This window comes from Tenrec ecaudatus, chromosome 1 (genome assembly GCF_050624435.1).
Source record: "Tenrec ecaudatus isolate mTenEca1 chromosome 1, mTenEca1.hap1, whole genome shotgun sequence".
Taxonomy (NCBI): Eukaryota; Metazoa; Chordata; class Mammalia; order Afrosoricida; family Tenrecidae; genus Tenrec; species Tenrec ecaudatus.
The window spans coordinates 246202471-246324366 of record NC_134530.1 but is presented as its reverse complement, the minus strand read 5'-3'; the positions used below and the strand labels follow the sequence as shown (position 1 = coordinate 246324366).

Sequence of the window (121896 nt, the reverse complement as noted above, 5' to 3'; positions counted from 1 at the left end):
ACAAGTTGACAGATTATGTATCTGCCACAGATGGATTTTATTGCGTTTACTTGAAGTTGGAATTCTTCCACAGATAATCTCCCCCTGGCTGTATTCTATCAGGGGCATGGCCTTAAAACTGGAAAATACTCAGGGTTTCTAAGATGTCAGGAGTTTATTAAGCTCAGGAATTTGTTCTGTTAAAATTCTCATCTTCAAGGTTGATTGCCCAATCAAGTGAATTCTTTAAAAAGAAAACTTCTCTCCCCCCACCTCCCACCCCCATGCCTTTAGTGGGGTCCTGGAGTTTTCTGGGTTCATGGCTGGCTTGTTAATTGTGAGGAGACACCCTGAACAGGGCCTGGGCTTCCCAGCGACTAGGTGCTGAGAGAAAGAACAAGCCAGGAGGGACTCTGGGAGACATGGAATTGATTGCTTATGGGAAGCCTACTGATGCAGGTGTGTAGTACTGGGCCACTGGAGAGTGCCAGGGTTTGGTCTACACTGCTCTGCCTCCCTATCCCCACCCTCTCCTTGTGCATCCAAAGAGCCTTACACTGTCTAAGGTAGGGAGGAGGGGTGGGGAGTGAGCGAGACCTGAAGCAGCTGCGCTGGCTGCAGGCTCCCTGGAAACGGTCTCTCCATGGTTGTCGCATGAGTGCCAAGTGAAAATGGTCTTGGTGATCATGTGTCAGCCCTTGGTGGTCTGCGTGGCCATGCTATCCCTTGAAGGGGAGAGGTAGTCTGGGGGTAGGCATAACTGATGCATGAAGGCCTGCTTATGGACCCTACATTGCCGACCAGACTCTGCTTTCTCCTTGCCAAGACCTACCTGGGCACCACCCCCAGCACAGTGCTGATTGTACGGACTGCCACTGCTGCAGGAGTGAGAGCTGGGGAGACCTTTGTCTGGGGTTCCCTGGCCCAGAGGCTCTCTGACTGGGGTCCTTGGCCCCCTGCATCAGCATCAGCACTTGAGTAATGGTTTAAAATGGACAGATTTCTGATTCTTATTTCAGACCCATGGAATAAGGAGAGATTGGGCGAGTGGTAGGAACTGCCAGGGAATCGGCCTTTGAGACAAGTGTCCCAGGGCACCCTGGACAAGTGCCCTGAGTCTGTGGTGACAGGCCCAACACATGTGGCAGAAGTTTCTCCTCTCACAGTCCCGGCAGCCAGAAACCTGCAGTCACTTTTACTGGAGCAGAGTCCAGACGCTGACAGGCCCGCTGTCCCCTGCAACCGGGAGGGAGCCTCCGGGTCTCAGCTGGGCTCGGGCTGCCTGGTTTTCCTTTCTGTCGGTGGTTATTTTGTTTGCACCTCTTCTCCATGCGGTGTGGCAGCTCCCTCCTAATAAGAACACTGTGTTTGCGTTCAGGGAGCACGCAGATGATCTAGATTAATCTCCCCATCTCGAGATTCTTGGCTTAATCACATCCTCAAAGATCCCTTTTTCCAAATAAGATAACGTTTACAAGTTTCTGGTTTTAGGACCTGATACTTTGGGGAGGAAATTTTTCAGAGCCTCCCACACATACGCATAGACCGGGTCCACATTCTTAGGTTTATTTTATTTTATTTTTCCATCTGCCCTTGAGCCAGCTCTGAGCCAGGTGGCCCAATGTGCGCAGAACAGTGTGGTGCTCTCGAGGGTTTGCAAGGTGGTGGTCTTTCTGGGAGAAGTTTGCCAGGCTTTTCTTCTAAGGCACCTCAGTGTGGGTTTGAACCGCCAACCTTTCAGTTCAAAGTAGAGCACTGAACCATGTGCACTAAGGGATTCAGGGTAGAGTAGGCAGAGGAAACTGGAGCCTAGAGAGAAGTAGCCAACTCACAGTCACTTAACTTGAAATTATTTAAAAAAATTTTTTGAACCCCAGGTTTTTTTAATTAAAAAATTTTAACAGTTTGATTGACATACAGTTCACATAGCACAGAGTTCAATAGTTGAAACGCATTAAAAAGAGTTGCACAATCATCACTACAATCCAGGTTAGGGCATTTCCTTCTTCCTTGGACTTATGACTAGCTTCCCATTTCCCCCTAATTCCCCTGCAAGAGACTATTAATCCAATCGCTATCTCTATAGGTTTATCTGTCCTGGATTTAATATAGAGAAAAGCATACAAAAACAAAACACACAAAGAAACCAATTCTAAACAGAAAGTCCAATAACAAGAACAAAATAAAACACAGCAAACCCTCAGTTGAAATGATCGCAGAGAATAAAAAGAACTAGCACAAACCAAGGTTCAAAGGGGTGAACAAAGACAAGGCGTTCAGTTTTAGCCTGCATTGTCCGCTCTCCGGCGCACTCTGTCAGAGGGCAAGGCTAGCCACATCCCTGGCCAATGGTCTGCGGGGGTTCACCGGACGCTTAATCCATGTAAGGAAACTGCAAATGGTCTCTGTGTGCTCACTGTCAGCCATGGCCTCTGCGAACCAGGTGCTCAGGATTTCTGATTACTTACGACCCTTGGATCACACCGGCTGGTGCGCTCCCTCCATGTGGCCTCGCTTAGGTGGCTGCTTGTCTTAGCCAAGCCTTTAAGACCTCAGTCGGTAATCTTTCTGGCAGCCCGGCACCATCTGATTTCTTCCCCGCTCTTTGCTCTAGCACCCCAATCTTCAGTGCTCTCTTCATGAGGGCAGGTATCGAGGGCAAGAACCCACGATTCTTGATTCCAAGGCCTTTCTTTCTGGTGCTGGGTTCTGGGAATATACGGAGTGTTTCTTATTTACTGTTCTAAGCCAATTACACCCATGACCTCAGCCGTCGTGCAAACAATCCTATGAAGTAGGTAGGGCCTATATTATCTTCCACTTTACAGATGAGAAAAATGAAGGGGCAGGGAGGTGACACAACTCGCCCAAGGTGACAGAGCTAATTAATGGTGGAGCTGGGATAGCAACCTGATGGCCAAATCTTTATTTGTAGGTTCAGTCACCTCCAGCTAGACTGATCTTGAAGCCACCTGCGAATCGCCTTCTTGGATCATTTGCCCTCGTGTGGTGCAGTCAGCATACTGGCTTGCTAAACAACAACAACAACAGGGCTGGAGGTTTGAGTAAAGGCTTGACCACCAACCCCTGGAAACCCAACTCGGACACACATGGGCTGCAAGTGATGCTGCAGCAGATGGTCTTGGTTAACAGGATGGCACCAAGCTTCTTGGGAAGGGAAGATGACTGCTCTGACCACTAGCAGCCCTCATGCTTAGAATTCTCCACTTCCTGGGTGACAACTTTCCTCATGCTGTGGGAGGATGCACGTTCGCCCCGCAGGCCCTGGGCATAATGGGAGCCAAGCAGGCCCTGCCACTGTGGGGCGGGGTGGGATCTTAATGGGTTCTTAGGCTAATGGACTGGGATAGGCCTGGAAGGCTCTTCTTTAATGGGCTGCTGAAAGGCAGGAGGTGGGGCTGATCCATCTCCACCTTGGGTACATATTTGCTCCAGGCGGTGACTCACTCTCTTGGAGTGGGACCTCAGGAGAGACGTTGACTGCCCCACCTCCCTCGGCCGCCTGATAGTTTCCTTCCTCTGGGAGGCAGACTCAATGTGTGAGCATCCCTGCCCTCCAGTCCTCCCCACAGATCCCAAGGCCATGGCAGCCCTGGCAGCTGGATTGTCTAAGAATCGGGCTATGGCCAAAGGTCTGGGCTCCAACCAGAGAGCCGTGAAATACTTAGGCCAGGACTTTGAGACCCTGAGGCAACAGTGCCTGGAGTCAGGGATCCTGTTTAAGGACCCAGAATTCCCAGCCTGTCCTTCAGCTTTGGGCTACAGGGACCTTGGACCACATTCTCCACAAACTCAAGGCATCGTCTGGAAACGGCCCATGGTAAGCAGCTGGGCTTGCTGGGGAGGGTTATGGGGGGCAGAGGGCTCTCGCTTGGGTCAGACAGAGCGGATTTTGAGGTCCGGGCTCTGGATCAGAAGTTCCCAGAGCTCATATTTTAGAAAACACCTAGTCTTGCCCCACAAAAAGACAAAAACACAAACGGAATAAACTCCCCTAGTGAGGCGTAGCGGGAAGCACATGTCCCGATGTCTGGAACCAGACACTGGACTTGAGCTGTGGGTCTGCTAGGCTGTGTCTGGGGAGCCGCGGGCAGGTTCCCTAACCTCCGTGAGCCTCAGTGTACGCATCTGTAAACCGCTGCTGCTACTGTTGTCAGTTGCCGTTGAGTGGACTCTGATTCATGGTGACCCCACGGTCAGTACTGTGTGCCGTCCACACAACACTGATGTGCTTGAGCCCATGGTTGCAGTTGCTCGTGGTTGGGTTATCTTCCAACCCAGGGAGAGGGGGGCTCATAGTTAAGCACCATATTGGTCAATATTCTGCTGTGATCCATCGGGGTTTCACTGTGCAAATAGATCTCCAGGCCTTTCTTCCTAGACCATCTCAGTCCACAGCTCTGCCGAAGCCTGTTCACCAGGGACAACTCTGCTGGCATTTAAAATATTGGTGATACCGCATCTAGTGTTACAGAGTCACAATATGACTTATTTGTCAGGTTTGCTGTGAGGACTGGCGATAAAGTCAAGTCACAGTCCCTGGCACATGGTCGGCACAGAATACACAGTAGGGATTCTGACTTCGGTCTCCTGGGTCAGCCCACAGGGGAACAAATCGATGCTAAATGGAATCAGTCTTGGGGCAAATGGTGACATCCTCATTGCTGAAAGGTGCAGGCTGCCTTAATGTCATGAATTGTCATTGTTCCTTGGGGGCTGCTGGGTAGGAAGGTGCGGGCGGGGGACCCATGGTTCAGGTGAAAGCCAGGGGCCCCTGGGTATTGCCCTTAATGCTACCCGAAGGCTAAGGCAGGGCATAGACAGTCCATCCCAGTCCCCACCACACATCTCACAGCTTTGTGTCATCTAACCCATTGCCTACCATGATGTGGCCCTTAACAAGTGACTCAATCTCCGAATCTCAGGGAAAGATGCCTCCTCTCACAGTTTGGCTGCGAGGTGCTCTGTCTAGAGCCTGTGACTTAACAAAGTCTCAAAAGGAGGTTGGGATCAGGAGGGTGACATGTTACCATGCTGACTAATGGTGACCACGGCCCACCCTCTTGGCAGCCCTTCCCCCAGTGGTGCTGATCTGCTGCTGCCAGAACAACACCCCCACCCCCCAGCCAGGTCATTTGGGTGTCACTCCCTCCAACAGTGTCAAGGGGTGCAGGCTGCTCCCCTCGGACGTCCCTAGTGATGCCACTGGCATTGGTATTGCCTCTGGAGACTTCGGGGAGGAGGAAGAATTCTACTAGAATGGAGGATCCCAAGGGAGGCATGAGGGGGCTCAGTTAGTGACCCAAACTAGGCACCCACTAGCCTTTGTTTAGTTGTCTCATTTCCTTTGAAAACAGTGGAACCCCGATAAAGTGGGTGCATAAGCAAATGTGGTGAAGAAAGCTGATGGTGCCCGGCTAGCAAAAGATATAGTGTCTGGAGTCTTAAAGGCTTGAAGGTAAACAAGCAGCCATCTAGCTCAGAAGCAACAAAGCCCACATGGAAGAAGCACACCAGCCTGTGTGATCAAGAGGTGTCAAAGGGATCAGGTATCAGGCATCATCAGAACAAAAATCTTACCATAGTGAATGAGGGGGAGTGTGGAGTGGGGACTCAAAGCTTATCTGTAGGCAGCTGGACATCCACTTACGGAAGGGTTGTGGGGAGAAGATGAGCCAGTCAGAGTGCTGTGTAGCCATGATGAAACATGCAATTTTCTAGTTCTTAAATGCTTCCTCCCCACCCCCCCCCCCCACTATCATGATTCCAATTCTACCTTACAAATCTGGCTAAACCAGAGGATGTACACTGGTACAGATAGGAACTGGAAACACACGGAATCCAGGATGGATGATTCATTCAGGACCAGTGCTGAGAGTGGCGATACCAGGAGGGTGGAGGGAGAGAGGAGTGGAAAGGGGGAACAGATTATAAGGATCTACATATAAACCCCTCCCTGGGGGACGGACAACAGAAAAGTGGGTGAAGGGAGACATGACAAAATAATAATAATTTATAAATTATCAAGGGTTCATGGGGGAGGGGAGAGCAGGTAACGAAGAGAAAAAATGAGGAGCTGATACCAAGGGCTCAAGCAGAAAGCAAATGTTTTGAGGATGATGATGGCAACAAATGTACAAATGTGCTTGACACAGTGAATGGATGGATGGATTGTGATAAGAGTTGTACGAGCCCCGAATAGAATGGTTTTTTAAAAAGAAGAAAGTGGTGAAGCCCATACCTGCATAGAGCAATGCTGAGTAGGAATCAACTTCATAGCAAGGACTTTGGTTGGTTGATTTTCTCAACCCTATCTACCCAACCATGTCTTCACCTGCCCTCACCCTCTCTGGAAATGCAGGCCGGGCTCCATGTGCTGGTGGCGACTGTCAACCGAGGCCTGAAATGCAGAGGATGAGGCAGAGAAACCCGATTCATGTGGGATTGAAGGACACCTATCCTTCAGAGTTTTCAGATGCTTGTGAAACAGATAAATGCATGTCAAAATTGAGCCTCTCCATCCTCCATCATGAATGGATTATTGCAGGCTGCTGTCGGCCAGGCTCACACGCTCACACACAAGGGTGTGCTGGAGGGCACAGCTGTCTGTAGCCTGTGAGTTCTCACAGAGCATCAAAGAGACTCCCGAGTCGCCCGAGAGTCTCTGTATTGAAGATGTGGGTCCAAACGTGGGGAAATCAGCATGTTCTGAAAGTGCTTCATTCCTTCCCCGCATGAAGCCTTGCAGGGGCCTGTAAGCAGCTTGGGGTGTCCAAAATAAGCTGCGTTATAAGGTCACTAGTGACTTTTGAGAGTGACTTCCTTTGTTCCTGGAACTTTAGGACCACATTTTGGATGTAGTTCTTAGGACCCAAGCTCCCATAGAGAAAGAAGGAGCCTTGGGAGCAGGTGGATTCTGCACTGAGCTGCTAACTGGAAGGTCAGCAGTTCCCAGCCCTCCCAGCCCACCAGTTGCTCCACAGGAGTAAAATGAGGCTGGCTGCTCCCATCAAGATTTATGTCTCCAAAACCCAAAAGGGAAGTTTTACTGCATTCTCTAGAGTCACCATGAGTCGGGATTGACAATATGGCTGTGGGTTTTTGGTGTAGGAAGGAGGTGAGATGGACTAAATATGTATGATGACTATATATTTTTGCCCTCTCAGTAATAAACTGGCTACTTAGATGTTTTCTGATATCACAACATTTGGCATTTTGACCCTGAAGGGTATTTTGGCTTGTCTTTAAGCTGCGGAGTGAAGGATTGGCTTGTGCTCTTGTTCCAAGGGTTGGAAGACAAGCTTGTGTAGATGAAGATCTCATACAAGTTTGGGTTATCAGGATGAGCTGTTGGCTGTTTTAATCCTCGGGTAATTTCCCCACTAGCGTTGGGTAAGAACAACGATCCTACCACAAACAAGATGGTGGCCTGTGTGAGCTGATCAAGGAGTCCTGGTGGTGCGGGGGTTCCCCAGTGCAAGGTCTGTAGTTTGAAACCACCAGAGAAAGACAGGGCTTTCTAGTCCTGCAAAGAGTGACAGTCTCAGAAACTCACAGAGGCAGTTCTACCCTGTCCAACGAGGTCTCTAGGAGTTGCCAACGACTCAATGGCATTGAGGCTTTTTGTTTTTGTGGAGTTTGCGATCAGGGAGCTCTCTTAACAGTTGCATCTTTGCATCCTCTTTCACTGCCCAGACCAGGCCCCAATGGTTTGAGCAGTGTCCAGTGTGAGTGAGACCTATTACAGTCCACTCAATGATGGTCTTCTCTGAAATGTCCACTTTTTGGCAAGTAGTTTATTAATCTGAAGGAGAACTACAGAGATAGGAATGTTCGCTGCATGATAAAGCCCCATGGAATTGTCACGCCAAGTTAAGAGAAACACTGAGAGGTTGAATTACTTGGAGAAGGCTAAGATAAGGAGGGGGATGGCTGCAGGGCTGGATAGGGCAGAGGTTGTACACTGGTGCATATGGGAGCTGGAGGCACAGGGAATCCAGGGTGGACGATACCTTCAGGACCAGTGGTGTGAGGGGCGATGCTGGGAGAGTAGAGGGTGAGTGGGTTGGAAAGGGGGAACCAATTATAAGGATCTACATGTGACCTCTTCCCTGGGAGACGGACGGCAGAGAAGGGGGTGGGGAGACTCCGGATAGGGCAAGATATGACAAAATTACAATCTATAAATTATCAAGGGCTCATGAAGGAGGGGGGAGTGGGGAGGGAGGGAAAAAAAAGAGGACCCGATGCAAAGGGCTTAAGTGGAGAGCAAATGCTTTGAAAATGATTAGGGCAAAGAATGTATGGATGTGCTTTATACAATTGATGTATGTATATGTATGGATTGTGATAAAGAGTTGTATGATACCCTAATAAAATGTAAAAAAAGAGGGGGGGGTGGAGAGGCCTCTATTTATGGCTTCCATTTTCCCTCCAGCTGCTGCCGCCTCTCGGTTTGGTGAATCGAGAGTGCTGGGTGTATGCAGGGTCTAGAGGAGAGTCTTCCAGGAGGGTTAGCTCCCTGGTGAGAGAGACAGGAGACAGCAGACAACTGGAAGGGAACAGAGTGGCTAAGAGCATGGACTGGGCATCAGAGCTCAAGTTTAGGTTCCTTCTCTGCTGTTCATGACCATGAATATGTTGCTAACTCTGCCTCGCCCTCTGCATTGTATAGCCTCTGTTGACAGGGACAATCAGTATGCCCAGTCATCACTGTATTTCCAAGACTCAGCTTCCTCATCCATAAAATGGGAATCATAAGATTACCGTCTTATTGGGTTATCCCAAGACTTGGATGAGAGAATGGGTTTAGCACAGGGCCTGACACAGAGTACGTAATTACTAAAATGAGCTGTCAGTAATTTCGCAGGACAGGATTTATGGAGTATGAAATATAAATCTGAACACAATGCTATGGGAATTCAGGGGCAAGATCAGTTAACTCTAAAACCCGCTGCCACTGAGTCCATTCTGACTCATAGTGAGCTTACCGGGAACTGCTCCCTAGGATTTCCAAGCCGTTAATCTTTCTGGGAGCAGACAGTACCATCTCCTGAGACTAGACTGGCGAACTGGCAGTGCTGATCTTGTGGTTAGCAGTTCAATGCTTGACCCATTATATCACCAGGCTCCTAATGGTAGAACTGGGGACAGGTTAGTTACTGGAGATATTTGAGCTGGATTTGATGGAAGGAGAGGATAATGATAGAGACCAAAGAGAAGTCAATTCAAGACAGAAGACAGGTGTGAGCAAAGGGGCGATTTAAGCATCTTCGGGGGAAGGTAACCTGCCCTTGAGTTGGTGCCAGACCCATGGTGACTCTGTACACAGCAGAAGTAGTCACCACTGACCAAATTTTGGAAGTGATTTGCCAGCCTTTCCTTCCTAGTCCATCTTAATCTGGAAGCTCTGCTGACCCCTACTCAGGGTCATAGAAGTAGGCAAGCCTCCACTGTCAGATGGGTGGTGACTAGCATGAGAAATCACACCCAGATCTCCTGCATCTCCCTCCCTCCCTCCCTCCCCCTCCCTCCCTCCGTCACTCCCTCAGTCCTTGCCAGCAAGTCAATGCCAACTCTGAGTGGCCCCATAAGACAAGGTAGAACTGCCCTTGCGTTTCCACAACTATATTTGTTAATGGGACTAGGGAGCCCTCTCTTTCTTTCATGAAGTGGCTGGTGGTTTCAAACTACCAACCTTTTGGATTGCAGCCCAGTGTATAACCACTAAACCACTGAACCAGTCACATCCCCTGAGGAGAGTAGTGGCCGACTGTAATTGCAGGAGAGAAAGCATGTGGGAAACTGAAGCTGCAGCTGGCAGCGCCACCAGGGATCATATAATAGAGAGCTAGCAGTACCGAGCTCAGAACGTGGGCATCACTCATGGTACTGCTGCTACTGAAGGCAGTGGCATCACTGGGTTTCCCGGAAGCACACGGGCCAAGCTCCTGAGATCCCAAACCAAGATTAATGGCCGGGGCAAGTGGCAGCTGTCATCTCAGAGCATATGAGGTTTGAACATCACTTCCTGCCTTGGGTTACTGACCGAGTCCCATGTTTTCCTGTGTCCATGCATCAGAGGGTTGAGTAGTTAGTGTTTACTGAGTGTTTCGTCATCCTTATATGAGTCATTTTAAAATGTTGTTACTAAAAAGATAAGATTATTACAAAGGAAGGGAAAAACAGAGCCTCAAGTATGGGGAGTGGGGTGCCTCACCTTTTCACCGAGGCCTGCTTCTTTTCAACCTCTTACTGTTGGGCTGCCGAAGCACCCTGAATTTCTGATCCGAATTGCAACAGAAAGCTAGCAATGGAGAGATGACTGTGGGAAAACTCTAATAAATAACACGCAAAACGAACATCCCATCTCCCTTCGGTTGGTTCAAATCCACCAGCTGCTCTCTGGGAGAAAGAGGAAGTGGTCTGCTTCTCATGAAGATTGACAGTCTCAGAAATCTGGGGTCCACCAGTCAGAATGAGATCAACTAGACAGCTGTGGGTTACAGGCTCCTTAGTCCCATTCTGCATTGAACCCTTTCCCTAGCAACTGTCTGTAGCGTTGGTAACCACCCTGTTTTCCAGCCCCACCTCAAAGCTGGAGCAGAGCTTCATAGACCTACTAGCTGTGATCCTAACGACCCTGTACCATGCGGGCAGGTAATCGAGTCTACAGCTCAGGGCACTGTTTCACCAGTGTGCACATGTCCTGTGGTTGGTAGTTGAAGCCGCGGGTTTGGATGACTTACCAGGATAGAGTCCTTGGCCATCTTATTATGTTATGAAGTGGAGTGGAGTGGGCACAGAACTGCATTGGGGTTCCAGGATGCTTAGGGGCGAGTGCAGGTGAGGAGCACTGGAAAGAGGCCCAGAAGGAGTCCTCAGAAAAATCAAGATACAACAAGGGCTCAGAAAGGGTGAGCATTTCCAGGAGGGAATGAACAGAACACTATCACATAGTCAAGAGCAGGAAGTGAGACAGGAATATAAAAATGGCCCTCAAATGTTGCCAGTTCTGTGATTATTGGTGTCTTAGGCAAAAGGAATGTCACAGGAGCCAGCAGTGGAGGGCGTTGGTGGTTGAATCGGTAATGGGCAACACTCAAAGAAACCAAACTCACTGTTGTTGAGTTGATGGCAATGCATAGTGAACCCACTGGGCAGAGTAGAACTGCCCTATGGGTCTCTGGGGCTATAAATGTTTATGGGACCTGAAAGCCTCCTCTGAGTTTGAACCGTGAACCTCCCAGTTAGCAGCCCAAGGCGTAGCCCACAAGGTCACCAGGGACCCTCTCAGGAGACTTACAGGAAGCTTTTTCAGGAGAGTCTCTTGAAGCCCATTCCATGTGCCCTTTGCCCTCTCAATGACACAACTTTTCTCTCTCTCTCAATATATATTTACAACATAGAAAGTACAACATTTGCCAATGTAATTTTTCCACATATACAATTTAGTCTCTTTCTTTCTCTTAAGCAGCCTTTTTAAATTAAAATGTTCTTACCCCTTCCTTCTGGCTGTTTTCCCTCAAATCTCTTCACCTTGTATGCAGCAAGGAGAGAATTGCCTGGAGCCGGGGAGCTCACGAGTATTCGAGTTCTCTTTAAATAGCCACCAAACATTGCAACAACAAAAAAAATCGACAAACATTGCAACAACAAAAAAAATTGAGAAACAAAGCTAACTGTCCATCACTGGAGAACGGGATAAACAACCTTTGCTACTTACAGTGAAATGCTAATGGGCTGCATGTGCTGATGAGAAAGGATGTGCAAACAGTGATGATTAAGAAAAGGAAGGGGGAAAGGGCCACTCCTTGCTTATGGGCATAACATGGTGACCGAAGTGAATGCCAGTGAAATGTCATGAAAGCACGCTGAAATGGCAAATGCTTTGCTTTATATAACGTGTCCATTGGCATGCGTGCATATGTATATATAAGCATATATATTTGCCACAATTACAAGGTATAGCGTACACACACACACACACACACACACACAATGGCTATGCACTGGGCAAGATCAGTCTTTATAAAGCACCAGCCACTCTGCAGAAGAAAGAAGGGGCTTTCTACTCCCATGAAGAGTTGCAGTCCGGGAAACCCACTGGGAAGGTCTACCCTGTTCTGCAGTGTTGCTATGAATCAACATCAACTAGATAGCAGCGAGAGTATGCATATATTTGTGTGCTAGACTGGCTTGTCTACAGAAGTTAAATTAGTGGCACTCATCTATGTACAAGAAAGACCTTATGTCAAGGAATAATTCCATATCAAGAAGGTATTCCAGTCTAGTTCAACGTAAGTCCATGGGTCTGATGCCCATCCATAAGCCCCTCTTCAGCCTCAAGTAGCTGCAGGCTGATGATGGAGACGGGTGAGGCAGGAAGTAGGAGGATTACAGGTCAGTGGGGGCAGCGCTGCATGTATCCAAGGTTGGTGGAAACGTGGTCAAACACCCACAGCTTTCCAGGTGAGGTGCTCACGGGAGTTGCCCCTGGCGGCAGGCAGAACCCCAGCAATTTGGAAGGTGGAGGGTCAGAGAGAGAGAAGAAGGTTCTTACTTTCTTCCTTATAAGGAGGCTATACACCCCAAGGAGAGCATGAACCTGATTGAATGGTTGGATTACAACCCTGACTTTCATACGTCCAAGTGGACATAAAATCATCTAACAACGAAAATGTGTGCGTGTACACAATGGCAGATTCTGGAAGGATACATAAGACATGTTAATAGTGAAGAATGTAGGTTGGAAGGGGTTTCTTTTCCCCATGTGAAGATTTTCCTTTTCAATGGAAAACAATATAATGAAATTATATGAAGGGGTTTCAGGAAGTTTGTCAAAAAATTCCATTATCTTGTAATTCTATTTTTATATGAAAATTTTGAATCTCCCTCATATATATACTCTTAAAAAAGAGCAGCCCAAATGAGCTGTTTCCATCCACTTAGGCAGGAGCGATGATCTTACATTGGGTTGTAGGGCTATGTCTTGCATAGTTATCTCATGCTGTAATACCACAGTGGGCGGCTTTACCAAACAGATTTATTCATTCACAGTTTTAAGAGGCTAAAGTCCACCTACAGGATACCAGCTGTAGGGAAAGGCTTTCTCTGGAGGCTCTGGGGGAAAGTCTTACCTTCCGTTGGAGATTTCCATGTGTCTTGGCATCAACTTTACTCTTGATCTATAAGGTTCCCAAAACTGGAACCCCAGGTCCAAAAGACAAACTCCACTCCTGACTCTTCTTTCTCAGTGATGCTGAAGTCCTGTTCTTCGCTGCTTGCTTGTTTAATCTCTTTAATATGGAAAAAGAATATTGATTAAAGATACAACCTAATCCTACAGAGTGTATTCAACCTCATTAACATAACTGCCTCTAATCCTGCCTCATTGACATCATAGAGGTTGTATTTACAAGGCATTAAATGATTATATCAGGTCACAAAATGGAGTCGAATTGCATAATCCTGAGAATCATGGCCTAGTCAAGGTGACACATATTTTTAGGGAGAAGATTCAGTCCATACCAGGCCATCACTTGAACTCAGCTCCTTGTAGCTCCACTGAGACCCTGCAGGTCCTGAGTATCTATCCTCAGCACCCCTCCCTCTTTGAATCCCTGTCCTTAAAAAAAAAAAAATGTTTTCACTCGGTGGCACAAATGATTTGTGCTCAACTACTAACCTACCAGTTGATGGTTGGAACCCATCCAGTGGTGTGGAAGAAAGGCCTGGTGCTCTACTTCTGTAAAGATCACAGCCACGGGAAGCCCGTGGTCACAGTTCTACCCTGACACACAAGGGGTTGCCATGATGATCGATTGACTGCCATCAAAGCAATTCTGACTCAAAGTGACCCTATAGGGCAAGGTAGAATGGCCCCTGTGGGCATCTGAGACTATAACTCTTTGTGGGAGTAGACAGCGTCATCTCTTTCTTGTAGAGCACCTGGTGGTTTCAAACTGCTGACCTTGTGGTTACTAGCCCAATGGGTAATCACTACAGGAAGTAACCACTATGCTACCAGGGCTTCTCTGCCATGGTTATTTGGGTAAGACCTTCCAGGACAGGGTAGAACTGCTCCTGTGGGTTTCTGAAACTGTAACTCTTTAAGGGAGTAGAAAGCCACATCTTTCCTCCATGGAGTGGCTGGCGATTTCAAACTGCTGATCTTGGGGTTAGCAGTCCGGTGAGTCAGAATTGACTATATGAAATTGAGCTGTTGTTTGGGGCCAGGGTGGGGGCGGGGGTAGCTTCTTTGCTATGGAGCCCTGGTGGTGTAGTGGTTATATATTGGACTGTGATCTGAAAGGTTAGCAGTTCAAAACGCCCAGCTGATCCATGGGAGAAAGACAGTGCTTTCTACTCCTGTAAAGAGCCACAGTCTCTGAAACTCGCGGGAGCCATTTTACTCCATTCTATAGGGTCACTAGGCGTGCGCGTGGACTCCAGGCAGAGGGCTTGCTTTGCTTGTTCGCTCTGAAGTAAGAAGTGCTGCCTTCTCTTTGTGGTCAAGCAGTCCTTGTTGTTTATAACCCAGGTCAGCCCTGAGGACACGAAGTGGAGTCCTCTCTGTCCCTTCATGGCGATGGTTTGCCTGGTGATGGACAGACCCAGCTCTCCTGAGACTGTTCTAGAACCCCACCTTGCTAGCGAACACATATCCTCTTCCTCTCAGAGTCTCTCGGCCAGCATCCCAAAGGGACCGTTCTCAGGTCTCTGCCTTGGTGTCTGTAGTCCACACGCCAGGATTTCACACTGGGCTTTTCCTCAGATCTGTCCATGAACACCATCTTCCTTTCCCACGGCAACCGAAGGCACTCGTGTGTCCCTCCTGCCCCCCTTTTGTCATGTTTCTCACTCCCCACATCTCCTGCCAACCTGCTGAGGTACAAAGAGGACCCTGAGTGGAATGAAGCCTGTGTCCTTCAAGTGCAGCCCAGCACAAGGTGACCTCAGGCGTATCAGAGCAGAGCGGGGTCCCCTAGGGGTTCCAAAGGCTCAGTTGCTGGAATTAGATCACCAGGCCTTTCTTCTGCACCACCCTGGGTCCACAGTGAAAGAAAGAGTGCCCGGTGTGCCCAGCAGAGCTCTCCGGGACCAGCTTGTCTGTGGGCAGATGCCCGCCTGAAGTGAGGGAGTGGAGGAAGTGTCGGTGCAGCGCAGAACACAGCACAGTTGAGCTCTCCTGTTTGGATGCCCCAGTGTTCTCATCAGCAGACGGGTCATTATCCTTCAGCCCAGTATTTAATGGGTGTCCATGGGCTCCTAATGCTCTGCTGGAGTGCCAGCCATTACTGTCATCCTCTCTGTGTGGACAGGGAGCTTGGCTGAGGGCAGGAGCACCCTGTCCCCACCTTTTCCCTCCCTCCTCCCTCCTCCCTCCCGTCGCCTTTGTGCAAGACAGGTACAACACCGGCCATCACTGGGGCCCTGGTTTAGCTCCTGGCTGCGTGACGGTAGGGCACACGGTGCGGTGGGTACGCATTCTCACTTCTCTGGGCTGCGGCAGGCACCGCAGCCAGACCATGACAGGCAGGCCGTGCCCGACCACCCTGCACACCTTGTTCAGAGGGCTTTGTCCTCAGTGGGTTCTCAGTTCGCATTATTATTGACTTCTCTGATCAGTATTCTTATGAAGCTGATCTTTGACTTGATTGATTAGACGTGGCTAATTTGTATATAAACATCTTGGAGTGAACCTTGGAGACGTTGTCTGGAACACACAGACAGCCACACCGGGAAGTGCAGCTCATGGTCCCTGGAAGACTGTTGTAAGCTGGGGACACCCTGTTTATGCCCTCCCACCTTTCTTCCAGGCCTGCAACTGTGACCATAATGCTCCACGTGGGGGCCCCTGGGGGTGCAAATGGGTTAACACTTGGCTGTCAACTAAATGGCTGGAGGGTCCAGCTCACACCAGGGGCCTTAGGAAAACATGTTGGTCGTCCACTTCTGAACGATCACTGACTGAAAAGCCTGTCGAGCACACTTGTACTTTGACACCCCGGGGCCACCAGGAGCTGGACTTGCCTTGATGGGCCACTCGTTTGAGTGTGTCTTCCTCCAGGCAGCCAGCACCATTGAGCATGGGGTGACTTGTGCTTGTCCCTAATTACTTGCAGGAATTGTGTCCCAGCCCGCAGTTTATCATTGGTGGAGCTACCCGGACAGACATTTGTCAAGGTGGTCTAGGTGAGTAACAGGGGAGAGTCCTATTTGTTTTGGGGGAGGGTGTGTGTAAATGTAATGAGCCACCTCAGATTAAGCTGTTAGACTTGACCAAATAGACGAAGTATCAAGCCCATTATGGTCGAGTGGATTCTGACTCATTGTGGCTGTAATCTTTCCAGAAGCAGACTGACACGGCGTTCTCCCTTGGAGCATTTGGGGGTTCAAACCGTCCACCTTTCAGTTAGCAACCGAGTGATTTGCCACACAGCACCACCAGGCTCCTCAGGTCATATCCACGCGGGTCTCTGTGGGCGTGTGTTTCTGAGTCTGCCTTCCTCACCATGGGTCTAGGATGCCGAGCCATCGCTGAATCCTCTACCAGGGGATTTCCTGCAGACTCGGCTCAGTCAAGGTCAGAGCCACGAGCCAGGTTACATGTATAAAGTAAATCACCATGTTGTGTTATGTTTATATGGGAGGAGCCCTGGCGGTGTAGTGCTTACACATTGGACTGCTAACCACAAAGCCAGCAGTTTGAAACCACCAGCTGCTCCACGGGAGAAAGATGAGGCTTTCTACTCCAGGAAAGAGTTATAATCTCAGAAACCCATGGTGGGCAGCTCTTCTCTGTCCTACTGGTTCGCTATGAGTCAATATTGACTCGATGGCAGTGAGTGAGTGATGCTGTTTATATAGTAGTTACCCTTTAGTGGACAAAACCTTCTGTGGTCATGTCTATATAATTCCAGATGCAGTCATAGTTTATGCCTTAGTAGATGTGTTCTGTAAGTAGTAAGAAAATAAAGGATCGTACTTTTCTAGCCCAGCTTTATTTCATAGCCCCAGTCTCCTAATTTTCCATATTCCTTTCAAACCTGGTACAGTTAAACTTAAAAACCATGGATCTTACCTTGTGGAGCAAGTCCTAGCCTCAATTGTTGGGCCTGTTTCTTGCTAACAGACTCAGCTTTGCTGCTCTCATAAGCACTCCTGACCTGGGAGGAGGGGGGGAGGCCCGCACAGGTGGGGCTTTCTGCACTGCGTTGGACAATGCTTACTTCTTATGGGACAACATGGCCTAGAACGGAATTCACTGGGCTTCCAAACACTGTCTCCTGATTTCTGCACAATGTAGGCCTACAAAGGAAGCATTCATACAAACTCGATAGCCCTGTGTTTATTAATTTTGACAATTCACCCTTCCAGTCAGCCCCGGCCCACCCCATCCCCCCACCCCCCAGCCAGGAAAACCTCTCTCCAGTTTGCTTGAAATCTTCATGATAGTGATAGTGAAAATTCACAGGGCATTTTATTTTAAATGCTTCTAATTTAATTAAAAAAAACAAACAAAACAAAGCAACTAGGCCTGGGGAGCCTGGAGGGCTTTGGGCCCCAACCCTGACTTGTGTCCCCTGCCCTTGTAACCACAGCCTCCAGCCCCCTTCCTTTGTGGGCGCACCTGCAGAAGCACAGTACTCTGACCCCTCCTATCAATCGGCCTGGAGAGCCTCTCACTTCAAGCTAAATGTTTGACCTGTTTAATGTGTTTCTCGGGGAAGCACAATGTGGAACCCATGCCTTCAATAGCTCCTTGTTACAGATGTTTTAACTTCAGAAAAGGTGCTTAGTAAGTGCCTCTTAATTGATCGATTGGAATGGATTTTCCTTTGCAATCCTTTCAAGCAAGGAGAAGAAAATGTTTCCAAGAGGAGCTTCAGCATCTCCATGGCAAGTGTGCGCTGTGGATGGAGACCAAAACCACGCCTGCTGCCTTGGAGTCGATTCTGACACCCAGCCATCCTGTGAGATGGAGTAGAATTGCTCCTTGGGGTTCGGAGACTGTGAATCCTTGTGGGACAAACCACCTCGCCCTTGTCCCTCGGAGAAGCTCCTGGATTTGAGCCACTGATGTTCTGTTTAGCAGCCCAACCCTTAACTCCCTACGACACCAGGGCTCCGACCTTGGCTGATGAGACAAGACTGGAAATGCAGGCCATGGACCCAGCTAACGGAGTCCAAGTGGAACCCTGGTCACAGAGTGGTTACATATTGGGCTGCTAACCCAAGGCCAGCAGTTCAAAACCACCAGCCTCTCAGAGGGCACAATTTTGCTTTCTACTCTTGTAAAGAGTTGCAGTCTTGGAAACCCACAGGGGCAGTTCAACTCTGACCTATACAGTCACTCACTATACGTCACAGTGGGCCTGATAGCAGTGAGGTTTGTTTTGAGGTAAGAAGCATTGGTGGCATAGGGGGCTATGTTTGAACCGCTACCCGCGAGGTTGTGATTAATGGTTCAAGTCCGTCCGCTGCTCCACAGGAGAAGGACGAGGCTGTCGACTCCTGTAAATATTGGAAGTTTCAGAAACCCACAGGGACGGTTCTACTTGGTTTTACAGGGTCACTATGGATCAGAGTTGATTTGATGGCTGTGAGTTTGGTTTTGGTTTAACTCTGAGTTAAATTCATATCAAAACTAATGGTACTGGTGATTTCTAAAGGCCCGAGGAAGAAGAGGTGCAATCTCCCAGCTCCTGAAAGAGGTCTGGGATACGGGGTCTGAATAGATCGAGCCGACCAAAACCCAGACTCACTGCCATCAAGTCAATGCCAACTCACGGTGACCCTACAGGACAGAGTAGAACTGCCTCTGTGGGTTTCCAAGACTGCAACTTTCCAGGAGTAGAAAGCCCTGTCTTTCTCTCTCAGAGTGACTAGTAGTTTTGAACTACTGACATTGTAGATAGCAGCCCAAAGACTGAAATGTAGGAAGTTAACCAGTGGCTGCCTCACAGCTCAGAGGGCAACCCTGTGTGGTGCAAACAGTCACCTGCTTGATGCTAACAAGACAGTTGGAGGGTCAAGTCCACTCAGAGGCACTTAGAAGAAAGAGTCAGGCATGTGTCGCAGCCAAACAAACCCATCTTGGAAGAAGGGCAGCCAGAGTGCTCCTTAGAGGCAAGGCTGGCAAGACTTCCTTTCACATACTTTGGATGTGTTGTCAGGAGAGACCAGTCCCTAGAGGACACCATGCTTGGGAAAGCAGAAGGGGCAGAGAAAAGGAAGATGGCCCTCCACAAGACGGTGGACATCGCGGCTACAGCAATGGACTCAAACAAGAGCGAGATTGTGAGGTTGGCACCAGACTAGGCAGTGGTTCACTCTGCTGGGCAGGAGGTTGCTATGGGTTGGAGGTGACGCCATGGCTCCTACCAGAACGCCATGGCTCCAACAACAACAACAACAACATCTGTTTCTGAATAATCAGCCACTGGGAACCTCTGGAGCACAGTTGTGCTCTGACATGCAGGGGTTGGGCAGAGGTTGAAACCCGCTTGTCCGGTCCGGCAGCACAGCAACGCAGCATCAGGGCAGAGAGCCAGCAGGCCTGTGTCAGTGATGTATGTGCGGCCTGTGAAATTCCAGCCAGGCCTGGAGCAATGGGTGGGTGAAGAGGGACGACTCCTTTGGCGACATACGGCGGGTGTTCCCAAAGAACAAGGCAGTGCCAGGCGGCACTTGTGGAACCAGGGCGGGAGATGGATTCATGTTTGCTCAGGGGCAGATGACCTCTTCTTGCTCCCTTGGAGTGGTTGGTGGGTTTGAACCACTGGCCTTGTGATCGGCAGCCCACCATCTATCCCGCAGCACCCCCGGGCTACAGCAGTGCAGAAGGGGTGTTTGGTGAACTTCTGGTCAGTTGACCTAAGCGCTGTGCCTTGTATCACCATGAAATGGTTTGGAAGCAAGCAGCCTGACTCTGAGACCGCTCGTGGTTCTCCCTGCCTTCCTTGTGCCCGACAATCCGGCTGGGCCTGGCATGTAGAATAAAAATCCCACTTAGTGGGACTGTCCGAGCCTGCCCATCTCTGAGGCTCGGCAAACTCCCTGTCATCCTAGCTCACAGCAACCTTACTCCAAGGATGGAGCAGAGCCGCTCCTGTGGGTTTGTGAGGCTGTAAATCTTTATGGAAGCAGAACGCCTCATCTTTCTCCCAAGCCATGGCTGGTGGGCTTGAACGGCTCACCCTGAAGTTAGTAGCTCAATGTGTGACCCATTATGCCACCAGGGCTGCTCCCAGTACAAGCTGACACTCCCTGTGGACCGCTGCATCCACATCCAGAGAAACACTCAGACGCCGTATGACTTATGGCTATCGTTGTGAAAATGCACCAGGACTGGAAACATCTTGAGGTGGAAATGGGCCCCTAAGCCACCTAAGGAAGATGTGACGCTATAACTCACGGCTGTCCGAAAGGGAAATAGGACACTTTTCAGGAACAGGGGGCAGGGGAGTTTCTTCTTTAACAAACACTTCTGGAATTTAGGGAGGAATCCGAAGGCCTTCTAAAAGAGAGCCCGTCAATATTTCTTCAGTGTTTTTCTCCAAAGGGCAATTTATTTTCCACAGATGAGTAAATCAAACCTGTTGCCCATGGCGACCCCATGAATTTCTTTCTTTTTTTTTTTTAGCCCCATGAATTTCATAGGAGAACTGTGCTCCATAACATGTCTACTGGTTTGATTGACAGATCTTCTTCTACCGAGCCCTTGGGTGGATTCAAACCACCCACCTTTCAGTTGGTGGTTAGGGGCAAACTGCTTCGTTGCTCAGAGTTCACGCATGGTTGCAGTGGGTTCACGCTCGGAGGCATGCGGTGGAGACAGATTGGAATGCTGTCAGATACAGCGGGATTAACAAAGGAAATGAACTTCTTGTTGAAGGACTTGGTAGCTACCTGCGTCTCTCACTCTCCTGGGAGTCCTCTGTCATCGTGATTATGCAGGTCAGCAGTTCGAAACCACCGACCACTCCATGAGAGAAAGATGAAGCTTTCGGCTTGTAAAGAGTTACAGTCTCGAGAACCCACAGGGACGGCCGCACCCTGTCTTACAGGGCCATTGTCATGGGTCAGAAGGGACTTGATGGCAGTGCGTTTCTGTTGCTGTTGTCTGTCCACCCCAGCATTTGTATCACTATTCGTCCCCAGTCTTACACTGCAGGAGTGTGTGCGCTTGTCTTTGCGAGTCTCTTCTGCCACCACCCATTCTTTACTGACCTGGTTTAAAAAAAAAAAAATTCTGTTGTGTTTCCAGTGAAGGTTGAGGCTGCTGTTGAGAGCCCCAGTCACTAGTGTGTACACACACTGTTAATGGACGTTGGTTGCGTTCTTGACAGTGCATTAACATCTTCATTTCTGTTCAGGTTATCCTAGTTCCATTAATCCAGTTTACCTGTTCCCTGTCTTCTCATCATTGTTTTAAAGTGATTATTGGCCATTTGATCTCATATCGATGATTTAAAAAATCATTTAGTTCAGTCACATCAAGCAGTGTAGTACAATTGCGACCACATTCAGTTTCCAAGCATTCTCTTCCTTCCTGGACTCCTTGGCATTGTCTCCCCTTAACCCTCTTGCCCCCACCCCCATTGCCATCACTGTGCCCCCCCAAAACAAACAAACAAACAAACAAACAAACAAACAAACAAGCATCAAAAACCCTGATTCTACTTGCTGTCCCTAAAGGTTCATCAATCCTGGGTTTATTGACATGTTTTTTTGGGGGGTCCACCTCTATGGAATTGATGTCTTTTGCTGAATTTATTGGATAGAGTTTTATATTCTGTGTTCTTGTTTTGAAAGGGGAATGGCGGGGCTGTTTCACATGTCTCTGCAGACACTCAGAGAACCAACGAGAACTCAGACAACCAAGGAGGCTTTCTCTTCTGCCTCCTTCACATTGATCTTGCTCGGAGAGTCCGCTGCACTCCCCAGCTGAGAAGAACCCGGGCTCCTGGAGCGGGGCCGGCCTCGCCGCCTCTCAGGACTCAGGGGTGGTGTCAGCATCTTTATGAGTGCTTTTTAGACACCTCTTGATCTGTAGCGTCCTTGGAGGACTGGGCCGGAGCAAATCAATCCACTAGGACTGCATGGCTACTTTTAATGAGCAATCGGGGGAAGTCTCAGAGAACTCAAATGGCCTAAGCTGCGTATTGATTCTGGAAAGGGCAGGGCCAAACCTCCACTGAGCAGGGAAAACTGCGGAGGACTGTTCGTTTGGCCCCGCCGTGGGCCTAATTTTGACGTGGGTTTGTTGTTGGTGCCATCGAGTCGGCTTTGACCCATATCGACCTTAGGCACAACGGAAGGAAACACTGCCTGGCTCTGCACCATCCTCACAACGGTTCTATGCTTGAGCCCATTGCTGCAGCCGCTGCGTCAGTCCCTCTCGCGGAGGGCCTTCTGCTTTTGTGCTGCCCCTCTGCTTTACCAAGTACGTTATCCTGGTCTGTCCTGACAACCTGTCCAAAGTACATGAGACAAAGTCTCCCCAGCCTTGCCTCTAAGGAGCACTCTGGCTATTCCAAGACAGCCCATGGTACTTTCCACATTCTCCTCCAGCACCACAATTCAAATGCATCGATTCTTCTTCCGTCTTCCTTATTCAGTGTCCAACTTTCCCATTCCCATGAGACACTTGAACACATGTGGGGGAAGTTTGCTTTTCCTAACGGGGTCTTTTTCTATCTGCAGTCATTCTCCTCCTTGGGGACATATCTTGTCTCTCTCTCTCTTGGCTCCTAGTGCCCTCATGTTTGGATGCATTGTTGTCACTCATCTGTCCATTCTGAGGAAAGGGACCGGGACAACCATTTACCTGTTAGTGTGAATTTGTGCCAGTGAATTATGGGAGGATTCGTATCTTGAGCCTTATTTTGAGAACATAAGAGCATTCTGTTATATCTTCAGTTGTGCTCACCTCTAACTGTAAGTTATCATTTCCTTCCATTATGAATGTGGGCAGTGGAGCACAGTAATAGAAATTTTAGATTATTTTCATATCACACCACAGTTGTAAATATCTCAAAGTAACATTTCTGCTCATTACTACCTTGAAAGTATGTCCTTTATATAGGATATTAATAAGAAGTACAAATGTTACTGAATTTCAGTTGCTAACAAGGAACCCTGGTGGCTCAGTGGGTTTATACACTGGGCTGTTAACAGTAAGATCAGCAGTTCAAACTCACCAGCCACTCAATTGCTAACATTTTCATAACTGTCTTTCAATATCATTTGTTGGGAACCATGAGGCCCGGCCATAACCTTACCTGTCCGGAGCCATGAGGCCTGGCCATTTTCTTGATCTTTATTGCCTGAGCTCTGTAACTTTCCACAGGAACTGTTTTTTCTGCGGTCATTGTTCTCAGGGAAACACCTGCGGCTTGCTTCCCCCATTTATTGTTCTCAGGGACACACCTGCGGCTTGTTTCCCTTTCCCTGGCCTATATAAGCTGTAGCCTTTTACTCAATAAATGAGACTTGATCAGACTGCTGTCTTGTCTCCATTTCTCCATTCTCGTGTCTCTTGTCCCCCCAATTCCCACTCCCTCCTTAAGGTTGAAGTTCCCGCGGGACGGGACAATCATTTACATAGTTTCAATTAAAAGTGGTTTGCCTTTGGAAAAATCTTTCTGAGTATGGGTCCTTGGCCTCATTGAAGCGGCAAAGGGGCCCTTGCACAAAAATGATTCAGAGCTCTGTGTCACAGAAATGACAGGCTTCATCCAGCAGGGAGGGTGTGTGTGTGTGTGTGTGTGTGACAAGATGCTGTCAGCTCTCTCTGCTTCTGCTTCCCCATTACTTGCTAAGTGAACTGGGAAAAGGCAGGTGAGCCTATGTGTAGGTGACACCCAGCAAGATGTCACCTTAGCCTTGAGATTACATAACATCCTGAAGAGATACTGGGTGGTCTGAGGTCTAGGGCCTCTTGCTGAGCTTTGTCTCAGTCAGACCACCCAAGGTTTGGATCTGAAAATGGAATCCTAAAGTAGGACAGTGTGGGGCATTCATGGCAGCATGATCACCTTCTCCAGGTGAGAGCCAGGTTACACATGCACCTCATGTGCAGTCAGTGGGCCCATCAAAAATTCTCAACAACCTTAGGTCCCTTCTGAACTTCATGAACTTCAGGCCAGTCAACCCACTCTTGTCTTCTCTAGTGCCTGTGAACCAGCTGCACAGGTGTCAGTGGCCAGAGTCAACCCGTCTCTTTATTGCTGCATTTCTCTCACTTCCACTCAACAAGTGGATCCAGGTGGTCACCTCGCAAGCACTTCAAGCCTGTGACCATGATGCCGAACAGATTGTAGCAGAGCCCTTAGAGGAAGAAAGGCCTAGCGATCGCCCGCTGAGATCGCAATCTTATGTATTACAGCTGTCCAACCTACAGTAGAACATGGGGACGGTACAGGGCCAGGCAGCAATTTGTCTAAGTTGTATGCGGTGTTGACAGTGAGGTGTGTGTGTGTGTGGGGCGGGGTGTACACACAATGGCCAGAGAACAAGAGTGTCAGTGACTTCTATTCAAAGGAGTTTTCCTGGAAAATGGTCACACACATTTAATGGACATGCTTCCACCCTGGGGCCTTCTTGCCAATTCTGACACCAACCAGCCATCCCTCCCACAGCACTCTACTTCTCAGCTGGGGTTGAGAAGTCATGATTATGGGGAACGTTAACAGGCTACCACTCAGGATTCGAAAAGCTCAAGACACAGATATTTAATCAGAACAGTCTCTTCTCAGCTGTGCCGCAGGCCTCTCTTTGGTCCTTGGTCTCTAAGCCAGGAGGTGCCTTGGGCTCTGCCTTTCTCAGGCAATGTTACAAAGTTCTTCTAGGGCTACCCCCAAATGCCCAATGGACACACCACTCAACTAGAAACCTCAGCCCAAAGGTGCTCAGCTCTAGCTCTGTAGGTCTGTCTGCAAGCCGAACTCCCCAATTCAGGGCCGCTTCCCAAGCAAGCCTTCTGCCTGAAGACCCTCAACTTTATTTGCTCCACAGACTGGGAAGCCCACTGCCCTGTCTCATGCTTTGGCTCTTCGTTCTGCTGCTGCTCTTCTGCCTCTCCTCTGGTGTCACAGCTTTCTGTCTCTGCGTCGAGGAGATTCAATGCACAGGGATCTCGGGGTCCAAAGAATGTGTTTCACTTCTGGGTCTTTATCTTTGAGGACACTAAGATCCCCCTTACTGCTTGAGGTGGCTCATTTTACATCCAGGAGGACGGCAAAATGGACAAATGCCCACATCAGAGTTCCAAGGTTTTACAAAACAAGCAACCCTATTAACAATCATACACAACTGAGTCATATAATCCTATTAATAGCTATCCCCACCCCTACTGTCCCTTACCCAGAGCCATCATGAAAAAGCCATTTGGTGGGAGTTAAAATGATCATGGCTAAAAGAGCCATATCAAGTAATACACTGAACTGCACAATCCAAGGAACAAAAGCAGGGTGCCCTCCTCCCTCCTTCTCCCAGTCATTCTGGTTCCCTAGGTCTACAGGAGCAAGCCCAGGCCACTTTGTCATGGAGAAAGAACGCCTTTGCTCTTAGAAGCTACACAGGTTTTTAAAAACCGTTTTATTGGCATATAATTTACATATTGTGTAATTCAACAGTTCAGTCACTCTAAGAAAGGTTGGTACAATCAGCATTAGAACATTTTCTTCATTCTTGTACTCACCGTTATTAGCTCCCCATTCTCCCCAAACCTCTCCTGCCATAACCCCAAGGTAGCATTAATCCAGTTACTGTCTATAGATTTACCTATCCTGGATTTTTTCTTTTTTTAACATTTATTCTTATTTTACTTTTTACCTATGCTGGATTTCATTTACAGAAAAATATTAAAAACAAAACACCAACACTTATAACAACAACAACCAACAGATAAATACCTCAATGGAAAAGAAAGCAGAACAAACGCCCCAAACAAACCTAGAACAAATTTAGATGGCTCATCAGGGAGCTCAAACGATAGGGTGCTAAATTTTAACCCAACTGCGTCCGCAACAATTTACATTCTAATGCACTCTGCATGATAGCTCCCTGGTCCATGGTCACAGGGGGTTCCTGGGGGCTTAATCCAGAGGCTACACGCATTTGAAGAACTGGATTAAGTGGAGTCTTGTGTTGTCCCACTTGTCATTTCACAAGCCCTCAAAATACCACTCTCTTCCAGAGACTTTTCTTGGCTCTCTACTTCCTGTCACCACCATCTTGCCCCTCACCTCTTCTTGCTGACCTTGAAGGTGCTACCCAGTGCCAGTGGACAGAAAGTGGTTGGGTCTGCCCCCTGCCGAGGTGTCATCTGTTTTCCATTTGTAAACCTTACGCTTGGGTTTCATGTTGGTTTAGGGGATTGCATGAGGCTGCTCTACACCTTGGCTCTTCCTACCTCTTACAGATGGGGCCCTCTCCATTTTGCGCTTTGCTTTACCCTCTGCCCTTTACCTTCTCCCAAGAGAAGGTACTATCTTGTGTGGAAATCCTGCAGGATGGCTTTGTGGCCTTGGGATTTGTTTCCAGGCTCCATGACCCAAACCCAGGTTATTGTAGCCTAGATCTTTGCCCTCAGTCTTGGTCCCGGGTGTTCTGTCCCCTGGTTCCCCTAACCTGCTGCTCTGTGGGAGGACAGAAACCCAAAAGTCCTGGCTACACCTCGGGCCTCTTCTGTACACTTGTTCAGGACTCAGGGACTAAGCTTCTCTATCACACTCTCCAGGGCCAAATATATACAGAGCTTCCTCCCCAGCCAACTTAGCCTTGGGAGGCTGCCTTCTCTGGTACCTGCCTGACATTATTTCCTACAATCCTGTTTACTTTTCCTCGTTCTCCTCATCTCTTTAGGGCTAGTATCTCCTTCTCCTCCTGATCCTGGCAAACTACAGTTGGAGGGCTCTTTAGGGTAACTAACTCCAAGGTCACATCTCAAACACCTTCACAGGCTACAAAGATGAATTAAGTAGGGTTGGCGCAGATGATAATAGAGAGTGGTGGGACTATGGCAAACTAGGGAGCATGTGCTTTAAGAGGGGAATCACAAGTCAGCTTCAGCCAGTTTTTCCACGGAGGAGAAGCTAGGAAATTTTCCCTGACTGCGTGGTTTTAGAAAAACAATCCCACGTGGTTCTCTCTGCTCTCACTCTGCAGTCATTTTCTTTGTACGTTTACTACTGTCCAGCAGACACAGCCAATTGTTCTTTATCTTCCCCCATTAAAATAGAAATTTCATGAGAATAAGCATTTCTTTAGGCCTAGTGCCCTGGTAGCATCGTGGGTTATTGGTTGGAGTGCTAACCACAAGGTCGGCAGTTTGAAACCACCAGTCCCTCTGTGAGAGAATGATGAGGCTTTCTGCTCCTGGGAAGATTTACAGTCTCAGAAACTCATGAGGGCTGTTCTATTCATCCCCAAAGGGTCACTATAAATTGGAATAAACTCAGATGCAGTGAGTTGTTTTTAATGTGGAGAGCAGTATTGGAACACAGAAGAGATGCTCAACAAATATTTGTAGAATGACTGCGGATAGGAGCTTTGGCTAGAGTCTGTAGTTTTTCTTCCATTTAATTTCTTTTTTGCTTTTTTACATTTTTATTGGTATGTAATCCACATATCATACAATCCAATAATTTGTAGTTCTTGCGAGAAGCCCGAAATGGGCAAGTCCATGCTGTGAGTGTTGTTAGGTGCTGTGAGGTTGATTTTAACCCCTAGAGCTGCTTGTATAATGCAGCAGAACACAGCACAGCACTGCCCAGGCCCGCGCCACCTTATGATTATTGCTATATTTGCACCCACGCTGCAGCCACTGTGTCAATCCATCTCGTAGAGGGTCTTCCTCTTGTTTGCTAACCCTGTACTTTATGAAGCGTGGTGTTAAGGACTGGCCCCCCTGATAACCTGGACAAAGTACAGGAGATGAAGTCTCACCATCCTCAACTCCCAGGAGCCTACTTCTTTCAAGTATTGCCGTCCATGGTCCATTCATTATTCTCCGTCAGCTCCACAGCCCAACAGCCTCAGATCCTCCTTATTCAGCTTGTCCAACACTCACGTGCACGTGAGCCGAATGAAAACACGATGGCTTGAGCCAGGCGCCCCTTACTTCTCAACGTGACATCTCTCCCCTTACACTTTAAATAGATCTTCTGCAGCAGCTTTTCCCAATGTAACACATCCTTTGATTTCTTGATTTCCACTTTCAGGAGGGTTGTAGTGGACCCAAGCAAAATGAAGTCCTTGATAGCTTCACTCTTTTCTGTTTATCATAATGTTGCCTATTGGTCCAGTTGTGAGGATTTTAATTTTCTTTACATTGAGATAATCAGCCATTCAGAAGGATGTGGTCTTGGATCGTCATCAGTAAGTACATCAGCTCGGATCACCTGCATGCCACAGCTTGTTAATGAACTTCCTCCAACCCTGACACTGCATTCTTCTTCACATGGTTCAACTTCTTGGATTTTTTTCTCAGACCACAGATTGAATAAATATGGTGAAAGAATATAACCCCAATGCACGTTTTTCCCGATTTTAAATCAGGCAGTCTGTTCCTGTACGTACTGTTCAGACGCCCGCTGTGTGCAGAGTCTGCATGAACACAATCCAAAGCGTCCTGGAATTCCCATTCTTGAGAATGGGATTCATCGTTTGTTATGATCCACATAATCAATGAAACACAGGTAAATATCCTTCTGGTATTCTCTGCTTTCAGCAATTCTGACATCAGCAATGGTATGTCTCATTTCACATGCTCTTCGGAATTCTGGCCGTTTCTTGTTGATGCACTCTTGCAACGGTTCTAAAATTACATGTGATGTTCATGTGATGTTCATGTGATGCTCATGTGATGCTCATGTGATGTTCATGGTACTGTTCAAGACTTTCTGTGTTCTGTTGCATCACCCTTATTTGGGATGGGTTGGCTAGCCAAGGAGTTGTCTTCCACATCCTTGGCCTAGACTAGTGAGTGCTTCTAGGTCTTCCTCAGTTTGTTGAAACATTTCAAGTGGAATTCTGTCGATTCCTGGAGGCTTGTTGTTCACTCATGCCTTTAGTGTTGCTTTAACTTTTTCCTTCAGCACTGTGAGTTCTCGATCATCTCCTGTGTGTTCCTTCAATCTTCTTTGCAGGTGTGTGTGTGTGTGTGTGTGTGTGTGTGTGTGTGTCTTTGAACGTACTGCTAGGGTCTTGGCTCACACTGGCTGAAATCGGTGGTGGCAGATTGTAGTCCACAGGTCGTGTTCTCCCATATTTACCTGTAAACGCTTCAGTGTTCTTACAGAATGTATGGTGATCCTTTGGGCTGGGGGTCATTCACCGGTGCTGTGAGGGATTAGATCACGCGACTGGTTCTGGTGGCTGGCTTCCAGTTTTTAGAACTAATTACTGACAGGCAAGCCTTCCTCTTCTCATGGATATTGCTTTAAAGGCGATCTTTGGTGGGTGGAATGAATGTTACAGAAGATTTCCATTCCACTTTTTTGATTTTTTCCCCAAGCTCCCATCAGCCTCCTGCTGGCTGCTGCCTTGGATCAGGTGCTTCTTCTTCAATCTCCCTATGATACGTCCAACAGTTGCGATTTCATCCATAGGATCTTTACACATTGCCACTGGAGGCCGGAGCATTTTCTTCAGTTCTTTCCACTTGGGAGATGATGAGCAGGTCCTTCCTCTCTGGTTTTCTAATTCCATGTCTTTGCCCATGCATTCAAATATCCTACCTGGTCTTCTTGAGTCACCTCTAACACCTTCTGTTCATCTCCCCATGCCACCTTGTTTTAGCTATTTCGTTTAAGGGCAAGTGTCAGAATCTCTTCTGACATCCATTTTGGTCTTTTCTTTCTTTCCTGCCTTTTTTTTTTTAAATGACCGCTGGCTTTTTGCATGTATAATGTCCTTGATATCGTTTGGTCTTTGATCATCACTGTTCAATTCATCAACATTAAGAAGGTTTCTAAATTCAGGCCTCTAAATTTGGCCTTCGTGAACTTAAAAAAAATAAAATATTTCTCCACTTCAACTTTAACTTGCATATGAGAAATTAATAGCCTATTTTGGAGTTGGCTTCAGGCCTTGTTCTGCCTGATGACATTGAGCGTCTCCATGGTCTCTTTCCACAAATATAGGGAATTTGATCTGGTGTCCTCTATCTGGTGAGGTACAGGTATAGGATAGTTGCCATTTAGATTGAAAAATGGTATTCTTGTTGACTAGGTTGTTGTTCTGGTTAAATGCTATCATTTTATTTCCATATTATTTTTGTCACCAAGGCTATATTTTCCAACGGCTTATCCTTTTTTTGTTTCCAACTTTCACATTTTAATTCTAGTAATTATTAATGAGTCGTGACTGCATGCGTGATCAATTTTAAACTGCAGGAGTTGGTGAAAATCTCCACTTTCTTCATCTCTGCCCTTAGGGGTTGGTGTGTGAATCTGGATAACAGATTAATTGGTCTTCCTTGAAGGTATTTGGATATTATCCTCTCACAGCAAGGATGCACTTCAGGATAGCTCCTGAGATGTTCTTCTTGAGGAGCAATGACTGTTGACGTTTATTCCTCACGTTTCATTTGGACAGCTTTCAGCCTCCTAGATGTGTACTTTCTGTAGTTCAGGTAAGGGCCCTGGTGGTGTAGTGGTTTACATGTAGGGCAGTGACCAGTCTGAGACTGCTAGCCTCTCTGTGAGAGAAAGACGAGGTTTTCTTCTCCCATAAAGATCGACAGCTTTGGAAAAACAGAAGGGGAAGTTTTCCTCTGTGCGCTAGAATCAACTGGATGGCAGGGAGGGAATGAGACATCTCATGTTCCAGTTACTAGTGCATCTTGTAGCTGCGCCTTCTTGTTTTGAGTCTTGCCACATCAGCAAGCGAAGCTCCTGAAAGCTTGACCCCATCGCCATCACTAGGAGCATCTCTACTTTGGGGAGCCAACTCCTCTACAGTAGTCTTTCAGGTGTCTTCCAACTTGTTCTGGAATCAGACAGTGTTCTGCCACTATTTATAAAGCTTTCAAAGGTCCAGTTTTCCTGAAGTAGACTGCCATATCCTTCTCCCTAGTCTGTCTTTGTTTGGCAGCTCCGCGGAAAGCTGTCCGTCGTGGGTGACGCTGGGATTTGAATTACTGGTGGCTTAGCTTCCAGCAGCACAGCAGTGCGCAAGTTACAACAGTACAACACACTTACAGGTGGACGGTGGGATGTTTATAGGAAACCTCTCGATGCAAATATGTAACTGGAATCACTATGCAGGACAACCTCGTATACACTGAACAAAAATACAGCTCCACCAGCAATGAGGGTGTCTCGCCTTTAGGCTACCCGAGGCCCTGGCTGGGGCTGTCATGGCACTGACCATTGGACTTGCTGGTATTCCAGTTGCCTCCATTCGTCTGATCTGCACTGAACTATGACCGAGTCATCCTCCCCTGGGTCTTCGGAGACACGCTGTTCTTTTGTAGACAAGCCCTGGGTATCGCTGCACTGGTTTCTGGGTAAACTTGCTTTCCTTATGGTTGGCCAGCTCCCTACTCTGGTCAGGATCTCTTCACCCCTTGCCTAAGAGTGTTGGTTCCTCTTTGTCTCTGCATTCATTTGCTCTTTGGTGCTGTGGTACACCTGGCCACATACTCAACTTCTAGCAAAAGGGTGGGTGGTTCGAGCCCATCCTGAGGCATTTCGGAAGCCAAGCCCAGCAATTGGGCATAGCCTAGAGCATAGTTTACTCAGCGCCTGATGGGGGTCATCACACCTTGGGATAAACTCAAGGTCAACGTCAACAACAACAGCAGCAGCAGCCACCGGGATCCCTGTGTGTATTTGGAAGCTCCATGACTCCCACCTCCCCTGGGCATGCCCTGCAATGTATCATTGTTTGTAGGGGTGGGACGGGGAGATTTTATCACGTGCCATAGGCTGCACACAGCACACCTTGTGGGAGACCACTTCCTACTCTGCCGCATGGGTCTCACCCCTGCGGGAGCTAATTATGGAGTCTTTCGTTCTCCACTGGGCCTGGGCCCCAGCATCTCCTCTTCTGCTGGAACTCAAAGGACATTATCAGTAAGTGCAGGGGGCCTTGAAAGCAGCTGCCAGATGTACCATTTACATAAGCCCCAAACACAGTGACTTAGTGGGCTTTTCCCCCTTGGGTGAAACAATTCCTATTTTATAATTTCCTTTCTTTAAAGAGCATTCAAAGTCTGATTTAAAGTTGAGGGGAGGGGGTGGGGGCTAGAAAGTCCAGAAGCAGTTTTGGCCCATTGAGCTTTATACCTCCAACAATAGCAGAAATTAGATAGGAATTAGCCTGGCAGGCAATGTGAGCAACTAAACGAAGCTGAAATAATCTAAGAACCCTCAGCTGTGAAGTCTCCTTCCTTCCTTCCTTCCTTCCTTCCTTCCTTCCTTCCTTCCTTCCTTCCTTCCTTCCTTCCTTCCTTCCTTCCTTCCCCACTGAGAACTTAGAGAGCCAAGGACGCTGGCCTCTGGCTCACCGGCCAGCCATTCTCAGGGATCTCTTTCCTTCTGCTGGACATTCCCTCTCAGGGAGTTAGCTCCCTCCTGGAACCTAGAGACCCGCTGGCCTAGAATTGTCCCTGGTTGAATGCTGCCCTGTTTTGTGCAGTCTCCGCTGAGCTGCCCAACTCTGGCATCTGCCCCAGAGGCACTTTCTGGGTGTCCGTGGGAACCAGAGAGTGAGGTGCAAGGCGGCCTGTTGGGGTGGGGTGGGAACGCCGCCGCCAACGTGGATTATTTAGTGTGCTTTATTATAGGTAGTACCGTTTGCAAGGAGTTATTTTGAGGATAGAAAGATTATGCTGGCCACAAATGAGTCACACCGCCATTGCTCAGGAAAAAAAATACCAGTCAGCTTTGGGTGTGGGGGTCTTTGAAACCCTAGTGGTGATCTATCTCCTAGAGTGACCCTAACACCCCACAACCCCCCGAGAAAGTGACATCAGGACCCTGAAGAGTTTCAGGACACCTGCGACGCCAGTGGTTGGATGTACTCCAGCATCTGGCTTCTGGAACGATGGCCTCTTGCTATAGCACCGTCCTAACATGAGGCAGGCTTTGCTGTAAGCCAGTGGTTCCCAACCTTCTTAATGCCACGACCCTTGAATACAGTTCTTCATGTTGTGCCGACTCCCCCCCCCCACCATAAAATTATTTTCATTGCTACTTCATCACTGTAATTTTACTAGTTATGAATCTGGCAACGCCTGTGAAAGAGTCATTCAATCCCCAAAGGGGTCACGACCCACAGGTTGAGAACCACTGCTATACACAGTGTTAGACTTTCCATTTACAAACCCAGCGTGGCGTGGCGAGGCAGGGTATTGAATGATGGTGGATTCAGGTGGTGGGATGCTTATAAGGGAGGGGACACATGGTTTATTTACTGTATTCATTTGTCAGCATCAGGAAGCATGGCACATTCTTCATTTGCCAAAGGCTCAGGAAGCCCCTGTTCCATCTGTGTCAGGCACCGTAGCCTCTGAGGAAACAGGAGCACAAACAGGCAGGGTTGCAGGCAGCAGGAATAGAACGAGGCAGGTCCTGGGGCGCAGGGAGCCCCCACGGAAAGTGACAAAGGCGCAGCAGGTGCAGAAGCGGAGAGTGGAGGAGAAACAAGCCCGTGACCAGATCAGGCCCCGGCATGGCGATGTGTTCAGAAGTTTGGTCTTCATTCCTAAGGGCAGCAGGGATTTGGGGAATGCTTTTAAATGAAGGGGCAGTGCCGCCAGATTGGCTCCACGGGGAAGGGAAGCACCTGCAATCCAGCAAGAATCAGCAGCTGTTGAATTGATCCAACTCAAGGCACCTCTGTTTGCATCTGAACAGGACTGGGCTCCATAGGGGCTCAAGGGCTGATATTTCAGGTGGCCAGGTCTTTCTTTTGAGGGGCCTCTCTTTGGTCTTGAACCTCCAACCTTTTGGTTAGCCGCCAAGGGAGTTAATCTCATGCATCACTCAGACACCCCTGCAAGTTAAGTTGGGGGGTGACGAACCTGAAATGGCAGCCCACGCTTCTTAGTCAACAGTCTTTCAAGGGTTCGTTTGGTTTACGATTTGAAAACAGAAATTTTCAATTATGAAAAAAAAATTTGCCTAGCATTTCATAATATTTATGTCATTCTCCCCGCTTTGGGCTAAATCTTTTTAAAATCATTTTTTTGGGGGGCTCATCACAGTCCATACATACATCCACTGTGTAAAGCACATTTGTACATTCATTGCCCTCATTATTCTCAAAACATTTGCTCTCCACTTAAGCCCCTGGCATCAGGTCCTCATTTTGTCCCCTCCCTCCCCACTTCCCCCTCCCTCATGAACCCTTGATAATTTATACATTATTATTTTGTCACACCTTACACTGTCCGACGTCTCCCTTCACCCACTTTTCTGTTGTCCGTGCCCCAGGGAGGAGGTCACATGTAGATCCCCCTTTCCACCCGCCCCCCTCCTTTGGCTAAGTCTTAGAGTGAGGCATGAATCCCCTTTTGGCTTTGTGAAGAATGAGGAGGTGGTGGGATGCACAGCCTCTGCTTTGCATTTGGCTTTGTCAGCAGGATCCTGAGCACACTTAGGCTTCCTCAGTTTTCCCAGGGGCCCCTCTTGCACCTTTGATTCTCAAAACCCTTTGCTTTTGAAGTGTCAATCCAACCTGCACCCTCCTCAGCGATCTGTTCTTCAGCCAGAACTCTTTTCACTCGGCCACCTTCTCCTTCGGCAATGGCTGCCACGTGGCTTCAGGGGTGGGGGCAGCTCTTCAGTGTCCCTGTCACCAAATTCGTAAGATCCGGTGGCTTTAGCCAGATTGCAGGCAGGGCTGGTGGGCCAGGTAGCTGCCAGTGTTGTCGGGGGCGGGGGTGGGGTGGGGTGGGGGGCAGGGGGACGCTTGCGTGCAAATGTTTGGGTATTTTCATGCCCTGACAATTTTGTTGCTTTAGACAACTTTCTGCTTCCAGCTCCTGGATAGTGACTATTCAGGGAAAGAGGGTCCTTTAGGTCCCAGAAGGAGAGAAGGCAGTGACAGGGCATTCGTTAGAGACGAGGGACAGGATTCAAGAGCTTGGACAGAAAAGCCAGGGGAGGGGCAGGCAGGTGGCAGCAAGTCCTACTTCACAGATCAATCATGTGCATTGGTATAAGAATGTATCTGACCCACTTCCGAGCATATATATTTATTTTTTGTTTTTCAATAAACCAAACCCAAACTCACTGCCGTTGAGTCGATTCTGACTCACAGACGGCAGTGTAGAACTGCCCCTGGGGGTTTCCAAGGCCACACCCCTTTAGGGGAGTAGAAATCCTCATCTTTCTCCTAAGGAGCAGCTGGGGGTCAAACGGCTGACCTGTGGTTAGCAGCTAGTAGGCCCTCCTACTCCAGGGCTCCCAGGGTTTTCAATCAGCAGCGCTGGTGTTAGTTGTCAGGTGATTGAGACCCCGCCGTTGAGCCGCTCTGCAGGGTGGTAACGAATGTCATGTTCTTTGGGAAACAGAGCGCCCCGTGTCTTCCACGTCCCCTCCGTGGGGGCTTAAACTGTAGCCAGCACCTAACTATTGTGCCTCCCTTGCTATAGGTGGAACACAACCAGTGTTTGCTTCTTGGGCTCCTCTGTCTTTTGGGTGAAGGAGCTCTGGTGGTGTAGTGGGTTGGGCTGCTAGGGTCAGCAGTTCGAAACCACCAGCCTCTCCTTGGCAGAAAGATGAGGCTTTCTACTCCTCCAAAGAGTCACCGTCTCCGAAACTCACAGGGACAGTTCTACCCTGTCCTATAGGTCGCTCTGAGTGGGCATCCACTCCATTGCTGTGTTTTGCGTTTGGAGTGGAGGGTTTGGGGTGTGTGTTTGGGTGGTAATGAGGAGGCTAATTGAGGCTTTACTCTCTGGCGGGCACTAAGCCAAACATTCTGGCCTTCATTACAGCTCTAAGAAGTCACAGCTATTTTATCTTATCGCTATGCAAGCAAGATGCTATTATGTGAGGAAGGTCAGAGAGGGAGGTCAATGTTTGCCGAGGGGCGGCTGGTGAATGAGCCAGTGCGGAGGAGGAGGAGGAGGAGGAGGAGGAGGAGGAGGAGGAGGAGGAGGAGGAGGAGGAGGAGGAGGAGGAGGAGGAGGAGGAGGAGGAGGAGAGGAGGCTGGTACCAGATAAGGTGTGTGTGGTCTGAGGAGACAGGGGCAGCTCCTGCAGTTTCTGGCTCCTTTGGCCCAGACATCTAGGGCGGAGGTTCCAGATGGTGCTAATCTTGTTTACTTCCAAGTGGCACAGCAGGGCGTGGGAAAGGCAGCTCGCCAATCACCTTGCCCTGCCTTTGGCACTGGCTCTGACCTTCAAAGTCATTTCACTGCCCAGGGCTTCTACTTTACTTCTCAGGAAACCTATGCCCAAGTACCTGCTTCTCCGGAAGTTGCAAACATCAGGTCTGCGCAGGCACAGATGTTCAACCAGGTGGCTTTGAACATCGGGAACGGGCTCTGTCAGTTCTGGAGATCGGAAGCAGACTCCTGCTTCCTCTGAACACCTGAAAGAAGAGTCTGCCCTGGCCTCTTGGTGTCATTGCTTGGAGGGGACTCATTCCAATCGCTGCCTCCATTGTCACAAGGCCTTCTTCCCTGTGTGTCCAGACCTCTGTGTGCCCTCTCCTCTTTAGACAAAGATGCCAGCCATTGAATTCAGGGCCTGTCCTAATCTAGTATGACCCCATTTTCACTTAGGCCACAGTCACAGTGAGCACTTCCGTTCTTTTGGGGCAGCACAGTGCAAACTAGCATAGAGGGTGAAGTACTAAGCCTTGGAGGATTTTTTTTCTCCTCCTCGTTTCCTTTCTGCCCAGAAACCACTGGATTAAGCTGTCTGAGGGTTTTTGTCGGATTTCCGTGGGCAGCTCCCACACCTGAATGAACAATAAGTGCATTTCCAGAGGAGGTGCAGGCCCGTGGGAAGGGCTGCGGGGCTTGTGGTGGGGCTCACAGTGGGTGGGTCCATGTTGTGGGTGTGAGGGAAAGCAGAGGCCTGCTAGTGACAAGGCACCCACCCACTATTCCAGGAAGCACTGAAGATCCTATTTGGATCCAGATGAGAAGGTCAATGGAGTTGTCACTTATCAGCAGAAACTAGTTCCCAGTCGCTATCAAGTTGACTCCTGCTGATGGTGACTCCACAGGTGTCAGCATAGAACGGTGCGCCTTCACTTTTCAATGGCTGGCTTCTGGGAAGTACATCACCAGGCCTTTCTTCTGAGGCGCCCCTAGGTGGGCTTGACCTTCCAACCTTCTGGTTACCAGTCGCATGTGCCAACCACGACTACCAGTCAGAGTGATAAATTAAAGAGAGATTATTGATGGCAGCAGCAACATTAATACTCCAAGCAACTATTTGAAATAGTAGATTTATGGGGAGCTGCTTGTCCTACCTCTGTCCACTGTAGGGCCCTCTCATTTTCTGTGGTCAAATAGATTCTAACAAGAGGGCCTAAGTCCGGAGGGCTCCGTGGTTGGTGATTGCCTCCCAGAGGCATTGGCGACATTGGTGGTTTTCAAACCGGGCCAGGGGTGCTAATGACCACCCTGAAACACACAGGAGACCCCCTCCCCCAACAGAACTGATTGGCCCCAAATGTCAAGAGGGTGGAACTTAAGAAATCCTAGTTTGCTGGGCATGCCTATTTCTTGGCTCTTAGGAACGAAGAGGCTATTGTTACTTCTAGTTTCCCGAGTTAGGTCCAACTCACAGGGACCCTCTGTCCAACAGAACATTACGTTGCCTGGCCCTGCGCCGTCCTCACAATCGTCGCCATGTTTCATCCCACTGTGGGAGCCACCGTGTCAACCCACCTCACCGAGGAGCTTTCTGTGTCCGTTGTTGCTGTTGATTGACTTCCGCTTCACCAAGCGTGAGGTCCTTCTCCAGGGACGGTCCCTCTTGACAGTGTGTTCCGGTCCGTGGATGGAGTCTCCCAGGCCCTCTTCTAAGGAGCATTCTGGCTGTTGCTCTTCTAAGACAGATTTGTTTGTTCCGTGGTACAGCCAGTGATTCAAAGGCCTCCATTTTCCTTTTGTCTTCCAAACTCTTTCCACAGCTTTTGCATTCTGATGAAATACACACACTTAAAAACGCCATGGCGTGGTTCAAGTGCACCTTCGCCTTCAAAGTGACACCTTTGCTTGTGAACTTTGAAGATCTCTTTTGGAGCAGATTTGCCCAAGGCCGTGTATCATTTCATTTCTGTTTGTTCGTTAGAGATGAATTTGTTTGTCACTAAAGGCTCCAAGTCCATTTCCATGTTACTTTTCCTCTTCTTTTTTATTTTTTAAGCCATTCAAATGGAAGTTGGAAGGATAAGGAATCGGGCAAGATTTTTTTGTTTTTAAAGAAACATACTGTATGTATTTATAGAGCACATCTCACGAAATGAAGTCAATAACAATATCCCATTCAACCCTCCAGATATATGTTTTGTTTTGTCCCCCACCCCCACCCCATATCAATGTTTCCATAGTCATTGATCGTGGATTCAAGTAAAACGAAATCCTTGATAACTTCAATGTTTTCTTTATGTATCATGATGTTGCTTATTGGTCCAGGTTCAAGGATTTTTATTTTATTGATGTTGAGGTGTAATCCATGCTAAAGGCTGTAGTCTTCAATCTTCATCAGTAAGTGCTTCAAGATCTCTTTACTTTCTGCCACCCAGGTTGTGTCATCTGCCTATTGCAGTTGTTCAGGAGTCTGCTTTCAAGCCTTCTCTGTGTGCTTCGGCTTCCTGGGTTATTTGCTCAGCCTACAACTTGAACAAACATGGTGAAAGGCTACAACTTTGACACACACCTTTCCTGATTTTAAACCAACCAGTGTCTCCTTGTTTCTACCTCTTGGTCTGTGTGCAAGCTCTGTGTGAACACAGTTCGTGTTCTGGACTTCTTGTTTCCCATTGTTACCCAGGAAATGTGGTAATACATGTAGTCATCTACTTTCCCACAGACAATAGAATTCAGGTAAGCATTTTCCTGGCCATTTCTGCTTTGAGTCGAGATCCAGCCACCATCAACAAGGATAAGGCTCGGTCCACATCTTCTGCATCCCGCTTGAATTTTTGGTGGCTCTTGAAGGATGTCCTGCTACAAGCATTTTTGAATTGTTGTCAGCGAAGTTTTCCTTGTGTGTCACATTAAGATATCGTCTGATACATCCTGTGTTCACTAAGATAGTACCTCCTAAAGCTGATTCTAGTCTTATAAAATTGTAATGTGTGACATTTTCTTTCTCGGTTTGAGAATCAACTACAAAATGAGCTAAATCATAAGACCTTCATGCTGGTAGGCCAGGCATGACTTTTCAAATCAGTTTTGACAAAATAATTAAAAAGCGATTTCATTCCATCACCGTTTTGTCCTGCAGTCTATGAAAAGGGGGGACCCAGTGTCTGCTTCCAGAGGGCACTCTGTCCAGCCTGAGAGGCGGGAATTATCAGTAAGGGGCAGAAAAGTGCACATGCATGTGTGGATGTGTGTGTGCGTGCACACATTTTTTTTTGCATGTGATCCAAAATGGCCTGGTTAAATGCCGAAAGCTCGATGAGTCAAGTTCCCCGGCTGGAGGGCGGTATCCCTGGCATTCCTGGCTGTGTGCGGAGCTGGGTGGGATGAGAGTCACATGTGGCATAGCCTCCCATGGAAAGCAGGCAGAAGTTGTTTCCACTGTGATAAGGTATCGAAGCTGTTTGTTGTTTTAACAAGCATATGTTAGTGAGGGCGAGCTCTATACAGCACATTCAGATGTGCGAGCAACACAGCATTCTTGACTGCTCTCCAGGGCACTCAGTCTGCTCTGTAGCCTCCGTTTCCGCCAACCGTGAGCAGGACAGCAACTGTCATGTAGCCACGGAAAGGTCTCTCTGTGCCTGCCTCTTTCAGGTCCTCAGATCTTTTTGGATAAACGTCCTCTGTTCAGTTAATTTATTTAAGCGGTCTCCTCTCCTCTTCAAAGGAGCCCTGGTGGCGTCATGGTCAAGTGCATGGCTGCTGACAGAAAAGTCTGTGGTTCAAACCCACCAGCTGCCCTGCAGAAGCAAAGAGCTGGTGATCTTTTCCCGCAAAGATCGCACTTAGGAAGCATGACGGGGCAGCTCTCCGTGGTCCTACAGGGATCACAGCGACCCAGTGAGGTGGAATGGATTCGAGGGCACAAACCATCACCAACTCTTCCAGCTTTGTTCTCCCTGCCCTTCCTGGGCATAACCAGTTGCCATTGAGTCAACTCTATCGCGTGATGACCCTACGCATGTCAGGGGGTTTCCAGTGGCTGATTTTTCAGAGGTAGATCTCCAGGCCTTTCTCCTGAGGTGCCTCTGGGTGAATTCAAAACACCCACTTTGTGGGGAGTAGCCCAGCAGATTAACTGCACTACATGGAGACTCCGCAGGTGACCAGACTGATCTGGAGATGTGAGAAGGGCTGGCTGGTCCTTGGGCTTAACCTGGTGCTGCTTGCTGAGTCACTACCGGTCTCCAGGAGGTGTCACTGCTTCCTCAGCACAGTCGGGCCAGGGGCCCTTCCATGACCAACTTGGCACTTGCTGGCACTGCAGATGGGATGTCACATCCTCCCTTCGGTTCCTGACCACCCCAGGCAAGCCCACCAGGTTGGCAATAGGATTGGCCTACCCGCCTCCATAGGTTGTTACCACAGGAACAAGCCATGCAGGCCTTCCCGTGGCCGTGATGACTGAAGCAGACTTGAGGACAGTCTTTTCTATCTTCTCCCATCTCCTTTCTGCCCAAGGGTTCCTCGTTGCTTTCATTCCTCTTCAAACCATCTGGGGTTGTTCTAATGTTGAGACCCAGCCAGGTTCAGCCTCAAGGTCGAAGTGGGCTATTACAAGGTTGCCAGTGTCTGATCTATCTCTCTCAGACTGCCCCTCCTCTCTCCTACCTGAGGGCAGAAGCATCTTCACCTCTTCCTCTGGTGTTCAGGAAATACCCTAAAGCTATGGTTTCAGCTCTTGCTGCCTGTGGTTTATAATAACACCATGTGTGTAGACCTTCAAACTTGCCTTGGGATGTATAAGTGCAACTTTTTTAGAATTTAGAAATGAATTTTTTTTATCATAACCTGACTCAGGATTATTGTCGCCTGGTGGACTTAATACAAGAAACCTACAAAAGCCAAACAACAACTTATTGTTGTGGTTGGGGTCTGCATATTGGTTCTCAGAAACCCTTAGTCTATTGATACAATGGGTAAAGAGTTCTATATTTGAGTGGAATAAAAACAATAAATCAGTGTAGTTCTTCAGTCAATTAAAAATCCATTGCATAGATAATCTGAAATCAGAGCAGGAAGAACTAGAACTTCCCAAGAGCTCAGTGGCCCAGGGGATCCCTCTCTAACTCCCTGGTTGTCTAACATCCTGTTCAGTCAGCAGAGTTTACGAGCAGCCAAAATGTAGCACTGTCATTATTCCACAGCAGGTAAAGGATAGCAACCATAATCGATTCTTTTAAAAATAGCGTAATACCAGACAGTTGGTTTCTTGCACACATATAACCATATGTGTTGGGTCTTGTGCCTTTCTAGGGAAGCTCTCTTCCAAGCGGTGACTCCGGGATCCAGGCTGTTTACATCTGGTAGCTATGTGATCTAGAACATATATCTTCCAGTTTACATAAGCTGGGCAGGAAAGAATCAGAGGTTCGGATACTGCCTCCTAAATGTTTTGACCAGAAGTGACGGACTTCACTTTCTGCTCATTGGTCTCACAGTCCCGCCTGACTGTAAGGGGATGCACTTAGATGGGTGGTGCACAGTAAATGGCTCTGCTATAGTCACCGGACGGAGTCCTGATGGTGCATTGATTATATGCTTGGAGGTTAAAGGTTGGTAGCTTAAACCCACCTAGTCTCCCTGAGGGAGAAAAGACCCAGTAATCTGCTCACACAGTGATTACTGACTAGGCAGCCCTACAGTGCTTAGTTCAATCACTGCTCCTTGATGTACTTTCTTCACTTGGTTGCCAGGCCACTCAGAGGGGCAGGTTTTCTTCCTACCTCAGTGGCCGCTCCTTTCCAGGCTGTGAAAATGATAAGTTACTGAGCATTTGCTATATTCCAGATGCTGCTGTGCTCATTTGATCTTAGAGTTCTTATTGCAGTAGGTATGATTACTCTAATTATGGAGATTAGCAAACCAAGGCTCAGGAAGGTCCACGCAGAAAGTAAGTGGTGCAGAAGGAATTCTAACCTGTAAGTGTTTTTCTTAGGCAATAGTATTCCTCGTAGTCATCAGCCTGGAAAAGACTCTTTTCCTCTGGCATTTTCATCAAGACTTTCAGAAAGAAGAGGTCCCGCCAAGTCTTGGGCAGGATTTCTCCTTCCACATCATCTTCCTAAGGAGCTTTGGTGGCACAGTGGTTACGAGTTGGGCTGCTAACTTCAAGGTCAGCAGTTCAGAACCACCAGCTGGTGCACAAGAGAAAGATGGAGTTTTCTACTCCCATAAAGAGTTATAGTCTCAGAAACTCATAGGGTCAATTCTACCCTGTCCTATAGAGTCACTATAAGTCACGGTTGACTCAATGGCAGAGAGTTTGTGTTGAGCCATCTTTTTGAACTCCAGGCTGTCAAAAAGCACTACTTCTCCCTGGCCGCTGAGAACCCTCTTTTTCAGCAAGTCCTCTATGGCAGTTACATAATCTCTTGTCAAGTTGAGTGAAGGGATGGAGTCTAGACTGTCAATCAGGTCATAGCCAATGAGATCTTTGTGTGGGCATGGACTTCTCCTGAGGATTCTGGGAACTCCTGTCTTCCTCCCTGGAGGTGGGACACACATACTCTCTCTGCTTCATCTTCCTGCTGACAAGTCACATGGAGCTATGCTGGTGGAGCCAGAGCCCTGGAGCTGGAGGAGCCATGTGGAGACCCATGCCAGTGCTGAGATGCTTCCACTGCCACTGGATCCACAAGACTTTCCACCCACTGGCCTGTGATCTCCCATTGTATGTGTTGCATGAATCTGAAGAGGAATTTATAGGCTGGTGTTGGCCATATGGGTTAATATCAGACTTATGGACTTGATCTGGACTGGGCTGGGTTATTTTCTTAATATTCAATTGCTCTTTGACATAAAGCTTTCTCTTACACACCTAAAATTGTCCCTAGATTTGTTTCTCTAGTCAACCCGGAATAACACACCCCTGCTAAGAAAGGTCAGACTGAGTGGGTGCCCTGTTCTGTCACGGGAACATTTCTCTGCAGACCCAAGGTCTCTTCGGAACAAATCATCAGAGCAGCTTCCAGTGGAGTCCTCTGGCCGGCCCACAGGCTAGCAGGTGCTTGCCCTGTGATCTGATTGAAAGTGATTGTAAGGTTGTTCTTGGCCCCACACCCTTCCCAAAGTCCCTGCAGCTGGTTTGCTTTGATGAGATCACATTGCTGGGAAGGCGCTCTCCCAGGGCCACACCTCGGCACTTCTATTTCCTGCCACCATTGCTCCTGCCTTTGCTGTTTGTGGTCTCCTAGCTGGTGATCTGCTTGGTGCCAAAAGGAGAAGAGACTCTAGTGCTAATCATCTGTGCTAGTCCCACTCAGGTGGGCCAGATGGAACCCCAGATTTCCCAGGCTTGAACTCCTCCCTGTCTTCGTTTTCTCCTTGACAACACGCCTGCTCTTCTCTCTTGCACACACACATGTGCACACACATGCATACATGAAAGCATGTGTGCTAGGCTCCCAAGCGCAGAACTATACACACACACACACACACACACATGCATACATATACATATATATCCCTTAGGAAAGCATATTTCCTTAGGGGTGGAAATCAGCTGCTAATAACAATGAGTGCCTGAATGAAGAACATGTTCTAAAATGGATTCTGGTGAGGACTGTACAATTCTTGAATGAGCCTGAATTAGTGAATTGTATGACATGTGAATTATATGCCAATAAAACTGTCGGGGACAAGAAAGAAAGGAGCATCTTTCCAACCCCGAGACGATAGACCTCGGGCACCCTTCAGCCCTGGAATTGAACTGCGGCTCACCCTTCAGCCAAACAATTGACAGCGCTGTGAGCTGACCACAAGAACGGAGGTGCACACTTCTTAGAAAAACCAACTCGCGGAGACCCAGAGGGTGGCATTTTTCCAGGGGGGAGACTCAGAGGTAGGAAGGGATAGGCAAGAGGGAGGACGTGGGAACTGTGCTGGCCCACTGTGGGAGCTGCAACCAATGGCACGGATCCAAGTGAATATAAATTACTGAGCGGGAGACCGGTGCACTCTGCACGCCTGCTACCAATCACAATGAAATGTTTTAGGGTTTTTTTGTGTGTGTGTCAAATCTGTTCATTTTAAATTTGGTGATTTTGAAAAAAGAAAAGTATCCCGTATTTCAAAGTATTTACATCCTTAGTGAAGGTCCCCCCCCCCCACCTGTCTCTCGTTTGTCATACTGTGGGGGTTTGCATGCTACTATAAGGTTTGGGTGGAACTTCCAGAATAAGACAGACTAGGAAAATAAGACAGTGAGATCTCTATGGATCACACTGAATCACTGTTGGATTCCCGGCATCATGCAGACGATGCAGGGCCAGGCAAAGTTGTATTTGGTTATTCATGGGGCCACCGGGAATTGGAGCCAACTTCACAGCAGTGAATAAAAACAAACAAACTTGGGGGTTAAAGAGCTGCTAGAGAGCTGCTAGATTCCCCCCACCCCCTACCCCACCTCCCCAGGCTGCCTCCTTCGCTGTTCCAGAGTATTGAAGTTCACAGGCTCGGGCTCCTCTCTTTGGTGGTCCCACGTGTGTCTTTCAGGCTGACTCACACAGGGGAGCCAATGCCCTGAATAGAAGGCATGTGTGTAGGCCAGCTGTGTGCCCGTGTGTCTTTTGGATCTTCGGTGACATTGTTTCTCAGAATCAGGTGATGGGCTGTGTCAGTCTGGGTTGACTAGAGAAACAAATTCATAGGCATTCATAAGTGTATAAGAAAGAGCTTTATGTAAAAGAGCAATTGTACATTAATAATGCAGGAAGATCACAGGCCAGAGGGTGGAAAGTCTTGTGGATCCAGTGGTGGTAGAAGCAGCTCAGCAATGGCAGGGGTCTCCCCATGGTTCCTCCAGCTCCAGAGCTCTAGCATAACTCCATGTGTCTTGTCAGCAGGAATGTCTCGCAGGGAGTGAGCCTGTGTCCTGCCTCCAGTGAGCTATTTTTCTCCTTAGTGCATCCAAATGAGGCCATCAAGCTGCGACCTGATTGACAGGCTAACCTCCACCCCATTCACTCTTAATCCTCTCACATTGACACCACATGGGCCATACCCAATGCCTTTATCATGATTCTCCCTTAATCAGTTGGGGAAAAAAAATGATTGGTTGCAAGTACTGTGGCTGAGAGAAAGAGGACTGATCTTTCTGTCCTAACAAGAAGGCTGGAGGTCAGCAGTCCAGGGAGGGAGGGGGCAGCTTTCAACCATGCACTCCCACGCCTTGCCACCTCACCTTCTTTTTCCATTTGACTCTCCTCAGCTGAAGGGTTGACCTTCAGCCTTGGAGCCTCAGGAGGGCAAAATGGCTTTTGTGCCTCCAGGTATAGCATGGAGCTTCTTGGCAAAGGGAGACGAAGGTAGCCAGAGGTGTCTGTTCCATCTCTTCAGGAAAGCAAAACACTCCCCTGGGGGAGTGCGGAGTTGACTTGTGCTTCAAGCTCATAAGTGAGAACTCTGGCCCTTGCTCTCCTCTAGCAGGAGGGCAGATGGGGAGGAGGGGCTTATCCAGGTGTTTCCTAGGTTTTGGCTTACCACGCGGGGCTGTTGACTGTGGTTAGCACCGTGAAAACCACCAGCTGCTCCTTGGGTGAAAGAGGAGGCTCTCTCTGCCTGTAAAGAGTTACGGTCTCAGGAACCCACAGGGGGTTGTCATGCACTGGAATGGACTTGATGGCAGTGAGTTTGGCTGTTTTGGGTTTGCTTACCTAACTTGGGTCCAAGAGTGTCTTGGCTTCTTTTGGAAATGGAAACTATGCACAAGGACCAAAACATCATGCCCACTGAGAGGAGCCAAAAGCACGTGTCACAGGCTCTGAGGCAAGTCCCACAGAGCCTGAAATGTTCTGAGCGCCACAGTCAAGCCCGTCCTCCCCAGAGGCCCCTTTGGAGAGGACAACACTCCCGTGGGGAGCAGGAGGGGGGGCTCCTTAGAAACGCCTTCTGGCTCTCATGCTCATTCACACCTGAGAGAGTGACGGGCAGGGCTCCAAGAATCCGGAATCCCCTTCATCTCCTCAGAGCCCCTGCGTCTGCTGCAAGAGCCGAGGAGACCTTGTGAAATGTCAGGAATAAATCAGACGAAGAGAAAATTAAACTCTACTCCAGCTGGGCAGCTGTGTTTGATGGAGGACTATTTCGCTGCCATGCATTGAATCATAATGTCTGGAGAGGGGGCCAGGTGAGCTGCTGGCAGCAGCTCTGACTAGGAGCCTGGGGCTCTGTTCCCAGGGTGCTCCACAGCTGGTGCTCCCCTCTGCCTCTCCCTTCAGACATACGGTTGCTGGCCAGTAGATGCTGACCCATGACAACTCCATGTGGGTCAGGGTGGAATTGCGTGCCATAGGCTTTCAATGGCTAAGCTTTCAGAAGTAGCCCCAGTGGCATAGTGGGTTGTGTTGGGCTACTAACCGCAAGGTCAGCAGTTCAAAACCACTAGCTGCTCTGGGAGGGGGGTGGGGGTGGGTGGGAAGCGTTTTAATCCTGTAAAGAGTTACAATATCAGAAGCCCACAGTAGCAGTTCTCGGTCTTGTACAGGGTTGCTGTGAGTCAGAATCAACTCGATGGCAGTGAGTTTGAGAGTTGAGATCACCAGGTGGAATCGAGCCTCCAGCCTTTTGGTTAACAGCTGAACAGCAAGTAGCTGATACACAGATGGGGGCCTGCGACTTGATCTGAGTGATAATGTCCGTGCACAGAAAACCCAAACCAAATCAGCGACCCCATTTGTTTTGCCCTTGGCAGCCCCTTGTGTGTCCGCATGGCCTTGTGCTCCATCAGATTTACCAGAGCTGCTTTTTCAGAAAAAGACCCTCACCCCCACCCCCGAGCTTGCTTTCAAGGTGTCTCAGGGTGGATTTGAACTGCCCATCTTTCTGTCACTAGTCAGGCTTTTAGTCATTTGGACCTCTCAGGGAGTCCCAATAAGTGTGCAAGAGAAGGAAGGTCATTGGGGAGCACAAGGCGCAGGGGTGACTGGCTGTTGGCCACATGGAGGAAGGGTATGCTTCAGCAGGTGAAGTGGAGGCAAGGATTTTGTATTGCAGAGAAGCCATGAGCAGAACCATGGGTGCAGAAAAGAGCAGGGCATGATTTTCTTTTCTTTTTTTTTGCATATTCAACTCTTTAAAAAAAAATCATTTTATGGGGACTTGTACAACCCTTATCACAATCAATACATACATCCATTGTGTCAAGCACATTTGTACATCTGTTACCATCATCATTCTCAAAACATTTGCTTTCTACTTGAGCCCTTGGTACCAACTCCTCATTTCCCCCCCTTCCTCCCTGCTCCTCTCCCTCATGAACCCTTGATAATTTATAAATTATTATTATTTTGTCATATCTTACACTGATGTCTCCCTCACCTGCTTTTCTGTTGTCCATCCCCCAGGGAGGCAGTTATATGTAGATCCTTGTCATTGGTTTCCCTTTTCCACCCCACCCTCCCTCCACCCTCCCAGTATCACCATTCTCAGCACTGGTCCTTAAGGGATCATCTGTCCTGGATTCCCTGTGTTTCCAGTTCCTATCTGTACCAGTGTACATCCTCTGGTCTAGCCAGATTTTAAGGTAGAATTGGGATCATGATAGTGGGGCAGGGGTGAGGAAGCATTTAAGAACTAGAGGAAAGTTTTACCTTTCATTGTTGCTACCCTGCACCCTGACTGGCTCATCTCCTCCCCATGACCCCTCTGTACGGGGGTGTCCAGTTGTCTACAGATGGGCTTTGGGTCCCCCCCAATCTGCACTCCCCCTCCTTCACAGTGATATTTTTTCTTCTTTGACGCCTGATCCCGGATCCCTTCGCATACTCAACTCTTACTGAAGCAGTAGACTCATGGTGGGCAGTTGAATGGAAAAAAGATTGGAACGGTGGGTTGAAATCATTTATGAAGGGTTCTGATATCCTGGTCGCTGCCAACTGACCACCATCAAGTTGATGCCAGCTCATAGCAGCCCTACAGGATATGGTAGAACTGCCCCTGTGGGTTTCTGAGCCTGTGAATCTTTACAGGAACATAAAATCTCATTTTTCTCCCTCAGAGCACAGGGTGGGTTTGAACTGCTGACCGTAAGCATTGGAGGATAATGGAGGTTTTGAGCAGAGGAATGCCAAGACCCAGGGTGTTAGTAGAAGAAGACTGGAGAGAGAGAGAGAGAGAGAGAGAGAGAGAGAGAGAGAGAGAGAGAGAGACAGAGGGGAGAGAGAGAGAGAGAGAGAGAGAGAGAGAGAGAGAGAGAGAGAGAGAGAGAGAGAGACTGGTGGAGAAGGAATGATAAGCTCTTTCCCTCCATGTTATTTTATTCACTATTATCCAAGTTCATTAGATAGAGGTGAAGAGCACACAGACATGTGTGCATCCACACATACACACAACCCCGTGACATAGACTCAGTCATACTCCTGCACACACACACACACACACTCATTCACACACATGTAACCCACACACTAACATACATGCACACTTACATACACATATGTGTATCCATATTCACATTCTTGGGAAGTTGCCTTTTAATAAGTTAGTAGCCCTGGTGATGTAGTGGTTATGCAATGTGCAATCTGCAAGGTCAGATCCACCAGTCACTCTGATCTATGGAAGAAAATGGGGATTTCTACTCCCATAAAGAGTTACAATCTCAGAAACTCACAGGGACAGTTCTACCCTGTCCTATTGGGTCACTGGAGGGCAGTGAGCTGGTTTTTGTTAAACAAATAGGTTACCACCCCACTTGAACCTTCTTTGGTGGGAAGTGACAAAACCCAGGCCTGTCCATGCCAATCTCCCCTGACTCCTGGAGCAGTTTGCAACTGAAACCCTGCTGTCCTAATGAGGTTGTATTTGGACGTCAAATGGAGCCTGGGGAGAAGAGGGTGTGGAAATCAGGGTTACCTCTTGGATAAGAAAGATGTCAGAAGAAGAATACAGATGTTTAGAGAGAGAGAGAGAAAAAGAGAGAGAGACAGAAAGAGAGAGAGAGAGAGAGAGAGAGAGAGAGAGAGAGAGAGAGAGAGAGAGAGAGAGAGAGATGGGAGGTGGAAAATAAGGGCAGATAGAACAAAAGGGCAGTCTAGGATGACTTAGTGATGGAGTGGTGCTGAGTGATGGGGGGCCTCCCACAAGGTTGCCCACAGTGCTAAAGTAAAACAGAGCCGGACAAGGTACTGAGAGGAGAGTCTAAAAGGGTAAGGGGCTTCCATGTGAAGCTACATGGAATATATATATGAAAAAGATGAAGGTCGAGACTTGTTTTAAGGTACAAAAGAGATCCCAAATCTCAGCTACAATTTAGGAGAATAGTTATGAATCCTGGAGAGGATGAAGACAAGAGAAAGACAGACACAGATCACCTGGATGAGGGAAACCATGAGCACCAGGTTGTAAAGGTATCCCAGAGTTCACAGAGATTCCAAGACTTGGCAAGGCCATGGAGAGCTAAGGAGACCATCACAAAGCATGGTTGGTGGCAGATCAATCCCTCATAGTGACAGCTGGGAGCATACAGGTGGGAACGGGACCATGACCAGGACACACGCATTATGTTAGAAGAGCTTTTATAAAATTGATTCAGGGCCCTCCATCCACTGCAGCCAGGATGTGACTCATGATCACACAGCCTGGCACCCTAATTTTCCTTCAAGTCCATCCAGGCAAGTCCCCAAGGGCTGTCTCAAGTCTTTTAGAACTGGGTAGGAGGGTAACAGTAATCTATTCCCTGGTGCACTCTGCCTTAGGTCAACACTGTTCACCCTGCTGGTCCATGGTCAGAAAGGATTCAGTGGAGGCTGAATTGATGTGGAGACTCACAGATGAATTTTGGGTTTCCACTGTGAGCCGCAGCATTCTGAAAGCGCAGTGCTCAGAAATGTAAGCTTTCTGTGTACTGATACCAAGCAGGTGCTTTGAGCTGTTGGAACAGAATGAGTAGGAGGATCAGGTACTTGCTAAACAAATCCTAGCCCTCGGTGAAGCAGGGCAGGGGCAGCCACCGGGCCAGTCAGAAGCGTTCTCTCTCAAGTGTTCTTGAGAAACACACTTCAGGACACTGAGACCTCAGAGGCGGGCACAGAACCAGGATGTTAGCAGAGGCGAGAAAGTGGACAACTCCAGGCTAACACACCCATCACAGGACGTTAAGCGAAGCACGGGGGGTTGGGCTTATGATGTTGAAGTCCACATCCAGAGGAATGAGGCTCTCTCCCTCGGAAACGGGGACTCTCACAGGAAGGAGTTCTCCTCCACATGCACAAAGCAGCTAATGGGAAGCAGTAGGATTTTTAACCTCGCTGGGTTTCTTCTGCATCAAATGATTGTGATTTAATGCCAATCACCAATCTCCAGGGGCTTCTAATTCATGATGTATCAGGGCTGCCATGGTGAACCCCAAAAGGAGTGTTCTACACACACACCTTGAAGGATTACCCCTTCCCCATCCAAGGTCACCAAGGGTGTGTGTGGTGCACACTCAAATATCCATGCACACATATTCACACAACCACCTGACTCCTACAGCCATACACACGCACACACAAACCCTACTCACACAAACATGCACACACTGTGCACAGGTAACCCACCCCTAACATGACACTTGCACTCACATACACATATGCACACACATAAACAGATGTGTATGTGCACACACACACACGATGTTAGAAGAGCTTTATCAGATACACAAACAGACACACCAATGTCGAACTTGCCCAATAGCTCTATTGTTGGCCCCAACCAAATGCTTCATCAGAGTTCGCTAATAAGGGACTGAATGGACCGATTCTTGTTTCTCTAGCTTTCCTTCCATGTAGGAGAGAGGGGAGGCTTTCTACTCCCATAAAGAGTTGCAGTCTGAGGTGCATAAACAAATGTGGTGAAGAAAGCTGATGGTGCCTGGCTATCAAAAGACATAGCATCTGGGGTCTTAAAGGCTTGAAGGTAAACAAGCGGCCATGTAGCTCAGAAGCAACAAAGCCCACGTGGAAAAAGCACACCAACCTGTGTGATCACGAGGTGCCGAAAGGATCAGGTATCAGACATCAAAGAACACAAAATTATATCATTGTGAATGAAGGAGAGTGTGGCGTGGGGACCCAAAGCCTATGTGTAGACAACTGGACACCCCTTACAGAAGGGTGGCTGGAGGAGACCCTTGTGTTCCGCCAGAAGTTGCTGCTGCCTTTGTAAGACCTGCTGCTGCTGCTGCTGCCAGTGCTTTTGCTGCTGCTCCCTCTGTTTCTGCGGGTCCAGAAGCATCTGGTGCTGCTTCATGGCCGCTGCCTGCTGCTGGCTACTGAGATAGGCGGCGCTGATAGCCACGCGGCGGCTGGCTCCCTGCAGTAGTGGCCTGCATTGGCATGCATGTGGACACACGAGGGACGCTGGCAGAGTTCTGTTCCTGGCTAGGTGGAACCAGGGACCTGAAGGGCATGCTTCCTGGCTTTGGTTTCATAAGATACACGGAGTTCTGCTCGCTGTTCGGGTGAGGCAGTTGCTGCGGCAGATAAGACAGCATGGCTGCCTTGTTTCGACCACGCCCAGGGCTTCCTTCCCCACAGTCCACTTTGAAGTGAGACGGGGGCTTGGTGTTGCCATAGTCCAGCATGGGTCCTTGTGCGTTCACGGAGTTCTGATTCAAGTTACTTGGTGGCTGGAGACTCAGCATGTTTATGTGGCCGGGCTGGAGGTCGGGGCCTCCGGGCCGAGGAGACCTCTTGTTCACACTGGTCATCATGAGTATTTGGAGTTACTGAAGTCTTGCTGGTAGCTGGGTGGGCTGGCAGGCTTCTCCGTGGAATAAAGAACATGTAAGGGACTGTGGAAGGGCCCCGTCTGCTGCCATGTGGACATCTGGCCTGTGGTTGGGGCCCAGGGGACCTGTTGTGGGTTCTGGAGCATTTGTTCCTGCTTCTGCTTGGCAGCAATCTGTTGAAGGTGCAGTGTAGCAACGATGAAACATACAACTTTCCTCTAGTTCTAAAATGCTTCCTCCCCACCCCACTATCATGACTCCAATTCTACCTTATAAACCTGGCTAGACCAGAGGATGTACAGTAGTACAGACAGGAACTGGAAACACAGGGAATCCAGGATAGATAATCCCTTCAGGACCAGTGGGGAGAGTGGGGATACTGGGAGGGTGGAGTGAAGGTGGGGTAGAAAGGGGGAACCGATTATAAGGATCTGCATATGACCTCCTCCCTGGGGGACGGACAACAGAAAAGTGGGTGAAGGGAGACGTCGGACAGTGTAAGGTGTGACAAAATAATAATTTATAAATTATCAAGGGTTCATGAGGGAGGGGGAAGTGGGGAGGGAGGGGACAAAATGAGGAGCTGATGCCAGGGGCTTATGTGGAGAGCAAATATTTTGAGAATGATGAGGATAACGAATGTATAAATGTGCTTTATACAATTGATGTGTGTATGGATTGTGATAAGAGTCGTATGAACCCCCAATAAAAGGATTAAAAACAAAAGAGGTACAGTCTCAGAAACACACAGGGGCAGTTCTACCCTGTCTTACAGGGTGAGCGCCTAACATGTGATGTGGGCAGGATGTGGGGGCGGCAGGGAGGAGTAGGGAAGTTCTGCTCCTGAGCAAAGAACTCCCAAGAGGCCGGAGCAGTGGAGTGTAGGGATCTGACACAGAGAGGAGGGTGGGAGGGCAGGAGGGCCAGTGACATTGACATCGGGGTTCCTGCAGGCTGGCCTGACCAGCGTGTCTCCCATGACCTCGTGCAGGTGACTGCTGGCTCCTGGCGGCCATTGCCTCCCTCACCTTGAATGAAGAGCTGCTGTATCGCGTGGTCCCCAAGGACCAGAGCTTCCAGAAGGACTACGCCGGGATCTTCCACTTCCAGGTACCGTGTCGTGCCCCCAACGTTCCCCCTGCTCTCTTACTGCATGTGTGACCAGAGCGTCTGGATCAGAAACTGGAGTTGGGACCCAGTCACCTCTGCTTTAGGAGCCCCGGGCACCGTGGAGTTGGAGCTCAGTCCTTGGCCCCTGGGGAGAGAGGTGTGGCCCTCGCTTGTGTGAAGAGAGCAGGAACAGTCCTCCTCCATGGGCAGGGGCCGCAGCATTGGAATCCTCATCCCCAGTAATCACCTGTCACCTGGGTTTCAGAGTCCCTGGTGGTGCAAAGAAGGTGGGAGGTTGGAGTCTGGCCAGGGAAACCTCAGAAGAAAGACCTGGCGGTCTACTTCCAAAACACTAGGCCTTGGGAGCCCAGAGAGGCTGGATAGTTGGGGTGTCTCTACTTTTTTGGCTTTTGGAAACAATGAGCTTTTGTGTACAATTTTTTTTTGCATGTGGGCACTTGGTTTCATTTCCCATTGGGGTTTTTGTGTAACTACCGGCTTCCAACGTTCATGTGTGTACATCCCTAGACAGGACTGTTGAGTCGGGTGGCAAGCCTATGCTTAATCTGGGAGGAACTACCAGATGGTATTCCAAAGTGGTTATGGCCTGGCGCATTCCCACGGCTTCCCCATTCTGGACATCCATGCCAACAGCCGTCACCATCTGTCGTTTGATTGTAGTCCTTCTGAGGGATGTGGGACCAAACGTCTCTCTGGTGTTGAGTGGATTCCGACTCACGGTGCCCCTGTGGGGCAGACAAGAACGGCTCTGTAATCTTTATGGGAGCAGGCAGTGCATGCAGTGGTAACGGACTGGGTTTGAAATCGGGGTCCTGAAAGGCTGTTGCAGGAAGCTGGGGATGCAGGGAGTAAGTGGCTGGGGAGTTTGGGTTTGGTAACCCCTGTTTTAACAAGCCCTCAGGCAACCGTGAAGAGCACATCATGTAAGCTTGATCACCACTGCTTCAGTGCACAAACCCGCCTCCCCTCACCCGCAATCACGGGCTGTCCGAGAACACTGGACTGCGAGTCAAGAAACTTGGGACTAAGTCATTGTCATGTTACCACTGTGTGCGGCTGGGCAAGTTCCGTGATCCACAAATGCAGAGGCTGGGACAGCTAGCGCTTGTGTCTACAGACTAGTCTGCATCCACCGTGTGCATGGCAAGCAGCATGGCAGCGCCCATAGTTAAGCACTGGGCTGCTAAGCAAAGGGTTGGCGGTTCAAACCCACTAGCTACTCAGTGGGAGAAAAAAATGAGACTGTGTGCTCCCGAAACGATTTACAGTCTCAGAAACCCCGTGAGCCTCTAAGTACCGCTGTGAGTAGTTCTACCTTGTGCTCTATGTCACTGCAAGTCAGATGGGTCCCTATGGCAGGGGGCTTGGCTCTGAGTTAGATGCACAGACAAGCCAGCCACGAGTGTCCAGTAACTGTTCAAGACTGGAACGTTGCTGGTCACAGTGTTCCTGGGACTCGCTCCTTCCGCCGGCGTATTCCCATGAGCTGTGCTTTGTGCCCGCAGTTTTGGCAGTACGGCGAGTGGGTGGAGGTGGTGGTGGACGACAGGCTGCCTACCAGGAATGGGGAGCTGCTCTTCCTGCACTCCGAAGAAGGCAGCGAGTTCTGGAGCGCCCTGCTGGAGAAGGCCTATGCCAAGTAAGTGGACCTGGTTAGGGGCATAGGAGAGGCCAGGCTCCCCCCGAAGGGTCTCACCCACTTCCCACAACCCCAGGGACCCCAGTTCAATGAAGAGCAAGTGCTCTGAGCAACCAGGAAGAAACACATTTGGGCATGAGTGTGTGAGTCTCGTTCACCTGAAGCCTCCTCGCTCGTGGGCCCCTGAGTACTTCCTCTTTCAAACCAAGGGAAGTGCTTAGGCCATTGTGAACTTCCAAAGAATGGCAAATGTATGAAACCCAAAGAGGTCTCCACCATCTTCTCCCCCTTTCACGTGCACGACCAACTCAAAGGCTTCTGTGGCATTCCCTTGATGAGTTTCCTTTCCCGGGACCCCTTTCTGCAACAAGACCTCCTTTCCAACTCTGTTCCCGATGCAGTCCTTGGGTGGATGCCTCTCGGTCTTCAGAGACGGTCTCCATCACCCCCAACCTGTGGCCCCAGGGACCCAGGAAGCAAGGGCTGCACTTTGCTTTCTAGAAGGAGTGGGCGGCTCGGTGAGAGTTAGTCGGAGACCTGCGGTTGGTAATGTGCCTACTGGGTCCACAGTGTGTCCTGAGCTCAGTCTCCCAGCCCAGGGGCCCCTTGCCGGTCTAGCGAAGGGCATGTGTCCTCTTTCCCGACAGACTCAACGGTTCTTATGAAGCTCTCACTGGAGGGTCCACCGTGGAGGGCTTTGAGGATTTCACAGGCGGCATCTCTGAGTTTTATGACCTGAAGAAGCCGCCAGCCGGTCTGTACCAGATCATCAGGAAGGCCCTTCGTGCTGGGTCTCTGCTCGGCTGCTCCATTGATGTGAGCCAGGATGGCGTCTCTGTGCTCCGTGTGTGTGTGTGTGTGTGTGTGTGTGTGTGTGTGTGTGACAGAGAGAGAGAGAGAGAGAGAGAGAGAAAGATGGGTGTGTGTGTGAGACAGAGAGGGGTCAGTGGCTCTGTGTTCCTCATGTGTGTTAGGAGGGATGTGTGTGTGTATGTGTGTGCATGTGTGTGTGTGTGACAGAGAGAGGTCAGTGTCTCTGTGCCCCCTATGTGTACTGACAGGGATGTGTGTGTGTGTGTGTGTGTGTGTGTGAGAGAGAGAGAGAGAGAGAGAGAGAGAGAGAGAGAGGTCAGTGTCTCTGTGCCCCCCATGTGTACTGGGAGGGATGTGTGTGTGTGTGTGTACGTGTGTATGTATGTTGGAGAAGCCACACAGCACTCTGCCTGGACCTACCAAACCAAACTCACTGCCATTGAGTTGATTCCAATTCATAGCGACCCGGTAGGACAGGGAAGAAGTACCCAGGTAGGCAGTTGTGAGACTAACTTCATGGGAGTAGAAAGCCCATCTTTGTCGAATTGCCAACCATGCAGAGGCCAGCCCAATGTGTAACCACTATACCACCAGGGCTCCTCTCTGGACCTATAGGCCTCACTAGAACAAAACAAGACCAACAGAACTCCCCCTGCCATCGAGTCAATGCCAACTAAACGTGCCCCTATAGGACAGAGTAGAAGTGCCCTGTGTGGGCTTCTGAGACTGTAACTTCTTACAGGAGTAGAAAGCCTCCTCTTCCTCCCCCAGAGTGGTGGTGGTTTCGAAATGCTGACCTTATGGTTAGCATCTCAATGTGTAACCACCATGCCACCAGGCCTCATTCAAGCAGGGACTGTTGGAGATGGCTCTATTTACCTGAGACTCAGTGCCACCCCTGCATTCCCAGTCCCACCCCCTGCACTGGGTCCCACACCCGAGGCCGAACAGCACATCCTTGGAAGGCGTCATCGGGTTGTCCGTGGCGAGGTCAAGGTTAGCTGCCTGAGTAGACTTTCTTCTCAACCAGGTCTCCAGTGTTGCTGAAACAGAGGCTGTCACCAGCCGGAAGCTGGTCAAGAGTCACGCGTACTCTGTCACAGGCGCTGAAGAGGTAACGCTGGGCCGGGGTGGGGCCGGGGAGTGCATAGAGTCATGATATGCTATAGACCCCAGGGCTATTTGAGAGACAGAGAGATGTAGTCAAGGACTCAGAGGGTCCAAACTGGCCACTCGGCTCCCTGTTCCCTGCTGCAGACACTCTCTGGGACACAAGAGCCGGGTCTTGCTCCTGACCAGGACAGGACTTTCTGATGCTTAGCCACATAGGAGACGGAGGGCAGCTAGGGCTCTGTGGGTTCTTCCCTCTGAGGGGTGGCAGCTGAGAAGAAGGCGACAACCTGCAGAGATTGTTAGTTACATCCGGCACACGTTCCAACAAGTATGGATGTGTCAGGAAAACAGTGGAAACGCCAGGGTCCCCGAAGGGAAGAGGTGGGAATCCGCTCAGTCAGAGCGTAGGAATGGGAAGGAACACAGCCCTTTCTCACTCTGCAGCCCCAAAGGAAGCCTTATGCTGTGTTTCTTCTCATGGTTTCCACGGATCCTAGTCTGTCTATTTCCATAAAGGACTCCAGAGACTTGCAATAAGAGGCAACGAGCCAACAAAACCACACAGCTTCGTTGAAATGCACCGGACCATCTGGCCTAAAGACAGTGTTGCAACTGAGAAATGAATTCTGCTTCGGGGTTCCTGACAGCCCAGGCAAAAAGGGAAATATGATGGGTGTGCTCACTCTGGCTCCCTATGAAAATGAGCCGAACGCTCACTCGGTGTGCGTGCATTTTCGTGACCATGCGCTTTGAGCAAGTCAATTCATAAATATGAATGGCGCCCTATATGAACATTGGGCCGAGGCCTGATGAAAATACAAAAGAAAGGCCAGCCCTGGGGTCCTAACAACTCGTGTGTGCGTGCATGTGCGTGTGCATGTATGTTTGAGAATGCAAACACGCGTACAGGGATGCCCTGGGCTGACAGAGATGGTACAAACACGGCGTCACAGAGAAAAAGATTCATTTTCCCTAGTGTAACAGGGAGAGAGATTCCCTGCTGCCTGTACCTCTGCCATCTTTGTTAGGAAACTTGGAACCATTAATTCTCTGCCTGTTTGAGATGCCTGTGAAATATTTCAACCTTTGGCCAGAGCTTCTCCAGTTTGTCCATTCTGACTCCTGTGTCTGAGGGCAGCTGTGCTTGGAGGGTTTGGGGAGCTGATTGGTGGTGGTGGTGGGGGTGGGGGGCAAAGCAGATCACCAGGCTTGTCTTTGGAAGTACCTCCAAGGGGGCTTGAACCTTCAACCTTTGGCAGCTGAGCTTGTTACTTGTTTGCACCCCCAAGAGACTACCTTGGCAATGCTCCAACCCAGGAAGCCATAGGTCTTACAGATCTGGGAGCCCTCCTTTTGAAACGGAAGCATCCACGAAGACCCGGCAGCAGTGGCTGCATAGCTTGCACCATCTCTGCAGGCTCAGGCCGCCCCAGAATGACACCCTGGCCCACGGTGGTGGGGATTCCCATTAGGTCCCCATATTGGGCTGGAGCCCATCTCAGTGAACGGTGAAATCTAAATCTAAGTGAAAGCCGACAGAAGCTTGTTTGGGTGCTAGAGTCACTCTTTATTTATTCAATCCAACTGGGAAAAATAGAGCACTTAGCAAAGCCTGAAAACATGTGTTAAGAGAAAATAAAAGTGCACTTGTTTAGGGACGTTGGAGCAATTTTATGCAAATCCACGGTGGCTCAGATGCAAATGCGGGACAGCAGGGAGTTGAGAAACTCAGCACCTGACGTGTGTGTGTGTCGTGCAGGTGGATTTCCGTGGCCATCCAGAGAAGCTGATCCGACTCAGGAACCCGTGGGGCAGCGTGGAGTGGACGGGAGCCTGGAGTGATGAGTAAGTAGGTCCCACCCAAGCCCCAGCCCTCGACTCTCCAGGTGGGGGTGAGGGGGTTCTGTGAGGTAGACAGTGAGGGCAAGGCTGGTGGGACAGGGCCTTCAGCAGCACGGTCTGCTCACAAACCACACAGGAAGCTGAGAAGCAAGGAGTACGTGGGTCCAGGCTGGGAGAAGCAAACAAAAGTCACTAAGCTTAAGCCTTGCGTTCTGGATTTCAGTGCTCTGGCATTTGGAGGTCTGGCAGCTCAGTCAAACTTTTCTTAGCTCAGAAGGCTTTTTGCCTGTCTCTTACCTACCGCTCTGTGGTGCTCCAAAGGGCAAATCGATCACTCTCCATTGGATTCTCAGCACCCACAAGCTCTGGTCGCTCTGACAAAGGCCAAAGCTCTCAGCACCGGGTGGGAAGCACACTTGAAAATGGAGCTTGGCTCGAGGAGCCCACAGGCCACAGCAGGCTGATGAATGGGAGGAAAACTGGCCACTGGGGCACATATTGATCTTCTCTGACAAGATCATTAATGACCCACGAGGCGCTTATGGGCAGGCCTCTCCACAGGTGAGAGAGAAAGTTAGCTAGGGATGGCCTGGCCTACCACTGGGCCCTCCCCTGATGTCAAGGGGTACCTGTGCCAGAGAGTCATTATCTCCAGGGGCAGGAGGAGGGGAAGTATGGAGCTAGCTCTAGGGAGGTGGCTTCAAGTTTGGGAAGGAGCTAGAATCTGCCAGTGTCATCAACACAGAGCCTCCAGGGAGGCTCATAGAATCCCAAATTCCCTGCCGCGGAGTCGATTCCAGACCATAGCAACCCAAAGGACAAGGTAGAACTGCCCCTGTGGGTTTCCGAGACTTTAAATCTTTATGGGAGGAGAAAGCCTCTTCTTTCTCCCATGGAACGGCTGGAGGTTTCAAACTGCTGACCTTGAGGCTAGCAGTACTCCTCCAGATATGCTACTAGTCCAGATAATCACGCATTTCCAATACGCCCTGGAACCCTGGTGGCCCAGTGGATTCTGAGTTGGGCTGCAAACCACAAGGTCAACTGTGGTAGACAGATGAGATTTTCTTCACATCTGAAGATTTACGGCCTCTGAGAGCCAGAGATACAGTTCCACCCTGTCTTACAGGAGATCTCCTTTTGTTGAGTACTCGTGGCACAGTGAGTGTTTCAGTGCTTGGCTCTTAACCGAAAGGTTGGTTTGAACCCACCACCTGCTCTGCAGGAGCAAGATCTGGTGACCAGGCCCATAAAGGTGTCAGCCTTGGACACCCCATGAGGAAGTTCTCCTTGGTCCTGTGGGCTGGCATGAACCAGAACTGCCGTGGTGACAGGCGGCAAGACGGCGGTGAATCTCAAGTGCAGCCTTAGGAAACGTGATTCCATGCCACTTCAGCATCCTTGCGGCTGCATCTGCGACCGTTCCCCTCGGGGTTGTGGCATGAAGGAAGGCTTGGTCGCAGGGCCCTAGACGAAAGGGTTATCAATTTCTTGTTTTGTTGCCTAGAATCAAAGAAACCCTCCAACCTCAATAGTGCCCACCACCCTAAAAGGCTGGTGTGACTGAATAAAACCCCACATTTTGGCCATTTTTAACAGACAGTTATTTGCCAGCCTGCCAAAAGGACTTAATCAGATCACCTTGCCGCCATCACCTGCTCTCTGCCACTGGAACAGGCTGGCAATGCCCAAGAACGGATGGGGTGACAGCTGAGGTCGTGCTGCCTGTTTGGGGAGGGGGAGGTCTCTGAGGGAATGATGCTGGGCTCAGACTACTGTCTACTTAACTTTTTTTGCACTTTATTCTTTAAAATTTTTTAAAGTTTTATTAACACTTCACTCATATGCCATATAATTCAATCATATCAAGAAGAGTTGTACAATTGCTACTATATTCAATTCTAGAATGTTTTCTCCTTTCTTATACTCATCATTGTTCATGTAATTTTCCCCCCTATAGACAGTAATTCTTTTTTTTTTTAGTACTTATATTGGGGGCTCTTACATCTCTTAACACAATCCATACATTCATCCAGTGTGTCAAGCACATTTTCACATATGCTGCCATCATCATTTTCAAAGCATTCTCCTCCCAATTGAGCCTCTGATATCAGCTCCCCATTTCTTTTTCTTCCCTGCCACTCTCCCTCATGAACCTTTGATATGTTATAGATGATTATTTCCATATCTTACATCATCTTCTGTTGCCCCTCACCCACTGGAAGGGGGTTCTAGATTGATCCTTGTGATCGATTCCCCCTCCCCCACCCCCAGACTCTAATCCTACTGGTATCTATACTCTCATTGCTGGCCCTGAGAGTTTTATCTATCCTGGATTCCCTGTGTTCCGGGCTCTTATCTGTATCAGTGTGCATGTTCTGTCTTATCTGATTTGTAAAGTAGAATTGAGGTCATGATAGTGGGGTGAAGGAAGCACCAAAGAACTAGAGGAAAGTTGTGTATTTCATCAGTGCTATACTGCACCCTGACTGGCTTGTCTCTTCCCTGTGACCCCTCTGTAAGGGGATGTCCAATTGTCTACAGATGGGCATTAGGTCTCCACTCCATGCCCCCTCACCCCCAATTCACCTTGGGTATGTTCTGGGTTTTAGATGCCTGATTCCTGATCCCATCGACACCTCATGACAACACAGGCTGGTGTGCTTCTTTCCTGTGGGACTTGTTGCTTCTGAGCTAGATGGCCACTTGTTTATCTTCAAGCCTTTATGACCCCAGACACTATATCTTTTGATAGCCAGGCACCATTAGCTTTCTTCACCATATTTGCTTATGCACCCATTTGTCTTCAGCCATCATGTCGGGATTGTTAGAACAAAGTGTTCTTGTATTAAGGAGTACTTGAGTCGAGCCCCAAAGTCCATCGGCAACCTTAATTTTTAGCATATAGATATGAATAGATAGTTGTATTCCCCTCTCGTTATAGACATATTTACATATGTACATGCCTGTATTTAGGCCTCTATAAATGTCCTTCACACTTTATTCTTTTTACATTTCTAAAAATCAACTGGGATATTTAGGCCAGCTCTAAAATTCTCCAGCATGTTCATTTACCTTGTGTGTAACAAGCACATTCTGAAATTCGGTTCTCATCAATTGAACAACCACACCCCATACCTCATTCCTATGACCCCCCAACAAAACCAAAAAGCTGTACTGCCACCAAGTCGATTCCTACCCTAGCGACCCTGTAGGTCGGAGTACGATTGCTCTCCAGAGTTTCCAAAGCTGTAAATCTTCATGGGAGCAGACAGCCTCATCAGGAGCAGCTGGTAGGTTCAAATCCCCAACCTTTCCATTAGCAGCTTGATGCTTTAGCTGCCGTGCTGCCCGGATTCTGATGAAATACAACGTCAGTGAATAAAGAGGGCCTGGAAACTCTGCAGCCTGATCCCCCAAGGAATGTAAAGGCCAGGTGGAGAAACAAGGCAGACAGGCACACACAGCCTGTTTTATGCAGGGGAGTCAGGATGTTCTGGTCTACCTGAAAGTACCCAGCAGGAAGGGTGTTTTAAAAAATGAATCTGGATCCTGCACAGCTATGCAGGCATTGCACATATATTTCAGGAAAACCTAACTTTCTAAAGGTCAGGTAGTTGGAGATGGCATTTGAATAAAGTGCCTGGAGAGGGAGTGAGCATGGCTATGGAAAGGCCACCAGCAGGAGGTCTCCCCGGTGACATCATTTCAGGGAAGTTGCCATAAACTGGCCTCACTGTCATTCTTGCAGACTCAGGAAGTGGACATGACCCCTCCATGAAGTGATGGTCAGGTGCTAATTCACTAATTGATTTTGCGGTGCGTATATAGCTGTCTTACGACAGGAATTCCCACAACTCTGGTCTTGGGCGTCCCCATTCCTGAGATCAAGGGTATCATAATTGGAAATGTAAATTTTGCCTAAAAAGAACCCCATCGAGGCAACCACAACTCCTGCTTGCCCACGTCTCACATCAGAGCAGAAGTGGGCTGTCTAGCGTCCTCTTTCTTCTCATTGGTTTTCCGTGGTCGACAAAGTCCACAGCAGAGAACTCAGCGATCCAACAGTGTCTACATTACAGCCTAGCGAAATTGATGGCATTCTTCAAGTTGTCGCTCCGACTAACCTACCCTCGCTGCCCTGGCCCGTCTTTGAATGACATAGTCGGTTTGATCCCCTAGAGACAGATCCGGAGGAGCCCTGGTAGCATACTGGTGAAGAGATGGGCTGCATGATGAAAGGTCATCAGTTCAAACCCCCCAGTAACCCCGTGGGACAAAGATGGAGCTTTCTACTCCTGTCAAGAGTTAAAGTCTCAGAAACCCACAGGGGGCAATTCTACCTTGTCCTATATGGTTTCTATGCATCAGAATTGACTTGATGGCTGTGAGTTTGGTTCTGAGAGGTAGATCTTAGAAGACACAATGCTCAAAGCAGATATTCTTGACTAGCTAAGATAAACTATTGTTTCAAGAACTGGGGGGATAATTTGGGTTTAGGGTTTAAAGATTCCAACCGAAACCAAACCACTGCCATCAAGTTGATTCCGACTTATAGTCACCCAATAGGACAGAGTCTAATTGCCCCCGTGGGTTTCTCAGACTGTAACTCTTTGTGGGTTTAGAAAGCCTCTTCCTTCTCCAGAGGAGCGACTGGTCGTTTCAAACTGCTGACCTTACAGTTAGTAGTTCAACTTGGACTCCACTACACCACCGGGTTCCTAAACATTATCTCAGGGGAAAAGTTTAGGGAATTCATCCAGCTCCAGAAAACCTAGATTCCACGAGAATTTAAGCTTCTCTTCTGCCTCCCCTCCCGCCCTCTCCCATAGGGCTTTCAGTGGCTGATTGGCCAGAAGTAGCTCACTAGGTTTTTCTATTCAGCTGCCTCTGGGTGTTTTTAAGCTGACAACTTTTTAATCAGTGGCAAGTACATTACCTAGGGCCTCAACATCCCTGCTCCATGCCACCCTCTGAGAGCCCATGACCGGTCCGCATCCCTTCCCCAGACTTTTGCTACCACATACCATCTTCATGCCCCTTCCGTGCCTTTTCAGCATTCCAGCCCTTTGGGGGGAAGCCAGCTGCGGTAAACATCTGACACTACTCTGTTTGCCTCCAGCGCGCCAGAGTGGAATCACATCGATCCCAGGCGGAAGGAGGAGCTGGACAGGAAGGCGGAGGATGGGGAGTTCTGGTGAGAGGGTGCTGTCTCCGGAGAGCTGCCCTGCAGCTATGGGTTCTGATGTGGGGTGGAGTGTCTCTACGGGGTCCATGAATGTGACAAGCTTCCAGAGTATGGGGGAGCTTAATTTTTCTCCTCTCTCTGCCCTTGTCTAAACCCACCTCTATCGCAGCAAGTCGAAAGCACTTAAACCAAGCTCGTGGGCCCTCCTTATGAGTTAGCCACCCACCTGTCTTCCACAGTTTCTGTGTCTTTCCTACCAAGTAAGAGCACGGCTGTCCTCTCTTTACTGTCTAGTCCAGAAGTCTCTGAGCTCCAGCTGACCCTCAGAAAAGAACCGCCTTTACTCAGAACCATCGTAAGGACACCCTTGTACACAGTGCAAGTGAGAGGAGGGAGTGGCTTCTCTGTGCTGGAGATCACGAAGAATGAAGTGGGGACTGCTGGTGGGAATGTAAAATGGAGCCACTGCTGTGAAATCCACTCGGGCACTTCTTCGAAAAGTTAGAGCCCCCATACACCCAAACCAAACCCACTGCCATTGAGTCTGTGCCGACTCAGTGACCCTACGGGCAGGGTAGACCTGCCACTGGGAGTTCCTGAGGATGGAATTCTTGATGGGAGTAGAAAGTCCTGTCATTGTCCTGTGGACCAGCTAGTGGTTTTGAACTGCTGACCTTGCAGTTAGCTGCCTTACTTGGGATCACTATGTTACTAGGGTCCCTTTTACTCCTAGATATATATACCCCAACACATTGACGAGAAGGACAGGACAGATACTTGTCCACCAGGGTTCACTTCAGCACTTGTCCCAATTACTCAAAGGTAGAAACAACGCGAGTACCCTCAAACGAAGAATGGGAAGACAAAATGCGATACATCCAGATAATGGGGCATTTCACTGCCATCGAGTCAATCCCGACTCATAGCAACCCTATAGGACAGGTAGACTGTAACTCTTTATGGGACTAGAAACACACTATCCTGGGGAGTGGCTGGTGCTCTTGAGATGCTGACCTTGATGGAGGTTCGCAGCCCAACGCCCAACCACTGCACCGACTCATAAAGAGTTCACGTCCCCATAGATCCTATGGCATGGGTGAACCTTGGAAGCATTCTGCTGAGTGGAATGGGTGAGTCACACAGGACAAGTATTGTTTGGTTTCAAGTATGAAATCGCTAGAAGAGGGAAATCCATTGAGACAAACGGATCGGTGGCTCCCCAGGATACTCATGTCTACCAAGGGAGCTGGGAGAAATGAGTTAATGCAAAAAAGGTGGGGGGGCGTGCTAAGAATGACAATAAAAATGAGTTAAATAGGAACCAACCTTTTGTGAGCTTACATGGCGGTAGGGGCACCGTCCATACGACCTCCAGTTTAGGGTCAGACTGCCTAAGTGGTTGGGTAGGTGAGGCAGGCACTCTAATAAGGGGGGAGGAAGGGCAGGGAGGGTACCTGTGGTCCATGGTGTCTGAATCCTTGGATCAGGGGACTGTATGTACCTAGAAACGTTTCCACTTGGCCCAGGGCCTCTGAGGCCACTCACTGGCTCCTCCCTGGGCCCGGGAGCTTGAGTGTCACCACTTTTCCAGCCCACCTCTCCTGACAGGGAACCCTCTGGTTCTTCCACCTCCCCAGGATGTCCTTTACAGATTTCTTGAGACAGTTCTCGAGATTGGAGATTTGCAACTTGTCCCCGGACTCGCTGACCAGCGAGGAGGTGCACAAGTGGAACCTGACCCTGTTCACCGGCCGCTGGGTGCGGGGCTCCACCGCCGGGGGCTGTCAGAACTACCCAGGTAAGGTGCAGGGCCTACCTGGTGCCACGGCTTGCTGTCCCTCTTCAGAGACTCTTGGAAGAATGCCTTTGGAGTCGGCTCTCTGGTTTCTGGGTGCTCAGGAGTGCCACTGGTTCTTCCCTTGGGGGCTTGGGGGGGCAGGGCAGTCATGGTGGCTAGTTGAGGTCCTTCATCTGCTGTGTGTGCACCTTGAGACCTCTTTACCCACCTGTTCCTGAAGGGTGAGCTTCTTGCTACTAACCACGCTCCTTCCATCCTGCACCGGTGGGCTTCCACCGTCCCCATCAAACCGCAGTGTCTGTGGACTGCGCTGTAGCAGTGGCAGGCTCAACCGGACCGGACCGCTAGTCCCAGGGCAGCCGCCCTGCTTTCGGCTTGTGCCTGAGTTGCTGGTGGAGAGGCATGCACTGGGGCAGGGGACCGCCTACCCTGGGACTTTCAGGAGCCACCGCCAGGGGGTGGCAGCAACCTCCCCTCTGCACTAACCCTGGACTGCATCTGCTGAAAGGTGGGGAGCCTTGTGGGTCACAAGCCCCCATTAATACCTCTGCAGGCTCCTCCTAGGGTGAGCCTCGCGAGCTGAAGCCTCATGAAGAATCTCTGAAAATGGACCCACCTTTCTAAGGAGGAGGAAGGCATGCCATCCAGCTTTCTCCACCGCCACCGCCTCGCCTTCTGCCCCATCCCCAGTTTGATGTTGACCAACGATGGTGGATGATGGACAGGGCCGTCCCAGGCCACCTCTGAGCTGTTGGGAGTGACCTGATAATAACCCCACTTGGGCACACACCTGAGGTCTTGGCAAGGTTCCCTCTCCACCCTCACCCAAACCCACGCTGCTGTGTGGAGCTGCAGAGACAAGACCTTATCCAGTAGAAAGAGCCAAGTCATTTTCTGCTCTTGTTGTTTAGCGCAGGGACCCTAGAGAGGTCATTTCTCTTCTCTGAGGCTCTCTGCCCCGCCTCCCCAAACAGGACGGTGTGAGACTGGCCTTCCAACCTCACTGGGTTGCCGTGGGCACTGTAACCCCCACCGTGAAGGAAATTGCTTTGTAAAATGGCATAACCCCAAACCCAACCCACTGCCGTCAAGTTGATTCTGACTCATTCCCACTGTTATGCCAATGCTCGCGACAGTACATGCGATTTTTTTTAGGGCCCGTTCTCTTCCTCCAGTTCTGTTAAGGAGTAAGCAACATGCAGGGGTGGTGGTAATGTCCCATTTGGGACACATTAAAATATGCTCGCCATTTGCAAGCTCCTAGAGATGCACAGGAAATGTGCCTGGATCTTTTGGGGAGCTCAGAACTGCAGGGGGTGCCCAAGGTAACTGGCGGTGCCCAATCACCACTCCATCTGGGCTGCCAGCTCGCTGTCAGGCAGAGACGGATTGCTCTTGCCTCTTGGTAATGATGCAAATGTGGGCGATTACAGAATTGTCTTTGTCCCTGCGGGAATGTGCAGACATTTGGCTTTAGAATCCATACACTTGTGCCCTGAATTAAAACAAAGCCCAAACCACATCTAGAAGTATAGATCCTGGGAAGGGGAAATTAAAACAACTCATGTTATGGTTAAGAAGACATCATAGCCAGTGGCTCTTGGTCCCCTGTGAGTGCCTTTGTTATTTCTCCAAATGACACCCTACTTTAGAGGACACCAGGGGGCCCCCGCCCTCCTTCTCTCCTCAGGTCCCATCATGCTGACATGCTTGAGGCCTTAGTATGAAAATGCCTGTCAGACGGTCGTCTTCAATTACGCTCTGCTGCTCCCTTCCCGTCACAGAACTGCTGTGTACCCCTAGAGAATCCATTTGACCCCTCTGTACCTTCACTTGTGTAGCCACTCTTTTGAGAGATTAAAAAAAATTTTCCTTTTAAACAAAGGAGTCTTTAAATACTCACGGGCCGGTGTGGCAGGAATGCTTCTTAATTGCCCATTATTCTTCCTCATGCATTATTGAACGACTTCCCCCTGGAGAGCGCGTCGCGTCCGTGGATTGCAACACCGAAGCCCTCAAGTGAGGTGATGTGAGGGGCCGGTGGATGGAGGAGCAGCTCGCAGGCTGCTAGGCTTGGAGCAGAAGCAGGCCCACCCTCCCAGGGGAAGACAGGTGTCAGTCAGCCTGGGGATTCAAATTCCTAATCCCTATGAAGCTGGGCTCCTCCGGGCCGTTGTCCTCATCAGTCCCAGTGCCTTAATTTTAAGCTCAGCAATTGCCATTCATCAGGGGTGGCTTTGCCTTCACTGACCAGGGAGCCCAGAATAAGGAGATGGCCGCCATCTGTGGGCCGACTCCTAGGTTCCTTCCCAATAGGGTGCAGTAGAGTCCAGGCATCAGGTTCCTGGAACGTCTCCAATCACCCATGCCTGGTCTGTTGCTTAATCAAATGTGTGAAACTTCCCTGTGCTCTAGAAGTCGTGTGTGTGTGTGTGTGTGTGTGTGTGTGTGCATGTGTATGGGGTGAGTCGGGTAGAAGGCATGCCTGGTCACATTGTAAAAATAAGAAAAACATTCCGAGTATTGTTTTTTAATCAGTAGGTCCCTGCATGGTGCAAAGATCTACTACCTGACCAGCTAACCAGTCGTTTTAGAGACCATGTCATTTCAAGACGATCCATACGGGTCAGAGCCGAACTGTGCGCCCTAAGATTTCTTATGGCTGATCTTTCAGAACATATCTTCAGGTTTTTCTTCTGAGGCACCTCTGGGTGGACTTGAGTCCCCCAGCTTTTGGTTAGCAGCTCAGCGTCTTCACCTTTTGCTACACGCAGACAGTCCTCCCATTTGCCAAGAATCACACTATAACGGTGGGATGACCGAGGTTCTCCCTTTTCATTTCCCTCTCCCCATGTCCTCACCTCCTGTGCGGGGGAACGATGGCCACCACGTGACTTCCAGCCACTTACTGGACCAACCCCCAGTTCACAATCCACTTGGACGAGGTGGACGATGACCAGGAGGAGAGTAGCGGTGGACTCGGCTGTACTGTGCTGCTTGGTCTGATGCAGAAAAATCGCAGGCGACAGAAGAAGATAGGACAGGGCATGCTGAGCATCGGCTATGCGATCTACCAGGTACCCCGCTCCGGCTCTCTGTTCTGAAGATTGTGTTCCATGGCTGGAGCATGTGTTTCCTAATGCTTGGATAGTTCTAATCAAGCATTCTTCTTGCTCTCTTAAATAGATCTACCGTGGCTTTATTGCGGCCTGAATTCCACCATTAGAAATATATTCTTAGGGTTCGAGTTTTTGTCTACTGTTCACACCGAGGCATGTACATCATTGAACCTTAATTGTCTTTTGGAGCTCAATATACTTCATTACTGTTGAGTTGATTTCAATGCATAGGGACCCGATAGCTATAATTATTAGATCCCCCCCCCAAATATGAGCTTTTTAGGGGGCAGTAGCCAAGGACATGGGGGCACAAAGCACTAGCAGGGATACAAAGAGGATGAGGCACATGTGAGTAGGGGAAGGGAAGCCAGATTTGGGAGCTTCTGTGGATTGAGTTGTGTCCTTTCTATTCCCAAATATGTCTCAACTTCGCTAGACCATGGGTCTCAGTATGACGTAATTTCTCTCCATTTCGTCATCGGTTGCAATGATCCTATGTGTTGTAAGTTGTCACCTCTATGAGGTTAATGTGGCAGGAGTCAAGGCAATGGTGTTAATGAGGCAGGATGCAATATACCAAATTAGGTTGTATCTTGAATCAGTGTCCTTTGAGGCATAAAAGGAGTTAAAAGAAAGGGCAGAGAGGAGAGGATCCTCAGTACCACTGAGGAACGCCAGGAGCAGAGTGGTCATTTGGACCCAAGGTTTCCATGCCGGGAACCTGTTCAACGTAGGGGAAGATTGATGCCAAGACACATGGAGAGCTTCAAGAACCCTGGGTCTAAGATGTGGAAAGGCCATGACCTTTCTCCTAAACTTTTAGTCAACACAGAGAGAAAGCCTTCCTCTGCAGCTGGTGCCTGAATTTGGGCTTCCAGGCTCCTAAACTGGGAAAGAATACATTTCTGTTTGTTCAAGCCCCACCCCCACCCCCACTTGGGGTCTTTCTGTTATAGCTAGACAAGATAACTAAGCCAGGAGCCAAAGACAAAGATCCCCTCTTCTCATCACGAGCAATCCTGAGGCACTTTTTAGAGTGCACAGGGCCTGCGGTGGGGCGAGGGAAGCCACCGGGCCACATAGCATTCAGCTGGATCTGGAACCAGAATCGGACCCTGGTCTCAGACTGCAATCCTTAGTTCAACAGCCCAGTTTGCCCATGTAAGCAACCATCTATGGATTACCAGTCTCAGAGATATAGTAACACAAGACTTTTGGGTTTTGACAAGTCTAGCCAGGAATAAATTAGACTCTCTCTCTCTCTTTTTTTTTGGTAAAGAGAAAAAAAACTCCTTATAACAAATTCCAGAGTGATTTATAGTGGTTGTACAAATTGTTAAAAATAAAATTCCAGGGGAACAATACAACTCTAATTTGGAAGATCCAGTGTCACACACAGAGTTCACAGTAGTAAAAAGAACTAGGCATAAATTAATGCATGGGAGTTATTATAATTAGGAAACAAGAAGAATAAAAGGGATTGTCAAATGAGCTCCTGCCCCATCAAATGGAAACACAAAATAAAATAAGAATATGATTGGATATTGCTAACACCCTTATTTCTCTTGTTTTGGAATTTAGGACTTTAAAACTTAGGGTATGTGTGTGTGAGACGGGGGGAGGGGGAGGGAGGTATTTAGGTTGGAAGGGTGGAAATTGGAAAACAATTTCTACTTTATGGCAAGGCAAAAAAATTGTAACTAAATCAACTCAACCTCTAATTTATCTGTTCTATTCACCTAAAAGGTAAAGAGCATAAAAGCAAAAAGAATCTTTGTTTATAGGTACAAAATCTGAGAAAGCACGTAATGCGTGCAGATGAATCCAACACATTGTGAACCCTCAGTGCGTGCCAGGTGCAGTGCTGAAAGCCGGGGACACATGGCCACTGCAGACACCCTGGGGGGTGGAATCAGACACACCCTAGGAATCTCCAGTGCAGCCAGATTGCTCTGGGAGGGGAATGGAGATGATGGGCTAGAACCTCCTCCAAGAAGGATGACTCCATGGACAACTTGTTGGGGCTTCAAGAAAGTCCAAGTTCAAAGGTGGAGAAGGGAGCAGATAGGAGGGCAGGGCTGGAGGGTAGACTCTCAAGGACGATGTGTTGCCACCGGGCTCATTGTCCATCAGGTCTGCTGCATGTAACGTGATCAGCAAAGTCTTTCCAAGAGAAGAATTAACATATGGAAATAGCTGTGTCTGACACAGCATTTGCTGGAACAAATAATGCATACAACAGCGGTTCTCAACCTTCCTCATGCCACGACCCTTTCATACAGTGCCTCATGTGGTGGTGACCCCCAACTATAACATTATCTTCATTGCTACTTCATCACTGTCATTTTGCTACTGTTATGAATTGGGGGACCCCTGTGAAAGGGTCATTCGACCCCCAACTGGGTGGCGACCCGCAGGTTGAAAACCGCTGGCACCCATCAGGTCAGTTCTTCCTGAAAACTTTACTCCCTCAAGTGATGAACATCAACTCTACTTTGAGAAGGCAGCTTTTCCCAAGTCCTGTTTTGAGTGCCTTCCCACCTGAGGGGCACACGTGTCTTCCTGCCCGGCATCAGATAACATTCTACTGTTACTCACAGCACTTCACCAGGCCAGAGCTTTCTTAGAAGTAGATTGCCAGGTAGGTTGCAGTCTCAGAAACCCACACCCTAAAGGGCAGTTCTCCCCTGCCCTCTAAGGTCACTATGCGTTAGAATGGACTCAATGGCGGTATGTTCCGTTTTTGAGTCTTTGTAGTCTGTCTTTGTTGGGAACCTCCACTGAATCTTGTCTACCATGAGTAAATCCTGGAGTTTGAAATCTTAGTGGCATCGTTTCCAGCATTGCAGCAACACGTGAACCACCACAGTATGAAAGCTGACAGTAGAGGAGTTTAATGATAGCATTCTGGACCTTCATTGACTGATCTGGCATGTCTCAAAATGAGAAAGGACAGCTGGACACCTTAGTAATCAGAATGGGGGGGGGTATGAAATATGCATGTAGGAAAATGAGAAGTTATCAAAAATGAAATGGAATATTTGAAGATAGGAATTCTAGGCAATGATGAGCTAAAATGAGCTGACATTGGCCATTTAGAATGGAACCATTATATGGTCTGTTCTATCGGGGATAACACATTGAAGAGGAATGGTATTGCATTCGTTGTCAGAAAGAACACTTCACGATCTATTCTGAAGCACACTGCTGGCAGCAGCAGGATGATATGCATCTGCCTACACAGGAAGATAAGTTAATATGACCATTATTCAAATTTACACACGGACCACTCATGTCAAATAAAGATGAAGAAACAACTTCTGCAGGTGGAAATTGATCAAACAGGCAAACATGGAGCATTGATAATTACCGATGATAGGCACACAAATGTTGGGAACAGGGAAGAATGATCAAAAGTTGGAAAATATGGCTTTGGTGATAGAAATTATTGGAGATTTCATGATAGAATTTTGCAAGACCAATGACTTATTCCCTGGAGATACCTTTTTACAATAACATAATAGGCAACTATACATGATGCCCTTACCCAGAAGAAGTTACAGGAATAAAATCAATGATATCTGTGGAGATGATAGGGAAGCTTAATATCTGTCAGAATGAGGCCAGGGATTGACTATGGAACAGGCTATCAATTGCCTATATGCATAGTCAGATTGAAGCTGAAGAAATTTAAAACAAGCTCCTGATAGACAGCATACAATCCTGAAGATACCCCACCCGAATTTAGAGACTGTCTCAAGTTTCAGTTTGACACACTGAACACTAATAATGTACTGCCAGATCAGTTGTGAGATGACATTAAGTATATCATACACGAAGAAAAGTCATTAAAAAGGTAGCAAAGACAAGACCAAAGTCGATGTAAGAGTCTGAAACTTGCTCTTGAATGTTGAGTAGCTAAAGAGAATGGAAGGGATGATGACAAGACCGGAACGGAAGATGTCAAAGGGCAGCTCGAGAAGACAGAGTAAAATATTATGAATATGCAAAGACCTAAGCTTCAACAACCAAAAGGGGAAAATATACTTGGTATTCTTTAGTGCAAAGAAATGAAGAAGGAATTCAAGTTTTGAGTGGCAACCTGAAAGGATAATATGGACAAGATATTGAATGAAGGAAGAAGCATTAAAAGAAGCTGTAAAGAATACCGGAGTTACTCTGCCAAACAGGCTTGGTTGATGGCCAGTCACTTCAAGAGGTAGCATCTCATTGAGAACGCATGCTATTGAGGAAAGAAATCTAAGCTGCGATGAAGGCATTGGTTAAAGAGAGAGAGAGAGAGAGAGAGAGAGAGAGAGAGAGAGAGAGAGAGAGAGAGAGAGAGAGAGAGAGAGAGAGAGACACTCTAGCAATTGACAGAATGTCAATTGAAAATTTTCAATAAACATATACAACTCGAAAAGCACTCACTCGTCTTTGTCTAGAAATTTGGAGGTAGATACCTGGCCAGCCAACTGGGAGAGAGCCACATTTCTTCCCAGGCCAAAGGCAGGTGATCCAACACATGCAGAAATCATCAAACAGTATCATATCACGTGCAAGTAAAATTTTGCGGAGGACAATTCAAAAATGGTTGCAGCAGTGTGTCAACAGGGCGCTGCCAGAAATTCAAGACAGAGACGAAAGAGCATACATGGCATGAGGGAGATCGCTGCTGATGCCAGGTGGATCTTGGCAGAAAGCAGAGGATACCGGAGAGATATTTACTTATGCTTTTTTGACGATGCAAAGACATTTGACCGAGTGGATCAATACAAATAGGGGTAATGTTGAGAAGGAGAATTCTAGAACACTGCCTTGTGTTCATGTGACCTGTGTATAAAGTAAGAGGAGGGGATTCTGAATACTTCAAAATCAGGATACCGAGTAGTTTAAAATAAGGGAGGGTATGTGTCAGGGTTTAAGCTCTTCACCATACTGAGCAAATAATGTGAGAAGCTAGATAATATGAAGAAGACCATGGCATTAGCATAACCCACAGTATGCAGATGATACAGCCTTGCTTGCTGAAAGTAAAGAGAGGACCTGAAGCTCTTACTGATGAATGTCAAACACTATAGCTTTCAGTGTGAATTACTTCTCAACAGAGAACAAAAATCCTCAGACCCAGACGGATAGGCACATCATGGATGGATAATATATTGAAGGTATCATGATTTCATTCACTGGACCCCACAGTCAATGCCATGGAAGTAGTCAGGAAATCAATTATGGTACTGCAAAACTATTGCAAAGACCTCGTCCAAGTCTTCAGGACAGATGCCATTTTAAAGAGTAAGGTATGCCTGATCCCAAGTCACAGTATTTTCAGTCGCCTCATATGCAAGTTTAATCTGGACAAAGAGTAAGTAAGTAAGAAGAATTGATATCTTTGAATTTTGGTGTCTATGGTATATGCCATAGACAATAATAATAATAGTGTGTGTGGGGGAAGTACAGCCAGAATCTTCCTTAGAAGTAACAATTGACATTTCACCTTTTTTTGAAATGAGAAAACCACCTGTACACTTGAATTTTTCCCATGGCGCTGTCTTTGTAAACTGTGTTCAACATCACAGCAGTTTCTGTGGCATTTTTTTCCTGAGCAGGAAACAAGATTTTACAGCTACACACTGTTCTCTTAAATCAGTCCTCTCAAAAAACAAGGTTCGAGTGAAACAGCTTTTAAGAAAAAAAATCACTGTGACCTCAGAGAACCTTCCCAGGTGATGCCACTGGGTGCACCAACTCAGAACAAGTTGCTGGATGCTTGCCTAGTGGAAAATTCATACTACCAAAGCTCTGCCCAGTGGGTTTTTTTCCGTTGTTGTTTTTCCGGGGGGAGTGTACCCCCTCATACATATCATCAGGAGGGACCAGTCCCTGGAGAAGGATGCCATGCTTAGTAGAGAGCCAGGGAAAAAGGAAGTCACTCAACGAGATCAACTGTCACAGTGGCTACACAGTGGGTTCAAGCAAAACAACAAGTGTGAGGATGGTGCAGGGCCAGGAAGTGTTTTGCTTTGGGGTAGAGAACACACTAGGAACTGACTCGATGCCACCTAACAAGATAACATGCTCATTAGAGCTGCGTCTAAGCTACCCCATTGCATGTGACCTATGGTCCTACCATTGCTTGCCCGAGGTGTATTCTTTTGAGCATGCCGCCAGTGAATGAAAGCATTTGAAAAGTTAGGTTGATACGTGGGGCACAGGGAGGTAAGGAGTTCATATTCTGTGTTTGCCTCTTCTGGCATTAAGTATCTGCAAACTGGAGTCTGGCTTGAGGGTTGAAACCTAACACTGATTGAGAAGCAGCCAAGATGCCTGAAGGCTAGCAAGCCCGAGTCCTCTCTCTCTCTCCTTCCTTCCAGTTATCTTTCTGCTGTGACAATGGGCTCATGCCAGGCAGGCCTGTCATTTGCATTCAGGAACCCATGTCTCAAACAGAACTGTTCCTTTCCATCCATCAGTGGGCAATGGCTAAAGATTGGCAGCTACCTCACTGCTCTGGGTTTATGCCAGTCGGAGTCCTCACCGCCTGGTTCAGTTCCTGCCCAGTGACTCCTGGCAGGGTGGATTCGCAGCATATCGGTGGTGGCAGTCACACTGTTAATGGGACAACAGCCAAGGTAGCTCTCTTCCCACTGGCTGTCACCAGTTGCTGTTGCCTCCACCTGATGCATGTGCGTCTCTGTAGAATTGTGCTGCATGGAGCTCCAGTGATTCACTTCTCAGAAGTAGTTCACCAAGGCTTTCTTTCGAGGACACTCTCAGTGCTCTTGAGTCTCCAGCCTCTCAGCTGGCCATGGAGCGAATCATTCGCAGCCCCCAGGCCCCTTGGGGCGGGCAGGAGACTCCTGGCTGAGGGTGGGGAAAGGCTTTTAGGCAGGGAGTGGGCGGGAAATCCCTGGGAGGACATCTGCTGTCCAAGACAGCAAGGTGTCCTGTCAGCATGGGTGGTTGGGCTTTAAACTAACAGAGTTTGTTCGTGCAATTTTCTTCCTTTGCTGCCAATTGGGCTGCTATCAGAAAAGTCAGATGTTCAATTCTCCCCCACCCCCCCCAGCCATCTAGGGGTGAGGACGATGTGGCAGTTGGGCTTCCCTAAAGACTCACAGCCCCAGAAACTCTACGGGGCAGCTCCCCTCTGCCCTGTGAGGCAGAATCGACTCCAAAGCCACGGGCTTGCTACCAGCTTGCAAAGAGGGAGCCCTGAAGGGAGGCCACTAGTTGCTCCAAGTGCTCACTCATTTTATTGTTTTGAAGGTAGGTAGTAGCCATGGACCCAAGCCACAAACTATGTTATTTTTGCTCTTCTGCTCAGAAGAACTTGTGTGGTAGGGGCGAAGGAGGGACAAGGATGCAGCAGGGCCTGGTCCCTCTCCTCTCACCTGACATGAGTCCTGGTCCCTGGGCAGGCGAGGATTGGATCTGGGATCCAACCTTCTCAGTTGCAAATAAATAAGTCCCCTAATGGTTACCTCTTAGCTGCAAGTGGAAAGGCTGATAGTTCGAATCTACCCAGTGCAGCCTGGTGATCTGTGTCCATAAATACCGCGGGCAAGGAAGCCCTTGTGGTGGTTCTACTCTATAACACATGGGATCCTCAGGAGTCAGAATTGAGTCAATGGCTACAGACTGGGTGCTGTTGTTTTTTAACTTGAGCTTAACGAAAAAGGAACAGAGCAGTTTATGTAACCAAACCAAGGGGAGGGCAGGAGGGTTTGGGACAAGGCCCCAGGCTGCTTCTCCTCCACATCTCATCTCTGGTGTCTCCTAGTCTAGCTTTCTTCCCATCATCACCAGCATAAAAGAAAGGGTCATCCTGCCCCACAACCCTGCCATTGAGTCAATGCTGATTCAGACAGGCTAGAACTGCCCCTGTGGGTTTCCAAAACCATGAGTCATTATGGGTGTAGCAAGCCTCATCTTTCTCCTGAGGAGAGGCTGGTGGTTTTGAACGCCTCACCTTGCGGTTAGCAGCCTAGCACTAAAACACTACACCAGGGGTCCTCAAACTACAGCCTATGGGCCACATGCGGCCCGCCGAGGACATTTATCCGGCCCGCTGGGTGTTTTTGCTGCTGCTGCCTGTCCTGCTTAGCAGCCAACTCATCCAGTGTGCATAAGAATTTGTTCATAGTTTACTTTAAAAAACTATAGTCTGGCCCTCCAACGGTCTGAGGACAGTGAACTGGCCCTCTGTTTAAAAAATTTGAGGATCCCTGCACTATATCCTCAGGGATCCTGGCTCTCCCTCTAGTTTCCATGAGGAATCCTAGAGCAGCCGCTGGCAGACTCAGCTTGGCCAGATCTTGGACCAATTGCTATAGCCGAGGGCAGAGTCCACTGTGGCTCACCAGAACTCCAAACCCAACCCAGTGTCCTCAGGTGGGTTCTGCCTCAGCGAGGGTGCAATTCCCTCCTCGGGCCAAGCCCTGGATGTGGGAGGTCAGGTCTGGAAGGGATTGTCATTGGCTGTAGTCAGCTCCAGCTCACGACTTACATATAATAGGACCGTAAGCATTGCCTGGTCCCGCGCCACCTGCCTGCCTGTTGACACCCTGGAGCCCCTGTTGCACCAATCCACCGCATGTAGCATTTCCTGCATCTTTGCAGACCAGAGGGAAACCCTTACTTTTTTCTTGCCATTGGTTTTTGCTAAGGACATGTCCAAAGTAGGGGAGTCAAAGATGTTACCTCTCCTTAAACGCCAAGGTTATCACCCCTAAAGAAGTTGGAATTCTAAATTATGCATGAATAAAGTAAAAAAAAAAGTTAAATTCTCCCCCTGGCCCCAGATTTCTAGGGCTTAGGACTCCCCACCTGACCTTGAAATTCATCAATGACTTTCCAGTTTCGGAAATGCTGCCTCATTTCTCCCGGCAGCACGGATGGCCTTCCCCTGTGGTGGGGTAGTGGGTGTAGGACGGTGTCTTCTGCAGGATGTGAGGGTGGGAGGCAAAGGCACAGAGAGGCGGCCCGTGAGCTCTCAGGTGATCTGCACCTTTCTTCTGCCTTGCAGGTTCCCAAAGAGGTACGTGTGCGCTCACAGATGTTTTCCCTTTGCTTTGGTTCCATGAACCGGTAAGTGTGACTGCCTTGGGGTGGGCACGGCAGCCCCTGCTTCCTGTGATGTGGAAGTCCTTCCTCCCACAGCCAGACCCGTGAGCCTGGGAGCCCTTCTTTTACAGACAAATCGGAGTTCCCCCTGCCAGGCCCCCGTGAAGGGGGCAGGGCAACCTTGGCCTTCTGCTCGGCTGACCGCAGAGACAGGATGGCACTCCTGATGTTCCTGCTTCTCTGAGCAGCGAGGAGAGTGCCCTGATCGCTGATAAGAGTAGGAAGTGCCGACCTTATCTTTTTGGCTCTTCAGTCATTGCTTAAGGTGGCGTAGTGGTTAAGCATCGGGCTGCAACCGGAAGGCCAGCAGTTTGAAACCAGCCAGCCACTCAGGAGAAAGGTAGCTTTCTCCTCCTGTAAAGATTGACAGTCCCACACTCACAGGGGCAGTGCTGCCCTACCTGCAGGGTTGCTATGAGTTGGCATCAACTTGATGGCGGTGAGTGATTTCTGGCCGGGTTAGAACATGGGGCCGACAGTGTGCCACGGAACCCCTGCAGGTTCTTCAGCCGGCTGAGGGACTCCCGGCTCTGGATCACACAGAAGTCAGAGTCCTGTGCTTGTCAGCACTTGCCTGCTGTCGCGGTGAAGATGGATCAGGAAAATGAGTGCGGCAGAGGCGTAATTACAGCAACAATAACACCGGCACCTGTGTTTCTGCAGCACCTGCAGCTGCTAATTAGCTTGCCTCAAATACCGATAGCTTCTCACGCCCCACAGTAAGGAGATAGGTCATGGCTCATCATGGGGCACATCTTCCCCACTCCAGAGAGAGCCCAGGCCTGAGGGAGCAAGGTGAGACCCAGAGCCAGGCCAGACTGTGGCTGTCCCCTTGGTCTGCCTCCTTAAGAGCTACCACTGTGGCTTCCTGGCATGACCCCCATGTGTCCAAGAGCAGAGCACTCTGTTCAAATAGCCACAGGTGAGAGGTCCTCTGGCGGCTTTGGCCTGTAGGGCTAGGGTTTCCACCTCAGGTCTGTCCTGGGGGGCTCCATGCTGTCCCCAACTCTAACCCCCACATACCCACTAACACCAGTGCCATCCCCATCACTTGGAGGTTAAGTTGCCTCATCACCCCTATCCTGGAAGGTCACTGCCCAACTTCCCCCACCCACAGCCTTGGGATGTCAATGCTGCCCCCAACTCTCCCCCTCACACCCTGGGAGGTCAGTGTCAAGTATGGAGTAAGAGCTGTGGGCACAGTCAGTGGCAGAGGGCCTGGCACGGAGAAGGTGCCCGCACAGCCAGTTACCCCAGAGCCCACGGTGGGAGCTCAGGCAGGACACTAAGCCCGTGTTCCAAACCAGTGGGCCCGACGTTGGCGTCATAAAGCAGAGCTCTTCTTTCTTCCAGAAGACAAGGCGACACTGACTGTGACTCTCACTTTGCGCAGCTGGAGGGCCACACGGATGCGCACCTGGGCCGGGACTTCTTCCTGGGCCTCCAGCCTTCTGCCCGCTCCAGCACCTATGTCAACCTGCGGGAGGCCTGCGGCCGGGCCCGGCTGCCCCCGGGGGAGTACTTGGTGGTGCCGTCCACCTTCGAGCCTTTCAAGGACGGCGAGTTCTGCCTGCGGGTGTTCACGGAGAAGAAGGCGGCGGCCCTGTGCGTGCCCCTTGACCCCCACGGGGTGTGGTGTGGCGGGGTGTGGAGCTGGGTGACTGGGTGCAGGCTCGGGACCTGCCTGCATCCCTCCCTGAACAGCAGGACACCACAGGTCCCAAGCATCCCCTACCTTGGTGTCTCCTCCTGCCCCCACTGCTTTGGGTTGGAACTTTCTTGAGGATAAAGTTTTTGTTTGTTTAAAGGTCAAGGCTGGGTGACATTGGCACCAGTTGCCATCTGGTTAGAGGGTCTTCCCCCCAGCAAGGGTGGGTGTAGAGGCCCAGGGAGTAAGCTCTCAATGGCTGCCCCACTTCCTCCTTGTCTTATACCCATGCAGGCACACATCCATGTACATGCATGTGAGCACTCACCACTACGCATGTACATACGTGCCCATGATCATGTGCCCCGCCCTCATGCACGTGCGGGCATATACTTGTGCATGTTCTTGTTAACTCATCCCAACAGGGCTTCCTGCCACTGGGTTTCCAAGGGTGCAGGCTGGTGGTAGGGGGGTGCTGGTGCCTGGGGAAGACCGATAACTGGGACACGATGGGGAGAAGTTCCCAGGACACTGGTTCACCGGGTTGCAAGTCCTAGAATGCACGAAAGGCCAAATTGACAGCTCTTGTCTCTGGTGAGGAGTCCCTTGAGGGGGTGGGGTTCAAATAGCACATCTAGCTGCTAATGGAACACTTGGAGGTTCCAGTTTGCTCAGTGGCACCTCAGAAGAAAGGCCTGGTGATCTCTTTCTGAAAAATCAGTATTGAAAATCCTATGGTGCATGGTTCTACCCTGGCACACAGAGGGTTGACGCGAGCCAGCATTGAACTGATGGCATCTGGTCTGTCTCTGGTGCAAACTGAGGGTAGGGAGGCAAAAGGGGTGGAGGAGAGGGTACCTGTTTCAGTTTCAGCGCATGCAGCTTAGTGTTGGTAGGAATGGAAGGCACCGCATGGGCAGCCTTTCCCTTAGAAGGGCCAGAATTCCCCCGAAGAACCTAGCCACGAGGTGCGCTTGTGCTCACTCATTCTTCCTTGGGTTTCAGGGAAGTTGGAGGTGCCGTGGCTGGAGACCCCCATGAGGTATGTACTCTTTGAGGTGGCTGAGCTGTGATGTCGTCACCTGGCAGGCATTTCAGTTTTCTTTCTGATTTATAAGGAGTTCCTATCTATTAAAGAGAGATGCTCTTCTTTGTCATGGCCACACGTTTTGCAGGCCCTGGCTCTTCCTCAGGAAGATGAGTTTGAAGCAGCCCTGGGCTCCACGCTTTGTAAACCATCCCTCCCATCCAGTGTCCCGGGCCACCATAGAGACTCCTGACTGCTCTTGAGTCAGTGTCAGTGGGGGCTGGAGATGGCAAGGGGGAGAAATAGATCCAGTCCCTGAATAAATGTCCTATCTGTGATGAGACATGTGCTGGAAGCTTATGAAAAAGCCCGAAGGAAAACGATGACAGAAGTTGAATCTCAACCTCTCCTGGCCTCTGTGCGTGCATGTGGTCCGTGGGGTGCGGGGGTGAGCACCTCGCCTCGTTTCATCTGGGAAGGCCCTGTGGAGGTACGATCAGAGCCTGCAGGTTCCTCCCGCCTCACTGTACTGTCCTCTCCTTCAGATGAGGTGCTCACACGCATCATGTTGTGTTGCTGTCCCACAGGGCCTACCACTGGGACTATGGCTGGGGGACCCCAGGGCCCAGGAGTGTCTGCATGGGGCCAGTGTCTGCCCACACCCGGTTCTACTTAAATGGAGGGAGGTGCCTCAGACTGGTGCCCCAGGCTGCTGAGTCTGCCCCGTTGGGCTTCAGTAGGGGGAGACATATTCTATTATTTTACATAGATCGAATTTGTAAACTCAGATTTCTGCAGCTACAGGAGGAGTTATCAACTGAGGATCCATCGCTTCCTGTGGGCTCATGTCATGAGTTCATCAGGCAGAAAACACACATTCCCCACGGTCCTTCTTCATTCCAGTTAATCCCTGTTCTTGACAGATGTGACCCACGGGATGTGGTGTGCTGTCTTTAAACCAGAAGTCTACCGGCCTGTCAGTAACCCTTCTGTGCTTGCAGCTCTTGGTGCCCTGAGCTGCTCAGAACTCCCCCCTGCCACCCCTTCCCCCCATCCCCCCGGCCACTTGCACCCGCATGCCCTCAGAAAGATGTGTCTTTCTCAGGGGCTTTTCTCACCATCAGTCCCAGGGGTGCACCTGTGAGAAGGATTTGGGCATAAGAATTATCTACCACCACTCCCATTTTCTTTTCTTTTTCTTCACCAAATCAACTTAAAACTAACTCTCAGTCCCAATGGTGCCAAGCTGTCAGGAGCTCAATGGCAGTTCTACTGGGGCTCCCATCTCCACCTCCTATGATCCGGGCTTTTCGGAGGAGAAGCAACAGGAAGTCCTTTGGGGTCCTGAGCCCACACCTGTGTCTGCTTGCTGCCCCAGCTCATAGGTTCCTTCACGGTTTATGCCTGCTGCGCATCTGGTCCACGCTGGGAGCTGGGCTCTTTGAAGAATTGGGAGCCTTTAGACCTAGGGCTCAACCTTCTCCTTGAGGCGTCTTGGGCATGGTCACCCAGGCAAGGGTCCCCAATATTTCAAGGCCCTGTGGACTTCCAGGGTCTTCTGGGTCTCTGGGAAGTTCTGCATTTTCTCTCAGCACCTCCCACCACATGCATGGAGCGACTCGGCCTCATGTCTTTAGGGCCTTCACACGAGACAGAAGAGCTATTGTCAAGAGCGGCTGATTTCCTGCCGCCAGAAATCTCCAAGTCGTGATCAGCCAGATGTCTGAAGGGCTTGACTGCCCTACAGGATGAGTAGACAGACACACTATTGGCATTTAGATGTGCTCCTGTTGAGCAGAATTGTGAAGAGCCATCAATGGCTGATAGAATCATAATAGAACACTTAAGTTGGTCACGTTGAGCTACTATTGACCAAGCACCTCCTGTGTACTTTCCTGGGACAGTAGATAATGCCAAGTTCCTTGGGGATCAAGGAAGATCTCTCATCACCCATTGACTGAGGGTAAGTCAAAAGGTATTGCTCTGAGACTTCCGGTTCAGAGATGCACATGCTTATTCCAAACACGATTTGTCGAGCCATGCCCTGTGATCAGTGAGGGACTTCAGACAAATCCTCAGTAATGTGTTTCTCCTGGTCTTGTGAGGGTACCTTCCCCCAACATGATGCATTTTGTGTGATGTGGAAGAAGAATGATTTTGCGATAAGGGTTATGATCAGCTGTTAAAGAGAACACCAGTGGACATCTTTCCAAATCATTGAAACTTTGCACCAAGTGTACAGCGGTTTCACCTCATCTAAGACAATGGTCTTTAGGTGGAGGTAATCTACCTACAAGGTGAGCCAAGGGATAGAAGACTGCCAAGTTGCACAAATGAAGACCCTGTGGATGGAGCCCAGAAAGTGGCAGAAGAAAACCCTAGAGCAGGGGTTCGCAACCTTCCTCATGCCGCGACCCTTTATACCATTCCTCATGTGGTGGTGGCCCCCCCAATCATAACATTATTTTTGTTGCTACTTCATCACTGTCATTTTGCTACTGTTATGAATCGGGCGACTGCTGTGAAAGGGTCATTCGACACGCCCCCACCCCCCCGCCAAGAGGTTGCGACCTACAGGTTGAGAACCGCTGTCCTAGAGTGACCATTGCGGTGCTAGCCAATGAGCTTGGGGGTCTCATATGGTTTGGCATTTTCAATTTTGAGGGAACATCTTGGCCTCAGCAAACCTTGGGGTCTGTGGGTGCCGACAGCAGTGCAGGAAGATTAGCTAGATGAAAAAGGTGGTCTTGCTGTTGCTCAAGCAAGACTGAAGGGCACAAAGAGGGGCTCATGGCACTCCTGGTAACTGGGAATGAGTCTTAGGTTTACCAACAGGATCTCGAGAACAAGGTCCAATTGAAACAGTGACTTCCAAGGGATCTGCTGGGTCGATTCAATTTAAGGCAGAGAGATCGCCTCACAAGGACATAACACCTGTTGTGGGGGATTCCAAAAAGTCACCTTGATAGATTTTCTCAAAGCACAGAAGATGATTGTAGGAGCTTACTAAAAAGTTTTAAGGGAATGGGAAACTTTTGGTGAATACAAGGCTGGGAAAGTTGTGTTGAATTTTTTTCCCCATCATAACAATGCACCAGCTCATTTTTCACGAGTAGTAAGGTCTGTCCTTGGAGAATTTCATTAGGGAGCCTTACCCCACCCACCCTCAGCTTTGATCTCTTCCCCTCAGATATCTTGTTGTTGCCATAACTCAAAGACCATTGAAGAAGACCGAGGCTTGCTGTCGGTCCACTGAGGGTGCTAAAACAGCAGTAAATCAAAGAGTGGAGAAGTCTTTGAAGAAGGGTTAGGGAGCAGGAAATACTACTTTCATAAGCATATAAACCTAGGTGTAGGATATGTTGACAAACAATAGCTTCTCATTTTGATAGTTTTGCTTAATGATGATTCCTCCAACTCTGTAGCAATACTTTTGGACTTACCCTCATATTTCAGGCATAGTCAGAACAGTTCCCAGCATGTGCCGAGTGTGTGGTTACATATATGTATGCATATATGTATTTTTATTTATATAACATATTTAAATAAAAACATGAACAACTGTGAAGTATACCATAGTCACCATCAGGTAACTGCATCTTGCACATGGTCTTGTATTTAACACTCACCTTGACTCACCAATGACACTCCTGAATGGCAGAGTGTCTGCTATATACCAGGATTTGCTGCCAGTGTTGGGTGCTGTCAATTCGAACTCAGAGAGACTTCCTGCGACAGGATATTATTTTATTGGCTATAATATTTATGGAAGCCAATCACCAGGGCCCAGCAGCTGGGTTTGGACTGCCAATGTTACAGTTAGTAGCTGTATTTGTTGATGTCCATGTAAATGTTCTTCTCTCCTCTCCTTTTACTTTTCCTCCTCCTCTGCTATGTTGTTGTTGTTGTTGCCAACCCAGAAGGCAGAAGACACTGCCCAGTCCTGCGCCACCCTCACAGGTATTCTTGTGCTGGGCCCATTGTTGTCGCCCTGACGGTCCTGGTTGAGGGCCTTCCCCTGGTGCACTGCCCAGGAATCATGGACTATTGTTCTCTGTCCAGAATTCCAGGACTTCCCACTACCATTTGGGACATAGTATTTGTTTTACAAGAACACATTTTTGTTCTCCTACAGAACTATTTTACGGTTGTATGTGTGATGAGAAGTGAGTATCATTTTTCTTCTCAAAACTTGGAAGACAGTTTGCCATATGCTCATCTTTAACGGAAACAAATATGGGACATGCCACTATCCTCATGTTGCAGTCGAGGAAACGGTCTCAGCGCCGTTGAGTGTAGCAGGATTCAGAACGAGGAATAGTAGCGGCAGCAGGGGCTGGTGGGATTTGAGTCCTGGCTCCATCACTTACCAGCTGTGTGATCCCAGCCTGTTGACATCTGAAATGTCAGTTTCTCCATCTGTGAGATGGGGCAGTTATGAGACCCAACGCATCGGGGGTTGTTGGATATGAAGTCATCCATGGGAAGGATCTCACAGGAGTTTGGTTTGCCATGATTTTAGAAGTAGTACGGCTTCTGGGAGCCCTGCTGTGGGCTGCAGCCCACTCGGACAGCAGTTGGGACCCCCCAAATGGTGGGTGGGAGAAACACAGGTGTTTCTACTTCCACAAAGAGTTACATACAGTCTCAGAAACTCACACGGGCAGTTCTGCCCTGTCCTGTGGGCTTGCTGTGCACCGGTATCAACTCAATGGCGGTGAACTTGGTTTGGGTTTATTATGACTGCTCCTCTGATCAGCAGAGTCTTGTCCAGATGCATCAGACAGTTTGTTTGTACTTTCCTGAGTGACCGTTGTAGAAGACCTGACACTCTGGAGGGACCCTCTCTCAGCCGCCCGGGACACGTGTCCTTTTCTCCATTTGGTCTTGTGGTCACAGTGGGGTGGGTTCCTTCTATTCTGAATGGAGTCCGCTGGCATATCAGTAAGTGTCTGGACAGAGTCACCCATGGGATGGTTTGTAATTTTTAAAGGACTGTGACACACATTAGCTCTCATTTGATTCTCAAAATAACCCCAGGAAACAAGCCTTGTGAATGGAAGCTTCTGAGCTGAGGCGATCGAAGAGGCCCGAGATGGTACTCAGTAAATGATCCCTCTGGCATTTGAACTCTGGCCTCTGTCTCCTCGCTCGCCTGTGTCTATTCCTCTGTGTTCTTAACTACTTCGTAATCACACTGCTCTTTGCGCTGCTGATGAAAGCTAAGGAAAGGCATCGAACTGTGCACTAAATGTTATGTCATTTCTAGAGTTCAAATACACAAGTCAGGATTCCCTGCAGGTGGGTCCCAAAGCCCCCCTTGCCCCCCAAACTTGGGGTTGGTAGGGATGACTTCTCCACCTTCCTGGACCTCAGTACTCGCCTCAGATCTCAGCACTGCATCACTGCTGTCCTGTAAACTCCCCAGGGGCAGGACCTCCTATGTGCCTCTCAATTTCTCCCCGTGCCCCTCTCAGCCCAATGCCTGGCCCATGATGGGTGCTCTGTAGATATCAGCGAGTGAACAGGTAGATTTTAAATCTCAGTCTTTCGACTTGTGCAACCATTAACTCTGCTTTCTCCTTTGTTTCAGCCGCACCCCAGCGACGTGAAGCAGGACGATGGCCAGTTCAAGAGCCTGTTTGAGAAGCTGGCAGGGCAGGTGCGTGGCGGGAAAACACAGCACCTCCGGTGGGTGGACAGGTGGGCAGAGACAAGAGAGGCTGCAGGTCTCTGGGCCCTGGCCTCCGTGTCTGTCACGATGTCCAGCAGTCACTTCTTGGGGAGAGTCCTCTCACCAAGGGTCCCTCTTCTTGTGACTGTGACTGACTCTTGAGAAAACGGGAAACCGAATCTGCAGGTCCTGCCAGAGCCTGTTCTGTTTGTAAATTGGCCCTGCCAACTTGGGGCCTCTGACTAAACAGCCAGGGCAGCGAAATCCCTCTAGATCAATACCCTCCAGAGGGGGCAGGATGGCCCAGCCAGGGCTCCGTGGCTCAGTTAACTGGCTCTGGGATTGGTGTGCAGAATGTCCAGCTCACTCTCCTGGGGGTTGGGGGGTTGGAGAGGGTGGGAGGGGGCGGTTCTGGGAGGTGGGGGTTAAGGAGGACAGGGTGAGGGGGAACAAAGAGCACTCTGACTCCTGTATTCAAGCATGGCTGTGCCCCTTGCACTACTTGGGGGCTCACTGCTCATTTCCTTCCCTTGAGTCATGGTTTCCTGTGATTCTGGTCCCATGGAGGCCACGGGCAAGTTAGAGCATCCCGGGGCCAGAGGTACCACGACCAGTCCCATAAAGACAGCGCATGCATTGCTCCCTGGTGGGTTATACGGTGTGCCACAGGGCCCAGGGAGGGGAGCAGTCACGCTTGCCCCACCCCAGGGAAACTCGGGGCAAATTTCTGGACTGGTGAATGGAGTAGAACAAATATCAGCCGCCTCTGCAGAAAGCAAGACCGGGAGCACAGCTCCTCTGTGGAGTCATTGACGAAACGCTTTCCCACACGAGCTCATTTCGGTCCGAGGTGGAGGCTCAACCTGAGAGTTATCAGAACGAGACTTGGTGGTCTCAGCTCCCCAGGGGTTCTAGTGTCTTACCAGCATCCGTGCTGTATTTGTATCATTCTCCTCATGCCTCATCTTACTCTTCTCTACGCTCGATCGTCCGGAGTAGCATCAGTTACTCTCCTGTCTCTGCGGGTGAAGGGACCACACAGGGGTGGGGTGGGGTGGGGGTAGTGGTGAGGAGGGACGGGGCTAAGGTTCAAACGTCGACGCCCTGACCTCTCATTTCTTTCCCAGCAGGGTCACGGGGGCCATGCTCTGTGTTCTTGGCCAAGAGGCTTTTCAGGTCTTTTGAAAACAAAGTGAGCCCTGTAGCTGCCACATCTGTCGTGACTCACAGTGACCCCATGTGCTGTAGCGTGGAACTGCTCCCTAGGATTTTCTTGGCCGTTATCTGTTTTGGAAGCAGATCACCAGGCCTTTCTTACACCGTGCAGGGCCGTGGGGTGGTTGAAACTGCCAACCTTCAGATCAGTCTTTGAGTGAAGACCATTTGTGTCACCAGAGGCTTCTCAGGTTTCCTCAGGCCAACAACCCCGTGGCTGAAGGGAGCCACCTGCCATCCCAGGCGTCCCTGGGTGGTGTTAGCAACAAACCTACTTTGCTGCTGACTGAAAGGTTGGAGGTTTGAGTCTGCCCTGGAAGAAAGGCCTGGAAAAATCAGCCATCAGAAATGTTGTGGAATAAGCAATTTGACTCTAACACACATGGGGGTCCATGCATGGGAATCGACCCAACCGCAACTGGCTTTGAGCTTTCTCTGGCTGGGGGAGGAGGAGCGCCTGCACGGGGAGGAGCAGGAGGAGCACCCTGGGGACAGACTCTCCAACCACCCTCGACAAGGGAAGCGCCGTTGCTAAGGTCACCCAGCGGGGAAAGGCTGCAGCCAACATCGGAACCCAGATCTGGGTCTGGTGACCCCTTGCGGCACCTTGCTTTTCATCATGCCTGAGATTTGCCTCCCTTGGAGATGGAGGGAGCAGATCTGCCCTGGGTACAACACTGATCCCCAAATGAGTGTGCGATGTCTCTCTTGGAAAAGCATGCCATCGTAAATTTGGTGAAGGTTTAAATGGCAGATTATTGGTTTACATTAAGCGGTTGGTACAGTTTGTTTCCCACACCTGGTTCATTGTTTCAAGGTACCATCGTGTCCCCCACTTCCTCCCTATGTTCTGTGTGTCCCTTCCTCTTCCTTTCCTGACCCTTTGAGCATCACGTTGCCCTTTTATCGTCAGCGGTGGATTATTTTCACGTGGTGGCAAGTGCCACTTTCAAGAGTGGCAAAGGGCCATCGTCAGGGGGTTCCATCCCCCTTTCTCTCTGAGGACACTGAGTCCTATCCCAGTTTGCCCCATTCTGTCCAGGATCTTCTAGCGGCATCCTCTGCAGAGCAGTTGTTCCTGGTAGCCAGGTGCCGTCTGGTTCTTCTGGTCTCCGGTCACAGTGGCTGATGTCCACATGTCCCGTTCACCTGTTGTGTGAACTAGTTGCATATGGGCTTCCGTTTCCGTCCCTCTTCGTTCCTCTGGGAGGGAGGGAACCAGCAGTCGCACCTTAGCTCAGTCGGTTCCTGAGCTTTGCGGACGCTCGTTGGTATTCACCCAAATAGGACGTAGACATTTAGCGAATGTGGGAAGTTCTATCCCCTAAATCTCTGCTCCCAGTCTTCGGTGGGCTGCAGAAAGAAATAACATCCCCTCCCCCCAAAGGCAGAGATGGGGTGCTGTGGTGAAGGTTGGTGCTCCGGGGTGCGATCGACTTAGGGTGCAAAGACCATGTCTGCCACTCTGTAGCTGGAAACACCAAGAAATGACCTTGAATCTGAAAGTGACACTCATGTGTGTCCAGCGATGCAGCGGGTTAGTGGTCAGCGGCTCACAGGAAGGTCAGTGGTGCAAGCCCACCAGTTCCTCCACGGGCGGAAGCAGCTTGCTTTGGCAGCTACTGCCCTTGCAGGGCAGTCCTACTGGGCCTGGTGTGGTTGTAAGAGGGTTGCTATGAGCCAGAATCGACCAGACGTCAGTGGGCTTAGTTTGGTTTGGATATGGCTATAGAGCTTAGTTTAAGAAATCATGGGTTCCTTAATTCTCTAGTGGATGTGGAGTTGTTTTGAAGCTTGAATGGTTGTCCTCATGTGTGTGTGGAGGGTGGTGCATGGTGCTCACGCCTGTTATTGTTACCCTCTACCCCAGCTTGCGCTCTGATTCAGCAAGTGCCATGCAGGAGGGGACAAGGGCCCGAACAGGGCTTTCTACTCTTGTCCTGAGTGACAGTCTCAGAAACTCACTGTGGGTGGTTCTCTCCTGTCCCGCGGGTTCCCTCGGAGTCAGCATGGACTCAATGGCAGTGAGTTTGGGTTTTTGTTTGAGCTTGCTCTCTGATTCAGCCAGTGCTGGGCAGGGGGTCCGGGCACAGGGCCTTCAGCTGCAGGCAGAGCAGTGCTCACATCTTGCCACACGTGCCCAGCAAGGATGCCAGGGCCCCAGAGGGAAAGGCATTTGAGCTTTCAAAGAAAAGCCGCTGTTTTGTGTGTGGTCACAGTGTCTGTGTAGACTGACACGACATATCTCCTTTCTAGGACTCGGAGATTAGCGCCAGTGAGCTCAAGGTGGTTCTGAATGGAGTGTTTTCCAAACGTAAGTTCCCCCTTGAGGCCTTTGAGAAAGTCCACAGGAACCTGCGAGGGATGCCAGGGGCAGGCTTTGGGTTCCACCTCATGGGGAGAAGGGCCCTTGAACTAGTCTGGCTGGTCCTCTTCCGCCTGACAGGCAGAACTGGGAGGTGGGGTGGTGGGGGTGGTGATAGGGGCTGATGGTGGTGATGGGGGCTGAGCAGTGCCGGCTCAGCAAGGGCTGAGAGGGCTGGACAGTGCTGGCAGACCCGCTTGGACCTGCAGACGTGCAGGAACAAGGCCTGGGTTGTGGTGTGCTGAGTGCCATGAGGAAAATGGAAAGCTGGGAGTGACGTGTGTGATCATCTTTCATAAAGCAAGTCACTGACATTGTGGAAGCCCTGTGCAGATTAAAGGACTTACTTGCTTGTGAGTCTTCTGAGAAAGGTTTGCCGAGGAGATAAAGGGCTCAGTCTAGCTTAGTTCCCTTAGATTCCTCCCTGAACTTTTACCAAGCTCTCAGAGCCCTGGCAGCGTAGTGGTTACATGTTGGGCGGCTAACTGCAAGGTCAGCAATTTGAGACCACCTCTACTCTGAGGGTACAAGTTGGGGCTTTCTGCCCCCAGAGAGAGTTCCAGTCTCAGAAACTCACGAGGGCAGTTCTCTCCTGCCCGGTAGAGCCGCTATGAGTCGGTATGAACTTGATGGCAGTGGGTTTGGTTTGGCTAAACTGCCCTCGTCTGAGCCCCAGCCCTGTAGGAGTAAACGTGGAGCTGATTTCCCTTCTGGCCCAGAGATAGACCAGCTAGGTCTGCCGAAGTGTCCTCTTCTTGTTGCTCCTGCCTCCCACTTGGGCAGAACGGGTGCTGATGGGAGTGCTGTAAGGTCTCGCTGGCTCCTGCCTTGGTGAAGCTCCCAGGTGTGAGCAAGGTGGGGTGGAGGACAGGGTGCAGTGGCCCCTGTGGGTTCCTGAGACTGTAACACTTTATGGGAATAGAAAGAAAGCCTCATTTCCCCCCCGTGGGAAGCTGGTAGTTTCAAACTGCTGACCTCGCAGTTCACAGCCCAACGAGTAAGGTACTTACAGTACACAGGAGCCACTGCGTTGGGCGTGAGCTCAGATAGCACAGAACCAGGCGGCCTTTCCTTCAATGATGCCACGGCCTGTCTGAGTCAGCACGGCCGCCGTGGCAGTGAACAGCACCTGACCAGTGGGTCAAAGCACAAGCTGGGGAGCCCGAGGCCCACATTTAAATCCCCACTCTGCCCCCTACTGGTTGTGCAAAGTTGGACAATATATTTCATCTCTCTGGGCCCCAGTTTCCTCATCTACAAAATAGGACGATGCCTACACCTTCCACAGGAGGTTATTTTGAGGAGTCCATGCGCAGTGCTTGGAATAAGAGCTAGCTAATAAGAAGCTGGCTTGCCAGGAGCTCACCCGGGGCCCCGGATTGTGCTGAGAACCCCATCTGCGTGATCTCCTTTAATCGCTGCAGCAGAGCTCAGCGTCGAACACTGACCCCGACTAGAGGGCTGCTAACCACTCTCCTGCATGGCCTCCAGGGCCTGTAGTGGGACAACATGCTCAGCTCCACCCCAGCTGGGGTCCTTGGTCTCCTGCCATGGAGATGGTTTTTCCTGGTCCTCATTCTACCTTCCCCACCCCCTTTCTATTTAATACCTAGGAACAGACATCAAGTTCGATGGCTTCAACATCAACACTTGCAGAGAAATGATCAGCCTGTTGGATGTATCCTTTCACTGCCTTACTCTTGCCCTATTTCTCCCAGCTCCTCAACCTGGCAAAAGGAGAATGGCCAAGAGTGGAAATGAGCACACGATAGGCATCGTGCTGCAAACTTGAATGCGTACAGATAGCTGATACCTATGGACATGTTTGTATCTGTGCGTCGAGGAGTGTTAAATGCACGTGTGTGTATTCACAAAGGGGAAAAACAAAGCCAAACCCTGTCATTGAGTCTATTGCGACTTCTAGAGACTCTAGATAAGGTTCTGAGGCTGTGAATCTTTATAGGCAGACAGTCTTGTCTTTCTCCTGTGGAGTGGCTGGTGGGTTTAAACTGCCAAACTTGGTGTTATCTGGAAGCACCAGGTTTTCATATATATATATATATATATATATATATATATATATATATATATATATATATATATATATATATATATATATATATATATATATATATATATATATATATATAGTTATATATCTGATGCTTCTCAGAACATTCCTTCAAGGGAAGAAGGCAAGACTTCATGTCATGTACTTTGGACCTGTTATCAGGAGGGGCCGGTCCCTGGAGGAGGTCCTCACGCTTGGGAAAGCAGAGGATCTGTGAAAAGAGGAAGACTCTCAGTGAGGTGGATTGACATGGTGGCTGCAACCATGGCTCAGACATAAAGTCTTGTGAGGATGGTGCAGGGCCAGGCAGTGTTTCATTCTGCTGGGAAGAACTAAGTTGCACCTAACAATGCACACTTGTTTGTGTATATTTTATAAAACAGTATATTTTATCTATCTAAAGTCTTACATGCTCCTCAAGAAGCCTGAAATCATCTACCATCTACAGGTGAAGAAAGCAGAAGTGGACCATGTTCCCTGGGCTTGTTGAAACTCCCTACTTCTAGAACCAGCAGCTGGGTGGCCTGTGTGTGCTCCTTCATCCTTCTGTACTCCTTTAGCTTATCGTGGGGGTCTGTTTCCATCGGACTCCATCCCCATCCTCCCCTCCCCTTCCTCTCCTCCCCTCCACTACCTGTGCTTTGTCTTAGGATCTTAACACAGCCCCAGGCAGCTACTACAAATCATAGGTTCCCAAATGTATTTGGTCTACTGCCCACTTGCTAGATAAAAGAAAATTATTCAGTATCCTCTCATTTAAAATCTTCTGTACTGTAGCCCATAATCCAGGATAAAGTGTAAGTATCTGCTTGTGGAGCCCTTTGGAGGGCCCCAATGGCGCCCTGTGGGGGCAGTGTTGCCCACTTTGGGAAACTGAGCAACCAAGAGTTCAGAATGGGAAAGCCTATCTGCTTCCTCTGAGCTAATGTCAGCCCTCATGGTGCATGGTGGGATGTGTCGGAGTTGCAGGCAGAGTGGAAAAGGTTAGGGCATTCCAGGTGGGCACAACATCTTATATGAAGGCACTCTTGCGAGTGGTCGAACATCATTTTTTTCTTTTTAAAAATCATTTTATTGGGGCTCATACAATTCTTATCACAATCCATACATCCCTCTATTGTGTCCAGCACATTTGTACATTCATTGTCATCATAATTCTCAAAACATTTGCTTTCTGCCTGGACCCTTGGTATCAGCTCTTCAATTTCCCCCCTCCCTTCCCGCTTCCCCCTCCCTAATGAACCCTTGATAATTTATAAATTATTATTTTGTCATATCTTACTCTGTCCGATGTCTCCCTTCACCCACTTTTCTGTTATCCATCCCCCAGGGAGGAGGTTATATGTAGATCCTTGTCATCAGTTCCCCCTTTCCGCCCCACCTCCCTCCATGAACAGCAGTTTTTTCAACTTTGCCCAGGTTGGGTCCAGGTGACCCTTCTCTATTGGGCTGATCATGAGGGTGATTTCCTTAAAAATCATACTTTGGAAGGTTCTCCTCAGGTCATAGGCGTCCTCCATGCTGAGCTGGGCAGGATTGTGCAGGCTTCCTTAACAAGATTGATCTTACTGGCTTTTGCATGGCTTTGTCCTGTAGAGGGTGTGAGCGCAGATTTCTGCTAGGGCTAGCAGCAATGCAGCCATCCTTGTGGTCCCAGAGTGCCAGGGACCACTCCCTGTGTGACTTGTAACCTTCCATCAACCTATGTGGCGAGCCATGTAATTTGGAGGCCACAGAGAATTGTTGGGTATTGACTCACTTTGTTACAGGCGGTTCCTTGACTTCTAAACCATTTTCATTAAACCGTGTCTGTTGGCTTCGATTTACATCCGGGCATTGTCTTGTTTGTCCCCAAGGGCACTGTGGGTCGAACAGCCAAAACAGAGCTGTGGCCCTTGTGGAGTGTTCTTAAAAAAAAAAATCATTTTACTGGGGGCTCTTATAGCTCTTATCACAATCCACAAATGTGCTCGACACATGGATGGATGTATGGATTGTGATAAGAGTTGTACGAGCGCCCAATAAAATGATTTTTTTAAAAAACCCCAACAAAACAATCCACGCATCAATTGTGTCCAGCACATTTGTACATATGTTGCCAGCACCCTTTTCCAAACACTTTCTTTCTACTTGAGCCCTTAGTATCAGCTCTTTTTGACCCTCTTCCCCCTACCCTCCTGAACCCTTGATAAAATTATTATTTTCATATCTTACAGTGTCTGCTGTCTCCCTTCACCCATTTCCGTTGTTATCACCCTGGATGGGGTTATATATCGATCATTGCATTTGGTTCCCCTTTTCTCCCCCCACCTTCCCCTACCTCATGGTATTGTTATTGGTCCTGAGGATTTATCTGTTCTGTGTTGTGTGTCCAGAGCTCTTATCTGTTCCAGTGTACATGCTCTGGTCTAGCCAGATTTATAAGGTAGAACTGGGGTCATGATAGTTGGGGGGGCATTAAAGAACTACAGGAATGTTGTATGTGTCGTCAGTGCTGTACTACACACTGGATGGCTCATCCCCTCCTTGTGACCCTTCTGTAAGGGGATGTCCAACTGCCTATAGATGGGCTATGGGCTTCCACTTGGAATCCCTCCCCTATTTGCATCAATATGATTGTTTTGTCTTCAGTGATCATGTTGGGAAGGTAAGCACACTATGATATGAGTTTTTGTTCTTTGAGGCCTGATACCTGATCTTGTCAACACCGCATGATCACACAGGCTGGTACGCTTCTTCCATGTGGGCTTTGTTGCTTCTCAGCTAGATGGCCGCTTGAGACCCCAAATGCTATATCTTTTAATAGCTGGGCACCATCAGCTGTCTTTACTACATTTGCTTATGCGCTCATTTTGTCTTCAGTGATCATGTCAGGAAGGTGAACATCACAGAATGCCAGGTTATTAGAACAAATTGTTCGTGCATTGAGGGAGTACTTGAGTAGAAGCCCAATGTCTGTCTGCTACCTTAATACTTAACATATAAATGTATGTACATAGATCTATGTCCCTATCATTATATATAAGTATATTGACATATGTATGTGCCTGTATTTATACCTCTATAAATGTCCCTTGCCTCCTAGTTCTTTCCTCTATTTCTTTTTACTTTCTTCTTGTCCCGCTGTCATGCTCAGCCTTCATTTGGCTTTCAATGCTTCTGGGCTACAATGCACTTGATCAAATCCCACCAGCCTTATACATCCTTTGTGGAGAATTCTTGATGTGCTTTCAATTTTACCATTTAGTGGGTGTGGCTATGGTTCTGAACCAGAGTCCCACTCCTGGAGACCTGACTCACTAACTATAAGACAGCTCTTTACAGCGAATCCCAATGTGCATCAGGAACTGAGTACCAGGGAAGAGAGCCTGGGTGTCACAATGGCTAAAGTGCTCAGCTGCTAATCATCAGGTCAGCAGCTCAAACCACCAACTGCTTCTTGGCTGCCTGATTCCATAATGATTTGAAAGACCTGGAAACCCTTGGGAGCAGCTCTACGCTGTCCTGTAGGCCACTACGAGTTGGGAGCTCCTCAACCACAGCAGGCTTGGATTAGGTAGGATTGGTCGGTGCTTGAGGTCAAGGACTGGAAACAGAGAAGTCTTTTGTTCTAACTTCTTCATTTACTAGGTGAGTAACTTTAGGGATGTTTAGCAAATTCTGTGGATGCCAGTCTCCTGGAACATAGGATCACAAGGTCTTATGAATGTGAGATGAAATAAGATACAGCAGACACATGTCTAGAAATAGAGACTAAGAGAGGAGGCTGGCATTCTTAGGCATGAACATGATGCTTGGTTTGGCTAGTTAAAGGAGGCAGGAGTGGTGGGCTGCTTCAGAATGTAAACCTCTGAGCTGTAACTGTTGAGTATTGGCAGGTTGTGATTAGTGAGGAGGGTAGAGTTTAAAACAAACTTCACTTGATAAGGGAAAGGGTAGTTCCTCACCAAACCTCTATCACCCAGCACCCAAACCAACCAAACTCACTGCCATCCCGTCGATGTTAGAGTTGCTCCTGTGGGTTTCTGAGACTGTAACTTTATGGGAATAGAGAGCCCCATCTTTCTCCCAAGGAGCGGCTGGTGGTTTTGAACTGCTGATCTTGCAGGTAGCAGCCCAGTGCATAAACACAATGCCTCCAGAACTCTATCATCTAGCACAGTACTCAATGAATAAATCTTTGTTGAATGAAGGTAAAGTGGGGCACCAAGGAGCTTCCACCTACCTCCCTGCCCACCCCCTGCCCCACCCCCACCTATTTTGGTTGTGTAGAGGCCTATGAACCAGGCATGCTGCTGAGGCTGTGGTCCAGCACCAGGTGTCAGTGGGGGGATCGAGCGGGGGGGGGGGGGGGGGAAGGCCCTCAGTACTCTCTGTGTGGCACGTTGAGGAGCACTTGAAGTCCACTGGGGAAGAAGATCCCAAGCTCATGCCTCCTGAGGGTGCTCCTGTGAGCACACTGGCATCCCAGCTGACTCTACTTAACTTGAATTATCCATCTCCGCCATTCAAATGGGGGGATCCTGGATGGTACAGACAGTCTGTGCTTGACTTCTCACAAAAGCTGGTGCTTTAAAACGGCACCGCAGCGCCACACAAGAAAGGGGGCGCGGCTGTATCCATAAAGTATGACCAAGAAAACCCCATCCCATCGAGCCTTTCTGTTCTGCAACCCATGGGGCTGCCAGGAGCCTGAAGACAAAGGCTTTTGTTTTAAATTCAGCTTAATCCTTTTCATATCCCAGGTTGGTTAGCGTGTTCAGTTAATGAAGTTGCTCTGAGATCTATAGGCTCCTGTCTTACCCTATGTTCCCAGTCCCTGCCTGGCCCCTAAAGAGGGTCTTAGTGAGTGAGTGACATTTTAATCCCGAGTTGACTTTGCTACCTCCAACCCATGCCGCCCTGCTTCCCACAGACATGGCTAGTTCTCTAAGGCTTAGGCCCTCACAGTGCAGGAACACGAGAGAAAGGCATCCAGAAGCTTGCTGGCAAAATGAGTACTACATAGTGTTGGTCTTTAACATGTCCAGACCAATGGGACGGGCACCCTGGGACTGATGGAGTTCAAGACGCTCTGGCTGAAGATTAAGAAGTATCTGGTAACTACTCTCCCTCGGCACTCAGCCCCAGCCTGTTGCAGACGCTAGTCTGACCAGATCCTTAGCCATGGTCAGATACCTGGGCAGGATGGCACAAGAGGTGATGGAGAAAGATGTGCATGTGAATCCCGGCCCTGAAACCCCACCTGTGGGAGGGACGGACCCTTCCCTGGCCCTCAGCCCACCTTCTTAGCTCTGCACTCTCTCTCTCGGGAAGAGGTGATGGAGTCTGGAGTGGGTCCCTGGTCTTCCAAGAAAGCAGTGGGGTGGAGGTCCGGGCCCATGGAGGGTTGTTTCCTAACTGGGATTCCTCTTCTGCTTTAGGAGATTTACCTGGAGACTGATGGTGACCACTCTGGGACCATCGATGCGCACGAGATGAGGACGGCGCTCAAGAAGGCAGGTGAGGGCACACTCTCCAGATAAAGCTTTGGGAGCCAGGTACGCTCATTTTCAATAGCTAGTCCACTCGTTGCTGGAGCTCTGAGCATGTAGCGTTTACACATTGGGCCACTGCTATCTGCATAGTCGGCAGCTTGAAACCACCAGCTGCTCTGAGGGAAAGAGACGGGGGTTTTCCCCTCCCATAAAGAGTCACAGGGGTCCTCTACTCTGTCCTGTGGGGCTGCTCTGAGCTGGCATTGACTTGATAGCGGTGAGCCTTTCTTTTCTTATGACGGCTGCTCACGATCCCTGTTAGCTCTCCTGTTAGCATATCACTGTGACCCAGGCTTTGCGGAGTGCTTGCTGCGTACAGGGTGGATACAGCACGGCACAGCACTCCAGTGTGTTACTGGAAGGGGGCACAGCAATCACAGACGGCGGGGCTGTGAAGGGGATAGGCAGGGAGCTGGCCCGTGACCTCCTCCGCTTTCTCTTGCCGTGTCAGCTGTGATGTTATACCAGGGAAGTCTATTTGGTGTGAAGTCCTTGGATGGCACAATGAATCAGAAAAGCTGGCAGTTCAAACCACCCGGCGGTGCTGAGGAAGAAAGGTCTGGCTATCAACATCCCCAAATCACCTCTGCAAATCCTATGGAGCCCAGTTATATGCCAATACACACGGGGCCCCCCTGTGTCAACAGCGATGGCACCCGGCTTTTCATAGTTGTTGCATTATAGACAGTGCTCGTGTTGAAGCTCTAAGTCTGCCCTTAGGACCAAGGAAGAGCGAATCTTGATAAGGGTGAGCTACAAGATCACCTGGCATTTCGTCTACCATGAAGACTTTCACTTCTAATCACTGCCAGCAAGTTGATGCTGACTCATAGCGACCCTAGAGGACAGGGTAGAACTGCCCCTTGAGTTTCCGAGACTGTAACTCCTTAAGGGAATGAAAAGCCTCCTCTTTCTCTCTCGGAGAGGCTGGTGGTTTCAAACTTGGGACCTCGGTAGCAGCCCAATGTGCCACCACTGCACCACCTGGGCTGGTTTAAACATGGATACAGACCCACAGCCCAGCTTGGGCGCTGGGTGCAGCTGTGACCTTGGCCCCTCTGCTCCTCAGGCTTCACCCTCAACAACCAGGTGCAGCAGACCATTGCCCTGAGGTATGCAAGCAGCAAACTCAGCATCGACTTTGATGACTTCATCGCTTGTATGATCCGCCTGGAGAGCCTCTTCAGTGAGTCCCTCTTTCCTTCACCCCCCACCCCACCATACCCCACAGTCCAGGGCAGAGCCAACCATTGCCTTTGGGTACCGGGGTCCCAGGGGTCTAGGACAAATGTGGGGTCTCTGTGAGCCTTGGGTAAGGGGTACAGGAGCCCGGGTCTGAGTTAATCTGGGCTGGCCAGGTGAGAGGCTTGAAGAGAGACTGGGAAAGTTTCCATCACGAGTGTTGAGCACATACTATGTGTGGCCGTGGGGTCAAAATGACTGAGCCCTTAAGCAGCCTTTTGTGTCTGTTCACATTTATGCCTCCATGGGAGACGCATTGAGGACAAGAAGACCCTTCCCTGGAGGAGATGCTCTCTCAATTCCTTAGGCCTTTGACTCAGGTTAAGGGAAACCTATTAGGGAGGAGATGGTTTATCTTCGCGGAGGGAGAGCTGAGAGGTGGCAAATTCAAAAGGGAACAGGTCAGGGGTCTGGAAAGAGCTAAGCCCCTGGATTGTCCACAAAAGATCAAGTACCGTCTGTCCCTCTCCTCCCCTCGCCCCTAGAGCAGCGGTTCTCAACCTGTGGGTTGAGACCCCTTTGGGGGTCAAACGACCCTTTCACAGAGGTGTAGCCTAAGACCACCAGAAAACACATATTTCCGATGCTCATATGCCCACATAGGAGTACCCGGCATGAAGACTGTTACCCATGCTGAACCGTGCTTCAAGACAAAGTTTTCATTTATTTGTAATTCAAAATAAATATATCACAATATAGAATTATCATATATTCATGTATAAGCTGAGGCTTTTCAGTACATTTTAAGTGCAGTTTTTGTGGTAAAATTAGGTGCCTCAGCTGATATTCAGGTCAGTTTATACTCGAGTATATAGGTACAGACTGGTTTTGTGATTAATCATGATGCTTTAATCATGTTCAAATTGTAACAACGAACATACATCCTGCATATCAGATATTTACATTATGCTGCATAACAGTAGCAAAATGACAGCTAAGAAAATTAAAATTACATTAAAAATTAAAATTACATAAAAGTAATTTTATGGTTGGGGGTCACCACCATATGAGGAACTGTAGGGTCTCATCGCGGCATTAGGAAGGTTGAGAACCACTGCTCTAGAGAAATACCTTTCTGATTTGGAACATCTGAGATGCTGACAACTGAAAGTTTGTCCGTTTGAGCAGAGGATATCTTAGGCCCCAAAGCTCACCTTGGACATTAGACCTGGATTTAGCTTTTTGAAGTTTTTGGCATCAGGTGGGAGCTAGTAGGTGGGTGTGGGGTGGGGATTGTGGGCCCCCCACAATCAAATGGGTCCAAGGGGTGGTTGTGTAATTGGGGGATAAAATTAAAGAGACATCAGACAAGATAAGCCACGTGCATGCTCACCTCCCAACAGTCAGGTCCTCGCAGACAGAGTGAATATATTTCCAATCACAGCATATATATATTTCAGGAATGTGCAAGCCCCCCTAAGTACATCATAACAGCAAAGGGTGTACCATAGGCACACACACAATAGGAGGGGGACGGACTAGGGGTGTGCACACAATAGGAAGAGGAAGTGCTAGGGGTACAGATGACAAGATTGGCAGACTCTAAAGTCAAGGTGACAGCCTAACCTTAGTCCTCTTTGAGTTGGCTTGACCTTGTCTTTGGGCCCTCCTTCAGCAGAACAATCTACTATCTTATCAGCAGGGAGTAAGCCCCACCTAGGGTCTGCTTGCTCTAGATGGCTCATAACTCTCAGGGAGATGATCTTTAAGCAGCTGATCTCCCAGTATACAGACACTGACCATGTGTTAGCAAGCAGCGCCTTAAGTTTGGCATATAATATGGTGGGGGGGCAACCTGGGGAAAATGTTTTCTGTATTCAATAGTGGGATGTGGTGCGGAGCAAGAAGGAGGGTCCCAGGCAGGGGAGGCAATGGGCAGAGGCAGCTTTCTGGTTGTTCCAGGGTCCAAGAAAATCCCCATCTCATTTCATTCCTTCTCTGGCATTTCAGAAATGTTCAAACTTCTAGACAAAGACCAAAGTGGCACCGTCCAGCTCTCTCTTGCTGAGGTAACGTTTGCTGATGGTATTTGAAGTTCTTGAGCTATGGCCATGCATAGCACCCTGCCTTAGTTCCGTGTGAATGCCATACATGTTCTGTGGTGGGTGGGTGTTTGTGTGGAGATGAATGTGATGATCCGTTATGTAGTCTACCTAACATTTTCCTCTATTACTATTTTAAAAGATAAGCTTCAGTTATGTTTCCACTCATTTCAAGGATACAAGCTCTCATTAATTTGGATGGAATTGGACTTGGTAGATACAATTCAAAGAGTTTGACTTCTAGGACCATGTGTCTTAGATTTGTCTATGGAAGGACATTGGAAACAAAACATTAACTTGCAGCAAGGTAGAATGAAGATGCAAAATAAATGAGTGCTTTTTATATACGGAAAGTCATATAAGATTGTAAGCAGAAAAGCAGGGATTCCAACTGGTTCAAACCGGTTCAGTTATTGCCATCAGAAATAAGGGCTCTGTATGGGTTGCATAGCAACCAAATCTGTTGCCTATCATATCAAATAGGAGGGGAACAGCTATTCCCTGCTCAAAGGTGTGGCCAGCCACACTGTTTTGAAAGTGTGTTGATCTGTACCCGCTTGCCAATAATGTTGCTCTGTAAAAACCCCACCACAGTCCTTCCTCCTAAAAGTTTTCAGGAGCCTGCTGTGGGAGTCTAGACTTCAGCCAGAACTTTGGTGAGAAAAACCCACTGAAAGCTGTGTGGTCAGCTGCCATTTTTGAACAGGGCATAGCAGTTCCTTTCCTACCAAGATACCATGGGCAGCATTTTGGTTGCTATGCAATGCATGCAGGGCCCTTCTTTCTGATGGCAATGACTGGACTGTTCTGAACGGTATCAACCTCCACAGCACTTTGACCAGGAGGCCAGGACTCTATACACCAGAACCCTTGTTGGCCGAGGGGACAGCAGGGAGTGCGGGCCTGTGCTGAGGGCCCAGGCCGGGAGGATGGCCTTGACCTTAGTCAGCATCTGAGGCAGTGCAACTTGAGGACCAGTTGCTCTTGGTCTTGCCAACTTGCCTGGGCAGGGGCCAGTGTTCTTTTCTTCTCTAAAATGGGAATGCCATGTGCTCCACTGCTGTGATGCAGGGAAGATCTTCCCAGACAACAGCGTTGAACCTAAAGTTGAATATATGCATATGCACCCAGGCGCATGTGCGTTGTATAGATGGGCACATACGCATCTCTTTCTGAAAGTTTCTTTTGGGGTCTGGAGCGTATTCTAAGTCAAACTCATAGAGGGCTCTCTGCCTTAAGAGTCCGTGGCGTCATCAAAGACCTTCTCATTTCTTATTTTTGAGCAAAGACTTAGTGGAGGATGGGAAGGGTCAAAGATCCTGTCTGGGTGAGGTGGAGAACACCCATTGCCCTAAAGCTCGGGGAGCCCCACCCCAGCAGGATGTGGCATGCTCACCCCTGTGCCCCTTCCTTGCAGTGGCTGTGCTGTGTGGTGGTCTGAGCCAGCGTTGTGGACACCGGCGACTCTCCGGCTGCCTGCCTGTCCCTCTCCCCACCTTCTTCATAAATTGGTGCCCATGCATTTGCCCTGGGCTTGCATTGATCACACCGATCTGTCTTGACTATTGATGTATTTGGAGATCCACGTCTGCCCCCACAAAGCATTTTGGAGAAAACTGGGCCTCTTTTTCAGCAGCAAGGGGCCTCCTGAGCTGACCCCAGGGCCCGCTGGGAATGAAATCCTTAAAGCCGTTGCCAGAACGTCACTCTTCTCTGGCTGAGGTGCCATCTGGGAGTGCCTTGGGCTTTTCAGGCTTTAGGAGAGAAGATGTTCTGGGGCAGCAGTTCTCAACCTTCCTCATGCCGTGACCTTTTACTACCATTCCTCATATGTGGGGACCCCCAACCATAAAATGATTTTCATTGCTACTTCATCACTGTCATTTTGCTACTGTTATGAATCATTTGCAGGATGCTTTTTCATTGTGACAAATTGAACATCATTAAAGCATAGTGGTCAATCACAAAAACAATATGTAATTATATATTGTGAAATATTTATTTCTCATGACAAATAAATGGAATTTTGTCTTGAAGCATGGCGTAGCATGATTAACAGTCTCACGCTGCGTACTCGTATGTGGGCATATCTGCCTGTGGGTGGCCCCGCCTGGAGACGGATAGAGGAGCTGTGTTCGTTCCTAAGACCATGGGACTTATGTGCTTTTATTTTGTTTTAAAAATCATTAAAAAATCACTTTATTGGGGACTTGTACAACTCTTATCACAAACCTTACATAAATCCATTATGTCAAGCACATTTGTACATTTGTTGCCCTCATCATTCTCAAAACATTTTCTTTCTACTTGAGCCCTTGATATCAGCTCCTTATTTTTTCCTCTCCCTCCCTCACAAACCCTTGATAATTTATAAATTACTATTATTTTGTCGTGTCTTACACAGACAGTTTTACCATGTGTTTTCCCATGGTCTTAGGTGACCTCTGTGAAAGGATCGTTTGATCCCCAACGGGGTTGTGACACACTGGTCTGGTTGAGACACTGTTCTAGGGGAAGTAACATGGCCCAGAGCAGCTGAAAATGGCAAATATGGGTTAATTTCTTGGCAAAAGTGGCTAACTACTGATATCCCGGCTTCCCGGGGCAAGGAGGCTTGCCTCTGCCCACCCAGAAAGGCCCCTGGCTGGGCCGCTGCAAACCAGGCCTCTGTTTTTGGCTGATGGAGAAGTTGCTGTATTGTGCTTATCAGCATCTGCCAAGTGTAAGGTAAATTCTGGCTGAGGGGAATTCTTACCTGGCGAATAGCTGGAGGGGAAAGACAATTCAGGTTAGTGTTGCTTGCGGCTGTGCGCATGGGTCTTTGTTGTTGGCAAGAAAATAGGCCTCGCTGCCTAGTATTCTAATGGATGGATGGGGACTGAGCTGGCTCTGAGCAGTGGACTTTGGAAGTGAACTATAGCTCACACACACACATGCAGACACACACACACAACTCATACATCTGGCACAACATGAGTCAGCTTTCCAAAAGAGCCAAACTCACTGCTCTCTCATCAATGCTGACTCCTTGCCACTGGCCCCGGTGCGTTTCCCAGACTGTTAACTGTTGGCAGGACCAGAAAGTCTTTCTCCAGAGGAGCTGCTGTGTGGCTCACAGCCCAATGCATAACCATGTCACCACCAGGGCTCCTGTAAGTCAGCTTTAACATTCCCTGAATTTCACCCAAGTCCCCGCGGGAAGGAGGACAGGTCCTCCACTGCAGGGGGAGGGAAAGAGCTCCAGGGTCTTGTCACTCAGGGAGGGGCTCTGGGGCCCCACCCCTTCAGAGAGCATGCAACTTGACCGCAGCTAACAGTAGCAGATGGTGTTGTCTGGTATGGCTCAGTTTCCCCTGGACTCCAGGGGCCCACCCTCCTGGCCTTCCTCTCTCAGACCTGCCTGGCTGGCCCACCCTTGCCTTCCCTACTCCAGCTGGATAGTTGGTTCGTGGGGAGATGGTGTTTCTCTTGTTCCTCCTCTACCCTCGACACCCCATTGCCCAGCCCAGCCCGGCCCAGCCTGGCACAGGGCAGCCATTCAGTCCATGAAAAGGATGGCCTTTCTTTTGCAAATGAGATTTCCGTTGCAAGTGTACCCCACTTGGTGCTTCCAGGAGAGGGGTCCCCAGTGACATGGGGCAGTTGCAGAGGTGTGGGTGCTTTAAGATGGCTCCTCCCACCCACACCCTGCACATCACACAGGGGCAGAGAACACTGTAGCCACCCCGTGAGCTGACTCCTGTCACCCAGTCTCTGTTCTAGATGGGAACCCCCATGGAAGCTCTTGGCACCCCTCATCTTCTGGAAAGAGAATCAGAAGCTTCATAGGCGGGCACCTCAGATTACTATTACCTATGCCCACCAGACCTCCCAGCCTAGAAGCCAATATACCTCACTGCTTAAAGGCCTGGTTGCTTTCCCCATTACTAAGGGGGGTGAACCGAATGCCACGTAAGTCTTCCCCCATCCTGCAGAGAGCTGGAGCACTGGGAGGCATCTGGGGGGCACCATATACTCTGGGTCGCTCCACACCAGCAAGACCTCTTTGCCTGCGATTTCCCAGAGGGGATTAACTTTCCCCTCATATCCACCTGCCCAGGAGGGCTCCAGGTACTTATGCACAGCCACAGAAGCAGCTTTGAGCTGGGCTGGGAGAATCCGGCAGCCAAGTGCTTGCGCAGGCAACAGAAGGCCCTTCTCAGCCATGGGCCTGACAACACCCAGCTGGCATCTCAGTGGCTGGCTAGACTCTGTCAGGGCACTCTTCGGCCCCATCACAACTGGTCGAGGTGCATCAGGCTTGCCTGGCAGTATCACTTCAAGTTCAGCGTCTCTCTGATGCCAGCTGCTCTTCTGAGTTGGGGCGGCAGGGCCAGAGAACAAAGTTTCCCCTCTGGTCTTGCTCTCTCTGCCTGCCCAGGCTGACTCGGTTCTTCTTTCTTCTCATTTCAAACTTCGACCCGTCGGAGCCTCAGATGCACAGCGTCTCCTGCACTTCAGAAGTTCCAGTGTCCTTGCGCCCTGGTGCCTCTAAGTGCTTCTGGCTCCCACTCTAGGGAACTGCTTCTCCTGGTGGGCTGCAGTCCCTGACCATGTCCCTCTTCCAGGCAGTAGCTCATGTCTTTGATCTAGAATGTAGTTGACCTTGAGAGTTCACATAATTGGCAACAGAGGAGCAAGACACTCATGGACCTCTCTTGGCAGTTCTAAAAAGGCAGCATCAGAAAGGACCAGATAAGGGGAGATTACCTGTCATCTTTATTCTCAGGAGCCACAGTGGCATACTGGTTACATGTTGGGAAATTGTCCACAGTTAGAATCCACCAGTGGCTCCAGAGTTAGAATCCACCAGTGGCTCCACAGGAGAAAGATTGGGCTTTCTACTTCTGTAAAGAGTTACAGTCTCAGAAATTCACAGAGGAGTTCTACCCAGTCCTATAAGGTCACTATGATTTGGCACGGACTTCATGTGGTGAATTGTGTTTGGTTTTGGTTTGGTTTCTCTACTCTTTAGTTTTAAGTAACAGGTGGCTCGACGGTGGTGAGCACCGCATGGCCCAGCAAGGAGGGAAGAAAGCATCCGGATACGGTCTGCGTGCCACCCCGTCCAGCATGCTACCTGCATGTCTGAGTTCAAGCTCACAGGCTCTGGCCTTTGGGAGCGCTAATATCCGCCACTGATGGGGTGGCAGTTGCTTAGAGATGGAGGGCCCACCAATGGGAAGGGCGTGTCTTACAATTTGCAAGTTATGAAGACGGATGGTGTTTCCTGGGCATGTGGGGTGGGGTGGGGGGTGTCTGGGCTTGGCTCACCAGTTGAGTGGAGAACTTGTGTGGGAATGGAAATAAAGCTGAGGAGGGTCCTCGCCATTGATTCTCTGCAAGACGGAAGACCTACGATGCTCTTTCTCCCTGGGGAGCCGCGTGGGGAGGGTTTCTTGTGCAGTAGTAAAAGCTATGTAACATTTGCCTGGCCAACATTTTCCAGGTGTTTAATGGAGTGACATCGATTACATTAATCATGTTGCACAAGCACCACCTATAATTGTTGCTGAATTTCCCGTCAGCCTAAACAAACCGCGTCCCAAGCGATGGCTCCCCCTTCCCACTCCCTTCAATCCCTGGATATTGCTAATGAACTCGAGTCTCTGTCATTAGGCTATTCTTGTCATTCTGTGTAAGCGAGATCACACGCAGGCCTGTTATTTTCAGATGGGCTGATCTCACGAAGCACGGGGCTCCCAGGCTTCGTCACGCTGTAGTGTGGGTCGGGGCTTTGTGTCTCCTGCATGGCTGAGTCTGGGCAGATGCTTAATGAGCTAAAGCCTTTTCTTTTGGAAAAAGAATAAAAAGAAGCTTATATTATGAATAATTTTAATATAATGAAAGTAGAAAGAACAGGATGTTGAAGGGCCATATGTTACCAATGAGATTTAATATTTTAATATTCCTTCTACTTGTTTTAAGGAGCCCTGGTTGAGCTCAGCCAGGGTAGTGTGTTACTCTGCCAGGTAAGTAAGGTCAACAATGCGAGCCCGCCAACTGTTCCTTGGGAGAAAGATGAGGCTTTCCACTCCCGTAAAGATTTACAGCCCCGGAAACCCACAGGAGCAGTCCACTCTGTCCACAGGGCTGCTGTGAGTTGGAATCTGCTCGTGGACGGACAGTGAGTTTTGTTTCATTTTGTGTATATCTCTTTTGCTTCTGGTGGTGCTGTGGGAAGCATGTTGGGCAGTTCAAATCCACCTGCCACTCTTGGGGACAAAGATAAGCTGTCTATGCCTGTAAAGACCTATAGTCATAGAAACCTCGTATAGGGCTGCCCTGGGTTGGGATTGACAGAGGTAGGCTGCCCACGCCTTTCTAGGGTCCCAGTGGGTTGGGATCATACCTATGCATTGGGATTGACGCAATGACATTTGGTTCAGCTTTTGGAGCATATCCGTTTTATCCTTTTAAAGTATTCCTTTTATTTTTGGGGAAAATATACGGTGCACCAGTTTCTGCACAACCAATTCGATGATAATTGGTTATGTTCTTCCCCTTGTGTCTGTAATATCACGGTTTTGACTCAAATTCTTTCACCCCGTTAACTCAGACAGACACCCAGCCCTACCCACACTGACACTTGTCTTCTCATCAATGCTTGAGAGCCACTGTCGTCCATTCGGGGATAGTGTGGGTTGTGCATTGGGCTGCTAAACACCAGGTCCGTTTGAGCCCCCAGCCAGCCTGGGGGAGAGACATGAGGCTTCCTACTCCATTAAAGACCTACAGCCTCAGAAATCCACAGGGGCAGTTCTACCCTGTGTTCTTCCCTTTCATGCGGAATCAACGTGACGGTGGTGAGTTTTACATTTAATATAGATTTTAAAAAGAGAACAACACTAAAAGCACACATTCTTCACAAATCGAGCTTAACTGGGTGCTATCATTTTTTTTTTGCTGAAGGATGTTACATTAAATCCCAGATATGACATTTGAATCTATATTGTGCATCTCTAACAAGGTCCATTTATTATGTAGTCGGAATACTATTACCTAACCTAGCAAACATGATAAAAATTCTTTACTTAGCTCCAACAGCGAATCTGCATTTAAATATCCCCGATGGACTTCCAAACCCATTTTTACAGTCATTTTGTCTGCATGGGGCTGACTCAGACCTTCACTGGGGGCCTTTTAGGGAGCTCACCCCCTCTTCATGTCATGGAAGGGTTAAGAAGTGATTGGAGTTTTAGAAAGGAATGCTGGCAGCAGGGATTTACTCTGCATATTTAAATCCAGCATGGAGCTCAGATCCCAGCAGCCTCCAACCCTTTCTTTCCTCTGGGCCACTCAGAATGGTGAGGGCTACTTGGCACTGGAAATGAGGAAAGGGTGTCTAATTCCCATTCCACTACGGCTAACACTGATGTCCTTGCCACTCAAGCCTGTTTTTCCTGCGAAGTCGGTCTCCTGCTCCACGATGATTATAGCAGTGCCCAGGCAGGCAAGTTCTCTAAGACCCGCCCTGCTTCTCCTGAGCCCCTGCCCGGAAGTAAGGAGCAGGTCCCTACTGGAAGCATCTCCTCCCCTCTAGGAGAGCTTCCTCCTTCTGAATGCTTCCCTCCATCCTCCTTGCTCCCTCCAGAAGCCCCAGCATTCAGAACAAAGACAGCCCAGAACCAGGCACTGCTGTTGTTCCGTTGAGTTGGTTAGGACTCAGAGCAACCCTCTGTACACCAGAGCGGAACACCACCTGCTCCGGCGCCATCCTCCCCATTGTTCTTAGGTTTGAGCCTGTGGTTGTCGCTACCGTGTCCATCCACTGCGTAGACCTTCCTCTCTGGCTGCATCTGTACGTTACCAAGCACAGTGCTTTTCTCCAGTGGTTGGTCTCTCCTGACAACATGTCCAAAGCACACGAGGTCAAGTCTTGCAATCTGTTCCTCTAAGGAGCATCCTGGTTGTACTTCTAACACAGATGTGTTTATTTTCACAGTCCATGGCACTTTCAATATTCTTCACCAGCACCCTAATTCAAATGCATCGATTCTTCTCAATGTCTAACTTTTACATGCGTAGGAGCATTGAAAATGCCATGGCTCGGGTCATGTGCATCTTAGTCCTCAAAGTAACACAAGACAATAAGGAAGCTTATCTTCAGTGGCTTCTGTTGGCTACCATCCTCCCATGAAGCCAAAGAGCACAGAGCCTGGCCACCTCCTACCATGGCAGAGGAGACACTCACAAGGAGACCAAGCTCACCTTGAGGCCCGATGAGTGACTCTGATTATTGCAGAAGCAACTCGGTGATGAAGGGAAGGTAAGACCAAGGTTGTGTTTCAGATTTCTCCAAAAGGATTGGGGTCCCCTGGAATGAAATTTCATAGCCCTCATTCATTCATTCAACCACTTAACAACCACCTGCCTGCACCTTCAAGCAGATGGCTGTAACTGCCCTCGATTGTTGTCTTGCTGCTCGTTTCTTTATAAAACGGGACAGGAACACATACATACCTTACCTTACAGGGTTGCTGTTAGGGATTAAGATAACTTGGTGGTACCACTGGTCTGCACATGGCTGCGAACTTGTGGTTCACATCCAACCAGGAGGCACACAAAATCATGCCCTTTCCTAGGAAATGTACCACAAATGTCAGTTAGTATTATTGTTTTCCTAGTTGTCATTGTCACAGCCCCTTTTATAGCTTTTGAGTCTTGCCTGATGGGCTTCCCTTGGTTTCTGGTCAATCTGAGATCTACACCAGAGGCTCCTGAGGCTCGCCACTCGTCCCAGAGTTGAGGTGCTCCCACAGGATCCCGTTGAGCATGAGAGCTGGGCTGGCTTTGCCCTGGCCCCTCTGATGAAGCTGGGCCCAGGGGAGGGGGGCTGCCACTGGGGATCTGCTTCTGGACTTCCACCGGAAGCAATGGCTCTGTGGCAGAAGTCAAGGCAAGAAGATGAGACCTTTGCAGGGAGTGAGCAGGTACTATACTTCTGTGTATCTTGTAACACTTCAATGCCGACTTGTTGAATTGAGCGCAATTGAACCAGGGAAAGAGGACTGGGAAATGAGAGACACCATCTGGTGATGAAATTCAAGTCAAAATGATCCTGTCATCAAAGCAGTCCTGCTTATACCCTGGAAGGGCTCCCTGGGGCATCTGCTCTGGGACTCCCTGGATGCTCCTGATGGGTTTGCGTGGTTGGCTGACTCAGAGCACAGGAGGCCCCTGCGTCACCCCTTGGCTCTTGAGGTGACCTCTCCTCACCAATGAAGGGGAGTCAGGTAGGTTCACGGTCAGTCATTCAATCAACGGATCTCTCTTAAGGGCCAGGCTCCATTTCTGTCCTAGGAGTTAGGAGGGGATGCCCAGATAATTAGGGCAGGTCTCTGCCCCAAGAAGCTTACTGTCTGTGTTAGACTGAGCGTCCTGGAGAACCGAAACCAGTGACATTCGTAGCTGTAGGTGAAGGGATTTTCTGTCAAGAAACTGGTATCAAGGAAGTGGCCTACCCGAGCCCAAGCGCAGCCTGTTGGCCAGATGCTAGCTAGAGGCAGTTCGCTTCTGGACTACACAGCAACACACTTTCTAAGGACACGAGGGAGGCACAGCAGCAACAGCAATGACAACATGTTCTAAGTGTCCGTGAGCCACTGGTCAGGGAGTGGGAAACGGATTCTAGATGGAGGGAGCAGCCTGAGGCATGGAAGGGATGCAAAGCGCCCATTTAGAGTAAAACGTTTGCTCTTACAGAAGGCTTGGGCTGCCTTGTTGCTTCGAGGCTGTCTTCGCGGTCCTGCAGGACAGCCTGGGCCAGGGAGCGGCAGGTTCCTTGCCTCTTCTCGATTTGGCTTCAAGACCTTGCCTGGGGTAAGGGTAAGTGGCACACTTTGCCTTTCTCTGGTGGAGCTCACTCGTTTCAGATGTCTGTCCAAGGTTCAATGTTCCATTGACGCCACTGGGTTCAGTTGGGTTCTCTAGCAAAACCAGTCACGCTTAGGTGTGTTTGTAGCTAGCAAGAGATCTGTATCAAGAAATGACTTACACAGTTGGAGAACTAGTTAAATCCAGTCTGGTTCAAGTCAGGCTTCTCTCGAATCACGGAAGCTGATGAACAGGAAGCAGGATGATGAAGCAGAGAGCAGGGGCCACAGGCTGGTGGATGAAGAGGTCTGAAGTGCCAAATGAATCCGCTGTGGGTAATCCACCGAGGGCTTCTGGGGTCTGCAGATGACAGAAGAGGGGATTGAGAAACCACGTGCAAGATTCAGCTCCGACAGAAGGTGAAAGGCTAGAGAGTTCGACACTCCCCTGTCTCTCTCTCTTACACGAAAAGGCTGTGACACCACGGAGTTGCCATCAGGCTATGGTACAATTGATACTGGCGTCCACACCTAGCTTTATGCAGGGTGTCGAGTTGACAGAATCCCATTACCCCTCCAGGGCAAGATTACTCAAGGTGTGGTGAAAACATACGCCAGGGTGCCCAACAGGCTAGTGAGTTCACAGAGGAAATTTAATGCTAGCCTGGCTTACTGGCGACTCTGTCCTGGAGCAGGTCATGCATTTGAAAAGAGGTTTTGAATCTGGAGGAAGGTGTTGGGTTGGGAGAGAGACTGACTCTTTTCAGACCAAGAAGCAGAATCTCTGTCTGAGATGGTGCTGGCAGGGGAGCCCCTCGGTTAGAAGTTTCTCAGAATACACCGTGGCTGCAATGATGTAAATTTGTCTCCTACAGAATAGTAGATAACTCGTGCTTTCTGGATCATCTGATGCTGAGCCCCCAGCCAGTCCCTGGTGTGGAGGGTCCAGAGGCTGCTCAGAGAGCCTTCCGTGGCCCCTGTCCAGCAGTGAGCCAACGACTCTGAACATGTAGCCAGGCCCAAAGGGTGAAGAGAAAGCTGCTGCCCCGTCCACTCAGCCACAGATGCCCTGGGACATGTCCTTTATGGGAAGCAGCCAGCCTTGGGTGATGCCTGGCAAGCCAGGTGTGTGACTGATGGAGTGCAGAAGGCCTCTCCCCTCCACCTGCTTTCTTGAAACATTCACTTCTAATTAATTTCTGGATGGCACAACAATGCACTTCCTAATTATGCAGAGGATGCACTGGGGCTCTGACGGATGGGTCGTTATCGACAGCAGGGTGATCCTCACGGACCTCACTCAGAAAGGAGAGAGGAGGGGGTGGGTGAAGGCGGAAGGACAGGACGAAGCTGAAGAGACAGAGAGGCTTGGAAGGGACGCTCGTGGCCCGCCTGGCAGGGCCCTGCCATCATCTGGAGCCTCTCAGCTGGGTGGGGACCTCGGCAGTCCTTCTGGGAGACTGGCAGCCATCTCCGGGCTTCCTTGGGAACCGTGCCAACTGTGCAAACAGCAACACAGAAATGTAACCAACAACACACAGACACCAGCAAACATAATGAGAGCCCAACAGCAGTGGGGGGCGGGCTGGGAGCAGTTCCCTGGGGACCGGCCACTGTTTAGCAGCTTCCGGAAGTACCAGTTTGCCTCATGGTGATTTAAAGCAGAACACTCTTTTTTGTTTTGTTTTGTTTTGTTTTGATTGCCACCTGGATTTGTTTTCAGTGTTTATACCAGGTTGGACAGCGAATATAAATGAGAGGCTTTCAGACGATGTTGGAATACGATTATGGAGATAAGCAAACGCTCATTAGGGACACCAGACATTATTGAGCACCTACTATGTGTTGGGAGCCAGATTAGGCAGGAGGATTAGGCATCTGAGTAGGATATGCTGTGAACCCCGACTCTGAGTATGTCACGTCAGCAGGCTCCAGGGGGAGGTGGGAGTGAAAAGAAGAGGCTTCGAGAAGAGGTCGTGGGGGCACCGTGGGGATCGTACAGGGATCTAGTAAGTGTACGGAAGCCTGGATCCTGGTTCAAAGAAGGTTCTGTGCCAACAGAAACAGTGGCCCTGAGTTGACTCAGAATGTGCTCCGGGAGCCCGGGTTTCTGCAAGCAGATCACCAGGCCTTTCTTCTGAGGTACCTCTGGATGGCCTCAAACCTCTAGCATTGTAGCTGCCAATTGCTGTCATCGTTTGTGTCGTCCAAGGACTCCCCTTTGTGTCTTGCCACCCCTCTTGGTGAAGACGAATACAGCACCAGGTGACAGAGCAGAAGGTGGTTCGCAGCCTCCCAGCCCCAGCGTCTCATACCAGAGTAGAAGAGGGGGGGTCTTGGAGATGCAACGCCAGAGCAGCTTAAGAGCTGGCACCGTGCTGGTGCATTTGGTGACGGGATGCCGGTCTAGGGAGCAGGGTTGGCGTTTAAAGCAAGCACTCCATTGCTAGTAGCTGGGGTTAAGCCAGAGGGGATTACCTGTAAGGGTCAAAGCAGAGAGGAGCTGAGTGCTACAGTCAGAGCTGGGCAAGCCTGCGTGAAAGCTGACCCTGTGGCCTATGAGGCCACGTGGCTGCAGTGGTTCGGGGCTCAGGAACTACGGAGAGCTAGACTGGGGTGAACTAGTGAGTGAGCCCGGAGGTTCCCACTGCAGGGAAGATCAGGCTAGTGATCATAGCACGTATCGATTCAGAAGGGGATATCAGCCCATCAACCAGGGATTCATTCATTCAACACAGCGGCTGCAAAGTACCTGGCCCATTTAGTGCACCAGAGACACAACAAAACAGCCCAACAAACCTGTCTACGCGGGCTTACCTTCTAGCTAAGGGAAAGAGATAATAAACACATAAACGAGTAAATTATACAACATATCCTGTAAAGAGAAATAGAGTGAGCGAGCGGGTAGGAAGAGGGTGTATGTCTGTGCAGAGCGGGGAGGTTCCACTCTAGATAGGAAAGCTTCTCTGAGAACATGACCTTTGGCTAAAGAGCCTGGGGACCAACTTTGTGGATACTCAAGAGCAGAAGTCTAAGGATGAAGCTGCTGGACCTGGGAAGAGAAGGGAGAGAGGGGGGATGGGGGCCCAGAAGAAGGGGGAGGTCAGTACCATAGATTGTACTGAATGCGACAGGAAGCCACGGGAGGCTTCGTGCAGGCCACTGACAAGGTCACACCTGCAGGACGGTTCTGGTGGCTGAGCTGAGAACAGACTGCGGAGGGGCCCGACGAGCAGCTGGACCACAAGCAGGGCGCCAGGTGACTGTGGTTTGGTCGGGCCCAGCAGGCCGGAGGCGGTGAGGAGGGGAGATTTCGTAGCTTCTGCTATCCTATTAGGCAGGCGTAGGGCGTGAGCGGAAGTGAGGGGTCAAGAATGATTGCACCGTGTTTGGAGCAGCGGAAGGATGGTGACGCGGCGTGACACTGACGCTGGCTTTTGATTTTCATGCACGAAATAGCTTCACTCGCCATGGTTATCACGTGATGACAAAGATTCCATTTCGATTCATTAAGGGAAGCGTGATCCGTAGACTACGAAGTCGTAATAAACAGAAGTGTCTAAATGAGTCTTTGGAATCATCGGCGTCTTTGAGTGTGGCCCCGCACACGGCTCATGTAAGGATGGACTTCTCATTGATCCGTGTCTGCTAGGCCTCGGGAGTCGAGGGGACTTTCCAAGTTCCCGATGCACCCCTGCCTCTCTCTCCTGCAGTGTTTTCTTTTCTTTGACTTCAACTAACTTTCCAGACTCTTCCCCGCTTTTACAACTGTCTTTCAATGGCCCAGCGTGGTGGTTAGGGATGGAGTCCACCACACTGGGTCATTGAAATATAGTTATGGAAGTGGTGAGGAGCCACTCCCAGCTGTGGGTGGAGTCAAACCTGTCAATCAACTGGTAGCTGATGACACCTCCTTGGGGGTGTGTGGCCTTTTGCATGTGTGACGGACTTGGGGAACTGCCTCTCTCAGCTACTTCTGTGAATGCAGAGGAACATGAAAGCCAGATGTTTGATGACATTGAAGAGATGAAGAAAAAAAATGAGGGAGGTGCTGTCAGCCATCCAAACATGAGTTTGAAAAATTGTTTCCAAGAACGGGACCGCAGATGTGACAAATGTGTTAAGTGTAGTGCAGAATACTTAGCAGGTGTGGGGAGAAGGCCAGACCCCACCACGAAGCACGGCTTCAGTGGGCACAATTGTACGGCGAAGATGCACAAAGATTATAATAGAGTCATAGCATGAGGGATGGAAGAGAGATTGAAATAATGGGGTCAGGCACATATCATGGTACAGGCTCCCCTCCTAGATGGCCATGATCTTACCAGCCAGGTCTGCTCACGTCATGGGTCCAGGTGAAGTGAGGTGGAGACTGCCGGAGAGAGCCAACCTAGGCTTAAATCTCCTTCGGGAGCATGATTACAGGTAACCACATATGTCACAGGAAGGGACTCTACAATAGGCATAAGCGTGACAGGAAGGGCATGAGCTAGGGGTGTGCACATAGGAAGGGGAGAGACTAGAGGTATACATGTGACAAGAAGGGCGGACCCTAGATTCATGATGGTGGCCTAACCTTGGTCACCCTTGAGTGGGCATGACCTCTCCGGGGTCTCCCACAAGGAAATAGTCAACTACTATCCTTATCAGAATGGAGTGGGTGGGATAAACAGTGGTGACTGCTTACTCTGGATGGCTGATAACCCTTAGGGAGATTAACCCCTGATCCACTTCTGTTGACCTCCAAGTGTATAGTCATTTGCCACATGTAGCAATCAGCTAAGTTTGGCATATATTTGGGGGAGACAACTTGGAAGAAATCTTTCTGTTTCCCACAAGCAGGTACCCCTGTGTGTAAGTTGCATAATTTCACATCAACTTGATAAATAAGTGTAGGGGTGGAGTCTAGACTGTCAATCAGGCCACGGCCTGATACTGCCTCCTTGTGAGTATGGTCCTCTCATGAGGAGTCTGGGAACTTCCTCTCTTTCTCCTGGGAGGTGGGCCACACTCTCCCTCTGCCTTCGTATTTCTGTTGACAAGCCACATGAGAGCCTCTCTTGCTGCTTCACCTTCCTGTTGACAAGACACATTGAGCCACATGGAGACCTGCGCTAGCACTGTGATGCTTTCTCTGCTGTTGGATCCACAAGACTTTTCACCCACCAGCCTGTGATCTTCCTGCATTCTGCATCATTGCATGCACTGCGTGAATCTGAAGAGAGATTTATGGAGTAGTATTGGACCTATGGGCTAATATCAGACTTATGGACTTGATCTGGACTGGAATGTTTTCTTGATATACAACTGCTCTTTGTTATAAAGCTTTCTTTGTTTCATTTTTAAAAAAAACACTTTATTGGGGAAAGGTACAACTCTTTTCACAATCCATACATCCATCCATTGTGTAAACACATTTGTACATTTGTTGCCATCATCATTCTCAAAACATTTGTTTTCTGCTTGAGCTCTTGGTTTCAGCTCCTCATTTCCCCCCTCCCTCCTAAATCCTTGATAATTTATAAATTATTATTATTTTGTCAGGTCTTATACTGCCCAGTGTCTCCCTTCACCCACTTTTCTGTTGTCCATCCCCCAAGGAGGAGGCTATATATAGATCCCTGTAATCGGTTCCCCCTTTCCCCCCTACCCTTCTCCACCCTCCCGATATCACCACTCTCACCACTGGTCCTGAAGGGATCATCTGTCCTGAATTCCCTGTGTTTCCACTTACTATCTGTACCAGTATACATACTCTGGTCTAACCAGATTTGTAAGGTAGAATTGGGATCATGTAGTGGGGGTGGGGTGGGGAAGCATTTAGGAACTAGAGGAAAGTTGTATTTTTAATTGTTGCTACCCTGCACCCTGACTAGCTCGTCTCCTCCCTACACCCTTCTGTAAGGAGATGTCCAGTTGCCTACAGATGGGTCTTCGGTCCCCAATCTGTACTTCCCCTCATTCACAACGATTTGACTTTTTAGGTTCTTTGATGCCTGATACCTGATCCCTTTGACACTTCATGATCACACAGGCTGGTGTGCTTCTTCCATGTGGGCTTTGTTGCTTCTGAGCTAGATGGCCGGTTGTTTACCTTCAAGCCTTTAAGACCCAGATGTTATATCATTTGATAGCCAGCCACCATCAGCTTTCTTCACCACATTTGCTTATGCACCTGATAAAGCTCTTTCTTATACATACTTGAGTGTCAATGAATTTGTTTCTCTAGTCAACCAGAACTAACATACCCTGCCTTCCCTACCTATTAAGTTGGAGAAAAGGAGAGACTCTTTCCTTCTTTGCAACATGCACCAAACCCAAATTATGTCCTATGCCGCCCCCTTATCCCATCCTGACCTAGAGGGAAGACCAGGGTCCTGGGTTGGAGAGGAAGGGTCTGCAAAAGACCTAAACCAAGTCACTGAAGGCCCACTGGCCTGTCCCAGATGTGATTTCAGGCCAACTCAGAAATATGACTCTTCCCTGACCCTAACCACTTCTAGAGAAGGAGGTGCTTCTTGCAGTCGGTGTGAACCTGACCAGTGAGTTCCCTATGTTTATCCAAGTCTCTACAAGTCAAGACCATTGCAGACCAACAGGGAGTTGACAGCCAACTCACCTTTAGCTCTCAAGGAGAGGAATTGCACAGAAGGGGTTTTCTGATCTAGGGACCCCAGTGTAGTTTCTCCTTACCTGCAGCTCTCAGGGCCCCTCCCAGGTCTTTTCCACTCTGCTCCTCCTTGAGATCCAAGAAGGTAAGCCTGGCTATTCCTGGGCCTTCAAGCCTGCCAGTTCTCCCCTCCACCATCAGGACTGGGACTGCTGTCAACTTCTTCCCCACATGCACTGCCTTTGGTTGTCTCTGCAGGTGTTTTCAGTTCTTGTTCACTCTCCCCTGAGGAAGAAGAGGAGGGAACCCACAGGGGGTAGACCTACTCTGTCCTATGAGATTACTATCAAGGATCAACTCAATGGAAGTGATTTTGGCTCTTCCTCTGGCTTCTCCCCACCCATATCTGTAGGCCAAGTGGTCCAGGATCAGGGCCCGCCTTTTCCAGGGATATGCCTTCTGGACACCATTCCTGTCCACACCAGTCACAGCACCTACCTGTCCACTGGCTCCTCTGCTCAGACCTCGGGGCTCGGGGTCTCCCCCTGGACAACTACTCGGAACCAATAGGGAGGCTTGTTTTGATCCTGGGCCCCTCCTTTTCCAACCAGAGAGGCCAGATGGCATTTCAGCAGTGAGAACTTTTGGGAGCTTCACCCAAGGTATGTCCATAATTACAGGGATGGGAGTGAGAAGACATGGGTCTTGACTGTTGTGAGCTTTCCAGTGATTTTTCAGAATGTCACTTTCCTTCTTGGGACTTCCGTGTCCACAGCTACACTGGGGGACCTGTGTTCTGGATCTGTGCTTGGGTTCTAGATGGGCCATCACAGAAGTCTTTGTCCAGTGGCTCCTAGGTTTTACTAGACACACCTTGGAAGCCGCCTCCTGCACATCTGTCCTCCTGACCAGGCTCTGAGCAGCCCTTGTCTTGCAGTCTGGCCTCTGTTCTGTATTTCAAGTGCCAAGTGTTGATTATTAAGTTTCAATTCAAGGTCCATAAATTCTTTATTTCATTTCACACAGTGCATGCACCTCTGGAGCCCAGCATGCAGATTTATCAAAAGCAATATGCAAATCAGAGTGTCATCCATCAAGTATGCTGTGGTGCAACAACCCCCCCCCCCCAGCCCCCAAACTGTCAGCGATGCACACTCCAGGCTGGACTTTTGTTCCCATGGGCACAAGGACGTTTCCAGGCCTCAATTCCCTTAGCTCTAACTCGAGGGAGTTGAGCTAGATGGTCACCCAACTTCCTTTCTAGTTTTCCAAGCCTCACAAGGTGCTATGTTTGGGAACATTATGAAGTACATGGGTTAGTGGTAGAATTCTCACCTTTCGTTTAGGAGATCTGGGTTCGAGTTCTGGTCAACTCCCCTTGCATAGCCAATACCCATCTGCGAGTGGAGGCTCCATGTTGTTCAAAGGTTGAAGAGAGTTTAACAGAGCTTCCAGACTAAGATAGACTAGGAAGAAAGGCCTGGTACTGCTGTACTTCTAAAATTTAGGCACTGGAAAGCATGTGGAGAACAACGGTCAGATCCAAAAGCTACCATGGAGATGGTGCAAGACTCGGCAAAATGTTGCTCTGTTGTGCAGGGCGGGGGAGGAGGGGCATGAGTCAGGTGGACCTGCGAGCAGCGAGCAATAACAGCAGAAGGAATGGCTTTACTCATGGAATTGTAGATTAGGGCCCCTTTTAGCAAGGAGGTCTTGTGAAAAAGTGGGAAATACATAGAGCCCGGTTCTGGGGGTGCCAGGGTCCCTTCCAACCCAATTTCCATGGGCACTACAGTGCAGTTATCAACACTCACAAGTGTTGATGATTATTTTTTGCATATGCTAGAATTTCTTTTAAATATTTCATGTGTTAATGTGCTGAACCAATTAACTGTGATGATTGCTCACTGCCATTGATACTGACTCATAGTGACCCCATAAGACAAGGCAGAACTGACCCTGTGAGTTTCTGAGACTGTAACTCTTTCTGGAAATAGAAAGCCCCATCTTTCTCCCATGGAGAGGTTGGTAGTTTCAAACTGCTGACCTTGTGGTTAGCAACCCAATGCATAACCACTACACAACCAGGGCTCCTAGCTATGATAATTCTGGGTAAGGGATATAGAGGCCAACCAAATATCTTTAAAGACCAGCCTGCTGCTCAGCAGCCGAGTGACCTTCCTGAACCTGCTGTCTCATCTGAAAGGGGGATAGTTTCTGTATGTCCTGTGTGTATGGGGTTATGATCAGGACAAAGGAAGGTGGTTCATGTGAAGTATCTACAGCACAGCAATGTCCAGAACATGCTACACCCTTGGTTCACTTGTAGCTGTTGTTAGAACAAATGAAAGTCTCCTCAGCCATCTTGGGAGGTAGGTATTGGTATCCCACTGACTCCTGAGGAAAATTAGAGAGTGTCTTCAGTTCCTAGTGCTGCTGTAACAGAAAGACCACATTAAGGGGGGGAGGGGGCTTTAAAGAACAGAATTTTATTTTCTCATAGTTTTGGATGCTGAAAGTCAGGATCTCAGCAATGTGGACGCCTTCCATGAACTTCTATCTTAGTTGTGATGTCTACTAGTGAGCTCTTGGTGTTTTTTGGGGTGGGAGTGGGATTATCTTCCCCCTGTATCTGTGTCTAGCAGGATGGCTCACCCAATAAGCAAGAAAAGCATGTGCTTAGGCCATCAGCTAAACAGGGACGCCAGTGGTCCAAAGTAAAGATCCACAGATGCCAACCAGGCAGAATACAAGGAAACGCAAACAGAGCCGTGGAAAGAACTAACAGGACACTGAACGAAACTGATACCAGATACAACCCGTGAGAATGTGCTGGCCGGAAGTCAAGTTCATGCAGAGTCATGAGGGTGCCCAGACGCAAGGTTATTTAAGCTACACCCCTTCAGCTCCTTCTGTCTCATTTGGTTCCCTATCATGTTACTGAAATTCCTATTCTTGGTCGGTCTCTTGAGAGGACAGTTCTTCATTTAAAAAATGTTTTTAATCATTTTATCAGGGGGGGGGCTCTTACAGCTCTTATCACAATCGATCCATCCATCCATTGTGTCAAGCACATGGTATTTCTTTCTAAGGAACAAGAGGTGGGGGTGGGCTGTTGAACCTGACTCTTGCTACCTTCTTCCAATATGCAGCTGGACCAACATGACTGGTTGCTGAGCAAAGGTGGATTGGGTTAACTGAGAACAAGTCTCAGATCCATCTTGAGAGAACCATCTTGTACATCCACGTTGGCTAATTCAGCAGTGGCGGCCAGGAGGGCCAGCAATGTTCATTGCCACGATGCCAACACATATATGCCTTTGTGCACATCCTGGTCAAAAACCAACGGGAGAAACTGCCCCAGGTGATGTGCAGAAGAAACAAGAGACCTCAAATAAGCTAACCACTGCCAATTAATTCAACCACACTGCTGTCGAACTGTATATCATTTACATATCATTAAGTTCTACGTTTTATAAACAATAACATTTATAACTTATGCCTTAAAATATGGTTGGCATACACACTGAGGCAATCTAGCGCTCATCTAATATCATACCAACACGAGTAATAGTTTTATATAAAACAAGCATAGCAAATGCCCAGAAAATATTTGGAGATAATATCTATCTAACGTGAAAAATGTTCACTTATGTATTTTTAATTTTCTATTGCCTGTTGCATGGGACATGGTGCTGGATATTACTAATTGGTTCATTTATGATTATAACATTTATTCTGAAACAGGCAACAACATTGAAGTATGAATCGCTCAAAAAGAAAATTGGTGAAAGTCAATTTGTTGTTGTTGCAGATCAATAGAATTTTAGATTGATTGAACAACTGAGTTCACTGACTTATTTGCCATAGAACACGTGAAATAGTCTTTTGTAGAACACGCACGACTAATGCTACTGTATATATCTACTGAGGATTTTATAATCCAGCCCAGCTCCTCCTAGGATGGTGTGCACCACTTTTGCGTTCCGTTGCTAATATTGTGGTGCATTTTAAAAAGAGTTCCATCATGGATAGGTAATGCACATACGTACATATTTATATGTAATTCACACACATGTATATGAGGCAGCTTCAAAAAATTTTGTGGGAAAACTCCATTTTAATTTCACTCCACTTTTACAGCAAACATTCGGAGCTCTCCTAGTGCACAGGGTAGGGTAGTGCACATATCCCATGTGTACGAGTGGTCAGCAGAGGAAGGGGCACCATGAGAGATTAGCAGTGTTTAGGGTCCCTGGGGGCCGTTATCCAGCCTGGTGCCTATTCAGGGTTTTTTAGAATGCAGAATTAATAAGGATTAGCACCTACCCTACATTAGTATGGTGCCCTTGATAGGACAAAAGAACAACCTCATTTCCTAACAGGTTCCCAAGCACAGGTTCAAGGGTCAGGAATTCAAGGAAAACAATTCATTCCATAATAATGGAGAGGTGAAGGACCTTGCCACGGGTAGGGTGGCCCATGAAGAGCTCAAATCTGAGGCTGCTCACCAACCAGTTCTCTGGAATGGCCCACGAGAGGATGTTCTCACCACGGTGTGCAAAACCCTTCCGTTCCGCTTCCGCAGGGCAGGATCTCCAGCTGTTCCCAGAGACTCTCAAATGGAGAGGGAAGCGGTGGGCATGCTAATTCACAAGATTTCCCTTAAAGCTCAAAGGAGAAGTGAAGGGCAAAGCCAACCAGTGACTGGCTTCGAGGGACTGTGCCTGCTGAGGGGACCGCAGTGGACCTCAGGTCAGGCGGCCATCAAA

The 121896-nt window shown here is 49.2% G+C and overlaps 1 protein-coding gene across 1 annotated transcript; it reads left to right on the top strand.

Moving 5' to 3' along the window:
• The first annotated feature begins 3583 nt into the window (after positions 1-3583).
• CAPN8 (calpain 8) lies at positions 3584-102101 on the top strand. Its single transcript, XM_075540585.1, has 21 exons — positions 3584-3820; positions 16128-16197; positions 53062-53180; positions 54707-54840; positions 55488-55656; positions 56684-56767; positions 58526-58611; positions 63731-63805; positions 65434-65594; positions 68496-68671; positions 77742-77753; positions 79233-79444; positions 80493-80529; positions 86108-86176; positions 89660-89717; positions 91382-91446; positions 96870-96938; positions 97263-97341; positions 98446-98562; positions 100569-100627; positions 102078-102101. The coding sequence occupies exons 1-21, from the start codon at positions 3584-3586 to the stop codon at positions 102099-102101; spliced, it is 2112 nt and encodes a 703-aa protein (XP_075396700.1).
• The last annotated feature ends 19795 nt before the right edge of the window (positions 102102-121896 follow it).

Excerpts from the sequence above, each read along its gene's own strand:
- CAPN8 (XM_075540585.1), top strand. The coding sequence starts at position 3,584 with ATGGCAGCCCTGGCAGCTGGATTGTCTAAGAATCGGGCTATGGCCAAA. Across the intron at positions 16,198-53,061 it reads CATTTGTCAAGGTGGTCTAG|GTGACTGCTGGCTCCTGGCG; the intron begins GTGAGTAACAGG and ends GACCTCGTGCAG. Across the intron at positions 54,841-55,487 it reads CTGGAGAAGGCCTATGCCAA|ACTCAACGGTTCTTATGAAG; the intron begins GTAAGTGGACCT and ends CTTTCCCGACAG.